Source organism: Mobula hypostoma, chromosome 7 (genome assembly GCF_963921235.1).
Source record: "Mobula hypostoma chromosome 7, sMobHyp1.1, whole genome shotgun sequence".
Taxonomy (NCBI): domain Eukaryota; kingdom Metazoa; phylum Chordata; class Chondrichthyes; order Myliobatiformes; family Myliobatidae; genus Mobula; species Mobula hypostoma.
In genome coordinates this window covers 77,274,181-77,395,684 of record NC_086103.1, presented here as the reverse complement: position 1 = coordinate 77,395,684, position 121,504 = coordinate 77,274,181, and the positions used below count along the sequence as shown (strand labels likewise).

Sequence of the window (121,504 nt, the reverse complement as noted above, 5' to 3'; positions counted from 1 at the left end):
AAACTTATTATTCAGGGGAATGGCTACAGGGGTGCTCTGCACTACCTGTCTGCTCTCCTTCGCTTTCTCCCCTCTGACTGTCACCCAATGACCTGCTTCCGACAGCCTAGGTGTGACTACCTCCCTGTAGCTCTCATCTATGACTGCCTCATTCTCCCTTATGAGTCGAAGGTCATCCAGCTCCTGCTCCAGATTCCTTACACGGTCTTCCAGACCACCCAGCCATATGCACTTCTGGCAGGTGTGATTCTGCAGGAGAGGGGAGTTCCCCCAAGACTGCCACATCTCACATGAGAGGCACATCACCATCTCAGGAGACATTGTAAAAACTAACTGCGAGCAAGCTTGTCCTCCGCCTCTTCTCATCAAAGCCTTTCAAGTCAAAGCCTCAAAGCTCCACTCCTTCACCGGCCCACTCACTCACTGGCCGCTCCAGCAAAATCACCAACCCCTCCCCACTGCCCACCATGCAAGAAATAGTAAAGCTGCCAAAGAGACCATGATCTGGACTCTATCAGAAACTGCTGTCCATTCTCCCTCTCTCCCCTCTCCCGAGTTATAGGACTGGAGCAGATTATAGAAGGTGGGGAGGGTTAAGACCATGGGAGAATTTTAAAAGTGAGGCATAGTCAGTGCAACAAATAATCTGAGTCAGCAAACAGAATGATGATGGGTGAACAGACGGTGTGTGAAGTAAAACAGGGGCAATAGCAGTTAGAAGTGGGAGGTGAGACCCTGGCCAGGAAAGGACTCTGAATAGATGCCCATTCCTTCCAATACATTTAACCTGTTGACTGCCCTGCTATAACAATGTTGTAAGGTGTAGCTTCAGCTTTCTCCATATATTGATCAGATTTTGTAGTCTTATTCCTTTGATCTTGATAATCCAATTTGATAATATATTAAAATTATATAAAAGCTAAGTACATTCAAAGATAATTTAATTGTGCATTTATTTTGACTCCATAATGAGTTTTGTTTCTATTCATTTGATGACCAGTTGTAATCAGTACAAAGGAAGGTTTGTTGATGGATTTTGCCAACTAAACTTCCGATGTATTTTCTGTTTTTGTTTAAATTTCAATTATCTTCCTCCAAGTTTGGCTAGCTGAGTGATGCGTATCTCACCGCTTACCCTGATCTCTAACCTTTTTGTTTATCTTTCACTGGTCACCATTTTGCAACTGAAAAAGTTCTCTGTGGCTTCAAAGTTCAAAGTAAATTTGTATGTTACATATACTACCTTGAGATTCATTTCTTACAGACATATACAGGATAAAATAGAAATACAATAAACTTCTGAAAACTATACATAGACAACAAACAACAATTGTGCAAAAGAAGACAAACTGCAAATAAACAATACTGAAACATAAGTAGTAAAGAGTTATTGAAAGTGAATCATAGAATCAGTTCAGAGTTGAGGTGAGTGAAGTTATCCACAATTGCTCAAGAGCCTGATGGCCATAGGGTAATAACTGCTTCTGAGCCTGGTGTGGGGCCTAAAGATTCAGTACTTCTTGCCTGATGGTAGTAGCAAGAAGAGGGGGGCATGGCCTGATGGTAGTAGCAAGAAGAGGGGGGCATGGCCTGATGGCAGGGTGCTTTCTTCTGGCAGCACTCCATGTGAATCTACTCAATGGTGGGGAAGGTTTAATCTGTGATGGACCAAGCTGTGTCCTCACTTTCTGTAACCTTTTCCATTTGTGGATATTGGTGGTTCCCTACAAGGCTGTGATGCAACCTGTTAGGATACTCACCACTGTCCATGCTTAGAAGTTTGTCAAAGTTGTTGACATGCTGAACTTTTAAGAGAGAGGAGGTACTGTCATGCCCTGATTGTCTCCTTTTATTCCTTTTATTCCAGCATTGTTCCTGTGGAACAATAATCTAATTGATTTTTTTTTCACCCTTAACCCCGTCAACCTATTCTGGGATAATGGAATGACTCGTGAGTCACCCTAGGAATTCCTGAAGAAGGGTCTTGGCCTGAAACGCTGGCTGTTTGTTCATTACCATGGATGCTACCTGACCTATGGAATTCCTCCTGCCATTTTTTCACGTTGCTTTGGATCTGCAGAGTTTTTTTTATGAATTCCTGTCTATGATCACTAAGGTTCTTCCATGGCTCATCTTAATTTAATGATGCACGTCAATTAACCTGTGAGGAAAGTTGCAGTTCTCCAAACAACAGATTGAGGAAGGAATCTTCATTACAAAAGTGCACTACAGATAATCTTTACACAGCAGTTATGCATGTTTCAGTTACAGTGTAAAGCTGTAAGAGATATTGTGAAATTCCTCTATTTTCTTTTAAACAGTAAAATATGATACATTGTAACCCCTATCTATCATAGGTTAATTAGTACTTACAACCAGCAGATGGCACCAAAGGTTAACTGCACAGGCAAGAGTGCCAGGATGTTGAAGTGGGGCTGTCCAGTTACTCCTGTTGATCCCTGAATTCATTCAAGTGTACCTCTGTTTTATTTGATATGTAATCAGTTCTACACTAGAATGGTTCAAGTACCTGTCACTGTCTTGTAGTTTAGTACAGAATGGTTTGGTTTATGCCAAGTTGAGATCCTTACTGCAGTTTAGCAACACTTTTATTACTTTGCACTAAAATGGAATTTTTTGTTCTAATTGTTTTTACTTCTTGTAATCATTGTGTATAATTTATGTTTTGTATATTTTTGTGAATGCTGTTTATATGATGCTATGTGTCTGTGGTACTGCTGCAAGTACATTTTCATTGTACCTGTGCATACATGTAGTTGTGCATATGATAAAAAACTTGACTTTGAACTTTCCACCCTCTTACCCTTCTCCATAAGTTCAACTGTCCGGGCTAATGAGGGTACATATTAAACTTTATCTTGCTATGAGTTTCTTTTGAAAGTGGCTTCACAAGTAGATAGAGTCATAAAGAGAGCTTTTGGCACATTAGCCATCATAAATCAAAGTATCGAGTACAGGAGTTGAAGTTGTATGAGACGTTCTTCAGGCCTAATTTGGAGTATAGTGTGCAGTTCAGAACCCATTCTGTGCCTGCAGGGAAGTAGTAAATAAGATTGAAAGAGTAGAGAGGAAATTTACAAAGGTGTTGTCAAAAATTGACCTGAGTTGCAGGGAAAGATTGAATAGGTTAGGACTTTACTCCCTCGAGCAAAGGAGGATGAGGTGAGGTATGATTTAAAAATTACAAAGTTATGAGGGATATAGATAGGTCAAGTGCAAGCAGGCATTTTCCACTCAGGTTGGGTGAGACTAGAACTAGAGGTCATGGGTTAAGGGTGAAGCAGGAAATGTTTAAGGGGAACATGAGGGGGAGTTTCTTCACTCAGAGGGTGATGAGAATGTGGAATGTATTGCCAGCGGAATTGGTAGATGAGTTTGATTTCAACATCTGAGAACATTTTGATGGGTACGTGGGTAGGAGGATAGTATTGGGTAGGAAAGGAATGGAGAGCTATGGACTGGGTACAGGTTAATGGACTAGGCAGAATAATAGTTCAGCACAGACTAGATGGACCAAAGGGCCTGATTCTGACCTGTAGTGTTCGATGACTGTGTTCCAAATCTCACTGAACACTGATTTCTAAGATCTACTGTTGAAAGTTTCCTGGCTGTTTACATTATGGTCTCATATGGCAATCTGAATACACAAGGAGTAGAAAACTCAGCTTAAACCACCATGGGCACATCCCTCCCCTTAACCGGTATCTTCTACCTCATGAAGACAATAGCTATCATCTAAGATCCCAACCGTCCAGACCATACCATTTTCTCACAGCTAACATTAAGCAGAAGGTATAGAAATCTGAAGTCTCACAGCACCATGTTCAAAAACAGCAGCTTCCCTTCAACCAATCAGTTCCACAACCAACCAGCACAACCCTAATCAAACTTCCTCAGTATAACAATGGCACTCGCTTGGGCTCCAGCTATGAGGCCTTTTTGTCAACAGTCCATGTTCCAAGCCTGCACTAGTAACGTTCCCCAACACTTTCTGTGTAACATTGGTGCTGTTTCATGCACCCATGCCGAGCTCGTCAATTTTATCAACTCTGCCTCCAACTTTCCCTGCCCTCAAATCTACTTTGTCCGTCTCTGCCACCTCTCCACCCTTTCTCGATCTCTCTGGCTCCATCTCTGGAGACAGACTGGCTGCTGATATTTTTTTTATAAACCTTCTGACTTTCACTGGCATCTTGACTATATCTCTTTCCACCCTGTCATTTGTAAAATTCTACTCGCTATTTTCAGTTCCTCCATCTCTGCTGCATCTGTTCTCAGGATGAGACGTCCCATTCCAGAACATCTGAGAACATCCTTCCTTGAAGAATGGTGTTTCCCTTCCTTTACCACCGATGCTGCCTTCACCCGCATATCCTCCATATTCCAGGTATCCAACCATATCCCATTTTCCAGCTGCCATACAGGAATAGAATTCCCCTTGTTCTTATCTACCACCTCATGAGCCTCCTCATTGAGCACATCGTTCTCTGCATCTTCTGCCATCTCAATGATCCTACCACTAAGCACATCTTTCACCCCTCCTCCTCCACTCTCCACTTTCCACAGGGGTTGCTCTCTCTGTGACTCCCTTGCCTACACGTCCCTCCCCACTGTTCTCTTTCCTGGCACTTATCCCTGCAATGCTAATCCTGCCCCTTCACCACCTCCCTCACTGCCGTTCAACGGTCCTTCCAGGTGAGGCAACACTTCTCCTGTGAGTCTGTCAGGGTCAGCAACTGTATCCAGTGGCCCCCGCTGTGGCCTCCTCTATACTGGTGAGACCCGATGCACATTGGGGGACTACTCGGTCGAGTAGCTCTGCTCCATCCGCTGCAACAGGCGGGATTTCCGGGATTTCCTGGCGAGTACCTGTTTTAGTTCTTCCATTCCTATTCCGACATGTCGATCCGTGAACTGCGTGATGAGTCCACTCTCAAAATGCAGGGGCAACACCTCATATTCCGTCTGGGTATCCTCCAGCTGGATATAATGAACAGTGATTTTTCTAACTTCCAGTAATTTCTCTTTCCTCTCCCTTCTTCTCTCTTTTCTATTCCCCATTCTGTCTCCTCTCTTACCCCTCTTCTCTTCACCTGCCCATCATCTCCCTCTAATGCCCCTTCTCCTTCCCTTTCTCCCATGATTCTTTATCCTCTCCTATCAGATGCCTCCTTCTTCAGCCCTGTAATTTTTCCACCTATCACCTCCCAGCTTCCCTCACCATTTTCCTTCCCCTACCCACCAACTTCCCCATCACTTGGCTTCAGCTATCACCTGCCAGCTTGTACTCCTTCCTCTTTCCCCACCTCCTTCGTCTGGCTTCTTCCCCCTTCCTTTCCAGTCCTGATGAAGGGTCTCAGCCTGAACCTCTGTTGTTTATTCATTTCCATGGATGCTGCCTCACCTACTGAGTTCCTCCAGCATTTTGTGTGTGTTGCTCTGTACTTCCAGCATCTGCAGGATCTCTTGTGTTTCTAGCAACACTATGATCACTTGGCACTACAAAGGACTTTCTTTGCTCTACTTGCGTTTTCTTTTAAAAATTTTCAATACTTTTGGTTTCCATTGTGAATGTTGTTTCTCTGCTGATCGTCAGAGGATCTGAAACGGAGAGGGTCAGTAACTTTAAATTCCTGGGTGTCACTATCTCAGAAGACCTGTCCTGGACCTGTCATAAAAATGTAATTGCAAAGAAAGCATGACAGTGCCTCTACTCCCTCAGGAGGCTGCAGAGATTCACATGTCATCAAAAACCTTGGCAGACTTCTATAAGTGTGTGGTGGAAAGTGTGCTGACTGGCTGCATTATGAACTGGTATGGGAACGCCAATGCCTTTAAGTGGAAAATTCTACAAAAGGTAATGGATTTGGCCCAGTACATCATGGGTAGAACCCCCCCAACCACTGAGCCATTCTACATGAAACATTGCCGTAGGGAAGCAGCATCATCATTAAAGATCCTCACCACCCAGGCCAGGCTCTTTTCTTGCTGCTGCCATCAGTTAGAAAGTACAAGGGCCTCAGCACTCACACCACCAGCTTCAAGACCAGCTACTACCCCTCAACCATTGGGCTCTTGAACAAAAGGGATAACCACACCCATTTTAAGGTCTCTTTTATCCTGATATTTCACACTCGTTCTTTATTGCTATGTGCTTATATCTGCGTTTGCACAGTTTGTCCATTAATCCTGTTTACGGGTACTGTCCTATAGATTTGCTAAGTACGTTTGCAGAAAAAGAACATCAGGGTTGTATGTGCTGACAGGTAAGTACTCTGATAACAAATTTTACTTTGACTCTGATGTGTGTATTATGCTGCAGCAAGTAGGTTTTTCAACACGCCTGTGCGTACGTGTACTTGTGTAAATGACAAACTCAGCTTTTAACTTGTTTTAATCTCTGAACTAATGGTCACAACGTTTGCCCCAATGCACAACAAAAATCAAAACAGCGAGCTAATAGACTGGGCAGGATCATAACAGGTAAGGCAATGACAGTGGAAGAGGGAAAACCAAATGAATTGCATTAATGAGTGACCTTAATGAGAGTATGATTCTCCCCAAGGTCAAACATTGAAGGTGTACTTGAGCCTGCGGTTGATGGAATCCCATGCCAAATCCTATTAATCAGAAAGGAACTCGATGTGAAACATCATTCGCAGTTTGCATTCTGTTTTCCAGTGTTCTATAACCCACCAATTTGTTCTGTAGCATAAAAAACTGCCCCCGATGTGGCCTCCTCTACATTGGTGAGACCTATCGTAAATTGGGGGCCGCTTCGTCAAGCACTTCCACTCCATTCTGTCAAAAGCAGAACTTCCAGGTGGCTAAACATTATAATTCCAGTTCCCATTCCCGTTCCGACATCTTGGTCCATGGCCTCCTCTTGTGCCAAAATGAGGCCACCCTCAGGGGGGAAGAGCAACACCTTAGAATCTGGGTAACCTCAAACCTGTCGGCATGAATATCGATGTCTTCTTCCGGACAAAAAAAATCTCTTCTTCTATTCCTCACTCTGGCTTCTTACCTCTTCTCACCTGCCTATCACTTCCGCTAGGTCCCTCCTCCTTCCCTTTCTTGTAATGGCTTCACTGCTCTCCTATCAGATTCCTTCTTCTCCAGACCTTCAGCTTTCCCACCCACTTGGCTTCACCTATCACCTTCTAGCTTGCCTCCTTCCCCCTCCCATATCTTCCCCCTTTCTTTTCAGTCCCGAAGAAGGGTCCTGATTCGAAACGTCAAATGTTTATTCATTTTCACAGATACCACCTGACCTGCTGAGTTCCTTTCATTTTGTGTGTGATGTTTCTCTCATTGCCTGCCAACCCTAAATCTGCATGAGGTGACAATCATCAACATGGAAGTACATTTACTGGGGAGTATGGCCTGTAGCAAAGAACGGAAGCAATGTAAAGCTGAAGGCAAGACTGCATACACACCATTAACCATGGACTTCACAGTCCCCAGATTAAATAACAAATACTAAGGCACTACCTTGCCTGGAGCTTATGCAAACAAGTAAGTACCATACATACATGTCAACGTATAAGAAGCTGGCGTGAAAATGGAAAAAGAAGGGGATGTCATCACTTGGAACAGATGAAGCAGCTCTCAGTGAATACATCAGTCAACAAGCCATATTGGTTTGGCACTGGCAGGTCTCTGCTCTTCGTTCCATTTACTATCGCTCATTAATGTTAGGCCTTATTAAGAGCTTTCTGTTGCTGCTAGGCCATCCCGTTTTCAAAGAAGACATCTGAACAGTGGATCTCCTGGAGGAGAGGGTTTAGTAAAAAGTATGGCACAAGCGAGACAAATCTCTGTGAACTTTCAGTGTGGAGAAACGAGAACTGCATTGCCCCAGTGTACTATAGACAATGGGATTATTAGGTGAATTTTGACCCAGGGTAGGTTGGAATTTTTAGATGGGTATTCTGTGTGTACAGGAAATGAGACTGTTAGGTGGATGTTGTCCAAGATTGGGGTTTTAGATGGATGTTGTCTGAGTGAGGACTTCTGGATGGACAATGTACCACTGCATTACAGCATTTGAGATGTTGTGCCATACTGAATTATTGATCTTTAGACGAATGTTTTTGTGGTTCAGTCCTGAGATTGAGGTTTTCTGATGGACATTATCACTGAGCTGAACTAACTTAAGTCCTTAAATGTGAGACTGTAATTTCTAGGTGGTTATAGGAAAAGCACCTTGTATTTTGATTAGCCACTTCTCCTGGTTCCAACCTGGAATGTAAAAAAGGGCAGTGTGGAGGGAGTTTTATTCCATGCTTAACCACTGCTGAGCCTGAGAGAGTAGTGTAGAAGGAGTTTTACTCTATATTCACACCGCACTATGATAAGGGTTTGACTAGACATTAGATGAGAACCATGAAATGGTCTCGATGGCTAGACCTCCTCAGACAGCTTATACATGGGGAGGGCAAAGCCCTCCCCACCATTGAGCACGTCTAGATGGAACACTGCAGCAAGAACTCACCATGTATTATCAGGGACCCCCACATCCAGGCCGTGCTCTCTTCTCACTGCTGCCATCAGGAAGGAAGTACAGGAGCCTTAGATCACAGACCACCAGGTTCAGGAACAGTTATTACCCTTCAACCATCAGGCTCCTGAACCAATGTGGATAACTTCACACACCTCAACTCTGAACTGATTCCCCATGGACTCACTTTCAAAGACTCTACAACTCAGGACTCAGTATTATTTATTTGTTTGTTTGTTTATTTGTTACAGTTTGTCTACATTTGTAAATTGGTTGCTTATCAGTCTTTGTGTGTAGTTTTTCACTGATCCTATTGTATTTCTCTGTTCTACTGTGAATGCCTGCAAGAAAATGAATCTCCGGGTAGTATATGGTGACATATGCACATTGATGAAAGAATTACTTTAAACTTTGAACTTTGTTGAAATATTTAAACTTTGAAAGTTGAAATATTAAAAATCTACTAACCTCAATATCTAAGCCTATGATTGGACATACACACCACACCAATAACCAGTTCTACTTCATAGTTGTTAATAAATGTATTATATACAGAAACCAGTGTAACTGGTAGATAATGGAAATTCAATGATGTCATTACTTAGTTAACTGGAATCAATACAGGTCTGTTTAGAGTGCACTGAAGGTTTTGGGGAAAAAAAAGTTGTGTTGCTTAGCAAGAGCCGCCTCTTATCAAGTATTCAGATAAATCTAATCAGCTGCATAAAGGTTCAAACAAAATTGCCAGCTCTTGTCACTGCTGTGTTTTCTGACTGCCTCTGTTGAAAGTCAAACAATGAGCTATAATTGTTTATGTGCATCCTTTGTTCACGCACTGAGGTTTACATTTCATCTACTAGCTAGTCTGCGGCATGTTTGAGGTTTATTGAACATCATCGGGGAGCTCTATAATCTACAAAGCCCCAGTTCAGCTGCCTAACTGCCGTTGAGTTTGTTGCTACCTGAACTAGAGCCACAGTGGATTCTTGGTTTGCTTTAAAATCAGTCAGGGTACTGGTTCTGGGATCTTACCTCAAAAATGAATAGTTATATGATCTGGTTGACCACTTCATGTGTTTATGGTGCCCTGAAAGATCAGAGTAATCGGGCTACATTCTGCACATGTGCTCAAGCTGTGGAGTCCATCAAGGAACGAGAGCGAAGGGAGAGACTTGGATGAATATTGTATTCCATTTGAGTAATGACTCTCCATGGTGTGACAGCTTCTAATCCACTTGCCCAAATACCTCCAATCTTCTGTGCGGAGTTGGCAGGTTCTCCTGTCATTGTGCGGGCTTCCTCTAGGCACTCTGGTTTCCCCCATATCACAGACATGTGAGGGTTGGGGAGTTAATTGAGCATAATAAGTTGCCCCAAGTCTATGGGTGAGTGGAACAATCTGAGGAGAATTGATGAGAGTGAGGGAGAACTAACATTGATCTTTCAAAGGGCCAGCTTCTGTTAATGGTAGCGGTCCATGGCATAAAAACCCCTGCGCTATGAGGGACACAAGAGGCACCGCAGATGTTGGAAATCTAGAGCAACATAGACAATACACTGAAGGAACTCAGCAGGTCAGGCAGCATCTATGGATGGGAGTGAATTGTCGACACGTTTTGGATGAAACTCTTCACTGGGACTGGAACGGCGCGGGGAGCAGTCAGAATAAGGTGGGAGGGAGGGGAGGAAGAAGTACAAGGCAGCAGGTGATTGGTGAAACCAGGAGGGGAGGGTGAAGTAAAGAGCTGGGAAGTTGGTGGGTGGAAGAGGTAAAAGGCTGGAGAAGGGGGAATCTGGTAGGAGAGGACAGAAGACCATGGAAGAAATGGAATGGGGAGGAGCACCAGAGGGAGGTGATGGGCAGGTAAGAAGAGAAGGTGTGTGAAGGAAACAAGAATGGGATATGTAGAAGGAGAGGAGGGGGGACCAATTACTAGAAGTTCAAGAAACCGATGTTAATGCCATCACGTTGGAGGCTACCCAGATGGAATATAAGGTGTTGCTCCTCCAACCTGAGTGTGGCCTCATCGTGACGGTGGAAGAGGCCGTGGCCTGTCGTATTGGAATGGGAATAGGAAGTAAAATTGAAATGGGTGGCCACTGGGAAATCTCACTTTTTGTGGTGGATGGAGTGAATATGCTTGATGAAGCGGTCTCCCGATCTACGTTGGGTCTCACTGATATAGAGGAGGCTCACACTTCCTCTCCTTACCTGCCAGTCACCTCCCCCGGTGCTCCTCCTTCTTCCCTTTCTTCCATGGTCTTCTGTCCTCTCCTGTCATGTTTCTCCTTCTCCAGTCCTTTATCTCTTCCACCAATTAACTCCTCGGCTTTTTACTTCACCCTTCCCCTCTCCCAGTTTCACCCATCACCTACTACTTTGTACTTCTTCCTCCCCTCCCTCCACCTTGTTATTCTGACTTCATCCCCCATCCTTTCCAGTCCTGATGAAGGGTCTCAACCTGAAATATCAGCTGTTTACTCCCGTCCATAGAATCAGAATCAGGTTTAATATGTTGTGAAATTTGTTAACTTTGTGGCAGCAGTACAATGCAATAGGTACAATATAGAGAAAAAAAATTAAAAAGTAAATCAATTACAGTAAGTTCAAAATTCAAGGTTCAAAGGTTCATTTATTATCAAAGCATGTATCCATATACAACTGTGAAACTTGTCTTCTCCAGATAGCCATGAAACAAGGAAAGAACATGAAGGTCATTCAGAGAGCAACATCAAACCCAGCCCCCTCCCCATACAAAAAAGAACGGCATCCCGGTCATCAACACCTAAAACACCCCTCCCCCCGCACCAAAATGGAACAGGAATTTGGACCCCCCCACCAAAAAAAAACAACCCCTCCCCCACACAAAAAAACTGAAAGAACATCAACCCCCAAACACCCTCCCCTTGCACAATAAAACAGAAAATAAATGTGCAATAAAATAACACAGAATATAAAAACCATAAGACTGAAAAAGTCTGCAGTCCATAAACACAGATCCACGATACCATCCTCCGATATCACCAACAGTCATTGAAAGAGAGGGACACCACTCGAGGCAGAGAGGCCCACCCGCCTGCCACAGTGAGCCACACAGTGATAGGCCACTCACAGACAGTGATCAAAAGGAAGGCAGTCAGTGCTGAAACACTCGTTCACCTTCCGCATGTATCAGTGTTCCTCGACACTTTAATTGGCGATTAATAGACACTTTAAACTATGAAATGGAGTCGAACAGCAGATCACACCCTGTCTCTAAGTTTCTTCACATCGAGGCTATCTGATACGGACTTGCTTCCTGGAATCTTCTCGGAGCCAGCAAGGTACTGGATCACACAAACGATCTCCAACTGTAAATCGCAGGCTCCATCAGTCCCAAAAACACAGTTAAACTGAAAAAGAGACATTAAAGAAGTCAAAAAGTCATTCTCATTTGCTATCTGGAAGATGTCAACCGAGGGAGTGTTGCAGGCTGGCACCATCTTGATAGTTATTATTATTAATAGGCATCCATTAGTCTTGTGGGACCATGGATTTGCGCCTTGGAAGGCTTCCAGGGCGCAGGCCTGGGCAAAGTTGTATGGAAGACCAGCAGTTGCCCATGCTGCAACTCTCCCTTCTCCACACCACCGAGGTTGTCTAAGGGAAGGGCATTAGGACTCATACAGCTTGGCACCGCTGTCCTCGCAGAGCAATGTGTGGTTAAGTGCCTTGCTCAAGGACACACACGCTGCCTCAGCCAAGGCTCGAACTAATGACCTTCAAATCACTAGACGAACACCTTAACCACTTGGCCACGTGCCAACTTGATAGTGTTTTATATATATGTGTATATTAAAGAGTTAAATTAAAAATCGTGCAAAACCAAAAATAATTTTTAAAAGTGAGGTAGTGTTCATGGGTTCAATTTCCATTTAGGAATCGGATGGCAGAGGGGAAGAAGCTGTTCCTGAATCATTGAGTGTGTGCCTTTAGGCTTCTGTACCTCCTCCCTGATGGTAGCAGTGGGAAGAGGGCATGCCCTGGGTTCTGGGGTCCTTTATGATGTATGCTGCCTGGCCTACTGAGCTACTCCAGCTCTGAGATCCTTGACTGCCATTCATTCATTTCTAATTTAATTAGTCTCAAACAATGCGCAGCAACGATGAGAACAAAGGGTTGTTCTGCGTCTGTCTATTTTTCATTACTTGCAGGCCACACTCGGGGCTGGTTAATGCAAAGGTGATAAGAGATTCTGTTTCAATATTGTGTCAGTATTGTTTGTGAAACCTCGTGGAGCGAATGAGTAAACATTGGTAGAAAGTGTGGCAGCTGGCGGTGAGTTTTTATTTTTATAGCCATCTGTGCATCCTTGCATGTCTTGCTTTTTACAGGTCATCACCCTCAGCGAGCTTTTGACACTTGTGTGCTCAGAGGAATGAATGGATCAACTTTCCACATGAGAAACAGTATGATTTACATCTCATACCTGTAAAAAATATCTGTAATCACATTGTTCAAAAGATAGGAGAAAAGTTAGAAATAAGTATCAGTTAGGAATTGCCCTCTGCATAAGACTTTTCACGTGGGGGTGGGTTTGATGTTAGACCATAAGGTATAGGAGCAGAGTTAGGCCATTTGGCCCATCAAGTCTGCTCTGTCATTTCATCATGGCTGATCCATTTTCTTCTCAACCCAGTCTCTTGCTTTCTCCTCGTATCCCTTTGCGCCCAGACTAATCAAGAATCTATCAACCTCTGCCTTAAATATATATGCAGACACGGCCTCCGCAGCTGCCTGTGGCAACGAATTCCACAGATTCACCACTCTCTGGCTAAAGAAATTCCTCCTCACCTCCATTGATGTTCATATCACTGTCTGCATGATTTGTGGGTTTTTTTGCACTTGGGGATGGTTGCTGTTTTTCTGTGAATGGGTTCTATGGTTTTCTTTGTTTTGTGGTTGTCCGGAGAAGTTGAATCTCAGAGTTGTATACTGCATACATAACTTTGATAATAAATGGACTTGAATCTTAACAAAATGGATAAATATAAGGTTCATTGAAGTAAACGTACATAAATAGGCTGCCTTCGAAGGGACCCTGGAATACGGTTACAGGGGTTAAGCATTTCACCCACACTAGACTATTGCTGATAGGCTGATGCCCACACTCATGATGTACCAATATAATTTTGTTCCACTTCTGCAACCAAGTTATTAAATCTGTTGAAATAAAGAGAAATATTCTTGAAACATTCAGCAGAAATTAGGAAGAGACAGAATTTTTGGGTGGAACTATGGATCTGATCAAGTACCTCTACTTGCTCTCTCCACAGATGCTTCCTGTCTGTCTGAGTAATTGGGTCATAATCGGCATTACATCAAGGCAAATATTTTTCAATAAGAAAACTTTGGCAAACCTCTCCCCCCCCCCCACCTACACCTGCAGTGTTTCATTTTGTAGCTGCTAATACAACACAGAGAGCAGTCAGAGATTCAAACAGAGGCTCATGCCACTTAATAAGTATCATCTGCTGTGTTTTGTAACTTCAAAACATTAAACTAATACAAAGGAAAACACGAGAATCCGGGAATGCGGGTCTGGCTTTGCGAGGAGTGCATGTATCACGTGGTAGCGTGATGACATATGCATTTAACGTATTTTATATACAACCCGTAATTAATAATTTAAACAAACAAGAATAGTTAATTTAACAAATATAAACACAAGATTACTCAAATATAACTAAAATGTTAAATACACAACATCACCAGGTCATTTCACTTCCTTCTTTGGCCCGTTGTGGGGCCGCACCATTGATCCTGCAGCTCTTTCTACCTCGCGTTTCAACAGCTCAAACCAGTGACATGGTTAATCCATGGGGAAACACATTCAATCCTGAAAACATTTTGCAAATTTGTCACTCTTTAGGCTTTCAATCCTTTACATTATCATGGAGTAATATGGCATGAAAATGGGCCTTTCTGCCCACTATATTTGTGCTGACCCTAAGCACCCATTTAGATTAATCCTACAATCATCCCATCCTCATGTTCCCGCCTACCTGCCTCCTTCTACTTCCTCCACTTCCTACACAATGAAGCAACTCATAGTAGATAATTAACCTACCATGTATTTGGGATGTGGGAGGAAGCTTAAGTGCCCAGGAGACACCCATGTGGTCACAGGCAGAATATTCAGACTCCATACAGACAGTACGTGTGAATGCGGATGCATGCCAGGATGCTGTTCATCGACCTCAGGCAGCTTTATCCCTCGGAGGATGGTGGGTAAACTGTCCTCGTTGGGACTCAATACCCCACTCTGTAACTGGATCTTGACGGAAAGACCCCTGTCAGTCCAAGCTGGCAGCAACATCTCAAGCTCCACCACACTGAGCACTGGTGTGCTCCAGGGCTGTGTGCTCAGTCCACTGCAGACCCACGGCTGCACTGCCAGATCTAGCCCAAACCTCATCATCAGGTTCACTGAAAGATACAACAGTGGTTGGCCTTATCACCAACAATGATGAGTCAGCATACAGAGAGGAGGTAGAGAGGCTTGTCAAATGGTGCGAGAACAACAATTTGAGTCTCAACGTGGACAAGACAAAACAGATCACTGTGGACTTCAGGAAGGCACAGGTTGACCTCTCACTATTGGGTTAATGGCTCTGCTGGGAGAGAGTAAATGGCACAAAGTTCCTTGGTGTGCACATAACGGACTACCTAACCTGAACCCACAACACCTCAAGATCAAGAAGGCCCAGCAGCGTCTACACTTTCAGGAAAACAACTTTCTACAGGAGCACAATCAAGAGTGTCCTTTCTGGCTACATCATTGAGTGGTACTGAAGGTGCAAGGCATCGGACCACAAGACCCTACAGAGGACAGTGAAAACCACCAGGAGGATCACCAGGGTCTCCCTTCTGTGTATTTGTGACATTTACCAGGAACGTTGCAGACAAAGGACCCGGAGCATTGTTGAGGATCCCTACCACCCATCCCACAATCTCTCTGACCCATTACCGTCAGGAAAGAGGTAGAGGAGCATCATGACTAGGGCTACCTGACTGGGTAACAGCTTCTTCCCTCAGGCTGTGAGACTAACAAACACCTTGTCACCACCGAGGTCTCATCACTAGGAAAGCAAACTGTTTGTTTTTTACTGTTTACCTATATTGCACTTAACTACATTAATTTTGAATTATATTTTGTTAACTTATTTATAGTATAAGATTTTGGTTTACTGTATGCGCTGTGTGTGATTTATGTTTTGTAGGTGCATCGTGGCCTGGGGGAATGTTGTTTCGTTTGGTTGTATATTTGTACAGTCAGATGACAATAAACTTGAATTTGAAACTCCTGCATAATCCTCAATTGTTCTATTATCTATGTCCCTATTTAAGACTTTCTTAAATACCCATAATGTTTCTGCCTCTACCACACTCCTGGACAGGGCATTCCACACACCCACCAGGCTGTGAGGAAAGGCCTTACTTCTGATATCCTGCCTATACACTCCTCCAATCTCCTTAAAATTATGCCCCGGTATTAGACATTTCTGCCCTGGGGAAAAACCTCTGGCAATGCCCTACTGAGTGTGGAATGTAAAAGTGGCCCATTTTCTATTCAATGCAATTTATTTCTCCTTCCATTTGTAGCTGGCAACCCCTGTAATCTGATTAGCAGTTAACAACAAACAAATCCTGCAATCTGGTTCCCTAGGACACGTGCCATTCCCCGGAAACCCACCCTGTTTATGGTTCCATTCACTTCTTATTTGGTCAGCTGTCGATAGATCAATCTGTTAGTTAAAAATTACAGATGGAACTGTGGGGAGAATAAAAAAAGGGATGAATGTAGGATTGGTGTAAATGTGATAGTGTAAAGTAGTGTAATAGTGTAATGAGGACTCTGGGCTGAAAGGCCTGGGTTTATTTTGTGACCCTTTGTTGCGAGAATTGCTGCGTTCCATGTTCTGTGTTTCACAGAGACACGGCTCACTCCAGACACACAGGATTTGGCAATCACATCCAAGGGCTTCTTGTTTCACAGGATGGACTGGAATGATCTCTGGAAAGCCATCTCACATGTAAAGTTGCAATTCCAGCCCAAACTAGAATTACTGATGGATGTTCGACAGCCGTAGCAGGGCTTGAATGCTATTTATGTCCTATGCAGTGGAACCAATCAGCGTGGGTAAGAATGCTTCACTGCCAGATCAGCTCAACACCTTTTCTGTTTGCTTTGACCATCAAAACATGGGGGCATCTTCACAGACTCGCACAGCTCCCAATGACCCTGTGATTTCAGTCTCTAAGGCCATGTGAGAGCATCCTTCAGGAGGATGAACTCACGGAAAGCATTTGGCTCAGATGGGGTACCTGGCCGAGTACTAAAGATCTGTGCTGATCAACTGGCTGGGAGTGTTAGCCAATACCTTTAACCCCTTTCAGCAGTGAGATTCCCACCTGCTTCAAGAAGGCTTCGGTTATACCGGTGCCTAGGACGAACATGGTAATCTGCCTCAATGACTATCATCCTGTAGCACTTGGACCAACTGTGATGAAGTGCTTTGAGAAGTAAAACTTCTGGACAGTGAAGATGCATATATCAGAATGCTCTTTATCGACTATGGCTTGGCATCCAAAGCTATCATCCCCTCAAAACTAATCAATAAGCTTCAGGACTTCAGCCTCAATACCTCCTTGTGCAACTGGATTTTTGATTTCCTCTCATGCAGACCACAGTCAGATCAGATTAGCAACAACATCCCCTCCACTATCTTCATCAGCACAGGTACACCACAAGGCTGTCTTGCATAGCCCCATGCTCCACACGCTTTATAATTTTGACTGTGTGGCTAAGCACAGCTCCAATGCCTTGTCTAAGTTTATTGATGACACCACTGTCAATGGCCAAATCAAAGGTGGTGATGAATCAGCATAAACGAGGGAGATTGAAAATCAGGCTGGGTGGTGCCACAACAACAGTCTCAGACCAAAGAGCTTCAGGAGGAGGAAACCAGAGGTCCATGAGCCAGTCCTCATTGGGGTATCAGAGATGGAGAAGGTCAGCGATGTTCAATTCCTCAATATTATCATTTCAGAGGACCTGTCCTGGGCCCAGAACATACGTACAAATTACAAAGAAGGCATGGTAGCACCTCTGCTTCCTTAAAAGCTTGACAAACTTCTATAGATGTGCGACAGAGTGTATATTGACTGGCTGCATCACAGCCTGGAAGGGAAACACCAATGCCCTTGAATGGAAAATCCTACAAAAACAGTGGTCATGGCCCAATCCATCACAGGTAAAGCCCACCCCACCATTGAGCACATCTTCATGGAGCACTGTCACAGGAAAGCAGCGTCCATCATCAAAGACCCCCACCATCTCGACCATGCTCTCTCCTCACTGCTGCCATCAGGACTCACACCACCACATCCAGGAGCATTTATTACCCCTCACCCATCAGGCTCTTGAAACAGAGGGGGTAGCTTCACTCAACTTCACTTGCCCCATCACTGAAATGTTCCGACAACCTATGGACTCACTTTCAAGGATTCTTCATCTCATGTTCTCGATATTTATTTATTATTATTATTATTATTATTATTAATATTATTTCTTTATTTTCTTTCTTTTGGTATTTGCACAGTTTGTTGTCTTTTGCACATTGGTTGTTTGTCCATCCTGTTGGGTGCAGTCTTTCATTGAATCTATTATGTTCTATGTATTTACTGTGAATGCCTGCAATAAAATGAATCTCAGGGTTGTATATTGTGACATATATAGTGACATATACTAATTTGATAATAAAATTACTTTGAACTTTATGGGTCCTTCACTTTGAAAAATATTACTGAGCACTAATCTAATGTATCCCTTTCATAATGTTTTCATTGGATTCTCAAGAATGCATACTTTATAAAAGTCATTATTCATTAATATATCATGAAGTTATTGTAAATTAACTGTATTGCCACATTTATATTTTATGAAGGCATTGTACGATTGAAAACGTACATTACACAGCAGTTGTCAGAATTAGTGACCCCCTTTCAAGACTCTAATTTCAGCAGTCTGCTCCGTGCCTGGTTTGCCAGTCACTGGATAGGACGACCTTCAGTCCTTTCAATCTGTGCTAGCTCCCTGCGAAAGTTGTGTTGCTAGTACCATTTTTAGCTCCTTCCCTGAGGACCCTGTTGCTATTCACATTTGTATGGTGTGACGGAACCAACCCAGCCATCGCCATCCCATCAAGTGACACATACTTGGTGTGAACTCCATCCTCTGCATGGAGGGAAGATAGTTTCTGCTACCTTTGATCCTTTTGCAAACCATCCTGATCAATGTCGTCTTGCCCTTGAACTTTCCTCCAGTGAGAATAGTTTCTCTCATCCCTGTCTGACACCATCAGTATTTTGAGCCTCTCCAACAAGTCTCCTGCAGGAGCCATGCACCTGTTCTCTATTTGCATTGTGTTCTATGTTGTGAGTTTAGTCACATGAGTGGGGGCATAATAAAATTGAAGGGAATAAGTCACATATCTGTATTTTGTTTGTAGTAGCTGGTGACAGGCAGATGTCATATCATTAGCTGACCACTCAATTACACGTAGCTTGTACTTGGGCACACTTAAGTTTCATCGCTTCAAGATTACTAATAAAGGACGGAATACATATCCTTGACTTTTGAAGTCATCATTATTGGAGTTAGGGCAGGTCATGCAAGTATAACAAGTCCATAGGGTTGCTGGCCGCAGCAATTATTTTGGTTTGGTTTGGCCGCTACATCTTCTTTCAACTTGTTCTGCTTCATGGGGAACAACTCCAGCTTCTTAAGTCTTTTCTTGTAACATCTCATTGGCATTAGTCCATATCAAGGCTGTCACATTATTATTAAGTGTGGTGATATGAGTTGAATATCTTACTTCCAGCACCATAACTTCCCTGTGGATTTTAGCCATAGAGTCGTGGGAGATGAAGCACAGGATCAGGCCCCTTGTTCCATCAAGTCCGTTCTCCCATTACCTACACATTTACACTAATCTTACATTCATCAGTTTTTATTCCACCCACATTCCCATCACTTCTTCCCAGATTTTATCACTCAGTTCCATACGAGGGGCAATCTACAGTGGACTAACAATCTACAATTTACTAAGCCATGGAAACAAAAGACTGCTGATGACAGGATCAGGAGCAAAGAAAAACTGCCTGCTGGACCGACTGCCCATTGACCACGATTTTGTGAGACGGCTGGAAGCTACAGGCCCAGAGGTCTGTCCTGAGGTTGGAGGCCTGTTTGTGTGAGTGAGTGGGAGGGAGGGAGGAAAGGGGCTTGTAGTTTTGTGTGTTATGTTCTGCGTTCTTCTGCCGAGCATTGTGTGCACACAGTTTTATTTATTTATTGGGACATAGCGTGCAATAGGCCCTTCTGGCCCTTCGAGCCGCAGCACCCAGCAGTCCCCTGATTTAATCTGAGCCTGATCCCGGGACAATTTACCACGACCAATCGACCTTATTACTGGAATGCTTTTGGACTGTGGAAGGAAGTTGGAGCCCTGTGTTCATTGGGAGAAGGTACAAACTCTTTACAGACAGCGTTGGGAATTGAACCCCCATCAACTTAATTGTAAAGTGTTGTGCTATCCACCACACTACCATGCTGCTCCAATCCAAGTAAACAAAGTTATTTGGCACGGGGATGTGTGGCAATACTTGTGGGCTGCCCCCTGCACATGCGTCAGTTGGGTTAGTTGTTACTGCAAACAAGACATGCCACTGTATGCTTCAATGTACATGTGATAAATAAACAAACCTGAATCTGAACTCAGCATCCGTGACGGCAAAGAGGTAGCTAATGTTTCAGGTTGATATCCTGCCTCAGGACGGGGTTGAAATGGGACATACTCAGTATAAAAGGGAGGAGGATAAGGCAGGATCTGGTAAACGGTAGGTGGATCCAAGTGAGGAATCTTTGAAATGTGTGAAGAAACCGGAGCACCTGGGAAAACCTACATGGTAACGGGAGAACTTGCAAACTCCACATAGACAGCAACTGATGTTATAATTGAACCATCGTCTCCAGTGCCATGAGGCAACAGCTCTGCTGGCTGTTCTGCCAATAGCAAATTTTGCACTCCTTGGTTCTATTTCTGAAGCTTCTATATAAATATATTTTAAAATTGCATTGCTCAGACACTGCTCTGTGTTAAGTTTCATCTGCCACACATATTCCCATGCCAGCAGTTTATTTGTCTTGGTGTCATACAACATGGGAAAAGGCCCTTTGGCCCATTGGGTCAATGCTGATACTCAGACATCTACTTACACTAATCTAATTGTATTCCGCTCACACTCCCATCAATTCCCCCAGTCAATCAGACCACTAGATGAAAACTCACAATGGGTAATTAACCTGCCAGTCAACACGCCTTTGCATATGGAATGAAACCGGAGCACCTAGAGGAAACCCACATGATCACAGTGAGAACATACAGACTCCACCAAGATATTGCCAGGGGTCAGGATTGAACCCAGGCCACTGGAACCGTGACACTCTCTTTCTGGAGAAGACTGCATGCTGGTAATTCTCCTGTCCTTGGTATTGGTTGGTTAAATAATGACGTTAAGGAAATTTATGTTTTATACTCCTAGTAACTCCTAGTTAAAAGCCTTGCAAGATAACCTCACTGTCTTGAGTTTTGCAAAAACCTATTGACTACTGACCAGCCTGGACAGGGTGAACATGGAGACAATATTTCCATTAGTAGGAGAGTCTAGGAGCTGAGGGGCACATTCTCAGGCAAAGGGATGTCCCTTTAGAACAGAGATGAGGAGGAATTTCTTCATTAGTACAGTGGTGAGTCTGTGGAATTCTTTGTCACAGAGAGTTGTGGAGGTCAAGCCATTGGGTGTATTTAAGGCCGAGCTTGATAAATCCTTGTTTGGTAAGAAAGGGTTAAGAGTTACAGGGAAAATATGGGAGAATGGTTAAAAAAATCATCCATTATTGAATGACAGAGCAGATTTGATGGGCTGAATGGCCTAATCCAGCTTCTATGTCTTATGGTATTATTATTATGGACCAAATGAGAAAATATTAAGCAATTCCAAAGGTACCCGTTTACACTATGTGATGCCACTTCAAGGTTCAGTTGTGATTTATTTCTTCTGCAGATAAGCATTTAACATTAACAATGAGATACTGATTCATTTAAATACATTTCTCATCTATTTTTAAAGGTGGCTCTTAGCTGAAGTTTGCTAGGCACAGGACACCCTCTGTTGAGTGAGCTTGTGCAATGCCAACATGATGTTCAACAGTGGAAACAATCACAGTTGCACTTCCCATGGGATCTACGTAGACACCAGAAAACCAAACACTGTCCAGCAGGACATTCCTTATCTAAATAGCCCACCGTGTAAGTTGCTTGATTTTGTCTTCCAGTTTGCCATGAAGTTTGATTTAGTTTTAAAAATGAATAACTGCTAGTGTTCATTCGTAAAGAACACAACATTGAAAAGCAGTCAACCCATCAACATACAGGAGATTGGGGCTGAGAGGGAAACGGATCAGCCATGATGAAATGGTGGAGCAACTTAATAGCCAAATGGCCTAATTCTGCTCTTCTATCTTATAACGTAGGTGTCCTTCTCAGCTTCAACATGGACTAGTCAATGTCTCCTGTATAAGATGTGCTGTCTTCTGAACTGGATGAATGGGGAGTCTGGAGGTCACAGCCCCATCAGAGGAGGCAGGTGAAACACAAAGAGGAGGAACTCTTTGTTAGTAAGGAATCCCTCATTATTGTAAGGCTCCATTGGTGTGCCCCAGCTGTTAATGACAAGCCAAAGCCATGTTTTCCACTCCTTCCCAAGCTCCTGCAAGACAAGCAGGCATCACCATCATGGTGCTGCCATTACTCAGTTTCATTTCATCCCTCCTTATATCAGACAAGTGAACAAGTCACTTGCTTGGCAACAAGCAGCAATGGTCAAGGTACGTAAAACAATCTCGAGCAACTCTGCTCCATTTGCCACAGGCTGGACTTTCCAGTGGCCGACATCTTAATTCTGACGCGTGGGTCCATGGCCTCCTCTTGTGCCAAGATGAGGCCATCGTCATGGTGGAGGAGCAGCACCTTATATTCCATCTGGGTACCCTCCAACCTGATGACATGAACATCGATTTCTCCTTCCCCCCCTTCCTCAATTCTCCACTCTGACCTTTTACCTCTTCTCACCTGCCTATTAATTCCCCGAGTCCCCTCCTCATTCCCTTTCTCCTGTGGTCCACTCTCCTCTCCTATTAGATTCCTTCTCCTCCAGCCCTTGAACCTTTCCCACCCACCTGGCTTCACCAGTCACCTTACAGTTACCCTCCTTCCCCTCCCCACCTTTTTATTCTGGGGGCATGTTCCCCCTTCTCAGTCTTGAAGAAGAGTCCTGGCCTGAAATGTTTACTCTCTATTCAACTCCACAGATACTGTCTGACCTGCAGAGTTCCTTCAGCATTTAGATTAGATTATGAGAGCACCCAGTCCTCTTTTATTGTCATTTAGAAATGCATACATGCATTTTGTTTGTAAAACAATAAATTCTATGTGTCTCAGTATTCCTGTTGGTTGAGTAACTCACACACATGCACACCACTGAGCAACCAGAAACCTTCACTGCCCTTTACTTCTATTTCTTTGATCCCTGCCCAGCAGATGAGATATCATAGAGTGAACTCCTTCGACTGTTGGAAGCTCTAAAGTTCCTCCACAAAGACCTTTCTGCAGCCTGGGACATTGGGACATGTGTAGTGTTCATTTCCACATCCCACCAAGAAGCCAGTTGGACTTTACTGGATTGGAAATACATAGGCAGCCACTGTAATCCTGATATAACATGGAGAGCTAAAGCAATGTTGCTTGAGTTGTCACCTAGAATACATGGTGTGACCAGGACACTGTTAACACATCAGGCAGCCTCTGCTACTGAACTCTCCTTTTCTATGGTCTCCAGGGTATAGCTATCATATCCAGATGTGAACTTTGTAAAGCAATACCCTCAATAATACTTCCACCCTTTAGTGAGTCACCATGGTAACGTGTGATAATGGCTTTTGAAAAAAGTAACAATAGCGCAGACTATTATCTAAATGGGGAGAAAGTCCAAAAATTAGAGGTGCAGAGAGACAGGAGTCCTCACGTAAGACTCCCAGAAGGTTAATTTACAGGTTGAGTCTGTGGTAAAGAAGGTAAATGCAATACTGGCATTATAAAAGCAAGAAGATGGTGCTGAGGCTTTATAAGACATTGGTCAGGCTGCACTTGGAGTATTGTCAACAGTTTTGTGCCCCATACCTCAGAAAGGATGCGTTGTATTTGGAGAGAGTCTAGAGGAGGTTCACAAGGATGATTCCGAGCATGAAGGGATTAACATATGAGGAGTGTCTGGCAGCTTTGGACCTGTCCTCACTGGAGTTTTGAAGAATGCATGGGGATCTCATTGAAACCTACTGAATGTTGAAAGGACTAGATAGGGTGGATGTTAAGAGGATATTTCCTATGGTGTGGGTATCCAGAACTAGAGGGCACAGCCTCAAAACTGAGGGGTGAACTTTTAGAACAGAGGTAGGGGGGAATTTTTTTTAGCCAGAGAATAGTGAACCTGTGGAATGCTCTGCCATAGACTGTAGTGGAGGCCAAGCCCATGGGTATATTTAAGGCGGAAGTTGATCGTTTTCTGATTGGTCAGGGCATCAAAGGATATGGCGAGGAGGCAGGTGTATGGGGTTGAATGGGATCCGGGATCAGCCATGATAGAGTGGCGGAGCAGACTCGATGGGCTGAATGGCCTAATTCTGCTCCTTTGTCTTATGGTCTTATGTGAAAACTCGGTCATCTCTTTGCTCTCACTAAATTGTGCATCCCATGGTTTTATCTCAGAGGCAGTGATCTCCAGCTCTGAAGAAGTGTGGTTGTCTTCCTGCCGGACCCCATCCTTGAAGTTCTCTAACTTGGTAAATCAGCATTCCAGGGCCAACTTCCCTTTCTTCCTTAAAGTCTTTGAATGTGCCATCACCTTTCAAATCCTTGCCTGACTTCCCACCAATTCCATATTTATTCATGTTGGTGGCCCTGCCATATTACTAAAACAATAGCGGAGGTACAACTGATATTCTCTGGAATCACGACCGTGATACCTGGTGACACCTGGTCCATCTAGGTGACATCTGGGACGGCACGATAGCGTAACAGTTGGCACGATGCTCTACAGTACAGGTGACCTGGGTTCAATTCCCACCACTGTCTGTAAGGAGTTTGTTCGCTCTCCCCGTGACTGCATGGGTTTCCTCCGAGTGCTCTGGTCTCCTCCCACAGCCCAAAGGCATATCAGTTGATAGGTTAATTGGTCATTGTCAATTGTCGTCTGATCAGGCTAGTTTTAAATTGGGGGATTGCGAGCCAGCTCAGCTTGAAGGAATGAAGGAGCCTATTCCACACTGTATCTCAATAAATAAATAAATATATAAGCTTTTACCCTTTCTGAATTGTACCTTTGATATGGTTGACAGCATCATCCGCCAACCCTCTCTGCCAGCTAGCTGCCTGGAATTCCATTACCTGGTTCCATGGTTGATGATAAAGAAATTCATTCAATCATTCAGTGATAAATCCTCCATAATTCAATCCAATCCCTCATAATTACATCATGAATTCCCAGAATTTGTTTCTGTCTGCTTCTCTTACACATGCTAACCCTTGCTGATCTCATCCAAAATCACGTCCAAGTAGGAGAGAAACATTCCAGAGAATTTGACATTGGAAGTACAACTATGAAGGAATTAATTGGTTAGTTGATGTACAGTTAAAAATTATGGAGCAGCTTTTCAGATTGATGTTGTTTGCAAGGCATGATGATGGATCTTGCCTGTGGGCCTTGTGACAATTCTGACAATAATGGAACTTTCATAACTTTAGGCATCCAGAAGGAATGGTAACCATAACTCTTCCCCTAACATGTGTGCCCAGCAGGTTTACTTCTTAACCCCTTCACGCTCAGATTGTGGACACGTTGGCAACTGTCATCCAACAAGAACATCCGGCTCCTGTTGTGTGTGTAAGGGTTTCTTCATTTATGTTACTGCTAAGGGGAATAAAATGGCTTCTCTGTACTGTTAACTGCTGAGACAGTGGTTCTCTATAGCAGTTAGTGATAACGGGACTTGTATTCATTTGCTAACCAATTAGGATAGATGTTATTCTCTCTGTCTGTGTGAAAGCTGTTAGTTTGCGTGGGCTTGGGGGAGAAGGCGGGAGGAGGATGAAGAGAGATGACGTGGCTTGAGGAGACGGTTGCTGGACCCGCTGAGCCTGGGCTCGGGGCGGGAGCCCAGGGGTCGACGACGAGCGGAGGATCAGCGGAAGGGAAATCCGTGAGCTCCAACGTTGTGCACTGGACATGTTGATGAGATTATTGGCGCCTTTTATTTGTTTTCCTTTTCTTTGGTTTTTCTACTAACCCCATACTTAAATATAAAATCTTAATCATTTAACCACACATTGCAGACTGAATGTTATTTCGGGGTACTGATGTTACACGGGGGACACAACACGCAGCATCCACCCAAACCAGAGTGCTAAGGTTTGGCGGGGCAGGGGGTTCTCACCCCGAGATCATGCCAATTGGCAAAGCGAGTGTTACATGTGCATTGTGTTGCATCATAACTAGTCAGCGCACTTCATGAACATGAAGGAAAATTGGAATGGAAAAGTGGCTCTTCACCTTCCCATCTCCATCATATCTGCTACTCGCCTAAAGCCTGCCTACAGCTGATTCAGCCTTACCCCCCACAGCCCATGCACAATCCACAGTACCCACCTGTGTTGTCTTGTGGGATTCCTCATAATTTGTTCATTGGCTTTTGACATAAATTCACAGAGTTTGTGAACTAAGGATAAAAAAGGGGAATAGAAACCTTCAATTTCTGATGATATCTTTCTGTGCACAGTCTGCAATCAATGTCAGCTCTGTGCTTCAGTGTCTGTCTAGCTAACATTGTGTCCCATGCATATGTGTGTATACGTGTACACGCGCCTGGCTCTGGACCAGCCTGTACTCAAGTAGGATGTGTGTAAACAGCCCTGTGACAATGCAATGGTGCCTACATGTCAGCATGCCGTGGAATGCATTACTGTCACTGAGCCTGAAATAGGCTTTAATTAACCCAGTGGCAATACATTAGGCTGGGATTAGCTAATGAACCAGTAATAGAAACCAATAATTTCTGATGATCTCAGAGCTCGTAAAGGCAGTCACGTGAGAAAGTCAGTGTTCACTCGGTGGATTAACTGTGGAGATTTCAGTTCAGGTACGTAGACTACTGTGTCTTATTTCTGTCTCATACAGATTAACCCCCACCCTTATCAATGCACTGCCTGGCGTGATCAGACCTCAAATGTCCCAACAGTTCAAGTATCCAGGAGACGTGGTAATAAATATAAGCACAACAAAGTAACTTAAACCTAATTTACTAAAGAAACATAGAAAACCTACAGCACAATACAGGCCCTTTGGCCCACAAAGCTGTGCCGAACATGTCCCTACCTTAGAACTACCTAGGCTTTACCCATAGCCCTCTATTTTTCTAAGCTCCATGTAGCCATCCAGGAGTCTCTTAAAAGACCCTATCGTTTCTGCCGCCAGCAGCCCGTTCCACACACTCACCACTCTCTGCGTAAAAAACTTACCCCTGACATCTCCTCTGTACCTACTTCCAAGCACTTTAAAACTATGCCCTCTCGTGCTAGCCATTTCAGCTGTGGCGAAAAGCCTCTGACTGTCCACACGATCAATGCCTCTCATTATCTTGTACACCTCTGTCAGGTCACCTCTCATCCTCCGTCGCTCCAAAGAGAAAAGGCCGAGTTCACGCAACCTATTCTCATAAGGCATGCTTATGCTTATTATCATAAAATGGAAAGCACAAATATCCACACAAAAGATTATGTAGTAAGTTACAAAGGTTTCCATAAAGACTTCACGGCTCATGATTCTTAGTCTCCACTTGATTGTTGCAATAGTCAAGAGGCTTGATTGTCACAGTTGTCAGGGGACTTGCTTGGCGCTGTTGTTGGGGAACTTGGTTTTCATTGTTGTCGAAGGATCTCTTACTTGCAAAATCACCCTGGGTCTGGGCCCTAGGCACCAATTAATCATGATTCTTCAATCAAAGTGAAGTCCCAAGAACTGAGGGAAAGGTCCCCACAATAAATAGAGGTTCCACAAAACACATAGAGACTGACAAGTTCTTTGATCTTTTGTTCTCGTGCCACTAACTCAGTATGGTTTCTTTCATTCAAACAACCCATGTGTTCACCAACAGCCATCCTCATCTACTGGTGCCTGATGCCAAAAGAGAATCCAGACCCAATCAACAGACATTAACAAACCAATGGTCTGTTCTCATGTTATTGGTGCTAATGCCAGGCAGGAATCGAGCCACCATCAGCAAACATCAGACGTTAACAAACCTACAGTGTTTAACTTGTTCAGACACCTTACACGTTGTAAACTCACACAGAGTTAAAGTGTCACTTACAAATGTTCAGACTTTCATCCAATATATTGTAAAATGTAATACACCACAAAGCACTACCCCACATCAACTTCCACAGGAACAATAAAGGTGGTAGCACCACCTCCCACCTGCATTGACAGAAGGGCAGTTAAATAAGTTAGAGCCGACTGCTGTCAATTTTTATGTGGGGTTTTCAGGTCCAACAATCCAACTGACCTTTCAGTGTTGGCAAGCTCTAAAGTATAGAGGGCACATTGTGAAGACATCACAGATGATAAACCATGATTTTCACTCTGACCGCGTGAGAGCACAGTGTGGCTGAGACTAATCTGAGCTTCTCTTTACCTTCTCCTTTAGGGAGACCAGCGCAGTAACCATGGTCTCTGGGAGACTCTGCTCCAACCTCCTTTGTGGGGGGAGGGTGTTTTCGACCTGGAATGATATGATAACCCCGTGTATCTCTCTGCAGATGCTGCTTCACCTGTTGAGTGTTTCCAGCATCTTCTGCTTTCGAGCCTGATATTCAGGAGGTGCCCAGTCACTGTGTGTGTACGACAAGGTCGTTCCATGTGTAGGCACGTGTCACTCACCATCTCAGAGAATGCAAGGGTGCCAGCTCCTGTCCGTCTCTCTCAATCACCTCACTCACCTCAGCTCCTCTTGCTCCCTCACCTAGCTCACTCACCCGCTCAATCCTAACTCTGAAATCTACAGGACATCTAAAAGATGATAACAAGAGCAGGAAGAGAAAACATGATTTTGTGAAAGAAGGATTATGTTTAACTTTTGAGTGTGTACTCAGCAGGTAAATAACACCTGGATTTTTGAAGGGGATTTACCATGATGCTGCACAAGTAGTTGCCACAGAGTAAGGGCTGAAGGATTTGAGAAGGAGTATTATTAGAGACATATTACTGTACAGAAATTAGCAGGTAAGAGTTAAAAGGGTAACTTACATTTTATGGTGGCTTCTCGTGGGGTACCACCAAGATCAATGTTGGGGGCTCATTAGTTAATCAAGGCCAGATGGGAAAGTGATCTGAAGTGATCAGCTAATACTACACTCTGTAATCTTCTGGTTCTAACTTTTTCTTCTGCTCACCTACAAGTAGCACCTTCTCCCTTGGCATAGCAGGTGGCACCTTCCTTCAACTGCTCGGAAGAATGGGAGGGGATTTTACAGAAACATATAAAATTATGAAAGGGATAGATAAGACAGAGGCAGGAAAGCTGTTTCCACTGGTAGGAGAGACTAGAAGTAAGGGATACAGCCTCAAGATGAGGAGGAACTGTTTTTCCCAGAGAGTAGTGAATCTGCGGATTCTTCGCCCAGGGAAACAGTAGGGACTATCTCATTAAGTATATTTTCATTTATTTTAATTGATCTGTTTAGAGATACAGGATGGAGCAGACCATTCCTGCCCAATGAGTCACACTGGCCAGCAACCCTCCGATTTAACCACAGGACAATTAGCAACACCTACCAACCAGTTCGTCTTTAGACTGTGCAAGGAAACCGGAGCACCCGGTGGAAACCCATGCACTCATGGGAAGGATGTACAAACTTCTTACAGAGGACAGTGGAATTGAACTCCAAACTCTGCCTCCCAGAGCTGTAATAGAGCCACGCCAACTTCTATGCTACTGTGGCACGCTATTTATGTCACCCGTACAAAGATATTTGCATAGCAGGGTAATTAAGAATTATGAGAGTAACGCGTTGTAAGGTTTCACTGCTAATGTAATGGTTTCTCTGTCGCAGCAATGGTTGGGTTATGATGAGAGGTAACGGGGCTTTGAAATGTGGGCTATCGAATCAGAGGGATTTCTTGTGGGTCTGGGGGCAGGGATTTTGAGGTCTTTTGCCGAGGAAAGAAGACGCGAATGGAGAGAGTTGGTAGACCCTCGGACGGAGTGAACTTGGAGTGAGGGTCCGAGGTCAGCTACACCTGGAGGAGGTTGATGGGGAACCAGTGGACTGAACAGTGATCTCCAACGTGGCACATTAGAGTGTTTCATGAGAATGAGCCCTTTTCTTTATCTGTTTCTTTACTAACCATACAGTCAAATTAAGAATAATAATGCTCAATTGTTTAATCACCTATTGTGTACTGTTTGTTATTTCGTGGTACTGATTTGAAACAGGGGACACATGGCGCAGCATCCACCCAAACAAGATTTCTAAAGTTTGGCCGGGCCGAGGGCTGTCTTCCCCTAGACTAAGCCGCTAGCCGAACCGAGAGTTACATGGGGAAAAGGCAGATTGGTGTATCTGACCCATGATCTTATTGAACGGTAGAGCAGGTTTTAAATCATCTCTGAATGCACAACATGTCAAACCTTGAAGTGGAGGAGCTACAACAGCAAACATCCACCCAGCAGCCATTTTATAGGAGGTACCTAATAAAGTGGCCACTGAGTGTAAGTGGGCAATTACTATGCCAGAGAGCCTCATATACAATTAGTAACTCAGCTTAGAGACAAGGATGTCACTAAGCTAATGATAAGGCTGGTTCAGTCTGATCTAGTGGCTGAATGGGGAATAAATCAGTGAGAAAGGCAGAAGCTGAAGATATTGTTTTAGTCTTCCCAATATATAACGACAGCAAGTAATAATTGGCAAACTTTGGATGTTTGACAAGCTTTTTAGCATGACAAAGCAGTTGATGGACTAAATTAAGTGACGGAGTAGTTGTGTTGGGTTTCAGAACAAAAAGCATTCTGCTTACCAGTCTGCTCTGCTGTGTGCTTTCTTTCCTTGCTTCTACAGGGCAGCTTTGCCTGTGTCAAAACCATCTGCTCAGATGAGGCCAATGCAGGAAAATGAATAAGCTGTGAAGAAAACATTATCTTGCCTGCCACCGACCTGCTCCAATGTGAGAAGTTAGGGCCCAGATACAGCACATCCATCTTCCTGCATCATTCCCAGCCTCGCTCTGAGGCAGGCGAGGACGGCTGGCCAGGGTCAGGTAAGTCGTCTCCTTGGCCAGGGGAAGCAATACTCCACAGAATAATCTTCAATCGATGAGCCCGGGCCATCATGGGAGTTACAACGCCACTGTATAATCACTCCTTTCAGAGAAAAGACCTATGTGCTCAGAGTAAGAACATTGCACCATTACCGTGCCCAATACCGAGTTGATTTATCCCCACTGCCTCTGAAATAAAGTCCCTTTAATCTGTGTATTGTGTGACTGCTGTAATGTTATAGTGTCTGAAAATGAATGAGACTGTGTATAATAAACACGAAGGTTCTGAATACAATACCATGAATGCCGTACTCAATGTGTGTTACCCTCCGCGTGTAGGATGACTGCTGGAATCACAGAGAATATACAACATGGATTCACAATGATATACAGAGCTTCGAGGAGTATCTTGGTGACCTCAGGCTGCTTTCACTGTAAAGCAGGGAGACTGATTTGAAGAAAACATACTACACTATGAAAGGGGAACGACTGAATCAGGAGGTAAACTATACATTGGTACTATCACCAAAGCAAGAATATTTCCTATACTTATCACTAGATTATAGAATGCATATTGAAGGGGTGGAGAGAATTAGATGCAAAAAGACCAGGAGTATAGGTGTTATTCTCCCAGAGCCTGTAAGGCATTATAGACATATACCCATCCATTACCCTTACCCGTGGATACCAACGTTAAAGAGCACAAGGAACAAATGAGTACTGGAGCGGAAGAGGCGCTTTAATAAGATATGGGTGTGCCATTGGTAGGACAGGTTGAGATAGCTCCTTTATGTGTAGAAATACTGATCATATAATAGATTGCACATTGTGCAAAATGAGCCGAGATAATAGAAAGTTATTAGCATGCTTGTAATGAAAAGAGCTTGTGAGACCTTTTAAAATGAACCTATTACAGTAGAAGTTGGCATGGTTTCAACATTTGTGATTTCTGCTTCCAGGCAAAGGTCCTTGCAGTGACTTTCACTGTGGCAGCTAACATGAAAACCCCCCTGTAAGTATTCCGTAAGCTGACTTGTGAGATTCCTTGAATATGAGATCAATGATGAAATTGCACATCCCCCTAGTGTGCCCGTGCAGAATTCAGCTGACGGTTCTACGATGGGAGCAACTGGAGACCTGGTAAAAGTAGCAGGATAAAGGCATAACATCTCAAGATGCCCACCAGGCTCACAGTCCATCAATGATCCTGCCCTCCAGCACACTTCAAAAGTAAGGACAGCCTATAGTAGGCACCTCCACCTGGAAGATTGAGAGGAAGTTAAGACATTCAAAATTATGAAGGGTATAGATAGGGTAAATGCAAACAGGCTTTTTCCACTGAGGTTGAAAGGGACTACAACCAGAGGTCATGGGTTAAGGGTGAAAGGTGAAAAGTTTAAGGGGAACACAAGGGGAAACTTCTTCACCCAGAAGCTCATGAGAGCCTGGAATGAGCTGCCTGCACAAGTAGAGCATGCAAGTTCGATTTCTGCTTTTAAGAGAAGTTTGGATAGGAGAGGTATGAAGGGCTATGGTCCCAGTGCAGGTCATTGGGAAGAAGCAGTTTAAATGTTTCAGCATAGACTAGATGGGCAGAAAGACTTGTTTCTGTGCTGTACTTTTCTATGACTCTAAAACACTGGAGGAGTTTCAATAATTCTACCTCCACTCAATTGGCATGATACATGAACAATTGCCCTCTTCAACATCAAATGGTTTAGTGGAAGTTAGAAGAGCTGCAGTCTCACAGCTCCGGTGACCTGAGTCCAGTTTTGACCTTAGGTGCTATCTGTGTGGAGTTTGCATGTTTTCCATGACTTTCCTCCCAAAAACATGTGGGTCAGTGGGTTCATTGGTCACTTCAACTTCCCCCTAGGTAGAAAGTACGGGGAGTTGGCAAAAGAGTGGAGAGATTAAAATGGGATTTGCACTAAATGGGTCTTTAATGGGTCTATATTTCCCCCTTATAGCAATCTATCCTCAGCACTGAGGTTCTGGTTACACTCAACTATCCGCAAAGAACAATTGACTTCTAAAACAAGCCTCTACATGAACTCGTCCAGGCAAGAAACTTCCAGGAATACAAAGATGTTCACAAAGTTTTCCTGAAAGGGTGTTGTAACACTCTCACCAGCCTCTGGGCTATGATCTGGGATTCCCACCAGTTAAAGCGGCGGGGCTCTACCATGGTGAAGTGACAGGAGCACATCGCACCTCCAGCTCCAGTGTGTGCGTATGGTGTGTGTGTGTGTGTGTGTGTGTGTGTGTGTGTGTGTGTGTGTGTGTGTGTATGCTCCATGAAGCATCAGTGGAGGTGTCTGCAGAGGCAACATCGGTCTTCTCAGTAGCCACAGAACTGGAGTGGAAAAGAACGAGACTAGCTCAGGAAGGCGGCTTGCATGGGCAAGTCAGGCCAAAAGCCCTATCTCTGTGCTATATCACTCATCCCGGACCCGAAGAACATAGAACAACAGCACTGATTCACAATATTGCACAGAACTAATAGAACTGATGATGCTTAATCCCTTCTTCCAGCTGGTGGTCCATATCCCTCCATTCTCGGGACATTCGTTTATTTATCTTCAGTCTTTCAACACCTCTGTGGTTTGCCTCTCCAGGGAGCGCGTTCCAGGCGCACACCACTCTCTCTGTAAGAAACTTGCTCCACACATTTCCTTTGAACTTACCCCCGTCTCCTTAAATGCATTCCCTATAGTAATAGAGGACAATCTTAGAGTGTTTGTATAGTGGGTCTGCGTCTGAGTGTGCGGTACAGATACAGGTGAGATTTCCGCAAAGTGTGCGTGTGTGTGTGTGTATGGTGTGTGTGTGTGAATGTGTGTATGTGTGTGTGTATGGTGTGTGTGTGTGTATGGTGTGTGTGTGTATGTATGGTGTGTGTATGTGTGTGTGTGTGGTGTGTGTGTGTATGTGTGTGTATGGTGTGTGTGTGTGTATGTGTGTGTGTATGGTGTGTGTGTATGTGTGTGTGTATGGTGTGTGTGTGTGTATGTATGGTGTGTGAATGTGTGTGTGTATGTGTGTGTGTGTATGGTGTGTGTGTATGTGTGTGTGTGTATGGTGTGTGTGTGTGTATGTGTATGGTGTGTGCGTGTATGGTGTGTGTGTGTATGGTGTGTGTGTATGTATGGTGTGTGAATGTGTGTGTGTGTGTGTGTGTGTGTATGGTGTGTGTGTGTATATGTATGGTGTGTGTGTGTGTGTGCGTGTATGGTGTGTGTGTGTGTATGTGTGGTGTGTGTGTGTGTGTATGGTGTGTGTGTGTGTATATGTATGGTGTGTGTGTGTGCGTGTATGGTGTGTGTGTGTATGTGTGGTGTGTGTGTGTATGTGTGTGTATGGTGTGTGTGTGTGTGTGTCTGTATGTGTATGGTGTGTGTGTGTGTGTCTGTGTGTCTGTGTGTATGGTGTGTGTGTATATGGTGTGTATGGTGTGTGTGTATGTGTGTATGGTGTGTGTGTGTGTGTGTGTGTGTGTGGGGGGGTGTGTATGGTGACCGAGAGCGCTGGGTGGGGACTCAGCTACCTGCTTTAAGAGTGTCAATGTAGTGGATCTGCGTCTAAGTGTGCAGTGCAGGTAAGTATATTGGCAGCTCGGGTGTGTGTTTGGGTGTGTGTGTGTGTGTGTGTGTGAGAGAGAGAGAGAGAGAGAGAGAGAGAGAGAGAGAGAGTGTGTGTGTGTGTGTAAGTGTGAGTGTGAGCGACCGTGTGACCGGTTCTTCTGGGTGGAGACGCCGGCACCTGCTCTAACGCAGTCACTGGTTGAGTATCGCTGTCTCCTCGACACGTGGGTGGGTGTGATATTGTAGCAATCCAGCGGTGACCGGCGACACAAAGAGAAAGGAGGGAGAGTGTTGGGGACGCGGACGGAGACGGGCTGTTCCCGAGCACCGAGGAATCGGACCAGCAAAGTGGAGAGGACAAGATTATCAGCCCTCGGTGACGTGTGTGTGTGTGCGCGCATGGCGTTCGCCTCAAGATGAGAAGTTGGGAAAATATTTACAACTGGAAGGAGATGTTTTGACCCAACATCAGACGGCAGAGACTCTCCTGCTCCGCAGGCTGTCTGGTGAAGTTTGAGTGTGAATGTGCTGCTCGGGCAACGGGAAGGTGAAGCCGACCCGAGTCTGAGAGCCGATAGCGAGCGGCGGAAATCGGCCAGCGCCACAATGATGGTCCCAGGAGTGTCCCTACTCCTTGCCCTGGTCGGTGAGTACAGCACCGCTTCAAGCCGGCACCTCCCAGTACGGTTAACAAACCCCGAGGCTCACTACTGTTCGCGGAATCAATTTTATGCAGAACATCAAATTCAGTTTTAAACGCTTCTCTTGTAGAATTGCTTTCTCTTTTGTTTTGTTTTGTGCTTTTCTCTTTTCCGCTGTTAGTCCAGTTTGAGAAACAGCTGAGATCTGTGTTATTAGATTGGGAAACGGTTTCACAATTTCTAGACGAGTAAATCGAGGCAGACCCTTTGACACATTCTTTTATCTCGTCCCACGGCCCTTCACGGGGTTGGTGTTAATAAACCGGCGGGGCGCACGGGAAGATGTGAACGCAGACGAATATTAGGGACGCCTGGAAGAATTAGAGAGCGGGAGAGTTCCATAGATCCGGTACTTGGCAGCTGCCAACGCAGAAGTGCGGTAGATCGGGTTTGGCGTCTACGGAATTGGAAAAACAGGAACTATTCTGCCTGTCATATGCCAAAATAATCAAGGACACGACCCACCCAGCCAACACACTTTTCGTCCCTCTTCCCTCCTGGAGAAGGCTCAGGAGCTTGAAGACTCGTACGGCCAGATTTGGGAACAGCTTCTTTCCAACTGTGATAAGACTGCCGAACGGATCCTGACCCAGATCTGGGTCGTACCCTCCAAATATCCGGACCTCCCTCTCGGTGTTTTTGCACTACCTTACTTTCCATTTTCCGTTTTCTCTTTATGATTTATAATTTAAATTTTTAATATTTACTATCGATTTGTACTGCAGGGAGCGGGAAGCGCAGAATCAAATATCGCTGTGATGATTGTACGCTCTAGTATCAATTGTTTGGCGACAATAAAGTATAAAGTATGTCGTGAAATTTGGTGTTTTGCGGCAGCAGAAACAGTGCCAGACATAAGAATTTCTGTAAGTTACAAAGGTAGATTAAAAAATGAACGCGAAGAAGAATAAGGAGATAGTATTCACGGGTTCATGGACAGTTCTGAAATCTGCTGGCGCAGGGAAAGAAGCTGTCCTAAAATGCTGAGTGCGGGTCTTTGGGCTCCAATACCTCCTCCCCGACGGTAGTAACAAGAATAGGGCATATCCTTATTGATGGATGCTGCTTTCTTGAGTTACCGCCTCTTGGAGGTGGGGAGGGTTGTGCCCGTGAGTATACAACCCTGCGCAACCTCCATCAGACCTGTGCACTGGAGTCCCCGTACAACCAGTCAGAAACGTGTAAGAGTCTTTGTTTGACATACCAAGTCTCAAACTCCTCATGAAGTAAAGCATCTGGCATGCCTTCTTCATGATGGCCCAGGATAGATGCTACCAGATGCTAACATTCAGGAACTTGAAGTTCATTGCCTTTCTCCTGCTGACTCTCAATGAGATCTGGTGTGTGTTTTCCCTAGTCCACAATCAATTCCTTGGTCTTGCTGACTTTGATTGCTAGGTTATTGTTGCAACACCACTCAACCAGCTGATTTGTCTCACTTCCAACAGACAGAATTAATAGTGACTTTAGTCTGGCATTAATACCTACACTATAAACTCCGCTGGAGGGTGTATGTATAATACCAATGACCATGTTTCATTTTTAAAATCATACCTGTATGTAACAACCCAGCTGGTGGCGTAGTGGCATCAGTGCTGGACTTCGGGACGAAAGGCTCCAAGTTCGAATCCAGCCGGCTCCTCTGCACACTTTCCATCCCTGCTGGGTTACAAGCTGGTGAGCTCTTTGGAAACTCACCCAGCAGAAGGCAATGGCAAACCACTGCTGTAACTTGCCTCGTACGCGGTTCCCCACTACATCAGAGAGGTGTGGAGGGAAATCGTCCACTAACCAGAGAAACTCCGAATGCCACGTACCTTCCCTTTCTGTATGTAACAGGTATTATGTCACCTGTTTAAAATGGCACTACTGAAGATGTGCAACAGCTTACTGGTAGATCAAAGGCAAAGGAATTTTATTAAAAACGTTATTAATGACACTTTTTTTTGAAGTAACTTGCGGTAAACTATCACCGCAAACAATGAAGAGGCGAGCGAAGGCAAAGAGAACCCGAGAGATGTGCGCTGCAAAATTGGCACACCTGGAGTTGGAGTCACGCTGGCTGGAGTGAACGACTCGGAGGAGTTCCAATGCCTGTCCAGCTGGCCCGGGTGCAAGGGTGGATCATTCTAAGTGCCGAGCCGATGTGGAGAGGTCGAGAGCAGCTTCTTCGACGGCGAATGCAGGTCTGAAGCGAATTCCTGGGTGGCATGTTCTAGGCCCGGAGTGATTCGCCACAGCGACCCCTGGGTTCTAATGCGAGGTGTTTGGACAGTCTGAATGTCGGCCTGGATAGGCTGGAAGGCAGGGTGTCGGGTGAGGTTGGATTGCTGTGGGTGCTGAGCCAATCTGGAGAGGTAGAGAACAGCTCCTCCGGCTGCAAAATCTATCCCCAGAGCAATTCACCGTGGTGGGGCCAGGTCCTAGTGTGAGGATCAGACAATTTAAACACCCACCCAGGTAATCTGGGGGCTCCTCTATCACAGCTAAGGCTGTGAGACTGCCCCTGACAGCAGTGCTTCGTGTCTGTGAACTTTGCAGCAATTTCCCCATTATAAGTGCTTGGAAGTAGGTACAGAGGAGATGTCAGGGGCAATTTTTTTATGCAGAGAGTGGTGAGTGTGTGGAGTAGGCTGCCAGTGGTGGTGGTGGAGGCGGAAACGACAGGGTCTTTTAAGAGACTCCTGGATGGCTACATGGAGCTTAGAAAAATAGAGGGCTATGGGTAAAGCCCAGGTAGTTCTAAGGTAGGGACATGTTTGGCACAGCTTTGTGGGCTGAAGGGCCTGTATTGTGCTGTATGTTTTCTATGCTTCTGTTACGAAGAAATGAATACTGAAGCTTTGGGCCTTCTCCAGGCTGCTCTTGGGATTTGGATCTAAGGACTCAATTTGGTTCGAAATGCTGTTATTGTTGCTTGCTACTACTGTTTACATGATTAGTTTTGTGGTTTTTTTTCTCTCTTTCTCTGTGGGTACTGGGGCCTTGGTTTTAATTTGGCTCTCCACGGCTCCTTGCTTTGTGACTGCCTGTAAGCAAACAAATGTAACTTATGTATTCTTTGATAATAAATGCACTTTGAATTGAATAGTACCACAGCACTGGCACAGTAATGTCTGCACAACACCCAAGGCATACCTCCTTCATAATAATGTCTTTATTGAATCATCCATACCATATTCCTACCCAATCATATTTGTGCAATATAAGATATACCATTACAGTCCCTAATAGTTTCTGAGGGATCCCATCTGTTCCATTCCATGTCCTCAATACTATCTGACAATATTCCCTATATGATACCATCTGTAGCCCCGGCATGAATTGTGCCAATGATCTAATCAAAGCAATCAGTTAGATGCAATATGCAGGAAACCACCTGCATGCCACACACACACACACACACACACACATCACTAACCCGATAGTAGCGTTTGTACAATATCACCAGTATTAAGCTGGAGTGTTTGCACATTGCCACCTTGTACATTTACAGAACAATATTGGTGGAATGCCAACAGGTTCATGCTATCTGTACAGTACACTGCCATATCACCAGTGCAATTCACATGTTACAAAGATTCTGTTAGACCCAAATAATATGTATGAGGCTATTAAAGGGTTAGTTAGAGTGAATAAGTAGGCCATTGATAAGCTGACAGGTGTTTTGTCCCAATCTAAGCACCTGGCAGCAGTCCGCAAGGATCAAACTTCAACACTGCGACGTTGTAAGGAGTTGTGCTCCAGCCTTGACTTGTGTGCACGTAAAGCAACAGACAGAAGGTTTTGTTGGGTTGGGCTTGTTATTTTCACGTCTAAAATGGAAATAAAACTCAGGGGAATGCGAAAATCATATTTCTGCTTCATAGCAACAATTGTGTGTGGATTGACGCTTTATATAAAGAAATCTCTCTTGTAAGTGAAATGGTACTTGAGTTATTTGTAGGATAGAGTACAATATTTTGTAACATGGTGTGTCCCTCTAGGTCTTCCCAGTTGCCTCCCATATTAGCCTTTCACTTGTTTTAACATAACAGAATGCTTTCTGTCAGCTTTTGTAGTCGTATCAGCCTTTTTATCAAGAGAGAATGAATTCCTCCAAAGTTCCCCAATGAGTGAGCAGCCAATCAGCTCCCTGCTAGTTGTTAGCTTCCCCTCTGCTCCAGAAATAGATTTTGAGAGTATAATAGCACAAAATGGTGGTACCAGATATGGCAATGGGTGATGTTTGTTGCTGACTGTGAAATACTACAGAGAGATATCAGGCACAACAGTGCTCAGTAGAGCATTAAGGTTGTCCACCTGAACCCCTGAATTCTGCTATGGAACTCGAATGGGTGCACAAAGGATGATACCAGTACTAGGGGGCTTTAGCTGTAAGGAAAATGCTGGGTCAGCTGGGTCTGGGGTGTAGGAGGCCGAGATGTGACATTAGAAGTTTATAACATCATGAAGGGTATTAATTAGGTGATTGGTCAGCATCTTTTCCCCAGGGTAGGGGAGTCCAGATCAAGAGGGCATAGATTTAAATTGAGAACGGGGAGATCTATAAGGGACCTGAGGGGCAACCTTTTCACACAGAGTTTGGTGAGTATGTGGAACGAGCTCCCTGAGGAGCTGGGAGAGGTGGATACAATTATGAAATCTAAAAGTTATCTGGATGGGAAAGGTTTAGAAGGATATGGGCCAAAGTCAAGCAAATGGGCTGACTTAGGCAACTTGGCTAGCACAGACAAGTTGGGCTGAAGGGCCTGGTAGGGCACTCAGAAGCTGTACCAACTAACTGGTGGGAGTGTTCAAGGACACCTTCAATCTCTCACTGCTGCAGTTGGAGATTCCCACCTGCTTCAAAAGAGCGACAGTCGTGCCAGTGCCCTAGAAGAGCAGGGAGGGCAGCCTCAATGACTATCACCCAGTTGCACTCACAGCCACTGTGATGAAGAGCTTTGAGAGGTTGGTCACGGCCGGAATCAACTCCTGCCTTATCAAGGGCCTGGACCCTCTGCACAATAGGTCCCTGTCGCCACAGTGGATCCAATCTCACTGGCTGCCCAGTCAGCCTTGGGTCACCTTGATAATGGCAAGACCGACATCAGGCTGCTGTTTATTGATTACAGCTCAGCGTTCAACATCATCATCCCCTCAGTACAAATCAACAAGCTCCAACACCTGGGCCTCTGTGCATTCCTCTGCAGTCATCTACTTCGACAGGAGACCACAGTCTGTGCGGACCAGAGCTAACATGTTCTCACTGACAAACAACACCGGTGCACCTGAAGGACGTTGGCTTAGCCCACTGCTCTACTTTCTCCACACCCAGGACTGTGTGGCGAGGCACAGTTCAAGTGCAATCTATAAATTTGCTGATGACACAACTATTGTTGGCAGAATTTCAGATAGTGACAAGGAGGCATACAGGAGTGAGATAGATCAGCTAGTTGAGTGGTCTTGCAGCAGCAACCTTGCATTCAACGTCAGTAAGACCAAGGAATTGATTGTGGACTTCAGGAAGGGGAAGTCGAGGGATCAGCAGTGGAAAGGGTGAGCAGTTTCAAGCTCCTGGGTGTCAACATCTCTGAAGATCTACCCTGGGCCCAACATATTGATGCAATTACAAAGAAGGCATGTCAGCGGCTATATTTCATTAGGTGTTTGAGGAAACTTGGTTTGTCACCACAGACTCTTGCAAATTTCTGCAGATGTACAACTAACTGGTTCTATGTTAGATGTTCAACTAACTATTCTAACTGTTTGCATCACCATCTGGTATGGAGGGGCCACTGCATCGGACTGAAAAAGACTACAGAGAGTTGCAAACTCAGCCAGTACCATCATGGGCACTAGCCTTCCCAGCATCAAGGACATCTTCAAAAGTCAGTGCCTCAGAAAGAGCTCATCTATCACCCAGGACATGCCCTCTTCTCATTGCTACCATCGAGGAGGAGCTACAGAAGCCTGAAGACACAAACTCAATGTTTTAGGAACAGCTTCTTCCCCACCACAATCAGATTTCTGAATGGACAATGAGCCCATGTACACTACATCATTTTTTCTTTATTTTTTAAATTCTTTGCACTATTTATTTTATTAAAAATATACATTTCTTATCGGAATTGATAGTTTGTTTTGTATGTATTGCAATGTACTGCTGTGCAAAGACAACACATTTCACAACATATGCAGTGATCTTAAACCTGATTGTGATTGTGATTCCATGCTGTGTAACGATGATCATAACATGTCGGAAGGATACTTGTATGGATAGAGCATTGGCTGATTGAGTGGAAGAGGCAAAGGAAGCCTTCTTTGGTTGGCTGCCGGAGACTAGTGGTGTTCCCCAGAGGTCTGTATTGGGACCTCTTCTTTTTATGTTACATGTCAACAATTTGGATGACAGAATTGATGGCTTTGAGGCCAAGTTTGCAGACAATATGAAGATAGGTGGAGGGTCAGGTAGTTGTGAGGAAGCAGGGAAACAAGGGCTTAGACAGGTTAGGAGAACGGACAAAGAATTGGCAGATGGAATATTGTGTCATACACTTTGATAGATGGAACAAAAGTGTTGACTATTTTCTAAACAGGCAGAAAATTTAAAAAAATTGAGTTGCAAAGGGTCTTGCGAGTCCTCATGCAGGTTAAGTTTGTGGAGAGGAAGGCAAATTCATTTTGAGAGGACTAGAATACAAAAGCAAGGATTTAATGCTGTGGCTTTATAAGGCATTTGGACTATTGTGAGCAGTTTTGGGGCCCTTTTCTAAGAAAGGATGTACTGATATTCAGGAGGGTTTGGGTTATGGTCTTTATGGTCTTGTGGGCTACAATCCCTCAATCAGAATCCACCCTGTACTTTACTATCAGTAGTCCATTGTGTATAAAAATTGCCTGAAGCTCCCAATTAAATTTCAGCCCATTACTGATTCTCAAGGCTTGACTATTCTGTGCATTACCCACTTGAAATCCTTGATCAGATTTCATTCTATGACTTGCTTCCCAGGTTTCCATTACACTAAATAATAGTGTTCATTTTTAGTTTTATTTGGAATGTAAAATTTTGAATTGCATTTATTCATCATAGCTCCCCTAAAACATTCTTACAATATTTTGATTATTCTTTAAAGTTGCTCCCCACATGTGTCATGTGCTGTCAAGGCCAATATTTACTGTTGATTGTCCAGAGAGGGAAGTCTTGGTCTTCCTTTTGAATTGTTGCAATATATTTGCTTACAGCTACTAGCTGGATTATTTCAAGTCAAGGTGTCATACAGCATGGAAACAGGGCTTTTGGCCTAACTGGTCGATGCTAGCCAATGTTCCCATTTGTCCATATTCCTAAACCTTTTCTATCCATGCATCAGTCAATTTAGTGTATCAAGGGAATAATGTGGACTTGGTGGGACTTCAAAGAAATAATGTTATGTGATCTGCAAACTTTGATAGTGGCACAGTGGTTCACAGTGCCAGAGGCCTGGGTTCAGGCCTGACCTTGGGTGCTGTTTGTGTGGAGTTTGCACACTCTCCCTGTGACTATGTCGGTTTTCTCCAGGTGAAAAGATTTCTTTGCACATTCCAGAGACTTGTAGGTTGGTAAATTAATTGGCCATTGTGGAGGCGACTGGTGGAATATGGAGATAATAAAAATAGAATTAATGTATACTGTTTGTTTATTATGTGCCATATCGTATGACGTGGGCGATCATGGTCTTTCCAATGATGTGATTGTTTTTGGCACATTTTTCTGCAGAAGTGGTTTGCCACTGCCTTCTTCTGTGCAGTGTCTTTACGAGATGGATGACCCCAGCCATTATCAATACTCCTCAGAGATTGTCTACCTGGTGTCAGTGGTTGCATAACCAGGATCTGTGATCTGCTCCAGCTGATCCCATGGCTTCACGTGACCCTGATCAAGGGTTTAACCAGGTGCTACACGTTGCCCATGGGTGACCTGCAGGCTACTGGAGGGAAGGAGTGCCTTACACCTCCTTTGGTAGAGACATAGTCAGCATGAACTTAGTAAGCGAAAGATGTTTCCCTGATGTACTCTCCATGGCTTTGAATTCCCATATAGGTGAATCTTTAAAACAAAGTTAGTTTTAAATTGATAGGATAATTCATATTCAACTAAGTAAGGTTTACAAGCTTCTGGGCTATTGTAGTGTCAAATGAACCGGAGTATCATTGATCAAGAAAATGGATAGTAGCACGACAGTTCTGTTAGCATAGCTGTTTCTTCATTTCTCCTATGACCTGATCTCAATCCTGACCTTGGGTGTTGAGTTACCAATTTTAAAAAAGTTATTTAAAAATACAGCACAGTAACAAGCCCTTCCAGCCCAATGAGCCCGCACCGCTCAGTTACACGCATGTGACCAGGTAACCTAGTATCTTGTATATCTTTGGAATGTGGGAGGAAACCCACGCTGTCACGGGGACAACGTAAAAACTCTTTACGAGCAGCGGTGGAATTTAACCTGGGTCTGGAGTATGCACTTGCCGGCTGGTAGCGTAGTGGCATCAGCGCCGGACTTCGGAGCGAAGGCTCCTGAGTTCGAATCCAGCCAGCTCCCTTGCACTCTTTCCAACTGTGCTGGGTTGTGTGTCCAGCTAGCAATTCGGTCTCGTAAAAATAAGAAAGCCTGCTAAAAAAAAAGTGCTGTTATGACGGCGTCCCGATGACCCCACCCGGAGTTAAGGGCTTTCTTCTTCTTCTTCTGGAGTATGCACGTCCCTCCCACATCCCAAAGACATTGGAGTTGGTAGGTCACTGTAAATTGCCCTGGTGTGTTGAATCTGGTGGGAGGAGATTAGTACTGGGATTAGTATCCGGTTTGTGTAAATCGGTGTTTGATGGTGGCCATGGACTGGATGGGTAGAAGGGTCTGTTTGCTCACTGTATGACTGTGTGACACCATGACATTCTAATAAAATGGTAGATAAGTCAAGGGAGCAATAGCTGTGCACACTGGTACGTGTCTAGTGTCATGAGCTATAGTCAGCTCCAGACTTCAATGTGTAACCATAGTTGCAGTTTGCTGTGGAGGGGAAGTAGAATGACTCTAATGTAGTGATGGTCATCGGGCTAGCAGGCTAATGACCCTGGGTAGCTAATTCCAAAAGATGGGGGTGGGTATTTTTTTGTGGCAGGGAGAACTCGGCTTCGTGATTCTGAAATGAACAAGCACACTATTCTGAAGCAGCCTCCTCTGGTCCCTTCTAAGAATCACTGCTTTGCCTGCTCAATATCTGGGTCAACTAGATGGAACTGGAGCTGTGAAAATCACCTTTACTTGCACCTGAAGTTCCCGTTTGGGTCCAATAATGGACTTTATTTTTACAATAATTCATTGTCTGAATCCACCTCCTCTCTCCAACTCACGTCCCAATCCTTACTCGGAATCTTTTTCAATTCCTACCTCAGTTTTACTCTTGGATCCGCTGGTCAGTAAATCCCAGAAATTCTGTTGAGCTCGAGAAACAATTATTAGCTTGCACACAGCAAGTTACTGTGTAAAATAACACCTCAATTCTTAATCAGAGGAGCTTATTTCCTGTTTCAGGAAGGTACCATGGGCAGCGAAAAATCATCCAAGCCAACATGGCAAGCACTGGTTCAGAATGTAGAGACCCCCCAATTTACATCTGAACAATAGGTTCAAAGTTGAAAGTAAATTTATTATCAAAGTACATATATGTCACCATATACAACCCTGAGATTCATTTCCTTGTAGGCAATCACAGTGAATACAAAAGATACAATAGAATCAATGAAAGACCACACACAACAGGATGGACAAAAACCAATGTACAAATAAAAAACAACAAGCTGTGTCCATACAAAAAGAAGGAGAAGAAAAAGAAATAATAATAATTATTATTTTTTCATAATAAAAGTAAAAATAATCAAGAATAAATAATAAAAGACCAACAAATTGACGATGATAAATTCAGAAAATACCGAGAAACCAGAAACAATCCAACACATTACAGGCTCCTGCAGCAGTTTAACCCAATCTGATTACGTACACAGGAACAATCAAATAGCAAGCATTATTCACTAAAATCTTGCTTTAAAATACAATCTCATAAGTGACACGTTGCCTTACTATGATTAGAAGCCTGATCCAGTTTTAGAGTCAGTCGCCTACAAATTATATTATGACCAATCCATTATTATGATAGAACAATCCATAATAGCCGTCCACATATAATATTACTGGATAAACAAGCAAGGACAACTTACTTAATAGATGTACTGTTACCATTCCAAATACACATAGCATACAGAAATCAATAGGTGAAAAACAGCAGAAATATGCTCAATTAAAAGAAGAAATTGAAAGACTGGAACATGAACGGGATATACACTGGCCCAATAGTAATATCTACAACTGGTATCATCCCACAGTCACCACAGAATAGTATTAAACAATTAGAGCTACACAGAAATATCTATGAAAATCTCCAGAAAGCCATAATACTAAACACCACTAGAATGGTCCAAAAGTTCCTAGCAGGACTGAAGGGTTTCTGCTTGAAACATCGACTGTACATTTTCCCACAGATAGATAGATATACTTTATTAATCCTGAGGGAAATTTGGTTTCGTTACAGCCGCACCAACCAAGAATAGAGCTGCCTGGCCTGCTGAGCTCCTCCAGCATCTTGTGTGTGTTGCTCGGATTTGCAGCGCTGTAGATTTTTCTCTCGTTTGTGGTTTGATTATTCACCATAATCTTGCTTTAAAATATAAACTCTTATAAGACACCATACCTTACTATAAATATAGATCTGATCCAATTTTAGAGTCAGGGACCTACAAATTATGTTACAACAAATCTATTATTACCGATAGGACAATGTATAATAACCATCTGGTTATAATATTACAGGATAAACAAGCAAGAACAACTTACATAGAACATAGAACACAGAAACCTACAGCACATTACAGGCCCTTCGGCCCACAATGTTGTGCCGACCATGTAATCTACATTAGAGACTGTCTAGAATTTCCCTACTGCATATCCCTCTAATTTTCTGAGCTCCATGTACCTATCTAAGAGGCTCTTAAAAGACCTTATTGTATCCGCTTCTGCCACTGGCAGTGCAATCCATGCATCCACCACTCTGTGTGTGAAAAACCTACCCCTGACACCTCCTCGGTACCTATTCCCAAGCACCTTAAAACTATGCCCCCTTATGTTAGCCATTTCAGCCCTGGGAAAAAGCCTCTGGCTATCCACAAGATCAATGCCTCTCATTGTTCGAGATACCTCAATCAGGTCACCTCTCATCCTCCGTCACTCCAAGCAGAAAAGGCCAAGTTCACTCAACCTATTCTCATAAGGCATGCTCTCCAATCCAGGCAACATTCTTGTAAATCTCCTCTGCATTCTCTTACAGTATCCACATCCTTCCTGCAGTGAGGTGACCAGAAATGAACACAGTAATCCAAGTAGGGTTCTGACCAAGATCGTATACAGCTGTAACATTACCTCACAGCTCTTGAGCTCAATCCCACAGATGATGAATGTCAACAGACCATACGCCTTCTTAACAACACTGTTAACCTGCGCAGCTGCTTTGAGTGTCCTATCAACATGGACTCCAAGAATGCTCAGATCCTCCACACTGCCAAGAGTCTTACTATTAATATTATATTCTGTCTTCAAATTTGACCTACCAAAATGAACTACTTCACACTTATCTGAGTTGAAGTCCATCTGCCACTTCTCAACCCAGATCTGCATCCTATCGATGTCCCACTGTAACCTCTGACAACACTCCAGACTATCCACAACTCCCCCAACCTTTGTGTCATCAGCAAACTTACTAACCCACCCTTCTACTTCTTCATCCAAGTCATATATAAAAATCGCAAAGAGGAAGAGTCCCAGAATAGATCGCTGCAGAACACCACTGATCACTGACATCCATGCAGAATATAACCATCTACAACCACCCTTTGCTTTCTGTGGGCAAGCCAATTCTGGATCCACAAAGCGAGGTCTCCTTGGATCCCATGCCTCCTTACTTTCTGAAGGAGCCTTGCATGGGAAACCTTCTCAAATACCTTACTGAAATCCATATACACTACATCCACTGCTCTACCTTCATCAATGTGTTTTGTTACATCCTCAAAGAACTCAATCAGGCTCGTAAGACATGACCTGCCGTTGACAAAGCCATGCTGACTATCCCTAATCAGATTATGTCTCTCCAAATGCTCATAAATCCTGCCTCTCAGCATCTTTTCCAACAACTTGCCCACCACTGAAGTCAGACTCACCGGTCTATAATTTCCTGGGTTATCTCTACTCCCTTTATTGAAAAAGGGAACAACGTTTGCAACCCTTCAATCCTCCGGGACCTCTCCCATCCCTATTGGTGATGCAAAGATCATCGCAAGAGGCTCAGCAATCTCCTCCCTCACTTACCACAGTAGCCTGGAGTACATCTCATCCGGTCCCGGTGACTTATCCAACTTAATGCTTTTCAAAAGCTCTAGCACGTCCTCTTTCTAAAGGCTGATTTATACTTGTGCGTACGGGCTACGCCATAGCTTACGCCGTAGCCTATGCAAGTGGCCTACGTCGTTGTGAGCATTTATACTTGTGCGTTGGTGTGTCTGTGTCGCTCTGCAATTCACCGCCAAAACATTAGTTGGCGGTGGGGTTTTTATGCCACTGTGTTGAGTTTCTTCCTGCACTTCAAACAATGGCAATTGAAACTGAACGCATCATGTTGGAGTTGGAGCTCATGTTGAGCTAAGAACGCTCAACTCACGTTCTTCTTCTCTCTTCTCTCTCAATTCTTAAATGGCGGAGATGAAGAAGCAACTGGGGTTGTCTTGGATAGTGTGGAGGGTTGTCAGAGGTTACAGTGGGACATCGATAGGATGCAAAACTGGGCTGAGGAGTGGCAGATGGAGTTCAACCCAGATAAGTGTGAAGTGGTTCATTTTGGTAGGTCAAATATGATGGCAGAATATCGTAAGAGGAAATGAGATGCTACCAAGTGGACCAATCACAGTTGTTGTGGTCTGCGTCGCCGTGATGCGTAGTTACATTTTGGGAGAGGTGTGCATTAGGCGATGGCATAGGGTTCAGCGTAGAGTACAGCATAAGGTACGCAGCTATGCCATAACTACGGCGTACATTTGACGCAGAAGTATAAATTGGGCTTTAATGTCTATACATTCAAGCATTTCAGTCCACTGTAAGTCATCCCCACAATTGCCAAGGTCTTTTTCCCTGGTGAATACTGAAGCAAAGTGTTCATTAAGTACCTCTGCTACCTCCTCCGACTCCATGCACACATTTCCACTATCACACCTGATTGGTCCTATTCTCACACAGCTCATCCTTTTGCTCTTCATATACTTGTAGAATGCCTTGGGGTTTTTCTTAATCCTGCTCACCAAGGCCTTCTCATAGCCCTTTCTTGCTCTCTTAATTCCATTCTTAAGTTCCTTCCTAGCAACCTTGTAATTTTCTAGAGCTCTAACAGTGCCTAGTTTCTTGAACCTTTTGTCAACTTTTCTTCTTGACTAGATTTCATGCATCCTTTGTACACCATGATTCTTTAACTCTACCATCATTTCCCTGTCTCAATGGAACATACCTATGCAGAACTCCATGCAAATGTTCCCTGAATATTTGCCATATTTCTGCCATGCATTTCCTTTAGAACATCTGCTCCTAATTTATGTCCCCAAGTTCCTACCTAATGGCATCATATTTCTCCTTAACACAAATAAATGTTTCCCAAATTACTGCTCCTATCCCTCTCCAGTGCTACAGTGAAGGAGATAAAGTTGTGGTCACTACCACCAAAATGCTCTCTCACCAAGAGATCTGATACCTGACCAGGTTCATTTCCCAATATCAGATCAAGTACAGCATCTCCTCTAGTTGGCTTATCTACACTTTGCATCAGGAAATCTTCCTGAACACGCCTAATAAACTCCACCCTATCTAAACCCCTTGCGCTAAGGAGATGCCAATCAATATTAAGAAAATTAAAATCTCCCATCACAACGATCCTATTATTATTGCACTGTTCCAGAATCTGCCTCCCTATCTGCTCCTCGATATCAATGTTACTGTTGGGGGGATCTATAAAAAACATCCAGTAGAGTTATTGTCCCTTTCTTGTTTCTGACTTCCACCCACGCTGACTCAGTAGACAATTCCTCCATGACTTCCTCCTTTTCTGCAGCCGTGACACTATCCCTAATTAGCAATGTCACGCCCCCTCCTCTTTTCCCTCCCTGTCTGTTCTTTTTGAAACATCTGAAGTCTGGCGCACTCAGCAGCCGTTCCTGCTCCTCAGACATCCAAGTCTTTGTAATGGCCACAACGTCATAGTTCCACGTATTGATCCATTCTCTAAGTTCAGCCACCTTGTTTATGATACTCCTTGCATTAAAATAGACACATCTCAAACCATCAGGCCGAGTGCATCTTTGCTCTATCATCTGCCTATCCTTCTTCACAAACTCCCTACAAACTGTCTCTACTTGTGCTCCAACCTCCCCATCCTCTGCCTCTTCACTTCCATTCCCAACCCCCTGCAAATCTAGTTTAAACTCTCCCCAATAGCATTAGCAAACCTTCCTGCCAGAATATTTGTTCCCCTCGGATTCAAGTGCAACCAGTCCTTTTTGTACAGGCACGCTGCTCTAGAAGGAAAGTGTCTGAGTGTGAATATTCTATCTCTCCCCCTCGCCTGCTGCTCCCGGAAGAAGGTGTCTGAGTGTAACCAGTCTCACACTCCCCCTCGCCCGCTGCTCCTGGAGGAAGGTGTCTAAGAGTGAATAATCCATCTCCCCTAGCCCGCTGCTAGCAGAGGAAAGTGTCTGAGTGTGAATAGTCCATCTCTCCCTCTCTCCCGCTGCTCCCAGAGGAGAGTGTCTGAGTGTGAATATTCTATCTCTCCCCCTCACCTGCTGCTCCCGGCGGAAGGTGTCTGAGTGTGACCAGTCTCACTCTCCCCCTCATCCACTGCTCCCGGAGGAAGGTGTCTGAGTGTGACCAGTCTCACCTTCCCCCTCGTCCACTGCTCCCGGAGGAAGGTGTCTGAGTGTGACCAGTCTCACTCACCCCCTTGCCCGCTGATCCCGGAGGAAGGTGTCTGAGTGTGACCAGTCTCACTCTCCCACGTGCCCACTGCTCCCGGAGGAAGGTGTCTGAGTGTGAATATTCCATCTCCCCTCTCCCGCTGCTCCCGGAGGAAGGTGTCTGAGTATCAATATTCCACCTCTCCTCTCCCGCTGCTCCCGGAGGAAGGTGTCTGAGTGTGAATATTCCATCTCCCCTCGCCTGCTGTTCCCAGAGGAAGGTGTCTGAGTGTGACCAGTCTCACCCTCCCCCTCGTCCACTGCTCCCGGAGGAAGGTGTCTGAGTGTGAATATTCCATCTCCCCTCGCCCGCTGCTCCCGGAGGAAGGTGTCTGAGTGTGAATATTCTATCTCCCCCTCGCCCGTTGCTCCGGGAGGAAGGTGTCTGAGTGTGAATATTCCATCTCCCCTCACCCGCTGCTCCCGGAAGAAGGTGTCTGAGTGTGAATATTCCATCTCACCTCTCTCGCTGCTCCCGGAGGAAGGTGTCTGAGTGTGAATAGTCTATCTCCCCGCTCGCCGGCTGCTCCCGGAGGTAGGTGTCTGAGTGTGACCAGTCTCACTCTCCCCCTCATACACTGCTCCCGGAGGAAGGTGTCTGAGTGTGAATATTCCATCTCCCCTCTCCCGCTGCTCCCGGAGGAAGGTGTCTGAGTGTGAATATTCCATCTCCCCTCGCCCGCTGCTCCCGGAGGAAGGTGTCTGAGTGTGAATATTCCATCTCCCCTCGCCTGCTGTTCCCAGAGGAAGGTGTCTGAGTGTGACCAGTCTCACCCTCCCCCTCGTCCACTGCTCCCGGAGGAAGGTGTCTGAGTGTGACCAGTCTCACTCACCCCCTTGCCCGCTGCTCCCGGAGGAAGGTGTCTGAGTGTGAATAGTCCATCTCTCCCTCGCCCGCTGCTCCCGGAGGAAGGTGCCTGAGTGTGAATATTCTACCTACCCCTTGCCTGCTGCTACCAGAGGAAGGTGTCTGAGTGTGACCCGCTGCTCCCGGAGGAAGGTGTCTGAGTGTGACCAGTCTCACTCTCCCACTTGCCCACTGCTCCCGGAGGAAGGTGTCTGAGTGTGAATATTCCATCTCCCCTCTCCCGCTGCTCCCGGAGGAAGGTGTCTGAGTGTGAATATTCCATCTCCCCTCTTCAGCTGCTCCCGGAGGAAGGTGTCTGAGCGTGAATATTCCATCTCCCCTCGCCTGCTGTTCCCGGAGGAACGTGTCTGAGTGTGACCAGTCTCACCCTCCCCCTCGTCCACTGCTCCCGGAGGAAGGTGTCTGAGTGTGAATAGTCTATCTCTCCCTCGCCCGCTGCTCCCGGAGGAAGGTGTCTGAGTGTGAATATTCCATCTCCCCTCGCCCGCTGCTCCCGGAGGAAGGTGTCTGAGTGTGAATATTCCATCTCCCCTCACCCGCTGCTCCCAGAGGAAGGTGTTTGAGTGTGACCAGTCTCACCCACCCCTTTGTCCAGTACTCCCGGAGGAAGGTGTCTGAGTGTGAATATTCCATCTCCCCTCGCCCGCTGCTCCCTTTGGAAGGTATCTGAGTATGAATATTTCATCTCTCCCTCGCCCGCTGCTCCCGGAGGAAGGTGTCTGAGTGTGAATATTCCATCTCCCCTCTTCAGCTGCTCCCGGAGGAAGGTGTCTGAGCGTGAATATTCCATCTCCCCTCGCCTGCTGTTCCCGGAGGAAGGTGTCTGAGTGTGACCAGTCTCACCCTCCCCCTCATCCACTGCTCCCGGAGGAAGGTGTCTGAGTGTGACCAGTCTCACCTTCCCCCTCGTCCACTGCTCCCGGAGGAAGGTGTCTGAGTGTGACCAGTCTCACTCACCCCCTTGCCCGCTGATCCCGGAGGAAGGTGTCTGAGTGTGACCAGTCTCACTCTCCCACGTGCCCACTGCTCCCGGAGGAAGGTGTCTGAGTGTGAATATTCCATCTCCCCTCTCCCGCTGCTCCCGGAGGAAGGTGTCTGAGTATCAATATTCCACCTCTCCTCTCCCGCTGCTCCCGGAGGAAGGTGTCTGAGTGTGAATATTCCATCTCTCCCTCGCCCGCTGCTCCCGGAGGAAGGTGTCTGAGTGTGAATATTCTATCTCCCCCTCGCCCGTTGCTCCGGGAGGAAGGTGTCTGAGTGTGAATATTCCATCTCCCCTCACCCGCTGCTCCCGGAAGAAGGTGTCTGAGTGTGAATATTCCATCTCGCCTCTCTCGCTGCTCCCGGAGGAAGGTGTCTGAGTGTGAATAGTCTATCACCCCGCTCGCCGGCTGCTCCCGGAGGTAGGTGTCTGAGTGTGACCAGTCTCACTCTCCCCCTCATACACTGCTCCCGGAGGAAGGTGTCTGAGTGTGAATATTCCATCTCCCCTCTCCCGCTGCTCCCGGAGGAAGGTGTCTGAGTGTGAATATTCCATCTCCCCTCGCCCGCTGCTCCCGGAGGAAGGTGTCTGAGTGTGAATATTCCATCTCCCCTCGCCTGCTGTTCCCAGAGGAAGGTGTCTGAGTGTGACCAGTCTCACCCTCCCCCTCGTCCACTGCTCCCGGAGGAAGGTGTCTGAGTGTGACCAGTCTCACTCACCCCCTTGCCCGCTGCTCCCGGAGGAAGGTGTCTGAGTGTGAATAGTCCATCTCTCCCTCGCCCGCTGCTCCCGGAGGAAGGTGCCTGAGTGTGAATATTCTACCTACCCCTTGCCTGCTGCTACCAGAGGAAGGTGTCTGAGTGTGACCCGCTGCTCCCGGAGGAAGGTGTCTGAGTGTGACCAGTCTCACTCTCCCACTTGCCCACTGCTCCCGGAGGAAGGTGTCTGAGTGTGAATATTCCATCTCCCCTCTCCCGCTGCTCCCGGAGGAACGTGTCTGAGTGTGACCAGTCTCACCCTCCCCCTCGTCCACTGCTCCCGGAGGAAGGTGTCTGAGTGTGAATAGTCTATCTCTCCCTCGCCCGCTGCTCCCGGAGGAAGGTGTCTGAGTGTGAATATTCCATCTCCCCTCGCCCGCTGCTCCCGGAGGAAGGTGTCTGAGTGTGAATATTCCATCTCCCCTCACCCGCTGCTCCCAGAGGAAGGTGTTTGAGTGTGACCAGTCTCACCCACCCCTTTGTCCAGTACTCCCGGAGGAAGGTGTCTGAGTGTGAATATTCCATCTCCCCTCGCCCGCTGCTCCCTTTGGAAGGTATCTGAGTATGAATATTTCATCTCTCCCTCGCCCGCTGCTCCCGGAGGAAGGTGTCTGAGTGTGAATATTCCATCTCCCCTCTTCAGCTGCTCCCGGAGGAAGGTGTCTGAGCGTGAATATTCCATCTCCCCTCGCCTGCTGTTCCCGGAGGAAGGTGTCTGAGTGTGACCAGTCTCACCCTCCCCGTCATCCACTGCTCCCGGAGGAAGGTGTCTGAGTGTGACCAGTCTCACTCACCCCCTTGCCCGCTGATCCCGGAGGAAGGTGTCTGAGTGTGACCAGTCTCACTCTCCCACGTGCCCACTGCTCCCGGAGGAAGGTGTCTGAGTGTGAATATTCCATCTCCCCTCTCCCGCTGCTCCCGGAGGAAGGTGTCTGAGTATCAATATTCCACCTCTCCTCTCCCGCTGCTCCCGGAGGAAGGTGTCTGAGTGTGAATATTCCATCTCTCCCTCGCCCGCTGCTCCCGGAGGAAGGTGTCTGAGTGTGAATATTCTATCTCCCCCTCGCCCGTTGCTCCGGGAGGAAGGTGTCTGAGTGTGAATATTCCATCTCCCCTCACCCGCTGCTCCCGGAAGAAGGTGTCTGAGTGTGAATATTCCATCTCGCCTCTCTCGCTGCTCCCGGAGGAAGGTGTCTGAGTGTGAATAGTCTATCACCCCGCTCGCCGGCTGCTCCCGGAGGTAGGTGTCTGAGTGTGACCAGTCTCACTCTCCCCCTCATACACTGCTCCCGGAGGAAGGTGTCTGAGTGTGAATATTCCATCTCCCCTCTCCCGCTGCTCCCGGAGGAAGGTGTCTGAGTGTGAATATTCCATCTCCCCTCGCCCGCTGCTCCCGGAGGAAGGTGTCTGAGTGTGAATATTCCATCTCCCCTCGCCTGCTGTTCCCAGAGGAAGGTGTCTGAGTGTGACCAGTCTCACCCTCCCCCTCGTCCACTGCTCCCGGAGGAAGGTGTCTGAGTGTGACCAGTCTCACTCACCCCCTTGCCCGCTGCTCCCGGAGGAAGGTGTCTGAGTGTGAATAGTCCATCTCTCCCTCGCCCGCTGCTCCCGGAGGAAGGTGCCTGAGTGTGAATATTCTACCTACCCCTTGCCTGCTGCTACCAGAGGAAGGTGTCTGAGTGTGACCCGCTGCTCCCGGAGGAAGGTGTCTGAGTGTGACCAGTCTCACTCACCCCCTTGCCCGCTGATCCCGGAGGAAGGTGTCTGAGTGTGACCAGTCTCACTCTCCCACGTGCCCACTGCTCCCGGAGGAAGGTGTCTGAGTGTGAATATTCCATCTCCCCTCTCCCGCTGCTCCCGGAGGAAGGTGTCTGAGTATCAATATTCCACCTCTCCTCTCCCGCTGCTCCCGGAGGAAGGTGTCTGAGTGTGAATATTCCATCTCTCCCTCGCCCGCTGCTCCCGGAGGAAGGTGTCTGAGTGTGAATATTCTATCTCCCCCTCGCCCGTTGCTCCGGGAGGAAGGTGTCTGAGTGTGAATATTCCATCTCCCCTCACCCGCTGCTCCCGGAAGAAGGTGTCTGAGTGTGAATATTCCATCTCGCCTCTCTCGCTGCTCCCGGAGGAAGGTGTCTGAGTGTGAATAGTCTATCACCCCGCTCGCCGGCTGCTCCCGGAGGTAGGTGTCTGAGTGTGACCAGTCTCACTCTCCCCCTCATACACTGCTCCCGGAGGAAGGTGTCTGAGTGTGAATATTCCATCTCCCCTCTCCCGCTGCTCCCGGAGGAAGGTGTCTGAGTGTGAATATTCCATCTCCCCTCGCCCGCTGCTCCCGGAGGAAGGTGTCTGAGTGTGAATATTCCATCTCCCCTCGCCTGCTGTTCCCAGAGGAAGGTGTCTGAGTGTGACCAGTCTCACCCTCCCCCTCGTCCACTGCTCCCGGAGGAAGGTGTCTGAGTGTGACCAGTCTCACTCACCCCCTTGCCCGCTGCTCCCGGAGGAAGGTGTCTGAGTGTGAATAGTCCATCTCTCCCTCGCCCGCTGCTCCCGGAGGAAGGTGCCTGAGTGTGAATATTCTACCTACCCCTTGCCTGCTGCTACCAGAGGAAGGTGTCTGAGTGTGACCCGCTGCTCCCGGAGGAAGGTGTCTGAGTGTGACCAGTCTCACTCTCCCACTTGCCCACTGCTCCCGGAGGAAGGTGTCTGAGTGTGAATATTCCATCTCCCCTCTCCCGCTGCTCCCGGAGGAAGGTGTCTGAGTGTGAATATTCCATCTCCCCTCTTCAGCTGCTCCCGGAGGAAGGTGTCTGAGCGTGAATATTCCATCTCCCCTCGCCTGCTGTTCCCGGAGGAACGTGTCTGAGTGTGACCAGTCTCACCCTCCCCCTCGTCCACTGCTCCCGGAGGAAGGTGTCTGAGTGTGAATACTCTATCTCTCCCTCGCCCGCTGCTCCCGGAGGAAGGTGTCTGAGTGTGAATATTCCATCTCCCCTCGCCCGCTGCTCCCGGAGGAAGGTGTCTGAGTGTGAATATTCCATCTCCCCTCACCCGCTGCTCCCAGAGGAAGGTGTTTGAGTGTGACCAGTCTCACCCACCCCTTTGTCCAGTACTCCCGGAGGAAGGTGTCTGAGTGTGAATATTCCATCTCCCCTCGCCCGCTGCTCCCTTTGGAAGGTATCTGAGTATGAATATTTCATCTCTCCCTCGCCCGCTGCTCCCGGAGGAAGGTGTCTGAGTGTGAATATTCCATCTCCCCTCTTCAGCTGCTCCCGGAGGAAGGTGTCTGAGCGTGAATATTCCATCTCCCCTCGCCTGCTGTTCCCGGAGGAAGGTGTCTGAGTGTGACCAGTCTCACCCTCCCCCTCGTCCACTGCTCCCGGAAGAAGGTGTCTGAGTGTGAATAGTCTATCTCTCCCTCGCCCGCTGCTCCCGGAGGAAGGTGTCTGAGTGTGAATATTCCATCTCCCCTCGCCCGCTGCTCCCGGAGGAAGGTGTCTGAGTGTGAATATTCCATCTCCCCTCGCCCGCTGCTCCCGGAGGAAGGTGTCTGAGTGTGAATATTCCATCTCCCCTCGCCCGCTGCTCCCTTTGGAAGGGGTCTGAGTATGAATATTCCATCTCTCCCTCGCCCGCTGCTCCCGGAGGAAGGTGTCTGAGTGTGAATATTCCATCTCCCCTCGCCCGCTGCTCCCGGAGGAAGGTGTCTGAGTGTGAATATTCTATCTCCCCCTCGCCTGCTGCTCCCGGAGGAAGGTGTCTGAGTGTGAATATTCCATCTCCCCTCACCCGCTGCTCCCAGAGGAAGGTGTTTGAGTGTGACCAGTCTCACTCTCCCCTTTGTCCAGTGCTCCCGGAGGAAGGTGCCTGAGTGTGAATATTCTACCTATCCCTTGCCCGCTGCTACCAGAGGAAGGTGTCTGAGTGTGACCCGCTGCTCCCCGAGGAAGGTGTCTGAGTGTGAATATTCCATCTCCCCTCGCCTGCTGTTCCCTGGAGGAAGGTGTCTGAGTTTGAATATTCCATCTCCCCTCGCCCACTGCTCCCGGAGGAAGGTGTCTCAGTGTGAGCAGTCTCACCCTCCCCCTCGTCCACTGCTCCCAGAGGAAGGTGTCTGAGTGTGACATGTCTCACCCTCCCCCTCGTCCACTGCTCCCATAGGAAGGTGCCTGAGTGTGACCAGTCTCAACCTCTCTCTCGTCCACTGTTCCCGGAGGAAAGTGTCTGAGTGTGACCAGTCTCACTCACCCCCTTGCCCGCTGCTCCCGGAGGATGGTGTCTGAGTGTGAATAGTCCATCTCTCCCTCGCCCGCTGCGCCCGGAGGAAGGTGCCTGAGTGTGAATATTCTACCTACCCCTTGCCCGCTGCTACAAGAGGAAGGTGTTTGAATGTGACCCGCTGCTCCTGGAGGAATGTGTTTGAGTGTGACCAGTCTCACTCTCCCACTTGCCCACTGCTCCCTGAGGAAGGTGTCTGAGTGTGAATATTCCATCTCCCCTCTCCAGCTGCTCCCGGAGGAAGGTGTCTGAGTGTGAATATTCCATCTCCCCTCTCCCGCTGCTCCCGGAGGGAGGTGTCTGAGTGTGAATATTCCATCTCCCCACGCCCGCTGCTCCCGGAGGCAGGTGTCTGAGTGTGAATATTCCATCTCCCCTCGCCCGCTGCTCCCGGAGGAAGGTGTCTGAGTGTGACCAGTCTCACCCTCCCCCTCGTCCACTGCTCCCGGAGGATGGTGTCTGAGTGTGAATAGTCCATCTCCCTCGCCCGCTGCTCCCGGAGGAAGGTCTGAGGGCAAATAGTCCATCTCTCCCTCGCCCGCTGCTCCCGGAGGAAGATGTCTGAGTGTGACCAGTCTCACTCTCCCCCTTGCCTGCTGCTCCCGGAGGAAGGTGTCTGAGTGTGAATATTCCATCTCCCCTCGCCCGCTGCTCCCGGAGGAAGGTGTCTCAGTGTGACCAGTCTCACTCTCCCCTTTTCCGCTGCTCCCAGAGGAAGGTGTCTGAGTGTGACCAGTCTCACCCTCCCCCTCGTCCACTGCTCCCAAAGGAAGGTGCCTGAGTGTGACCAGTCTCACCCTCCCTCTCGTCCACTGCTCCCGGAGGAAGGTGTCTGAGTGTGACCAGTCTCACTCACCCCATTGCCCGCTGCTCCCGGAAGAAGGTGTCTGAGTGTGAATATTCCATCTCCCCTCGCCCGCTGCTCCCTTTGGAAGGTGTCTGAGTATGAATATTCCATCTCTCCCTCGTCCGTTGCTCCCGGAGGAAGGTGTCTTGAGTGTGAATATTCCATCTCCCCTCGCCCGCTGCTCCCGGAGGAAGGTGTCTGAGTGTGAATATTCTATCTCCCCCTCGCCTGCTGCTCCCGGAGGAAGGTGTCTGAGTGTGAATATTCCATCTCCCCTCACCTGCTGCTCCCAGAGGAAGGTGTTTGAGTGTGACCAGTCTCACCCTCCCCTTTGTCCAGTGCTCCCGGAGGAAGGTGCCTAAGTGTGAATATTCTACCTATCCCTTGCCCGCTGCTACCAGAGGAAGGTGTCTGAGTGTGACCCGCTGCTTCCGGAGGAAGGTGTCTGAGTGTGACAAGTCTCACTCTCCCCATCTCCCGCTGCTCCCGGAGGAAGGTGTCTGAGTGTGAATATTCCATCTCCCCTCGCCTGCTGTTCCCTGGAGGAAGGTGTCTGAGTTTGAATATTCCATCTCCCCTCGCCCACTGCTCCCGGAGGAAGGTGTCTCAGTGTGAGCAGTCTCACCCTCCCCCTCGTCCACTGCTCCCGGAGGAAGGTGTCTGAGTGTGACATGTCTCACCCTCCCCCTCGTCCACTGCTCCCATAGGAAGGTGCCTGAGTGTGACCAGTCTCACCCTCTCTCTCGTCCACTGTTCCCGGAGGAAGGTGTCTGAGTGTGACCAGTCTCACTCACCCCCTTGCCCGCTGCTCCCGGAGGATGGTGTCTGAGTGTGAATAGTCCATCTCTCCCTCGCCCGCTGCTCCCGGAGGAAGGTGTCTGAGTGTGAATATTCCATCTCCCCTCGCCCGCTGCTCCCTTTGGAAGGTGTCTGAGTATGAATATTCCATCTCTCCCTCGCCCGTTGCTCCCGGAGGAAGGTGTCTGAGTGTGAATATTCCATCTCCCCTCGCCCGCTGCTCCCGGAGGAAGGTGTCTGAGTGTGAATATTCTATCTCCCCGTCGCCTGCTGCTCCCGGAGGAAGGTGTCTGAGTGTGAATATTCCATCTCCCCTCACCCGCTGCTCCCAGAGGAAGGTGTTTGAGTGTGACCAGTCTCACCCTCCCCTTTGTCCAGTGCTCCCGGAGGAAGGTGCCTGAGTGTGAATATTCTACCTATCCCTTGCCCGCTGCTTCCGGAGGAAGGTGTCTGAGTGTGACAAGTCTCACTCTCCCCATCTCCCGCTGCTCCCGGAGGAAGGTGTCTGAGTGTGAATATTCCATCTCCCCTCGCCTGCTGTTCCCTGGAGGAAGGTGTCTGAGTTTCAATATTCCATCACCCCTCGCCCACTGCTCCCGGAGGAAGGTGTCTCAGTGTGAGCAGTCTCACCCTCCCCCTCGTCCACTGCTCCCGGAGGAAGGTGTCTGAGTGTGACATGTCTCACCCTCCCCCTCGTCCACTGCTCCCATAGGAAGGTGCCTGAGTGTGACCAGTCTCACCCTCTCTCTCGTCCACTGTTCCCGGAGGAAGGTGTCTGAGTGTGACCAGTCTCACTCACCGCCTTGCCCGCTGCTCCCAGAGGATGGTGTCTGAGTGTGAATAGTCCATCTCTCCCTCGCCCGCTGCGCCCGGAGGAAGGTGCCTGAGTGTGAATATTCTACCTACCCCTTGCCCGCTGCTACCAGAGGAAGGTGTTTGAATGTGACCCGCTGTTCCCGGAGGAAGGTGTCTGAGTGTGACCAGTCTCACTCACCCCCTTGCCCGCTGCTCCCAGAGGATGGTGTCTGAGTGTGAATAGTCCATCTCTCCCTCGCCCGCTGTGCCCGGAGGAAGGTGCCTGAGTGTGAATATTCTACCTACCCCTTGCCCGCTGCTACCAGAGGAAGGTGTTTGAATGTGACCCGCTGCTCCCGGAGGAAGGTGTTTGAGTGTGACCAGTCTCACTCTCCCACTTGCCCACTGCTCCCTGAGCAAGGTGTCTGAGTGTGAATATTCCATCTCCCCTCTCCAGCTGCTCCCGGAGGAAGGTGTCTGAGTGTGAATATTCCATCTCTCCCTCGCCCGCTGCTCCCGGAGGAAGGTGTCTGAGTGTGAATATTCTATCTCCCCCTTGCCCGTTGCTCCGGGAGGAAGGTGTCTGAGTGTGAATGTTCCATCTCCCCTCACCCGCTGCTCCCAGAGGAAGGTGTTTGAGTGTGACCAGTCTCACCCTCCCCTTTGTCCAGTGCTCCCGGAGGAAGGTGTCTGAGTGTGAATATTCCATTTCACCTCTCTCGCTGCTCCCGGAGGAAGGTGTCTGAGTCTGAATATTCCATCTCCCCTCGCCCGCTGCTCCCGGAGGAAGGTGTCTGAGTGTGACCAGTCTCACTGTCCCCCTCATCCACTGCTTCTGGAGGAAGGTGTCTGAGTGTGAATATTCCATCTCCCCTCGCCCGCTGCTCCCGGAGGAAGGTGTCTGAGTGTGAATATTCTATCTCCCCCTCGCCTGCTGCTCCCGGAGGAAGGTGTCTGAGTGTGAATATTCCATCTCCCCTCACCCGCTGCTCCCAGAGGAAGGTGTTTGAGTGTGACCAGTCTCACTCTCCCCTTTGTCCAGTGCTCCCGGAGGAAGGTGCCTGAGTGTGAATATTCTACCTATCCCTTGCCCGCTGCTACCAGAGGAAGGTGTCTGAGTGTGACCCGCTGCTCCCCGAGGAAGGTGTCTGAGTGTGAATATTCCATCTCCCCTCGCCTGCTGTTCCCTGGAGGAAGGTGTCTGAGTTTGAATATTCCATCTCCCCTCGCCCACTGCTCCCGGAGGAAGGTGTCTCAGTGTGAGCAGTCTCACCCTCCCCCTCGTCCACTGCTCCCAGAGGAAGGTGTCTGAGTGTGACATGTCTCACCCTCCCCCTCGTCCACTGCTCCCATAGGAAGGTGCCTGAGTGTGACCAGTCTCAACCTCTCTCTCGTCCACTGTTCCCGGAGGAAAGTGTCTGAGTGTGACCAGTCTCACTCACCCCCTTGCCCGCTGCTCCCGGAGGATGGTGTCTGAGTGTGAATAGTCCATCTCTCCCTCGCCCGCTGCGCCCGGAGGAAGGTGCCTGAGTGTGAATATTCTACCTACCCCTTGCCCGCTGCTACAAGAGGAAGGTGTTTGAATGTGACCCGCTGCTCCTGGAGGAATGTGTTTGAGTGTGACCAGTCTCACTCTCCCACTTGCCCACTGCTCCCTGAGGAAGGTGTCTGAGTGTGAATATTCCATCTCCCCTCTCCAGCTGCTCCCGGAGGAAGGTGTCTGAGTGTGAATATTCCATCTCCCCTCTCCCGCTGCTCCCGGAGGGAGGTGTCTGAGTGTGAATATTCCATCTCCCCACGCCCGCTGCTCCCGGAGGCAGGTGTCTGAGTGTGAATATTCCATCTCCCCTCGCCCGCTGCTCCCGGAGGAAGGTGTCTGAGTGTGACCAGTCTCACCCTCCCCCTCGTCCACTGCTCCCGGAGGATGGTGTCTGAGTGTGAATAGTCCATCTCCCTCGCCCGCTGCTCCCGGAGGAAGGTCTGAGGGCAAATAGTCCATCTCTCCCTCGCCCGCTGCTCCCGGAGGAAGATGTCTGAGTGTGACCAGTCTCACTCTCCCCCTTGCCTGCTGCTCCCGGAGGAAGGTGTCTGAGTGTGAATATTCCATCTCCCCTCGCCCGCTGCTCCCGGAGGAAGGTGTCTCAGTGTGACCAGTCTCACTCTCCCCTTTTCCGCTGCTCCCGGAGGAAGGTGTCTGAGTGTGACCAGTCTCACCCTCCCCCTCGTCCACTGCTCCCAAAGGAAGGTGCCTGAGTGTGACCAGTCTCACCCTCCCTCTCGTCCACTGCTCCCGGAGGAAGGTGTCTGAGTGTGACCAGTCTCACTCACCCCATTGCCCGCTGCTCCCGGAAGAAGGTGTCTGAGTGTGAATATTCCATCTCCCCTCGCCCGCTGCTCCCTTTGGAAGGTGTCTGAGTATGAATATTCCATCTCTCCCTCGTCCGTTGCTCCCGGAGGAAGGTGTCTTGAGTGTGAATATTCCATCTCCCCTCGCCCGCTGCTCCCGGAGGAAGGTGTCTGAGTGTGAATACTCTATCTCCCCCTCGCCTGCTGCTCCCGGAGGAAGGTGTCTGAGTGTGAATATTCCATCTCCCCTCACCTGCTGCTCCCAGAGGAAGGTGTTTGAGTGTGACCAGTCTCACCCTCCCCTTTGTCCAGTGCTCCCGGAGGAAGGTGCCTAAGTGTGAATATTCTACCTATCCCTTGCCCGCTGCTACCAGAGGAAGGTGTCTGAGTGTGACCCGCTGCTTCCGGAGGAAGGTGTCTGAGTGTGACAAGTCTCACTCTCCCCATCTCCCGCTGCTCCCGGAGGAAGGTGTCTGAGTGTGAATATTCCATCTCCCCTCGCCTGCTGTTCCCTGGAGGAAGGTGTCTGAGTTTGAATATTCCATCTCCCCTCGCCCACTGCTCCCGGAGGAAGGTGTCTCAGTGTGAGCAGTCTCACCCTCCCCCTCGTCCACTGCTCCCGGAGGAAGGTGTCTGAGTGTGACATGTCTCACCCTCCCCCTCGTCCACTGCTCCCATAGGAAGGTGCCTGAGTGTGACCAGTCTCACCCTCTCTCTCGTCCACTGTTCCCGGAGGAAGGTGTCTGAGTGTGACCAGTCTCACTCACCCCCTTGCCCGCTGCTCCCGGAGGATGGTGTCTGAGTGTGAATAGTCCATCTCTCCCTCGCCCGCTGCTCCCGGAGGAAGGTGTCTGAGTGTGAATATTCCATCTCCCCTCGCCCGCTGCTCCCTTTGGAAGGTGTCTGAGTATGAATATTCCATCTCTCCCTCGCCCGTTGCTCCCGGAGGAAGGTGTCTGAGTGTGAATATTCCATCTCCCCTCGCCCGCTGCTCCCGGAGGAAGGTGTCTGAGTGTGAATATTCTATCTCCCCGTCGCCTGCTGCTCCCGGAGGAAGGTGTCTGAGTGTGAATATTCCATCTCCCCTCACCCGCTGCTCCCAGAGGAAGGTGTTTGAGTGTGACCAGTCTCACCCTCCCCTTTGTCCAGTGCTCCCGGAGGAAGGTGCCTGAGTGTGAATATTCTACCTATCCCTTGCCCGCTGCTTCCGGAGGAAGGTGTCTGAGTGTGACAAGTCTCACTCTCCCCATCTCCCGCTGCTCCCGGAGGAAGGTGTCTGAGTGTGAATATTCCATCTCCCCTCGCCTGCTGTTCCCTGGAGGAAGGTGTCTGAGTTTCAATATTCCATCTCCCCTCGCCCACTGCTCCCGGAGGAAGGTGTCTCAGTGTGAGCAGTCTCACCCTCCCCCTCGTCCACTGCTCCCGGAGGAAGGTGTCTGAGTGTGACATGTCTCACCCTCCCCCTCGTCCACTGCTCCCATAGGAAGGTGCCTGAGTGTGACGAGTCTCACCCTCTCTCTCGTCCACTGTTCCCGGAGGAAGGTGTCTGAGTGTGACCAGTCTCACTCACCCCCTTGCCCGCTGCTCCCAGAGGATGGTGTCTGAGTGTGAATAGTCCATCTCTCCCTCGCCCGCTGCGCCCGGAGGAAGGTGCCTGAGTGTGAATATTCTACCTACCCCTTGCCCGCTGCTACCAGAGGAAGGTGTTTGAATGTGACCCGCTGTTCCCGGAGGAAGGTGTCTGAGTGTGACCAGTCTCACTCACCCCCTTGCCCGCTGCTCCCAGAGGATGGTGTCTGAGTGTGAATAGTCCATCTCTCCCTCGCCCGCTGTGCCCGGAGGAAGGTGCCTGAGTGTGAATATTCTACCTACCCCTTGCCCGCTGCTACCAGAGGAAGGTGTTTGAATGTGACCCGCTGCTCCCGGAGGAAGGTGTTTGAGTGTGACCAGTCTCACTCTCCCACTTGCCCACTGCTCCCTGAGCAAGGTGTCTGAGTGTGAATATTCCATCTCCCCTCTCCAGCTGCTCCCGGAGGAAGGTGTCTGAGTGTGAATATTCCATCTCTCCCTCGCCCGCTGCTCCCGGAGGAAGGTGTCTGAGTGTGAATATTCTATCTCCCCCTTGCCCGTTGCTCCGGGAGGAAGGTGTCTGAGTGTGAATGTTCCATCTCCCCTCACCCGCTGCTCCCAGAGGAAGGTGTTTGAGTGTGACCAGTCTCACCCTCCCCTTTGTCCAGTGCTCCCGGAGGAAGGTGTCTGAGTGTGAATATTCCATTTCACCTCTCTCGCTGCTCCCGGAGGAAGGTGTCTGAGTGTGAATATTCCATCTCCCCTCGCCCGCTGCTCCCGGAGGAAGGTGTCTGAGTGTGACCAGTCTCACTGTCCCCCTCATCCACTGCTTCTGGAGGAAGGTGTCTGAGTGTGACCAATCTCACTCTCCCCCTCATCCACTACTCCCGGAGGAATGTGTCTGAGTGTGAATATTCCATGTCCCCTCTCCCGCTGCTCCCGGAGGGAGGTGTCTGAGTGTGAATATTCCATCTCCCCACGCCCGCTGCTCCCGGAGGCAGGTGTCTGAGTGTGAATATTCCATCTCCCCTCGCCCGCTGCTCCCGGATGAAGGTGTCTGAGTGTGACCAGTCTCACCCTCCCCCTCGTCCACTGCTCCCGGAGGATGGTGTCTGAGTGTGAATAGTCCATCTCCCTCGCCCGCTGCTCCCGGAGGAAGGTCTGAGTGCAAATAGTCCATCTCTCCCTCGCCCGCTGCTCCCGGAGGAAGATGTCTGAGTGTGACCAGTCTCACTCTCCCCCTTTGCTGCTGCTCCCGGAGGAATGTGTCTGAGTGTGAATATTCCATCTCCCCTCGCCCGCTGCTCCCGGAGGAAGGTGTCTCAGTGTGACCTGTCTCACTCTCCCCTTTTCCGCTGCTCCCGGAGGAAGGTGTCTGAGTGTGACCAGTCTCACCCTCCCCCTCGTCCACTGCTCCCGTAGGAAGGTGCCTGAGTGTGACCAGTCTCACCCTCCCTCTCGTCCACTGCTCCCGGAGGAAGGTGTCTGAGTGTGACCAGTCTCACTCACCCCATTGCCCGCTGCTCCCGGAGGAAGGTGTCTGAGTGTGACCAGTCTCACCCTCCCCCTCGTCCACTGCTCCCAAAGGAAGGTGCCTGAGTGTGACCAGTCTCACCCTCCCTCTCGTCCACTGCTCCCGGAGGAAGGTGTCTGAGTGTGACCAGTCTCACTCACCCCATTGCCCGCTGCTCCCGGAAGAAGGTGTCTGAGTGTGAATATTCCATCTCCCCTCGCCCGCTGCTCCCTTTGGAAGGTGTCTGAGTATGAATATTCCATCTCTCCCTCGTCCGTTGCTCCCGGAGGAAGGTGTCTTGAGTGTGAATATTCCATCTCCCCTCGCCCGCTGCTCCCGGAGGAAGGTGTCTGAGTGTGAATACTCTATCTCCCCCTCGCCTGCTGCTCCCGGAGGAAGGTGTCTGAGTGTGAATATTCCATCTCCCCTCACCTGCTGCTCCCAGAGGAAGGTGTTTGAGTGTGACCAGTCTCACCCTCCCCTTTGTCCAGTGCTCCCGGAGGAAGGTGCCTAAGTGTGAATATTCTACCTATCCCTTGCCCGCTGCTACCAGAGGAAGGTGTCTGAGTGTGACCCGCTGCTTCCGGAGGAAGGTGTCTGAGTGTGACAAGTCTCACTCTCCCCATCTCCCGCTGCTCCCGGAGGAAGGTGTCTGAGTGTGAATATTCCATCTCCCCTCGCCTGCTGTTCCCTGGAGGAAGGTGTCTGAGTTTGAATATTCCATCTCCCCTCGCCCACTGCTCCCGGAGGAAGGTGTCTCAGTGTGAGCAGTCTCACCCTCCCCCTCGTCCACTGCTCCCGGAGGAAGGTGTCTGAGTGTGACATGTCTCACCCTCCCCCTCGTCCACTGCTCCCATAGGAAGGTGCCTGAGTGTGACCAGTCTCACCCTCTCTCTCGTCCACTGTTCCCGGAGGAAGGTGTCTGAGTGTGACCAGTCTCACTCACCCCCTTGCCCGCTGCTCCCGGAGGATGGTGTCTGAGTGTGAATAGTCCATCTCTCCCTCGCCCGCTGCTCCCGGAGGAAGGTGTCTGAGTGTGAATATTCCATCTCCCCTCGCCCGCTGCTCCCTTTGGAAGGTGTCTGAGTATGAATATTCCATCTCTCCCTCGCCCGTTGCTCCCGGAGGAAGGTGTCTGAGTGTGAATATTCCATCTCCCCTCGCCCGCTGCTCCCGGAGGAAGGTGTCTGAGTGTGAATATTCTATCTCCCCGTCGCCTGCTGCTCCCGGAGGAAGGTGTCTGAGTGTGAATATTCCATCTCCCCTCACCCGCTGCTCCCAGAGGAAGGTGTTTGAGTGTGACCAGTCTCACCCTCCCCTTTGTCCAGTGCTCCCGGAGGAAGGTGCCTGAGTGTGAATATTCTACCTATCCCTTGCCCGCTGCTTCCGGAGGAAGGTGTCTGAGTGTGACAAGTCTCACTCTCCCCATCTCCCGCTGCTCCCGGAGGAAGGTGTCTGAGTGTGAATATTCCATCTCCCCTCGCCTGCTGTTCCCTGGAGGAAGGTGTCTGAGTTTCAATATTCCATCTCCCCTCGCCCACTGCTCCCGGAGGAAGGTGTCTCAGTGTGAGCAGTCTCACCCTCCCCCTCGTCCACTGCTCCCGGAGGAAGGTGTCTGAGTGTGACATGTCTCACCCTCCCCCTCGTCCACTGCTCCCATAGGAAGGTGCCTGAGTGTGACGAGTCTCACCCTCTCTCTCGTCCACTGTTCCCGGAGGAAGGTGTCTGAGTGTGACCAGTCTCACTCACCCCCTTGCCCGCTGCTCCCAGAGGATGGTGTCTGAGTGTGAATAGTCCATCTCTCCCTCGCCCGCTGCGCCCGGAGGAAGGTGCCTGAGTGTGAATATTCTACCTACCCCTTGCCCGCTGCTACCAGAGGAAGGTGTTTGAATGTGACCCGCTGTTCCCGGAGGAAGGTGTCTGAGTGTGACCAGTCTCACTCACCCCCTTGCCCGCTGCTCCCAGAGGATGGTGTCTGAGTGTGAATAGTCCATCTCTCCCTCGCCCGCTGTGCCCGGAGGAAGGTGCCTGAGTGTGAATATTCTACCTACCCCTTGCCCGCTGCTACCAGAGGAAGGTGTTTGAATGTGACCCGCTGCTCCCGGAGGAAGGTGTTTGAGTGTGACCAGTCTCACTCTCCCACTTGCCCACTGCTCCCTGAGCAAGGTGTCTGAGTGTGAATATTCCATCTCCCCTCTCCAGCTGCTCCCGGAGGAAGGTGTCTGAGTGTGAATATTCCATCTCTCCCTCGCCCGCTGCTCCCGGAGGAAGGTGTCTGAGTGTGAATATTCTATCTCCCCCTTGCCCGTTGCTCCGGGAGGAAGGTGTCTGAGTGTGAATGTTCCATCTCCCCTCACCCGCTGCTCCCAGAGGAAGGTGTTTGAGTGTGACCAGTCTCACCCTCCCCTTTGTCCAGTGCTCCCGGAGGAAGGTGTCTGAGTGTGAATATTCCATTTCACCTCTCTCGCTGCTCCCGGAGGAAGGTGTCTGAGTGTGAATATTCCATCTCCCCTCGCCCGCTGCTCCCGGAGGAAGGTGTCTGAGTGTGACCAGTCTCACTGTCCCCCTCATCCACTGCTTCTGGAGGAAGGTGTCTGAGTGTGACCAATCTCACTCTCCCCCTCATCCACTACTCCCGGAGGAATGTGTCTGAGTGTGAATATTCCATGTCCCCTCTCCCGCTGCTCCCGGAGGGAGGTGTCTGAGTGTGAATATTCCATCTCCCCACGCCCGCTGCTCCCGGAGGCAGGTGTCTGAGTGTGAATATTCCATCTCCCCTCGCCCGCTGCTCCCGGATGAAGGTGTCTGAGTGTGACCAGTCTCACCCTCCCCCTCGTCCACTGCTCCCGGAGGATGGTGTCTGAGTGTGAATAGTCCATCTCCCTCGCCCGCTGCTCCCGGAGGAAGGTCTGAGTGCAAATAGTCCATCTCTCCCTCGCCCGCTGCTCCCGGAGGAAGATGTCTGAGTGTGACCAGTCTCACTCTCCCCCTTTGCTGCTGCTCCCGGAGGAATGTGTCTGAGTGTGAATATTCCATCTCCCCTCGCCCGCTGCTCCCGGAGGAAGGTGTCTCAGTGTGACCTGTCTCACTCTCCCCTTTTCCGCTGCTCCCGGAGGAAGGTGTCTGAGTGTGACCAGTCTCACCCTCCCCCTCGTCCACTGCTCCCGTAGGAAGGTGCCTGAGTGTGACCAGTCTCACCCTCCCTCTCGTCCACTGCTCCCGGAGGAAGGTGTCTGAGTGTGACCAGTCTCACTCACCCCATTGCCCGCTGCTCCCGGAAGAAGGTGTCTGAGTGTGAATATTCCATCTTCCCTCGCCTGCTGCTCCCTTTGGAAGGTGTCTGAGTATGAATATTCCATCTCTCCCTCGCCCGTTGCTCCCGGAGGAAAGTGTCTGAGTGTGACCAGTCTCACTCACCCCCTTGCCCGCTGCTCCCGGAGGATGGTGTCTGAGTGTGAATAGTCCATCTCTCCCTCGCCCGCTGCGCCCGGAGGAAGGTGCCTGAGTGTGAATATTCTACCTACCCCTTGCCCGCTGCTACAAGAGGAAGGTGTTTGAATGTGACCCGCTGCTCCTGGAGGAATGTGTTTGAGTGTGACCAGTCTCACTCTCCCACTTGCCCACTGCTCCCTGAGGAAGGTGTCTGAGTGTGAATATTCCATCTCCCCTCTCCAGCTGCTCCCGGAGGAAGGTGTCTGAGTGTGAATATTCCATCTCCCCTCTCCCGCTGCTCCCGGAGGGAGGTGTCTGAGTGTGAATATTCCATCTCCCCACGCCCGCTGCTCCCGGAGGCAGGTGTCTGAGTGTGAATATTCCATCTCCCCTCGCCCGCTGCTCCCGGAGGAAGGTGTCTGAGTGTGACCAGTCTCACCCTCCCCCTCGTCCACTGCTCCCGGAGGATGGTGTCTGAGTGTGAATAGTCCATCTCCCTCGCCCGCTGCTCCCGGAGGAAGGTCTGAGGGCAAATAGTCCATCTCTCCCTCGCCCGCTGCTCCCGGAGGAAGATGTCTGAGTGTGACCAGTCTCACTCTCCCCCTTGCCTGCTGCTCCCGGAGGAAGGTGTCTGAGTGTGAAGATTCCATCTCCCCTCGCCCGCTGCTCCCGGAGGAAGGTGTCTCAGTGTGACCAGTCTCACTCTCCCCTTTTCCGCTGCTCCCGGAGGAAGGTGTCTGAGTGTGACCAGTCTCACCCTCCCCCTCGTCCACTGCTCCCAAAGGAAGGTGCCTGAGTGTGACCAGTCTCACCCTCCCTCTCGTCCACTGCTCCCGGAGGAAGGTGTCTGAGTGTGACCAGTCTCACTCACCCCATTGCCCGCTGCTCCCGGAAGAAGGTGTCTGAGTGTGAATATTCCATCTCCCCTCGCCCGCTGCTCCCTTTGGAAGGTGTCTGAGTATGAATATTCCATCTCTCCCTCGTCCGTTGCTCCCGGAGGAAGGTGTCTTGAGTGTGAATATTCCATCTCCCCTCGCCCGCTGCTCCCGGAGGAAGGTGTCTCAGTGTGAGCAGTCTCACCCTCCCCCTCGTCCACTGCTCCCGGAGGAAGGTGTCTGAGTGTGACATGTCTCACCCTCCCCCTCGTCCACTGCTCCCATAGGAAGGTGCCTGAGTGTGACCAGTCTCACCCTCTCTCTCGTCCACTGTTCCCGGAGGAAGGTGTCTGAGTGTGACCAGTCTCACTCACCCCCTTGCCCGCTGCTCCCAGAGGATGGTGTCTGAGTGTGAATAGTCCATCTCTCCCTCGCCCGCTGCGCCCGGAGGAAGGTGCCTGAGTGTGAATATTCTACCTACCCCTTGCCCGCTGCTACCAGAGGAAGGTGTTTGAATGTGACCCGCTGTTCCCGGAGGAAGGTGTCTGAGTGTGACCAGTCTCACTCACCCCCTTGCCCGCTGCTCCCAGAGGATGGTGTCTGAGTGTGAATAGTCCATCTCTCCCTCGCCCGCTGTGCCCGGAGGAAGGTGCCTGAGTGTGAATATTCTACCTACCCCTTGCCCGCTGCTACCAGAGGAAGGTGTTTGAATGTGACCCGCTGCTCCCGGAGGAAGGTGTTTGAGTGTGACCAGTCTCACTCTCCCACTTGCCCACTGCTCCCTGAGCAAGGTGTCTGAGTGTGAATATTCCATCTCCCCTCTCCAGCTGCTCCCGGAGGAAGGTGTCTGAGTGTGAATATTCCATCTCTCCCTCGCCCGCTGCTCCCGGAGGAAGGTGTCTGAGTGTGAATATTCTATCTCCCCCTTGCCCGTTGCTCCGGGAGGAAGGTGTCTGAGTGTGAATGTTCCATCTCCCCTCACCCGCTGCTCCCAGAGGAAGGTGTTTGAGTGTGACCAGTCTCACCCTCCCCTTTGTCCAGTGCTCCCGGAGGAAGGTGTCTGAGTGTGAATATTCCATTTCACCTCTCTCGCTGCTCCCGGAGGAAGGTGTCTGAGTGTGAATATTCCATCTCCCCTCGCCCGCTGCTCCCGGAGGAAGGTGTCTGAGTGTGACCAGTCTCACTGTCCCCCTCATCCACTGCTTCTGGAGGAAGGTGTCTGAGTGTGACCAATCTCACTCTCCCCCTCATCCACTACTCCCGGAGGAATGTGTCTGAGTGTGAATATTCCATGTCCCCTCTCCCGCTGCTCCCGGGGGGAGGTGTCTGAGTGTGAATATTCCATCTCCCCACGCCCGCTGCTCCCGGAGGCAGGTGTCTGAGTGTGAATATTCCATCTCCCCTCGCCCGCTGCTCCCGGATGAAGGTGTCTGAGTGTGACCAGTCTCACCCTCCCCCTCGTCCACTGCTCCCGGAGGATGGTGTCTGAGTGTGAATAGTCCATCTCCCTCGCCCGCTGCTCCCGGAGGAAGGTCTGAGTGCAAATAGTCCATCTCTCCCTCGCCCGCTGCTCCCGGAGGAAGATGTCTGAGTGTGACCAGTCTCACTCTCCCCCTTTGCTGCTGCTCCCGGAGGAATGTGTCTGAGTGTGAATATTCCATCTCCCCTCGCCCGCTGCTCCCGGAGGAAGGTGTCTCAGTGTGACCAGTCTCACTCTCCCCTTTTCCGCTGCTCCCGGAGGAAGGTGTCTGAGTGTGACCAGTCTCACCCTCCCCCTCGTCCACTGCTCCCGTAGGAAGGTGCCTGAGTGTGACCAGTCTCACCCTCCCTCTCGTCCACTGCTCTGGGAGGAAGGTGTCTGAGTGTGACCAGTCTCACTCACCCCATTGCCCGCTGCTCCCGGAAGAAGGTGTCTGAGTGTGAATATTCCATCTCCCCTCACCCGCTGCTCTTGGACGAAGTTGTCTGAGAGTGAATATTCTATCTCCTCCTTGCCCGCTGCTCCCGGAGGAAGGTGTATGAGTATGAATATTCCATCTCCCCTTGCCCGCTGCTCCCGGAGGAAGGTGTCTGAGTGTGAATATTCCATCTCCCCTCGCCCGCTGCTCCCGGAGGAAGGTGTCTGAGAGTGAATATTCTATCTCCTCCTCACCGGCTGCTCCCGGAGGAAGGTGTCTAAGTGTGAATATTCCATCTCTCCCTCGCCCGCTGCTCCCGGAGGATGGTGCCTGAGTGTGACCAGTCTCACCTTCCCCCTCGTCCACTGCTCCCGGAGGAAGGAGTCTGAGTGTGAATAGTCTTTCGCTCCCTCGCCCGCTGCTCCCGGAGGATGGTGTCTGAGTGTGACCTGTCTCACTCTCCCCCTCGTCCACTGCTCCCGGATGAAGGTGTCTGAGTGTGAATATTCCATCTCCCCTCGCCCGCTGCCGCCGGAGGAATGTGTCTGAGTGTGAATAGTCTATCCCTCCCCTTCGCCCGCTTCTCACGGAGGAAGGTGTCTGAATGTGACCAGTCTCACCCTCCCCCTCGTCCACTGCTCCCGGAGGAGGGTGTCTGAGTGTGAATATTCCATCTCCCCTCACCCGCTGCACCCGGATGAAGGTGTCTGAGAGTGAATATTCTATCTCCTCCTCGCCGGCTGCTCCCGGAGGAAGGTGTCTGAGTGTGAATATTCCATCTCTCCCTCGCCCGCTGCTCCCGGAGGATGGTGCCTGAGTGTGACCAGTCTCACCTTCCCCCTCGTCCACTGCTCCCGGAGGAAGGTGTCTGAGTGTGAACAGTCTTTCGCTCCCTCGCCCGCTGCTCCCGGAGGATGGTGTCTGAGTGTGACCTGTCTCACTCTCCCCCTCGTCCACTGCTCCCGGATGAAGGTGTCTGAGTGTGAATATTCCATCTCCCCTCGCCCGCTGCTCCCGGAGGAATGTGTCTGAGTGTGAATAGTCTATCCCTCCCCTTCGCCCGCTTCTCACGGAGGAAGGTGTCTGAATGTGACCAGTCTCACCCTCCCCCTCGTTCACTGCTCCCGGAGGAGGGTGTCTGAGTGTGAATATTCCATCTCCCCTCACCCGCTGCACCCGGATGAAGGTGTCTGAGAGTGAATATTCTATCTCCTCCTCGCCGGCTGCTCCCGGAGGAAGGTGTCTGAGTGTGAATATTCCATCTCCCCTCACCCGCTGCTCCTGGAGGAATCTGTCTGAGTGTGAATAGTCTATCTCTCCCTCGCCCGCTGCTCCCGGAGGAAGGTGTTTGAGTGTGAATATTTCATTTCTCACCCTCGCCCGTTGCTCCCGGAGGAATCTGTCTGAGTGTGAATATTCCATCTCCTCCTCTCCCGCTGCTCCCGGAGGAACGTGTCTGAGTGTGAATATTCCATCTCCCCTCACCCGCTGCTCCCGGAGGAAGGTGTCTGAGTGTGAATAGTCCATCTCTTCTCGCCAGCTGCTCCCGGAGGATGGTGTCTGTGTGTGAATATTCCATCTCCCCTTGCCCGCTGCTCCCGGAGGAAGGTGTCTAAGTGTGAATATTCCATCTCTCCCTCGCCCGCTGCTCCCGGAGGATGGTGCCTGAGTGTGACCAGTCTCACCCTCCCCCTCGTCCACTGCTCCCGGAGGAAGGAGTCTGAGTATGAATAGACCATCTCCGCTCGCCCGCTGCTTCCGGAGGAAGGTGTCTGAGTGTGAATAGTCTTTCGCTCCCTCGCTCGCTGCTCCCGGAGGAAGGTGTCTGAGTGTGACCAGTCTCACCCTCCCCCTCGCCCGCTGCTCCCGGAGGAAGGTGTCTGAGTGTGACCAGTCTCACTCTTCCCCTTGCCCGCTGCTCCCGGAGGAAGGTGTCTGAGTGTGAATATTCCATCCCCCCTTGCCCGCTGCTCCCAGAGCAAGGTGTCTGAGTGTGAATATTCCACCTCCCCTCGCCCGCTGCTCCCAGAGGAAGATGTCTGAGTGTGAATATTCCACCTCCCCTCGCCCGCTGCTCCCGGAGGAAGGTGTCTGAGTGTGAATAGTCTATCGCTCCCCCTCGCCCCCTTCTCCCGGAGGAAGTTGTCGGAGTGTTACGAGTCTCACCCTCCCCCTCGTCCACTGCTCCCGGAGGATGGTGTCTGAGTGTGAATATTCCATCTCCCCTCACCCGCTGCTCCTGGACGAAGTTGTCTGAGAGTGAATATTCTATCTCCTCCTCGCCCGCTCCTCCCGGAGGAAGGTGTCTGAGTGTGAATATTCCATCTCCCCTCGCCCGCTGCTCCTGGAGGATGGTGCCTGAGTGTGACCAGTCTCACCTTCCCCCTCGTCCACTGCCCCCGGAGGAAGGAGTCTGAGTATGAATAGACCATCTCCGCTCGCCCGCTGCTCCCGGAGGAAGGTGTCTGAGTGTGAATAGTCTTTCGCTCCCTCGCCTGCTGCTCCCGGAGGATGGTGTCTGAGTGTGACCTGTCTCACTCTCCCCCTCGTCCACTGCTCCCGGAGGAAGGTGTCTGAGTGTGGATATTCTATCTCCCCCTCGCCCGTTGCTCCGGGAGGAGATGTCTGGGTGTGAATATTCCATCTCCCCTCGCCCGCTGCTCCCGGAGGAAGGTGTCTGAGTGTGAATATTCTATCTCTCCCTTGCTCACTGCTCCCAGAGGAAGGTGTCTGAGTGTGAATAGACCATCTCCGCTCGCCCGCTGCTTCCGGAGGAAGGTGTCTGAGTGTGAATAGTCTTTCGCTCCCTCGCTCGCTGCTCCCGGAGGATGGTGTCTGAGTGTGACCTGTCTCACTCTCCCCTTCGTCCACTGCTCCCGGAGGAAGGTGTCTGAGTGTGAATATTCCATCTCCCCTTGCCCGCTGCTCCCGGAGGAATGTGTCTGAGTGTGAATAGTCTATCCCTCCCCTTCGCCCGCTTCTCCCGGAGGAAGGTGTCTGAGTGTGACCAGTCTCACCCTCCCCCTCGCCCGCTGCTCCCGGAGGATGGTGTCTGAGTGTGAATATTCCATCTCCCCTCACTCGCTGCTCCTGGACGAAGTTGCCTGAGAGTGAATATTCTATCTCCTCCTCGCCCGCTCCTCCCGGAGGAAGGTGTCTGAGTGTGACCAGTCTCACTCTTCCCCTTGCCCGCTGCTCCCGGAGGAAGGTGTCTTTGTGTGAATAGTCTATCGCTCCCCCTCGCCCCCTTCTCCCGGAGGAAGGTGTCGGAGTGTGAATATTCCATCTCCCCTCACCCGCTGCTCCTGGACGAAGTTGTCTGAGAGTGAATATTCTATCTCCTCCTTGCCCGCTGCTCCCGGAGGAAGGTGTATGAGTATGAATATTCCATCTCCCCTTGCCCGCTGCTCCCGGAGGAAGGTGCCTGAGTGTGAATATTCCATCTCCCCTCGCCCGCTGCTCCCGGAGGAAGGTGTCTGAGAGTGAATATTCTATCTCCTCCTCACCCGCTGCTCCCGGAGGAAGGTGTCTAAGTGTGAATATTCCATCTCTCCCTCGCCCGCTGCTCCCGGAGGATGGTGCCTGAGTGTGACCAGTCTCACCTTCCCCCTCGTCCACTGCTCCCGGAGGAAGGAGTCTGAGTATGAATAGACCATCTCCGCTCGCCCGCTGCTCCCGGAGGAAGGTGTCTGAGTGTGAATAGTCTTTCGCTCCCTCGCCCGCTGCTCCCGGAGGATGGTGTCTGAGTGTGACCTGTCTCACTCTCCCCCTCGTCCACTGCTCCCGGAGGAAGGCTTGTGAGTGTGAATATTCCATCTCCCCTTGCCCGCTGCTCCCGGACGAAGGTGTCTGAGTGTGAATATTCCATCTCCTCCTCGCCCGCTGCTCCCGGAGGAAGGTGTCTAAGTGTGAATATTCCATCTCTCCCTCGCCCGCTGCTCCCGGAGGAAGGTTTCTGAGTGTGAATAGTTCATCTGTCCCTCTCCTGCTGCTCCCGGAGGAAGGTGTCTGTGTGTGACCAGTCTCACCCTCCCCCTCGTCCACTGCTCCTGGAGGAAGGTGTCTCAGTGTGAACATTCCATCTCGCCTTGCCTTCTGCTCCCATAGGAAGGTGCCTGAGTATGAATATTCCATCCCCCCTCGCCCGCTGCTCCCGGAGGAAGGAGTCTGAGTGTGAATAGTCCATCTCCCCTCGCCCGCTGCTCCCGGAGGAAGGTGTCTGTATGTGAATTTTCCATCTCCCCTTGCCCGCTGCTCCCAGAGCAAGGTGTCTGAGTGTGAATATTCCACCTCCCCTCGCCCGCTGCTCCCAGAGGAAGGTGTCTGAGTGTGAATATTCCACCTCCCCTCACCCGCTGCTCCTGGAGGAAGGTGTCTGAGTGTGAATATTCCATCTCCCCTCGCCCGCTGCTCCCGGAGGATGGTGCCTGAGTGTGACCTGTCTCACCCTCCCCCTCGTCCACTGCTCCCGGAGGAAGGAGTCTGAGTATGAATAGACCATCTCCCCTGGCCCGCTGCTCCCGGAGGAAGGTGTCTGAGTGTGAATAGTCTTTCGCTCCCTCGCCCGCTGCTCCCGGAGGATGGTGTCTGAGTGTGACCTGTCTCACTCTCCCCCTCGTCCACTGCTCCCGGATGAAGGTGTCTGAGTGTGAATATTCCATCTCCCCTCGCCCGCTGCTCCCGGAGGAATGTGTCTCAGTGTGAATAGTCTATCCCTCCCCTTCGCCCGCTTCTCACGGAGGAAGGTGTCTGAATGTGACCAGTTTCACCCTCCCCCTCGTCCACTGCTCCCGGAGGAGGGTGTCTGAGTGTGAATATTCCATCTCCCCTCACCCGCTGCACCCGGATGAAGGTGTCTGAGAGTGAATATTCTATCTCCTCCTCGCCGGCTGCTCCCAGAGGAAGGTGTCTGAGTGTGAATATTCCATCTCCCCTCACCCGCTGCTCCTGGAGGAATCTGTCTGAGTGTGAATAGTCTATCTCTCCCTCGCCCGCTGCTCCCGGAGGAAGGTGTTTGAGTGTGAATATTTCATTTCTCACCCTCGCCCGTTGCTCCCGGAGGAATCTGTCTGAGTGTGAATAGTCCGTCTCTCCCTCGCCCGCTGCTCCCGGAGGAAGGTGTCTGAGTGTGAATATTCTACCTCCTGCTCGCCCGCTGCTCCTGGAGGAAGGTGTCTGAGTGTGACCAGTCTCACTCTCCCCCTCGCCCGCTGCTCCTGGAGGAAGGTGTCTGAGTGTGAATATTCCATCTCCCCTCGCCCGCTGCTCCCGGAGGAACGTGTCTGAGTGTGAATATTCCATCTCCTCCTCTCCCGCTGCTCCCGGAGGAACGTGTCTGAGTGTGAATATTCCATCTCCCCTCACCCGCTGCTCCCGGAGGAAGGTGTCTGAGTGTGAATAGTCCATCTCTTCTCGCCCGCTGCTCCCGGAGGATGGTGTCTGTGTGTGAATATTCCATCTCCCCTTGCCCGCTGCTCCCGGAGGAAGGTGTCTGAGTGTGAATATTCCATCTCCCCTCACCCACTGCTCCCGGTGGAATCTGTCTGAGTGTGAATAGTCCGTCTCTCCCTCGCCCGCTGCTCCCGGAGGAAGGTGTCTGTGTGTGAATATTCCATCTCGCCTCACCCGCTGCTCCTGGAGGAATCTGTCTGAGTGTGAATATTGTATCTCTCCCTCACCCGCTGCTCCCGGAGGAAGGTGTCTGAGTGTGAATATTCCATCTCCCCTTGCCCGCTGCTCCCGGAGGAAGGTGTCTGATTGTGACCAGTCTCACTCTCCGCCTCATCCACTGCTCCCGGAGGAAGCTGTCTGAGTGTGATTATTCCATCTCTCCCCGTGTACCGCTGCTCCCGGAGGAAGGTGTCTGAGTATGAATATTCCATCTAGCCTTGCCCGCGGTTCCCGGAGGAAGGTGTCTGAGTGTGAATGTTCCATCTCCCCTTGCCCGCTGCTCCCGTAGGAAAGTGTTTGAGTGTGACCAGTCTCACACTCCCCGTCGTCCACTGCTCCCGGAGGAAGGTGTCTGAGTGTGAATATTCCATCTCCCCTCGCCCGCTGCTCCCGGAGGAAGTTGTCTGAGTGTGAATATTCCATCCCCCCTCGCCCGCTGCTCCCGGAGGCAGGTGTCTGAGTGTGAATTTTCCATCTCCCCTTGCCCGCTGCTCCCAGAGGAAGGTGTCTGAGTGTGAATATTCCACCTCCCCTCGCCCGCTGCTCCCGGAGGAAGGTGTCTGAGTGTGAATAGTCTTTCGCTCCCTCGCCCGCTGCTCCTGGAGGATGGTGTCTGAGTGTGATCTGTCTCACTCTCCCCCTCGTCCACTGCTCCCGGAGGAAGGTGTCTGAGTGTGAATATTCCATCTCCCCTTGCCCGCTGCTCCCAGAGGAAGGTGTCTGTGTGTGAATATTCCATCTCCCCTCGCCCGCTGCTCCCGGAGGAAGTTGTCTGAGTGTGAATATTACATCCCCCCTCGCCCGCTGCTCCCGGAGGCAGGTGTCTGAGTGTGAATTTTCCATCTCCCCTTGCCCGCTGCTCCCAGAGGAAGGTGTCTGAGTGTGAATATTCCACCTCCCCTCGCCCGCTGCTCCCGGAGGAAGGTGTCTGAGTGTGAATAGTCTTTCGCTCCCTCGCCCGCTGCTCCTGGAGGATGGTGTCTGAGTGTGACCTGTCTCACTCTCCCCCTCGTCCACTGCTCCCGGAGGAAGGTGTCTGAGTGTGAATATTCCATCTCCCCTTGCCCGCTGCTCCCAGAGGAAGGTGTCTGTGTGTGAATATTCCATCTCCCCTCGCCCGCTGCTCCCGGAGGAAGGTGTCTGAGTGTGACCAGTCTCACCCTCCCCCTCGTCCACTGCTCCCGTAAGAAGGTGTCTGAGTGTGAATATTCCATCTCCCCTCACCCGCTGCTCCCGGACGAAGGTGTCTGAGTGTGAATATTCTATCTCCTCCTCGCCCGCTGCTCCCGGAGGAAGGTATCTAAGTGTGAATATTCCATCTCTCCCTCGCCCGCTGCTCCCGGAGGAAGGTGTCTGAGTGTGAATATTCCATCTACCCTCGCCCGCTGCTCCCGGAGGAAGGTGGTTGAGTGTGACGGGTCTCACTCTCCCCGTCTTCCACTGCTCCCGGAGCAAGGTGTCTGAGTGTCAATAGTCCATCTCTCCCCCGTCGCCCTCTGCTCCCGGGGGAAGGTGTCTGAGTGTGAATATTCTATCTCTCCCTCTTGCCCGCTGCTCCCGGAGGAAGTTGTCTGAGTGTGACCAGTCTCACTCTCTCCCTCATCAACCGCTCCCGGTGGAAGGTGTCTGTGTGTCAATAGTCCATCTCTCCCTGTGTAACGCTGCTCCTGGAGGAAGGTGTCTGAGTGTGAATATTCCATTTCCCCTCTCCCGCTGCTCCCGGAGGAAGGTGTCTAAGTGTGAATATTCCATCTCCCCTCACCCGGTGCTCCCAGAGGAAGGTGTCTGAGTGTGACGGGTCTCACTCTCCCCGTCGTCCACTGCTCCCGGAAGAGGGTGTCTGTGTGTGAAAATTCCATCTCCCCTCGCCCACTGCTCCCGGAGGAAGGTGTCTGAGTGTGACCAGTCTCACTCTCCCCCTCGCCCGCTGCTCCCGGAGGAAGGTGTCTGAGTGTCAATAGTCCATCTCTCCCCCTCGCCCGCTGCTCCCGGAGCAAGGTGTCTGAGTGTCAATTGTCCATCTCTCCCCCTCGCCCTCTGCTCCCGGAGGAAGGTGTCTGAGTGTGAATATTCTATCTCTCCCTCTTGCCCGCTGCTCCCGGAGGAAGGTGCCTGAGTGTGACCAGTCTCACACTTCCCTTCGCCCTCTGCTCCCGGAGGAAGGTGTCTGAGTGTGAATATTCCATCTCTCCTCGCCCGCTGCTCCCGGAGGCAGGTGTCTGAGTGTGAATATTCCATCTCCCCTTGCCCGCTGCTCCCGGAGGAAAGTGTCTTAGTGTGACCAATCTCACTCTCCCCGTCGTCCACTGCTCCCAGAGGAAGGTATCTGAGTGTGAATAGTCCATCTCCCCTCGCCTGCTGCTCCCCGAGGAAGGTGTCTGAGTGTGAATATTCCATCTCCCCTCACCCGCTGCTCCCGGAGGAAGGTGTCTGAGTGTGACCAGTCTCACTCTCCCCCTCGTCCACTGCTTCCGGAGGAAGGTGTCTGGGTGTGAATATTCCATCTCCCCTCGCCCACTTCTCCTGGAGGAAGGTATCTGAGTGTGAATAGACCATCCCTCCCCCTCGCCCGCTGCTCCCGGGGAAGGTGTCTCAGTGTAAATATTCTATCTCCCTTCGCCCACTGCTCCCGGAGGAAGGTATCTGAGTGTGAATATTCTACCTCCCCCTCGCCCGCTGCTCCCGGAGGAAGGTGCCTGAGTGTGACCAGTCTCACTCTCCGCCTCGCCCGCTGCTCCCGGAGGAAGGTGTCTGAGTGTGAATATTCCATCTCCCGTCGCCCGCTGCTCCCGGAGGAAGGTGTCTGAGTGCGAATATTCCATCTCCCCTCGCCCGCTGCTCCTGGAGGAAGGTGTCTGAGTGTGACCAGTCTCACTCTCCCCCTTGCCCGCGGCTCCCGGAGGAAAGTGTCTGAGTGTGAATAGTCTATCGTTCCCCTTCGCCCGCTGCTCCCGGAGGAGGCTGTCTGAGTGTGATTATTCCATCTCCCATCGTCCACTGCTCCTGGAGGAAGGTGTCTGAGTGTGAATATTCCATCTCCCCTCATCCACTGCTCCTGGACGATTTTGTTTGAGTGTGAATAGTCCATCTCCCCTCGCCCGCTGATCCCGGAGGAGCATGTCTGAGTGTGAATATTCCATCTCCCCCTCGCCCGCTGCTCCCAGAGGAACGTGTCTGAGTGTGAATATCCCATCTCCTCTCGCCCGCTGCTCCCGGAGGGAGGTGTCTGAGTGTGACCAGTCTCACTCTCTCCCTCGCCCGCTGCTCCCAGAGGAAGGTGTCTGTGTGTGAATATTCTACCTCCCCCTCGCCCGCTGCTTCCGAAGGAGGGTGTCTGAGTGTGAATATTCTACCTCCCCCTCGCCCGCTGCTCCCGGAGGATGGTCTCTGATTGTGAATAGTCCATCTCCCCCTTGCCAGCCGCTCCCAGAGGAAGGTGCCTGGGTCGTGGGTCCTGCTCAAGGTTTAATCGATGTGGTTTGTGGTTTGGACTCTGTGGTTCACACTGTGATGTGGTTCTGGTTTCCAGTCGCTCCTTTTTTGCTTTTTGTTTTTTGGAGGAACAACACCTTATATTCCGTCTGGGTAGCCTCCAACCCGATGGCATGAACATTGACTTCTCAAACTTCCGTTAATGCCCCAGCTCCCCCTCGTACCCCATCAGTTATTCATTTATTTATATACACCCTTCCTTTTTCTCCCTCTATCCCTCTCACTATACTCCTTGCCCATCCTCTGAGCTTACCCTCTGCCCCTTTCTTTCTCCCTAGGCCTCCTGTCCCATGATCCTCTCATATCCCCTTTGCCAATCGCCTGCCCAGCTCTTGGCTCCATCCCTCCCCCTCCTGTCTTCTCCTATCATTTTGGATCTCCCCCTCCCCCTCCCACTTTCAAATCTCTTACTATCTCTTCGGTCAGTTTGTCCTGACGAAGGGTCTCGGCCCGAAACGTCGACTGTACCTCTTCCTAGAGATGCTGCCTGGCCTGCTGCGTTCACCAGCAACTTTGATGTGTGTTGCTCCTTTTTTTGCTGCTATTTTTCTGGCATTTTGATGAGGACAGACTGGCTCCATATCTAGATTGAACTGAGCTGAATATGCATGGACTACTTTGATAACAGTGGTTTTGTGTTTTATGTTCTGTTTTCTCACTTTTCTGATCATTTGCATGATTTGTTCTTTTGTCGCTTTGGGAGTTTAATGTTTCTCTTTGAATGAGATCCATGGTTTTCGTTGTTTCTTGGCAGTCTGTGGGGAAGACGAATCTCAGGGTTGTGTACTGCACTCATACTTTGATAACAAAAGCATTTTGAATCACTGGATCTTTGAATTGAGAAATGAGTGTGTTTAGCTATGCCCATACCTCAGGTTTTACCAGCCTGAGCTGAGAAAAATTAAAAATACAACAACAGTAAAGAAATAGATAAATGAATAAGCAATACATACAGAGAACATGACAGGACTAGAGATTGAAAGTGAGTCCATAGGTTGTGGGAACAGTTCAGTGATAGGACAAGTGAAGTTGAGTAAAGTTACCCCGTCTGGTTCAAGGACCTGATGGTTGAGGGGTAATAACTGGCGGTGTGGTTCCTGAGGCTCCTGAACCTTCTTCCTGATGGCTGTAACGAGAGGAGAGCATGCCCTTGGTGGTAGAGGTCCCTGATGATGGATGCTGCTTTCCTGCGAAAGCCCTCCGTGTACATGTGCTTAATGGTGGGGAGGGCTTTACCCGTGATGGACTGGGCTGTATTCACTACATTTAGTAAGTTTTCCGTTGTTGTAGTGTTTTGGGTGTGAGCTGAGTGTTATTACTGATTGTGTGAGTTAAGAATCATTGATTCAAGGTGTGGAGTGAATGCAAAGATAACTTGGACTTTTTGCTCACTGCCTCTTGAGTTAACAATGCTGCCAAGTTCTTGCTGTAACAATACTGCTAAAAGTGAAAAACGCAACCTTGGTCACAGTGGAATCACATGACTGGTAATACTCCAGATCACAATAATTTGACCAGCTGACCAACCACTGTAAGCTGTGGAATTTGCTGGTGAGTGTCACCGACATGTTGACCTGCTTCCTTTGCATCCACTCAGTCTCTGTGGTGTAACTTGCTAGAAGCTGGCAGCAATGAGAAAGGACAGCAATCTCAGTGAAAGAGGGGCAGAACAGCTTTAGCTCAGAGACTGAATGACTGAGAAACAAACAAAAGAAAGAGTGAATTAGTAAGCAAATTAAAAATCAAAAGAGAAATAAAGAAAAGGACCAAAAGATTGGATTATGAGAGAGAGAGAGAGAGAGAAAGAAATGAAAAATATAAGCTATGAAATCTGAGAACGATTCTCTCCTGAAACTTCAGCTCAACATATCCAAATACGGTTTGATTACAGTTGTCCTACTGTTACAAAGGCAGCAAAATGTTTAAATATAAGAATCAATCCTGTGCAATTCTAGCAATTTTTTAAAGTTATGGTGAGGCTAAAGGTGGGCTGCTGCATGTTTTGGCAGTCTAAATCGATCAGTAGATTCTGGTGTTTCAAAACTTGTAACATACCTTTCAATTTGTTGCTCAATTTGAACTTTAATAATGACATAGATTTCTGCTCGCAGATTGATATTTTTGATCAATATCCATTTTACAGTAGCTAATATGAAACATGTCATCTACAACCTATCATATTCTTAATGCAATGCTCAATTTATAACATAGAGTAAGCAACAAGCCACTTACACAATGAAAGCGAATATTTAAATGCATTCCATACAATGTAATAATGAAATTCAATCCAACATATAATATTCATTTTTAAATTTGTAATCAGTGAACATAATATTCACAATTCGGTTTATTAATTCATTCATATGACCACCATTTACTACCCATTCCCAGTTGCTCTTATAGAGGGAGTTTTCCTGGGCTAACTCAAGGGGACAGTTAAACAGCAGGCAAAATGCCAGCGTATAGCCCAGGCTGTGTAAGATGTTACGTTTCCTTCCCTAAAGCTCATTAGTAGACCAGATGTCTTTACATTGCAATCCAGTAGGTTCATAGCTACCATTACATTACAGACCTAGCTTTTTAATTCCAAAATATATTTAATTAACTCAGCTTCAATTCATCATTTCCTCTGGGATTTGAATTTTGAATTTGGATCATCAGTCTGCCTGCATTAATTGAAGTCCATTAACTTACTGCACTCAATAACCAAACCTTCTGATATACAGTCTCCACTATTTAATAGCCATTGTGTACAAACTAATTCCACTGTAGAATAGAAAATAATTTGAAAATGTACAATATATGAAAGAGATAGTATTCAATGTGCACTACAATAATGAAATCACAATGTACACAAAATATAACATGCAAATATGCAAACTATATCACATAATATTCAGTGCAGAACAATATTGAATTTACTTATTGTAGACACCATTTGAATTTTACATAGAGATCTATAAGGGGTTCCTCAAGCCAAGGCAATTTACAAATAGTGAAGTCCTGAGCTGTGAGTGATATAATCTGGTGAAGTGAATGGGCCAGGCAAGCTCCTTTTGCAGCCCCATTCTCAGATTTAATACCCAATATTTAAAATCCTTTAGAAGTTAGAAATGAAGCAAATAATCAAGCAACTTTAAACATTATTACAGATTTTAAATAGAAATTTAAATTGGAATGTAATTACTTAAAATTTTAAAGCAAACGCATTAACTACAAATAAAGTATTATCCTTAAATTAGTTCCCTTCAGCTCTCTCAAATGACTTGGATCCAGCGTTGGATCTAATCTGGTCAGAATCTGAGAGAAGTTCCCCGGCATAAACATCATGTAAAACTGCTGGCATTTCTCAGCAAACTCTGATCCAATGTACTGTTTCTGTAACAGTTTTGTTTTACCAGTCAGAGTTGTTAGCTCTGAACTGAACCCCTGAACTTGGAGGACCTGTCTCGCTACTACCCTTTGACCTGTTTGGCGTGGGTGACCCTACCAACATAAGGCCTTGATTCCAGTCAACACAGCTCCCTAGGCAAACCCTATGGCTAGGTTGTGGTCCTCCAGGAGAAATATTTACACAGCAGGTACATAAATGGAGGTACTCATGAAGGGTCTTTATTACAATAATCCATTGTATTGGCAATATGGTTTGCAGTTACTAAACCAATTAAAATACTGGAGTGCATAGTATATCTTAGGAACGGTTGATGAAAGTCCTCTTAAGACTACAGAGAGATTTGCAATGTAAGTTACCCAGATTGATTTTACAGTAGCCTGACGTTAATAATCATTCAGACCAAAATTGATCCCAAGAGTGAGTTGTTTCGGTTCATTTTCTATCGCAACAAATTCTGTATTCACTTGTTTGTTATCAGCTGTGCTGAATGTTATTGCTATTCATAAAACATGTTTTATTCCAGGGTCGGATTTTTTTTAGTCTGTTTTGGTGTTGATATGGACTCTATGTTAAAAGTAATCTTTCCCCATTTTCTTAATAGTCCCACCAGTTGGAGACTATGATAAGTGAGGTATCCAGGCAATTCATCATCCTGCCATGGGGATAGATGTATTCCTGTCATCTGGTACCCTCAGTATTAATTAATTATATGGTAAACCTATCACTCAAATTAATTGATATTTAAAACTGCAGAAAGACAAACTGGACAGGGAAATTACAGATGGTAATGAAGATGGTTCCAACTTTAAACATTGGTGCATAGCATAAGATAAAGAATCAGCTATTAAAATCTTCCTTGATGTTTATTTGTATTGCCATTGAAATCAATAACAAGCAGCTGATCTGATACTGCCAATGTGTGGTCAGCATTTCTCCTGCAGTGTTTGGCCATTTGTGGTGTGAGAACACCACTCAGCTGATTAAAGTACCTACTCCTATTGTTTACTAGAATTAAGAGTCCAAGAACATGGTAACACTCCTGGGAAGAGGATGTGAAAGAGGGGATTGGTTCAGAAGTCTGATAGTGATGGAAAAGAAGCTGTTCTTGAGTCTGGTTGTCCAGGCTTTCAACCTCCTGTATCCTATCCTAGATGCCAGAATTGAGAAACTTGTAACCTTTGCATCTTTCCTCAAATACGTTCCCCGGAATTGGATGCATAATTCCACTTGTGGTTGAATCAGGTTCATCAAAATGTCCAAGAAACTGCATGTTTTTTAACTACTTTTCCAACCAGCTCAATTACTTCAATGAACCAAGTATACACATCCCTTTTATATCCACATAGAAATCTCTTGTACATTGTGCACGCTACATTATATTGCATCTTTTTGGAAGCTTGAAAGTTAGCCTTGCCACATGTACACCAAAACATCAAAACATACAGTGAAATGTGTCATTTGCATCAACAATCAACACAGTCCTTCCAGAATTTAAAATTGATCTGCAAAGACAGTTGGAAGAAGTTTCCAATTCTCCTCTATTTCTAATTTTTCTAAACCATTCCACATTCCTAAACACCATAGAACCAGAGAACACTACAGCACAGAAAACAGGCCATTCGGCCCTTCTAGTCTGTGCCAAAACTTTATTCTGCTAGTCCCATTGACCTTCACCCAGTCCATAACCCTCCAGACCTCTCCCATCCATGTATCTATCCAATTTATTCTTAAAACTCAAGAGTGAGCCCGCATTTACCACGTCAGATGGCAGCTCGTTCCACACTCCCACCACTCTTTGAGTGAAGAAGTTCCCCCTAAACCTTTCCCCTTTCACCCTAAAGCCATGTCCTCTCGTATTTATCTCTCCTAACCTAAGTGGAAAGAGCGTACTCGCACTTACTCTGTCTATACCCCTCATAATTTTGTAAACCTTTATCAAATCCCCCCTCATTCTTCTACGCTCCAAGGAATAAAGTCCTAACCTGTTCAACCTTTCCCTGTAACTCAACTCCTAAAGACCCGGCAACATCCTAGTAAATCTTCTCTGTACTCTTTCAAACTTATTGATATCCTTCCTATAGTTAGGTGACCAGAACTGCACACAATAAAATTCTACCCCCTTCTCATCATCATTATGTGCCGTGTCGTATGACATCAGCAATCGTGATCTATGGCCATGATTCTTCTTGGCATTTTTTTTCCTACAGAAGTGGTTTGCTATTGCCTTCTTCTGGGCAGCGTCTTTACAAGACGGATGACCCCAGCCATTATTAATACTCTTCAACAATTTCAAGATTTTAAAGTACTTTCTTGTTGTGTCTGAGCATAGCTGATTATTTAAAGTTTAGAATAAATTTATTACCGAATTACGTTATGTCGCCATATACTTACTACCTTGAGATTCATTTTCTTGCAGGCATTCAGAGTAGACAGAGAAATACAATAGAATCAGTGAAAAACTACACATAAAGACTGACAACCAACCAATATGCAAATACAATCAATCAATTAACCAATCAATAAACAAACAACTAAGAACATGAGTGTAGAATCCTTGAAAGTGAAAGGTTACGGAATCAGTTTGGTGTTGATGTGAATGAGGTTATCCACACTGGTGGCTGTTGTTTGAAGAGTAGTAACTGTTATAAGATCCAGCTCTAAGACTAAACTCACATGACTAGACTTTCCTCATATATTATTGTGAGCATACTACACTCATGCAGTTAGACCATTTCATCACGGCTAAAATTGTCACACATCCGGGTGTACACACGTGCACAGAGAAACATCCCCATTGGAGTAGGCAGATATGAAGGCACATAAGATGAGCTGGTCAGCCATTAGATGTGCTCAGAAGATGCAAATTAACACACCCATTTGCTTAGACACAGATGGAAGCGCACCGGCTGCATGATGCACAGGCGAATTTTTGTTTCACTAATGTCATGTATTGTTTTTGTTTGATTTTTTTTTAAAAGCAACTTTCTCCCACAGATCACGTCCTGGTAGATGACACCATGACACCGGTCACCTGCCTGTCAGCAGCCACGCAATGCACCTTGGACCCTGACTGCAACAGCAGGTTCCACACGCTGAAGCGGTGTGCGGCTAACAGTGTGGCAGGCTCCCTGCAGCCGGCAGCCAGCAATGAGTGCATGATTGCTGCATTCGCTCTTCAGTCCCACCAGCTCTTCACTTGCAAGTGCAAAAGAGGAATGAAGAGGGAGAAGAACTGCCTGCGAATATTCTGGACCATGCACCACAGCCACGTTCCAGGTACATTGGAAGGCCCAAGTATAGTGATCAGCGGAGATAACAAGACAGATAAATGGAAGAGAGAGAGAGTGGAGGGGGGAATATTGTGATCAAAGCTGGAGAGATGTAAGAGTGAAATGAGAGGGAGAAAATAGTGCTTGCTTAAATTGCACAGTGGTTTGGACGAGAACTGGTCTAACAACACACACATGTTATACAGGATCAAAAAGACAGCCATTGCATTTATATAGTATCTGCTAAGGAGATGCAACCCAAATGTTAGTGAGCCATGTAGTTCAAGAGACGGACAGGTTAGGAGAATGAGCAAAGAAGTGGCAGGTGGAATACAGCAGCGGTCCCCAACCCCTGGGCTGCAAAGCATGTGCTGCCAGGCTGCGGGGAAACAATATGAGTCAGCTGCACCTTTTCCTCATTCCCTATCATGCACTGTTGAACTTGAACACAGGATTGCCAGCTGTCCCGTATTAGCCGGGACATCCCGTATATTGGGCTAAATTGGTTTGTCCCATACAGGACTGCCCTTGTCCCGTATTTCCCCCACTAAGGTACAGCGTTCCCATGAAACCTGTTATGCCGAAATGGCGTAAAGTGAAGAAGCAATTACCATTAATTTACATGGGAAAATTTTTGAGCATTCCCAGACCCAAAAAATAACCTACCAAATCGTACCAAATAACACATAAAACCGAAAATAATACGAACATATAGTAAAAGCAGGAATGATATGATAAATACACAGCGTATATAAAGTAGAAATAATGTATGTACAGTGTAGTCGGAAGATTAACCCAAAACCGATTTGTGGAAAAAAATAGGCACGTACCCGCATGCGCACATAGGTGCCCGCGCAAGGCTTCATGGTCATGGTAGTCTTCCCTGGGGTAAACACAAGTGTACCAGGATTTGTCCCTTATTTGGGAGTGAGAAAGTTGGCAACCCTAACTGTAGAAAACACGTTGAGATGAGTTTAACCTACTTGAACAGCCCCTCCACCCTCCCGTCGGCCAGTCCGCAAGAATAATGTCAATATTAAACCGGTCCGCAGTGCAAAAAAGGTTGGGGACCCCTGGAATACAGTGTTACAAAGTGTATGGTCATGCATTTTGTTAGAAGGAGCAAAATCATAGACTATTTTTAAAATGGGCAGAAAATTCAAAAATCTGAGGTGCAAAGGGGCTTGGGAGTCCTCGTGCAGGATTTCCTACAGGTTAACTTGTAGGTTGAGTCAGTGGTGATGAAGGCAAATGCAATGTTGCGCATTAATTTCGAGAGGACTAGAATATAAAAGCACAGTTGTAAGGCTGAGGCTCTATAAGGCACTGGTGAGGCCTTACTTGGTGTATTGTGAGCAGATTTGGGCCCCTTATCTAAGAAAGAATGTGCGGACATTGGAGCGGGTTCAGAGGAGGTTCACCAAAATGATTCTGGGAATGTAAGTATTATTGTATGAGGAATGTTTGATAGCTCTGGGCCTGTACTCACTGGAATTTAGATGAATTGGGGTTTCTTTGAAACCTATGGAATATTGAAAGGCTTTGATAGAGTGGATGTGGGGAGGCTGTTTCCTGTAGAGGGGGGTCTAGAACCAGAGGACACAACCTCGGAATAAAAGGATGTCTATTTAGAATGGAGTTGAGGAGGATTTTTTTTTAGCCAGAGGGTGGTGAATCTGTGAAATTTATTACCACAGGTGGCTGTGGAGGCCAGGTCTTTGGATATATTTGAGGCGGAGGTTGATAGGTTTTTGATTAGTCAGGTTATGGGGAGAATGCAGGAAAGTGAGTTTGAGAGGGGAAATGGATCAGCCATGATGAAATGGAGGAGCAGATTAGATGGACCGAATGGCCTAATTGTGTTCCTATCTCTTATGGTCTTATGATTTTTATTTGTTGGGTAAATGTTGGGTAAAATGATTGAGGGTTTTATACTGTACAATAAACTAAAACAGGGCCTGGGACTTGGGGATCCACAGATGACTTTCCTTCCCCATTACTGGCTGAAATAAAATGCATCGAGTAAGAAAAGAACTTGGCTGAAAACCAAGGCAAATGGAAAGGAGGAACTATGGGTCAGCACATTTCCAGCCAAAGGTTGGAATGTAAACAAATGCAGGTGCTCCAGATCTGAAACAAAACCAGAAGAAAATGCCAAGGACCCTCAGCAAGTCAGTCAGCATCTATAAAAACAAGAGAGAGTTAATGTCTCAGGATAATAACCTTTCATTGGATAGTGTGAAGCATTAATGTTCCTCTCTCCAGAGCTTTTGCTGATGTTATGAGTGTCACCCACATTTTTTGGCTTAATTACAGCCAAAGGTTGTTGTTTTGACACAGAGATGAAATGTTCTTGTCAAATATTTGAGAGCTTTTGTGACACTGAGTGAAATAATTGGAGCAGTCACGGTCACTGTGACTGAATTGTACTCCGGTCCAAACTATGGAATAAAGATTAAGCATTAGCAATGTTCCAAGCTACATCACCAGATATCACCCTCTGTAAACATATTATAAGTGAACATGTGTATTTTTTTTGGAGGGGTGAGACAAACCTTGAGGATGTTGACAGGACAATGTGGAGAGGCTGTTTTCTTTCAGAAGAATCTGGAGCTAGGGTTCACTGCTTAAAAACAGAATATCTCTCATCTAAGAGAAAGATGAGGCAATTTTATTCTTTAGGAACTCTCTTCCTCAAAGGTTGGTGGAAGAAAAGACTTTAAATATTCTAAAAGCAAATGTAGTTAGATCCTTGATAAGAAAGGGCTTGTAAAAGCACCTTGCTTAGACACAAATGTGGAATTGAGATTAGAATGAGGTAAACCTCGATCAAATCTGCAGAGAGATAGCAGACAACTGCAGGAAATATAAAGGTGAGATAGTAGGGGATTTTAATTTTCCACATATTGATTGGGATTCCCATACTGTTAAAGGTCTAGACAGATTAGAGTTTGTAAAATGTGTTCATGAAAGTTTTCTAAATCAATATATAGAGGTACCAACTAGAGAGGATACAATATTAGATCTCCTATTAGGAAACAAGTTAGGACAGGTGACGGAAGTATGTGTAGGGGACCAGTTTGGTTCCAGTGATCATAACACCATTAGTTTCAACTTGATCATGGATAAAGATAGATCTGGTCCTCGGGTTGAGGTTCCAAACTGGAAAAAGGCCAAATTTAAAGAAATGAGAAAGGATCTAAAAAGCGTGGATTGGGCAGGTTGTTCTCTGGCAAGGATGTGATTGGAAAGTGGGAGGCCTTCAAAGGAGAAATTTTGAGAGTGCAGAGTTTGTATGTTCCTGTCAGGATTAAAGGCAAAGTGAATAAGAATAAGGAACCTTGGTTCTCAAGGGATATTGGAACTCTGATAAAGAAGAAGAGAGAGATGTATGACATGTATAGGAAACAGGGAGCAAATAAGGTGCTTGAGGAGTATAAAAAGTGCAAAAAAAAACTTAAGAAAGAAATCAGGAGGGCTAAAAGAAGACATGAGGTTGCTTTGGCAGTCAAGGTGAAGGATAATCCAAAGAGCTTCTACAGGTATATTAAGAGCAAAAGGATAGTAAGGGATAAAATTGGTCCTCTTGAAGATCAGAGTGGTCGGCTATGTATGGAACCAAAAGAAATGGGGGAGATCTTAAATGGGTTTTTTGCGTCTGTATTTACAAAAGAAACTGGCATGGAGTCAATGGAAATAAGGCAAACAAGTAGTGAGGTCATGGAACCTATACAGATTGAGGAGGAGGAGGTGCTTGCTATCTTGAGGCAAATCAGAATAGATAAATCCCCAGGACCTTGAAGGAGACTAGTGTTGAAATTGCAGGGGCCCTGGCAGATATATTTAAAATGTCAGTATCTACAGGTGAGGTGCCGGAGGATTGGAGAGTGGCTTATGTTGTTCTGTTACTTAAAAAAGGCTCTAAAAGTAATCCAGGAAATTATAGGTTGGTAAATTTGACGTTGGTATTAGGTAAATTATTGGAAGGAGTACTGAGAGATAGAATCTACAAGTATTTGGATAGACAGGGACTCATTAGGGAGAGTCAACATGGCTTTGTGCGTGGTAGGTCATGTTTGACCAATCTATTGGAGTTTTTTGAGGAGGTTACCCAGGAAAGTGGATGAAGGGAAGGCAGTGGATGTTGTCTACATGGACTTCAGTAAGGCCTTTGACAAGGTCCCACATGGGAGGTTAGTTAGGAAGATTCAGTCGCTAGGTATACATGGAGAGGTAGTAAATTGGATTAGACATTGGCTCAATGGAAGAAGCCAGAAAGTGGTAGTGGAGGATTGCTTCTCTGAGTGGAGGCCTGTGACTAGTGGTGTGCCACAGGGATCAGTGCTGGGTCCATTGTTATTTGCCATCTATATCAATGATCTGGATGATAATGTGGTAAATTGGATCAGCAAATTTGCTGATGATACAAAGATTGGAGGTATAGTGGACAGTGAGGAAGGTTTTCAAAACTTGCAGAGGGATTTGGACCAGCTGGAAAAATGGGCTGAAAAATGGCAGATGGAGTTTGATACAGACAAGTCTGAGGTATTGCACTTTGGAAGGACAAACCAAGGTAGAACATACAAGGTAAATGGTAGGGCACTGAGGAGTGCAGTAGAACAGAGGGATCTGGGAATACAGATACAAAATTCCCTAAAAGTGGAGTCACAGGTAGATAGGGTCATAAAGAGAGCTTTTGGTACATTGGCCTTTATTAATCAAAGTATTGAGTATAAGAGTTGGAATGTTATGGTGGGTGAGGTTGTAAAAGGCATTGGTGAGGCCGAATTTGGAGTATTGTGTGCAGTTTTGGTCACCAAATTACAGGAAGGATATTAATAAGGTGGAAAGAGTGCAGAGAAGGTTTACAAGGATGTTGCTGGGACTTGAGAAACTGAGTTACAGAGAAAGGTTGAATAAGTTAGGACTTTATTCCCTGGAGCGTAGAAGAATGAGGGGAGATTTGATAGAGGTATATGAAATTATGATGGGTATAGATAGAGTGAGCGCAAACAGGCTTTTTCCACTGAGGCTAGGGGAGAAAAAAACCAGAGGACATGGGTTAAGAGTGAAGGGGGAAAAGTTTAAAGGAAACATTATGGGGGGCTTCTTCACACAGAGAGTGGTGGGAATGTGGAATGAGTTGCCAGATGAAGTGGTAAATGCGGGCTCACTTTTAATATTTAAGAAAAACTTGGACAGGTATATGGGTGAGAGGTATATGGAGGGATATGGCCCAGGTGCAGGCCAGTGGGACTAGGCAGAAAAATGGTTCGGCACAGCCAAGAAGGTCCAAAAGGCCTGTTTCTGTGCTGTAATGTTCTGTGGTTCTATAATGAATGCAAAAGTAAGCCTGAGATCTGAGGGGCTTACCGTGCAGCTGTCTGGTTTTCAGAGATTTGTACAGAAGCAGAAGATGGTAGAGCTGAAGGTACAATCTTTTTTTGAGTGAACTGTGACGAGTTGAATAACCTGCCTTGTCTTTCTTTTCCTAGATTACAATGAGTTTGACACATCACCGTATGTGTATTCAATGCCGGGTTCATCATGGGATTTGGACGATGGTAGACTTGCTTCTCTAGTTTCAGGTACTACCATCTGTAAAAATAGATTATATGGGTAAAATACTCGGTTGGGAAGTTGTGCATCCTTTTGAGGGGGAGACAAAGTAGACTTTCACAAAGCATCATCAAATTTTCAGTTAATCAGATGCAGAATATTTACTGACAAAGAATATAACAACTTTCAAATAAAGGATACCAACATGATTTATGTGTGCATAAACTGCGGACAGTTCTTGCTTGACCAAAAGGCTATGGAATTGTATCAGATTGTAAACTGGATAATGCTGTGTCATAAAATTGACATTACTCTAGAATTAATAACACCACACTCATTGTGCCTTTTGCCGTTGATTTTTATGTATTTTATGTATTTTCAATCCTTGATTAGACCCCACTTAATCAAATACAAACATTTGTAGTAGCCCGAGACATATTTTTTAACCATCCATTATTCAGTGTACAAATCCCACCCTCATTCCCCTCCCCCAATCCCAGCTAGTCTTCAGAATACCTGAAGGTCATTGTAGCCAGTGGTAAAACTGCATCAAGAGACAAATAGGAAGCAAGTTGTGTAAATTATTGAACCTGACACCATTTTATTAATGCAGGATTTCTGGGCACAACGGCCTAGCTTTATGTTGAAGCCTTTATTAAGGCACCAGAGAAAGATATTTTGGCCCCACAGAAATTTGCATTTACAGTTGAGACAAGTAACATTGTTTGAAAGCTAAGCTAGATGATCACATGAGAAATGAAGGAATGAAGTTAAGTTTAATGACATAGTGTCTGATGGGCTGAAAGAACCTTCTAAATGTATCATCTTTATTCCTACATGTTGGCCTTAACTATGTTATTTGCTATGTGGTAGAAATCCTGAAATTTCTCCTGAAATCCTTCTCAGATTTATTGGTGATATCAATGATCCATTTTTTGTACTTGCCTCCAAGAGGACCACAGCCTTGTCTAGGGTTTTGGAGGCGTGCGTGCCTCAATGACCCAGAGAGCTATGTTGGCTAGAATCAGGGCCTTGTGCTTTGCCTCTTGGTAGGGTTACCCATTACAAGAAGCTAGAGGCCAGACTAAGAGTGGTCCACCGGCCCTCCCAAGTTCAGGGGTTCAACGCAGGGTTAAAAACTCTGAATGGTTAAAAAAATTGTAACAAAAACAGCAATGAAGAATCCTTCTATATCTGTGTGCAACAGCATGGACGGACAGAGATAGAGGACCTTCATTGCTGCCCTAAACACCAGCAGTGTAATGGGCAGTGACTAAGTAAGTTTTTTTTCTCACTAAAATTTAAAGTATTTCTTTCATATCTACCCTACCTCTCTTCCAGAATAAACCATTCCAGACATCCCACCCTGCAAAAACTCATTTCAGGGAGGTAGCACCATCAATTTGTGGGAGACTCCCGGAACTTCCAGGAGAGGTGGGATGTCTGGGAGCTAGTTTAAATAACGTTAGCTATGCTAATGAACCAATGACACCTGTTAAACTCACTTCAACATGTCTTTTACAGTCTTAACCCACCATAGGCAATAGAAAAGTCACTGGTGCAAACAGTGCAGCGAGCAACACTGTCATTATTTTTGACCCCTATTAGGCAGGGGTACACTTTAGGGTAGTCTGGGGTGACGTATGTTTTATATTTTCTCTTTTTGAAACACTCTGCCATGGCGTGCTCTCTCTCTCTCTCGCTCTCTCTCTCTCTCTCTCTCTCTATCTCTCTCTCTCTCTCTCGCTCTCTCTCTCTCTCTCGCTCTCTCTCTCTCTCTCTCGCTCTCTCTCTCTCTCTCTCTCTCTCGCTCTCTCTCTCTCTCTCTCTCTCGCTCACTCGCTCTCAAAAAAATTGATTTCCAGGATATTGTATATAATTTGCAGGCAAATATGCAGGAGACTCCTGGAACTTCCGGGAGAGGTGGGATGTCTGCCATTCAGTCTCCTCAGCATTCCCAATATGTACAGGCTCTATTCCTGACTCATGTTCTCAATCTAATTTATACCTTCTCCACAATCTTGTAGCTTTTACTAAAACAGAAACCACAGTTATTTGCCAATGTAATTTGTAACAAGGTTAACTTGCTAAGCAAGAATGAAATTGATAACAAGCATTTTTTGGAATGAACCAAAGTAGTAAGTGATGCATTCCCTAAGTCCTCACCAACTTTAGTAGAATTTAAAAACTGGTCTAACCAAGACTAATTTACCAGAATTCACATCACACCATTCGTAACTTATGATGTTTCAAAGATCATTGCAGCCAATGGTATTTTTGAAATATTTACCTCATGGAAATGCAGGAACTCTTAAACAAACAGATAATCAGCAATAGTGCACTATGAGGACATCAGGGAAAACTCCCCTGCCCATTTTTCAAAATCTAATCTTTGTGTTGGCCTGAGAGAGCTCCACTTAAGATTTCAACAGATCGCACTTGCTCTGAATTTAGCTGCACTGTGAAGGTGTGTCAGTTGGGTTATCTGCTCAGAAGTCTGCTGTAAGGTTTGAACCTATAACCCTTTTAATTTAGAGGCAAATAAGTATTTAAAATGCAAGGAGATTCACATATTGGCTCCAAGAAAGCCACATGAAGCTTACTGTGTGTTTACATATTTGAGTAAACACGGAGTGGCTGAACTAGAGTTATCTACAGGCTGCTGAATTTCATTGATGTCGCATGCCATTGACTGACCCAAATGGATTTCAGCTTTCTGCTGTATTGTTCTCTTTTTCCAGAAGGGACCAAAGTTCAGCCCCCAGTCAGTGTTAACCACTGCTTAGATGCTGCCAAAGCCTGCAATGTGGTTGAGAATTGTAGACAGTTCCGCACCGACTATGCCAAGAGCTGCACCAAATCAGTCTCCAAGTTCGGTTGCAACAGACATCAGTGTCACAAGAGCCTCCGTCGCTTTTTTGACCACGTGCCAGAGGAATACAAATACCCTGTCCTTTTTTGTCCCTGTGAGGACAGCACATGTGCTGAACGCCGACGAAAGACCATTGTTCCTGCTTGTTCCTTTGAGGAATCGGAGAAGCAGAACTGCCTGAAGCTGCAAGGCATGTGCAAGGAAGACATCATTTGCAAGTAAGAATACCGATTAAGATGAAATTAAAGGAGTTGCTCTTGGTGGAAGGTGATCAATACTGTAAGATAGTTAGTTTTAAATTATTACTGTTGACACCCATTGCATAGAATTCCAGTGAACCAAACCCCTTCCTCATTATTTTCCCTTGATGTGATTTCTATGGAATGAGCCCTTTTCCAGTTATTCCCAGTGCATACAATTTCAGCAGATCATACAGTTCTCCGTGATGTTGCTTATAAGGATTTCAAATGCACTAGACATTTTTCAACCAGCCAATGCATAAACAAGCATACCTGTGGATGCAAATGCACACCAACATTCCTACACCGTTACGCCTTTCATGGGCCAAATGTGGGCGCAAACATGGTTTTCTCAGAAGCACACCCTGGTTTGGCACAGATGAGTTGAACTGAAGGGCCTGTTTTCGTGCTGTATTTATCTATCTCTATCCCTTCTGCCAACCCGCCCCCCCCCCACCAGCTTCTCACACTTGTCCAAATGAATAACTTACTTCTTCTTGACCTAGTTATTGGCCAGTCAAAAAAAGCTCATGTAACCAATTTGTTACTAAGCTGTCATACTAAAAGTAGACTATTGATCCTCTGTTGTATCACACGCTGTAGTTATGTGTGTCCCAGATATAACATCTTGCTTTTGTATTTGTGGCAGGTCCCGCCTGGTGGATTTTCAGACCAATTGCCAACCATCCAAGAAGTCTTCTAGCTACTGTTTCCGGGAAAACTATAATGCCTGCCTTCAGTCGTACACTGGCCTCATCGGTAAAAAAATCCCTAATCTTTATTTAGCTGGAGTCTTTCTGTAGTTTTAATACTGAGGAACAAATTGTGGCAAATATCCTCTTGAAGCTGTGCAAGCACGTTGGAAGGTTTCTGTTGTGTATTTAATATTTCAGTAGTATTTGAGTAATATTGTAAATATATTTCCATCCCACCCCCACCTGTCTTCTCCTATCATTTCGGATCCATCCCTCCCCCTCCTGTCTTCACCTATCATTTCGGATCTCCCCCTTCCCCTCCCACTTTCAAATCTCTTACTATCTCTTCTTTCAGTTAGTCCTGACGAAGGATCTGAGCCCGAAACGTCAACTGTACCTCTTCCTATAGCTGCTGCCTGGCCTGCTGCGTTCCACCAGCATTTTGTGTGTGTTGCTTGAATTTCCAGCATCTGCAGATTTCCTCGTGTTTGCGATTGTAAATATATTGTTTGATTAAGCATTCTTGTTCCTTTAAATAACTTATTATGGGTAATATGTAAAAATACATAAAATGCATATGTCATCACGTGATACGTACGCGTCTCGTTTAAAGTAAAGATCAAACTTAAGACTTGCATCTCTTGGCTCTTTTGTTTTCCTTTGAATTAGTTTAATGTTTTGGAGTTACAGAATTTAACAGTAGTGACAAGGTATTGTTTAAACGAACCTAAGACAGCTACTGACCCTGTTGAAATGCAGCAAGGAACTGTGAGTGAAAAAAAACAGCACAGCACATGCAAGAGGCAGCCAAATGAAAAAAAAAGCAGTAAAAGGAAGTCTCCTGGGTAATAATAATCATAAAAAAGAGCTGAAACGGCTGGCTACATCAGAATGATTAATGTGTTTGATTGCTCAGCGGGTAACTGGCTCATATAGACACTGAGCTAATTGAACAGTACTTTGAAGCAAATGAAATGGACAATGAGAAACGAGTACCAATTTAGCTGACTGCATTGGGTTTAAAGTACACAGTTTGCTGAGAAGTTTAACTGCTCCAACCAAGCCAGTCAAAATGAGCTTTGTTGATATTGTGAAAGGAAAGCAGGAACATTTAGAACCAAAACTATTGCTGATTGCAGAATGCTTTATATTTCATAAGCGGAATCAAAAGGAAGGAGTGTCCATTTCTGCGAATGTGGATGAATTGAAGAAATTGAGCATTGTCAGTTCATCACTGAAAGATCATTTAGTTTGTGGAATCTTACAAGAAAGCATTCAAAAACAGCTCCTAACTAAAGCACAGCTTACATTTAAAACAGCAGTTGAAATTGCTGTATCAATGGAAATAACAATCAGACGCAACTGAGTTGTAGTCAGGATTGAAAGTGAGTATGAACAAAATTGCAATATCTAAACAGAAACTGACCTGACCAAACCAATTGTGTTACCGTTGTGGCAGGGTCTCACGTACACCAGACCAATGCAGATTAAAAGGCGAAACTTGTAGAAAATAGGGCACATACAAAGTGTATGTCGAGCAGACAAAAATAATAGGACTGCACAGAGAAAAGAAAAAGATAAAAGCCAAGTTGTAGTTTCAAAAAGAGCCCTAATCTGCATGCTGTTGATCAAAAATCTGATAATGGTGAGAGAGACACAGGACTAGGGAGCTTTGAGATTTACTGTGTGAAAACTAGCAATAGACAAGAAATATGGCTTACTCCAGAAGTGAACAGCAAATTAATTAAAATGGAATTGGACACTGGTTCAGCTGTTTCAGTCATTCCACAAAATGAGTTTGAATGGCATTTCAAAGATATTAAACTGAAGCCTGCAGATATCCAACTAAGGACTCATACTGGAGAAAAGGTAACTCCTGTGGGAATGACCTTCGTAACAGTGGGATACCTCAATCGACAAGCCACACTGAGCTTGTAAAAACAGGAGGACCAGCATTATGGGGGTGTGATTGGCTGAGACAATTGCAACTTGTTTGAAGATCCATCTACCGTTTGCCTGCCACAGCAGTGTTCAAGGATGGCACTGGAAAACTCAAACATATCAAAAGCAAAATATTGTTAAATGAAAATGCCACGCCCAAGTTTTGCAAAGCCCATCTGATTCCTTATACCATCCATGATAACGTAACCTGCGAGTTAGAGTGCACAGAAGCTGAAGGAATTCTTTCCAGGCTTGAGTGGAACTCATGGGCAATTCCAATGGTCCTAGTAGAGAAGAAGAATGCATCTGTCAGGATCTGTGGTGATTTTAAGGTCACCATCAATCAAATACTGAAAGAAGATTAATATCCTCTGCCCAGCATAGAGGAAATCTTTGCAAACCTTTCTGGCAGGAAACACTTTATCATAGTTTACTTAGCTGAGGCCTACCTACAGATGGAGATGGAAGACGAGTCCAAACTATTTCTCACTGTAAATGCTGACAAAGGGCTCTATCACTATAATGGGCTTATATATAGGCTTATTTTTGGAGTGGTATCTTCACCTGCACTCTGGCAGGAAGCTATGGACCAGGTGCTGTATGGCTGCCCAGGAACTCAGTGTTATCTGGATGACATCATTGTTACCTGTAAAGATGAGAAGGAACATCTTCAAAACCTCAAGGCAGTGTTAAAAAGTTTAGAAGATTATGGGCTCAGAGCACAATGCAACAAGTGTGAATTCTTTAAACCAAGCATCGCTTACTGTGGTCACACCATTGATGAACAAGATTGCTGAGAAAATTCAAGCAGTGGTGGATGCCCCAAGGCCAAAGGATGTGTCACAGTTGTGGTCCTTTTTAGACTTTGTCAATTGCTAGAACAGGTTCCTGCCAAACCTGGCTACTGTTCTCCACCCCTTGAATTCATTACCGCAGATCGGGAAGAGAAGGCAGTGTGAGGTGGCTTTCCAAAAGACAAAGGAAATGGTGACGTCAGACACTGTACTCACACATTATGATCCACATTGTTCAGTGAAACTTGCCTGTGACACCTACCTTATGGCACAGGTGCAGTCATGTCACACGTTATGCGTGATGAAAATGAACACCCCATCACCTTACCTTACCGCTGCACATAAAAGATACACACAGATTGACAGAGAGGCCTTCAGTCTGGTTTGGGGTGTAAAACATTTCAGCCCATTCTTGTATGGGAGAGAGTTTATCCTCGTTAGTGCTCATCAACCACTGGTGGGTGTTTTCAATCCACAGAAGAGTGCTCCACCAACAGCAGCAGCACAAATGCAGAGATGAGCTCTGTTTCTTGGATGATGCAATTACAAAACTTATTTCAAGAGAAGGACTAATGAATAATGGATTGTCCTGTTTACCCTTGGTAAAGGAAATATCAGAAAAAATTACAAACGAGGACACTCATCTTGACATGTTCTTCCTAATACAAATTGAAAGTCTACCTATTACGGCAGAAGTGATCCAAAGGGAAACCAGGAAAGACGTCACACTGTCTCAGGTCTACATGGACCTAGCAGCTAGAATGTGCAGCAGAAACTCGAGTTCCCCTATTTTTCCCAGCGTCAAGATGAACAGGGATTGCCTTGTGTGGGAATTGAGAGTTGTTGTACCATCCAAGCTGACAGCTAAATTGGAGGAGCTACATGCGTCATCTAGCCATGGTCAAAATGGAAGTGTTGGCTCAAAGCTTTCTGTGGTGGCCTGGAATGGATCAGCAGATCAAGCAGCTTGTCGTGCACCGTGCGGGATCCCAACACGTCCAGGAGGTGCCAAGAGCAGTGCTTCTCCCTCCCTGGGAATGGTCTGTATTGCCTTGGCAGAGGATTCATGCGGATTTTTCTGGACCATTCATGGGCAAAAAATACTCGGGAGTAGTGGATGCAGCTACAAAGTGGTCAGAAATGTTCCCAATAACCTCCGCAACAGACTCGCACACTGCTGATGTGTTGGGAAGCCTCTTCTGAAGGACTGGTGTTCCAGAATACATGTGACAATGGACCACAGTTTGTGGAGAAACATCTTCAGTCACTCCTAAAAATGAATGGAATAAGACATATTACATCTACACCGTTCCATCCAGCTACAAAAGGCTTGGCGGAAAGGTTTATCCCGAGTCTAAGCAATGTCAGTGGAAACACTCTACTCTGACAATGGATCAGGGGCTTGCCAGTTCCCTCCTTGTATATTGCAGTGCAGCATACTCCACAACCTACACCAGTGATACTGTTCCCGGGCCATCGATTGCATTCATGCTTGGACCTCCTCAAACCTGAACTCAGAAGGAGTATGCTGGACAAAAAGCTGAGATAAATTGAGGGCTCCTCAAGCAAGAAGCTTCAATGTTGCAGTCTTTGTGAGGAGCTTCAGTGGTGATCAAAAGGGGGCAATTGGCAAGATTAAGGACAGAAGCGGACTTACACAGTGGGGATTACATTCAAAAACATCTGGAGGCAACACATCGATCAGTTGAGGAGAGCAGAGTCAATTGTTAGAGAAGAAAGGTGACTACCACTGTCAAAATCAATTCCTGCAGTTTCAGAGTCAACTACAACCACCATGAAGAAGGTCCCAGAACCTAAGATCCTTTCACAGTCACAGGTCTCATCTGCCAAACAGAGTGATCCCACTTACCAGGCAAATTGTTATCCCCATAAAGTAAATAATTCTTCACAGCGATTAAACTTTTAGGCCCAAATGGAACTATTTAAAACTTACTCTGCTGTGCATGTCTGCATAGTAGTTGTATTACGAAGGGTGATTTATAAGTTCGTGGCCTGAGGTAGGAGGAGTCAATTTTAGAAAACCTAGCACATTTATTTTTCAACATAGTCCCCTCCTACATGTACACACTTAGTCCAGCGGTCGTGGAGCATACGGATCTTGGACCTCCAGAAAGTGTCCACAGCAGGGGTAATTGATAAGTTCGTGGCCTAAGGTAGAAGGAGATGAGTTATACGGCTCTCGTTGTGGGCACATGGCCAAGTGGTTAAGGCATTCGACTAGCGACCTGAAGGTCATGAGTTCGAGCCCCAGCCAAGGCAGCGTGTTTTGTCCTTGAACAAGGCACTTAACCACACATTGCTCTACGACGACACTGGTGCCAAGCTGTATCGGCCCTTGCCCTTCCCTTGGACAACATCAGTGTCGTGGAGAGGGGAGACTTGCAGCATGGGCAACTGCCGGTCTTCCATACAACCTTGCCAAGGCCTGCGCCCTGGAGAGTGAAGACTTTCCAGGCACAGATCCATGGTCTCGCAAGACTAACGGATGCCTTACATATGGCTTTCGTTACATGAACAAGCAGGTCAACTCCTTGAGTGATTATGCAGAAAGTTTGAAGTTAATAACTCATCAGGTGTGATTGATAAGTTCGTGGCCTAAGGTAGAAGGGGATGAGTTATTAACTTCAAACTTTCTGCACGATCACTCAAAGAGTTGAACTGCACGTGCGTTCACCAGATTGATTCCTGGGATGGCAGGACTTTCATATGAAGAAAGACTGGATGAATTGGGCTTGTACTCGTTGGAATTTAGAAGATTGAGGGGGGATCTGATTGAAACGTATAAGATCCTAAAGGGGTTGGACAGGCTAGATGCAGGAAGATTGTTCCCGATGTTGGGGAAGTCCAGAACGAGGGGTCACAGTTTGAGGATAGAGGGGAAGCCTTTTAGGACCGAGATTAGGAAAAACTTCTTCACACAGAGAGTGGTGAATCTGTGGAATTCTCTGCCACAGGAAACTGTTGAGGCCAGTTCATTGGCTATATTTAAGAGGGAGTTAGATATGGCCCTTGTGGCTACGGGGGTCAGGGGGTATGGAGGGAAGGCTGGGGCGGGGTTCTGAGTTGGATGATCAGCCATGATCATAATAAATGGCGGTGCAGGCTCGAATGGCCGAATGGCCTACTCCTGCACCTATTTTCTATGTTTCTATGTTTCTATAACGAGAGCCGTATAACTCATCTCCTTCCACCTTAGGCCATGAACTTATTAATCACCCCTGCTGTGGACACTTTCTGGAGGTCCAAGATCCGTCTGCTCCACGACTGCTGGACTAAGTGTGTACATGTAGGAGGGGACAATGTTGAAAAATAAATGTGCTAGGTTTTCTAAAATTGACTCCTCCTATCTTAGGCCATGAACGTATCAATCACCCCTTGTATATGTACTTTACATATGATTGGAATGCATTCTATAGTGAGTTGGAGTTTACAGTCAAGCAGGGTGGAGTGTTGTGTATTTAACATTTCAGTAGTATTTGAGTGATATTGTAAATATATTGTTTAGTTAAGAATTCTTGTTTAAACAAACCATTCATTACAGGTTATATGTAAAAATACTGGAATTGCATATGTCATCACGCTACCATGTGACACGTATGTGCCTTGCTTAAAATTAAGAACAAGCATCTCTCAGCTCTCTTGTTTTCCTTTGAGAGTTTAATGTTTTGGAGTTACAAAACATAACAGTTTCTACTAGTGTGTTGACAACTTTGCAGCTACAAACACTCCAGTGTTCCTATGTCTGGAGGAAAGTGGACATATCCTAGAACTATTTGTTCGCAGGGTTGCTAGCTGGAAGTAGAGAAATTGAAAAACAATTTAGGAAGTTTCCAGATATTTATTGTACCCACTACAGAGAATTTTGCTTTCTTCTGGGCCTATCCCCTTTCTCCACTCTGACTATACATATTGAATAGAATCTGTTCATTTGAATAATTATGTCCTTCTACTAATGTTACAAGCAATTCCCTCAAGGGACAAAGGGGATGGGTATTGTAGGCTGAGAACATAAATGTCCATCCATTTTTGCTGTCCAGCATCCTGTTAGTCACTTGACACAGAAATGATGAAGTTGTTGGTTAACAATGGCAGTCTATGTTGTTCTACAACACATCTGGGAAAGATATGAATGGAAGATATTGCAGCTCCTTTGAAAGATTCAAATTAAGTGGATAGGGTGGTAAAGAAGACATAGCCTTCATTGTTTAGCATTTTGAGTTTTAAAGTTGAGAAGTTATGTTGCAGCTATTTAAGACATTGGTTGGGCGATATATAGAGTATTGTATGCAGTTTTCACTGCTGCATTACAGGAAGGAGGTGAAGGCTTTTCTGAGGGTACAGAAGAGATTCATCAGGATATTGCTGAGAATGGAGACCACAGTCTGTGCAGATCGGATATATTCTGTCCTCCTCGCGTGCAATCAACACTGGGGCACCTCAAAGATGCTTGCTTCGCCCATTCCTCTACTCTTTCTACACCCATGACTGTGTGGCTGGGCACAGCTCAAACACCATCTATAAACTTGGTGCTGACACAACTACAGTTGGCAGAATTTTAGATGGTGATGAGGGGGCATGCAGGAGTGAGATAAATCAACTGGTTGAGTGTTGTGTGGCAGCAACAACCTTGCACTCAACATCAGTAAGACCAAGGAATTGATTGTGGACTTCAGGAAGGGGAAGCTGAGGGAACACACACCAGTCATCGAGGGATCAGCAGTGGGAAGGGGGAACGTGTTCAACTTCCTGGGTGTCATCATCTTTGGTGATCTATCCTGGGCCCGTACATGTTGGCCCCAGGGCAGCTGCTTATTTCATTGGGAGTGTGAGGAGAATTGCATCTCAGCAAAGACACTGGCAAATTTCTACAGGTGTACTATGGAGGGCATCCTAACTGGTTGCATCATCGTCTGGTATGGAGAGGCCACTGCACAGGGTTGGGAAAAGCTGCAGAAAGTTGTAAATTCAGCCAGCTCCATCACGGGCACCTTCAAAAGGAGATGCCTCATTAAGGACTCCCATCACCCAGGACATGCCCTCTTCTCATTGCTACCATTAAGGGGGAGGTTCAGGAGCCTGAAGACACACACTCAACGTTTCAGTAACAGCCTCTTCCCCTCTGCTGTCAGACTTATGAGTGGACAGTGAACCCATGAACACCACCTAACTATTTCTCTCTCTCTTTCTGCACTACTTCTTTAATTTATAGATTTTATTATTATTTATTGCAATGTACAGCTGCTGGAAAACCACACATTTATGAGGTATGCCAGTAATATTAAACCTGATTCTGATTCTGAAGGAAAGATCGGACAGACTTTGGATTGTTTTCGCTGGAGGGCTGAGGTGCAACAGGAGAGAAGAATGTAAAATCATGAGTGGCATAGACAAGGTAGCTTGTCAGAGTCTTTCCCCAGGCTGAAAATGCCAAACACCAGAGGGCATGAATTTAAAATGAGAGGGGGAAACTTAAAGATATGTGAAGCACATTTTTTACTTGGAAGGTGGCAGGTGGCTGGAACGTGATCCCATTGGAAGTGTAGGAGCAGATATGATAGTATTTAGACAGACACATGACCAGACAAATACTGGAGGGATGAGGACCTTATGCAAACAGATAGTATTAGTTGAGATTGGTACGCTGGTCAGTTCAGACACGGTGGGCCAAAGACCCTGTTCCTGTACTATGTTCCATGTTTCCAGTGTCATAGTCACGAGAGATAGTGTCTCGGTGTGTTTCCTCAGTAAATGCGTCACAGTTTAATTAAGTTAAAGTTGAACTTAATTCAGTCATCTCTACTTTTATTAACAAGATGAAACAAAGTATACATTATTTTGTTGAGTTAATGATATTGTACACTCAGACCCCGCTTAACACTGAGAATGCATTCCTTTGAGTTGCAGTGCTATATAAACTAGCGCTATGCAGGGTCATTATAACATTACGTAAATAAACGTGTGCTTGATTTTTAAAAAATCACACCTGTGATATATGATATCATATTTTATGTATACACAGTAATTTGTGGAGTAACAAACACGCCGAGAGGCCTGACCTGTACATCAGTGGAGCAGTAACACATCGCAGCGGCAGCCGAGGGAAGCGGGTGGTGGGTACATCTCTGAGAAGGGACCAGGCTCAGGGTCCTCCTCTGACTTCAGCTTCTTCTTCAAGTAGGCGTTGATATTTGACTGCCTTTTCTTAAGTTTCCTCTCATGAAGCCATTCTTGGTAGTGGGAAATCACGTCGAGAACACCTCTCTTTGCTTATTGCTTCGCTCCCTGTCAGGGTCATTATCGATGAACTGGTCCATGACTTGTGTGATTGTGGTGATGTCAGTGCTGAGGTATTTTGTGGTGAGGTTTCTTGCTGGAGTTTCCTCATCTCCATCTGTGTCCTCAGATTCACCCAGGATGCGTTTTCCTGCCAGTTCTCGAAGCTCTTCGCTATTAGGCTCTCAGCATGAGAACGCAGTAACTCTTCAACATTGCCATCATTAACATCCTGATGCCATATCACTTGCAGTTTCACATCCATGCTAATGCTTTTCCTAGACATCTGAGATGTGCTACCCTCCGCGGAAGCTGCAGGCCATTTTCCAGACATTGTGGGTGAAAAAAATGGAATAAATTGGCAACAGAGCAAGAATGTTTACAAACGCAGGGGAGGCAGGGCACGAACTAACACGTGATTGGCTGAGAGAGGCTCAGAGCGCTCTCATTGGCTGATTGAATGTTTACTGTAATGGCGGCCACTCTTGAGAAGTTTTAAGTGTTGTTTAGAATGAATTTTTGTCATTTTTAGTAAAGAATTGAATAACCGCGTTGTAACGAATCAGCGACAGGCGGGGTCTGAGTGTATATTGATGACTCAGGTGATCAGTAACATATATCCTTTATTTTTGAGGAAAAAAGGACATTCCTGGCGGTATACCCTTTGTAGTTAAGTGTTCAACAATCTATTCTGGCTGCAGGAGTACTCAACAAGGAGGCTGAAGACGTTCCCCAATCCATTACTCTCAGGGCAGGTACATTGACTGAATGCTGTGCTTTGGGCAGTACATTAGGGATCAGGAGCTCACCCTAATATTCCCTCATATCCCATTCTGGGACGGTGCTGCAACACACATCATCGTTACCAAGACCAAGAAAGTTCTTCTCTGTATCTCACCTACTGTACACTCTCACATCGTTTTAATGTTACTGAAACCAGTCATAGTAAACTCAACCAGCTTCTGGGGTGAAGGTGTCACTAGGAAGCCAACCATATCTATTTGGTCTGAAGGTATATAAAAATACACACACTTAACCCCCACACACAGACTGCTGGAGGAATGCAGCAGGTCCGGGAGCATCAATGGAAAAGAGTAAACAGTCGACATTTCGGGCTGAGATCCTCCTTCAGGACTGAGAAGGAAGGGCAAAGATGCCAGAAATGAAAGGGTGGGGTGAGGGGAAGAAGGTGTTATGTGGAACCATGTGGGTGGGAAAGGTCAAGGGCTGGAGAAAGAAGAGTCTGACAGGAGAGAAGAGTGAACCATAGGAGAAAGGGAAGGAGGAGAGGACCCGGGGGGAAGTAATAGGCAGGTGAGAAGAAGTGAAAGGTTAAGGTGAGGAATAGAGGGGGTGGAATTTGTTGACCGGAAGGAGAAATTGATATTCATGCCATCAGGTTGGAGGGTACCCAGATGGAATATGAGGTGTTGCTCCTCCACACTGAGGGTGGCCTCATCTTGGTCAGAATGAGAATGGGAATTGGAATTAAAATGTTCGGCCACCGTGAAGTCCCATTTGTGGTGGATGGAGCAGAGGTGCTTAGCCACATCATGTGCGATTGGACTTGCGTCTGCAAGAGGTCATGATAGGTTAGCCATGCATCTGGGACATTAACATTAACAAAACAGTTAAATATTATTATGAGCCAATTCCAGGTCATTTCACAGTTCTCATCAATGTAAAGGAGGCCACACCGGGAGCATCAAGTACAATAAATAACACTGATGGATTTGTGTGTGATGTGTTGCCTCACCTGGAAGGACTGCGTATGGCCCTGAATGGAGGTGAGGAAGGAGGTGTGAGGGCAGGGGTAGTACTTGGACCAGATGCAGGGATAAGTGCTGGAGGACGATCAGTGGGGAGGGATGAGGGAATCGTGGAGAGCACAATCCCTGCAGAAAATCGAGAGGGGAGGTGAGGGTGGTGGTTTTTGATGTCCATAGAAGATCCTGTATAAGTCATTGGTTCAAGTGGAAGGGAGAGAAAACAAGAATAAACCTCTCTAAAGCAGCAAGATTAAGTGATTGGAATGAATCCCAGCTAAGGTGACTGCATCATGGTATAGCACAAATAATCTAGAAACAAGTGTTTCTCCTGCGAATTTTATTTCGGATCTAAGTAGAGATGTAGAATTTTTGCCTGAGGATTATTGGATTTGTGAGTTTCCTGTGCTTACTGCGTTCTAACTTGGATGTTAAGAGGATGTATTTTAGAGCATTGTGCCTGTGATTTGTTTCCTATTAGGTACCATTCTGACACCAAACTATGTGAGCAACAGCAGCTCGGATGTCTCCATATGGTGTACGTGTGCCAACAGTGGCAACCAGCATGAAGAGTGTGAGAACCTCTTGAGTCTTTTCACAAGCAACAACTGCCTCGGTAAGCGCTGACAGATTATGTAATCTACCCTCAGGACCGCTAGCCGCGTGACAAAAACTGTTCAGAATCCGGAATGGTTTACCCCTGTCTGTGAGACAAACCAGTCCCTCAAAGTTATGGGAAGTTAGAAAGGCATCTCCTACACCGAAATAGCTAGATAAATAACTTACTGCCTGGGTGAACTGTTCCATGATTAAGAGTCTAGTATCTAATGGAAACTACTGTATTGTTACAATCATTTTCAGTTTCTTGTTTGGTGTGGGTGGTGGTTGTGAAATCTCTCAAAGAGCTGATCCTGCCCTTTGTAACCCCCAGCTTCTGACTATGAAAAATACATTTCACAGCATTAAATGGGAACAAGTTCTTTTCTCTGAATTTGGACCCCCTTAATAACCAGTGATTTTCTCATTGGGGGAAAGGATTCATTTGGTTTTAATCACTCAATGGTGAAGGTGATAAAACAGCTCAAGTATTTATGTACCTTTCCTGGAAGGACAGGCAACGTGACAAAAATGTATTAGCCGCAAATGAGGAGCTCAGATGTTTGGATACTAATCTATCTGAGGAATTATTTTCCATTGTATAATTTATAAGATCATAAGACATAGGAGCAGAATTAGGCCATTGGCCCATTGAGCCTGCTCCGCCAATCCATCATGGCTGACCCTTCTCTCCCGTCCTCAGCTCCACTCCCTGGATTTCTCCCTGTAACCATTGATGCCATGGCCAATCAAGAACCTATCAATCTCTGCCTTAAATACACCCAACAACCTGGGACTTAGTTGAGTTGGTGGTGAGGAAGCATTTGCCTTCCTCACCACCAACTCAACCAAGTCCCTTTGCATTTCAGATTTTTGGGTTTTCTCCCTGCTTAGGAAATAGTCTGTACACTTATTTCTTCTACCAAAGTGCATGACCATGCATTTTCCAGCATTGTGTTTTATTTGCTGCTTTCTTGCCACTCTCATAATCTGTCTAAATCCTTCTACAGCCTTCCCGTTTCCTCAACACTACCTGCTCCTCCACCAATCTTCATATCATCTGCAAACTTGGCAACAAAGCCATCTAGTCCATCATCTAAGTCATTTATAAACAGCATAAATAGAAGTGTTGCCAACACCGACCCCTGCGGAACACTATTAGTCACTGGCAGCCAACCAGAAAAGGATCCTAATCATTGCCTCCTACCAATCAGCTAATGTTCTAACCATGCCAATAACGTTCCTGTAATAGCATGGGCTCTTAATTTGGTAAGCAGCCTCGTGTGTGGCACCTTGACAAAGGCCTTCTGAAAGTCCAAATATACAACATCCAGTGCATCCCCTTTATCTATCCTACTTGTAATCTCCTCAAAGAATTCCAACAGGTTCATCAGGCAAGATTTTCCCTTAAGGAAACCTTGTTGACTTTGCCCTATCTTGTCCTATGTCACCAAGTACTCCATCACCTCACTCTTGATAATTGAAGCCAACATCTTCCCAACCACTGAGGTCAGAAAACTGGTCTATCATTTCGCAAACACGAGGAAATCTGCAGATGCTGGAATTTCAAGCAACACACATAAAAGTTGCTGGTGAACACAGCAGGCCAGGCAGCATCTCTAGGAAGAGGTACAGTCGATGTTTCGGGCCGACACCCTTCGTCAGGCCCGAAACATCGACTATACCTCTTCCTAGAGATGCTGCTTGGCCTGCTGCGTTCACCAGCAACTTTTATGTGTGTTGCCGGTCTATAATTTCCTTTCTGCTGCCTCCCTTCTTTCATAAAGAGTGGAGTGACATACGCAATTTTCCAGTCCTCTGGAACCATGCCAGAGTCCAATGATGTTTGAAAGATCATTACTAATGCCCTCACAATCTCTACCACTACGTGTTTCAGAACCCTAGGGTGCAGTTCCCCTGGTCCAGGTAACTTATGTAACGTTAGGTCTTTCAGCTTTTTGAGCACCTTCTCCCTTGTAATTGTAACTGCAATCACTTCTCTTCTCTCACACCCTTCAACACCTGGCACGTTGCTAGTGTCTTCCACAGTGAAGACTGATGCAAAATACTCATTTAGTTTAGCTGACATCACCTTGTCCCCCGTTATTGTTTCCCTGGCCTCATTTTTTAGCGGTCCCATATCCATTCTCATCTCTCTTTTATTGTCATATACTTGAAAAAGCTTTTTCTACGCACCTTGATACTGTTTGCTAGCTCACTTGCGTATTTCATCTTTCCCTCCTAATGATCCTTTTAGTTGCTTTCTGTAGGTTTTTAAAAGCTTCCCAATCCTCTATCTCCCACTGATTTTTGCTTTGTTGTATGCCCTCTCTTTGCTTTTACGTTAGCTGTGACTTCCCTTGTCAGCCACAGTTGTAGTGTTTTGCCATTTGAGTATTTCTTTGTTTTTGGAACACATCTATCCTGCACCTTCCTCATTTTTTCCAGAAACTCAAATCCCTTCCAGCATCTCCTGCCAATTTACTTTGGCCAACTCCTTTCTCATCCCACTGTAATTTCCTTTACTCCATTGAAATACTGCTATATCAGACTTTATCTTCTCCCTATCAAATTTCAAGTTGAACACAATCATATTGCGATCACTGTTTCCTAAGGGTTCCTTTACCTTAAGCTTTCTAATCGCCTCCAGTTCAGTAAATAACACCCAATCCACTATAGCTAATCTCTTTGTAGACTCCACAAAAAACTGCTCTAAGAAGCCATCTCATAGGCATTCATCTAATTCATTCTCTTGGGATCTACTACCAACATGATTTTCCCATGTTAAAATCTCCTATGACTATCATAACACTGCCCTTCTGACATGTGTTTTCTATTTCCCATTGTAATGTGTGGTCCACATCCCAGCTACTGTTTGAAGGCTTTTAAAGAACTGTCATCAGGGTCCTTTTACCCTTACAGTTTTCTAACTCAACCCACAAGGATTCAACATTTTCTGATCGAATATCACATCATTCTAATGACTTGATGCCATTTTTTACCAGCAGATCCATGCCACCCCCTCTACCTATCTTCCTATCCCTCCAATGCAATGTGTTACCTTGGTCATTCAGCCCCCAACTACAACCATCCTTCAACCATGATTCAGAGTTGGCCACAACAATCTAATAGTGCAACAAGATCATCCACCTTATTTCTTATACTCAGTGCATTGAGATATAACACTTTCAAGTACTATATTTACTACCCTTCTTGATTTTGCATCCTTAATGCAGTGATACTCACCCTGCCGGCTACAATTTTGTCCTGTCATCTGCCTGTCCTTCCTGAAAGTCTGACTGCATGCTATCTTTGCTTTTTCACCATTGTTCCTATCCTGAGTGCCTTCACTCTAGTTCCCACCCTCCTGCCAAATTAGTTTAAACCCTCCCTAACAGCTCTAACAAATAGTTGACGTTTCGGGCCTAGACCTTTCATCAGGTCCTGAAGAAGGGTCTCAGTATAAAACATGGACAGTTTATTCTTTTCTACAGATGCTGCCTGACCTGCTGAGTTCCTCCAACGTTTTGTGTATATTACTTTGATTCCAGCATCTGCAGATTTTCTCTTGACTATGAATAGAATGCTGCTCTTTTCAACATAAGACCGTAAGACACAGAAGCAAAATTGAGCAATTTGGCACAACGAGTCTAATCCTCCATTCGGTCATGGCTGATTTATTTTCCCTTTCAACCCCATCCACCTGCCTCTCCTTGTAACCTTCGATGCCTTTCTGATCAAGACCCTATCAACCTCCACTCTGAGTACATCCAATGACTTGGCCATCTGCCACATGGGCAATTATTCTACTTACTTTGAAACCAGCACATCGAAATGACCCTAGGCCTCATGATGATTGCTGAGATGGGCATGCAGAGAACGCCTTGGATCATTCAAATTAAGCTGTTTTAAAAATGCTGTTTAAGTTTCAAATGGGAGCCAGTGACCAAATTCAATGATACTTAATGAACATGCAAACAAAAAATATACTCACTTGGTAAGGGAGCATCAGTGAAAAGATAAACAAGAGTTATCATTACTGTAACAGTAACTCTTATCTTCCTCTCCCTGAATGCTGCTCGACCATTTTCTAGGATTTTTGGTGTTTTGTTTTCAGATTTTCATTATCTGCATTTAAAAAAAAATTCAATCAGTGTTATTCTTCTTGCCTTCTGTAGTTTGGCAGCATATTTATCTCCAAATCTGGTATCAGATGATAGACGGCTCAACATTCACTGCTTGAAAAGACCAATTTCCGGCTGATTTCCAGCCTGGCGTTTGACATGATTTGTTCTCTTCCAGAAAATTCTATCAGATGGTACATCAGTTCTGCACTGTTTCGCACATGGAATAATGAACACTCTGCAGTAACAACAATTCAACAACTATTGTTCAGCTTCCCTGAGAAGGTCCGGCCAAGCAGTGATGCCAGTCCATTGGTCAAACTGGTCCCAAATAAGGTAAAGCCCCTTCTGATCTTCTATTCAGGCACTTCCAATATTTAAAACATTGAAAGCAACAGATAATGAAGATATAAATGGTTTATCTCTTAAATCTTGGCATGGTATTATTAGTTAATTGGATACTTCTAGGATAGTATAGACTCAATGCATTTCTATATTGTTCCATAATCACGTAGAAAACCTACAGCACAATACAGGCCCTTCGGCCCAAAAAGTTGTGCCGAACATGTCCCTGCCTTAGTAATTACTAGGCTTACCTAAAGCCCTCAATTTTTCTAAGCTCCATGTGCCGATCTAAATGTCTCTTAAAGGACCCTATCGTATCCGCCTCCACCACCATTGCCGGCAGCCCATTTCATACACTCACCACTCTGAGTAAAAAACTTACCCCTGACATCACCTCTGTACCTACTCTCCAGCACCTTAAACCTGTGTCCTCTTGTGGCAACCATTTCAGCCCTGGGAAAAAGCCTCTGACTCCATCATGTCCTCATGACAACCTTGGACTGCAGTCTTATGGTAAATCTCATATTCTCATTTCTCATGACATCAAAAAAGACCATTTGGCCCATTGACCAGTGCCAGCCCCTAGAGCAATCTTGTTAATTTCATTACCCTATTTCTTTTACATTCTCTCACATATGCCCTTCACGTTGTCACAAGTACTCCCACCACCTTCCTACACCAGGGACAATTTATAGTGGCCAATTAACCTAACAACTTGTATATCTTGGGGATGTGGAAGGAAATAGGAACACCTGGGAGAAACCCATGGGGACACAGAGAGGACAGGATTGAACTGCGCAGCTGGGGTTCTGAGACTGCAGTATGACTACCAAAAGTGCTTCCCACATCTGCACAGGTAGAGCATGGGTCTTCAGTTTGCCCGTTCTGATTGAGGAATATTCATTTGAGGACAGCTCCTTCGTAGACAAACCATAAACACATGAGATTCTACACAAATCTTAAACACATGAGATTCTACACAAATCATAAACACACGAGATTCTATAGATGCTGAAAATCCACAGTAACATACACAAAATGCTGGAGGAATTCAGCGGGTCAGGCAGCATCTATGGAAAGGAATAAATAGCCACCGTTTTGGGCTGAGACCCTTCATTGGAGCTGGAAAGGACCGGGGAAGGGCCAGAATAAGAAGTTGGGAGGGGTTGCGGGGATGTAAGGAGTACAAGCTAGAAGATGATAGGTGAAGCCAGGTGATGGGGGAGGGAAGATGAAGTGAGAAGCTGGGAGATGATAGGTGGACAAAGGTAAAGGACTGAAGAAGAAGGAAGAAGAAGGAAAGGGGAGAGGACCATAGGAGAAAAGGAGGGAGGAGGGGCTCCAGGGGGAGGTGATAGGCAGATGAGGAGAAGAAAAGAAGTAAGAGGAGAGTCAGAGTGGGGAATGGAAGAAGAGGGATGGGGGAGGGAGAAAACTAACACTTTTTAGAGGGAGTGCCATCAGATTGGAAGCTATCCAGACAGAATATGAGGTTTAGCTCCTCCGCCCTGAGGGTGGCCTGGTCATGGCAGTAGACCAAGGCATAAACTGACATGTCTGAATGGGAGTGACGATTGGAATAAAATCCTTCATAGGCAACTCGGTTACCTACACAATCAGAACAGTTTGGGAAATGAATATATCCATACGTCATGCTATGCTCCACCTAATTTGCTTCAAGATAGCTATCGCTTTCTGTACTGGAGTGCCTCATCACTACCAACTATTTCATCCAAACAACATGGTTTTAAAAGCTGAATCCGTGTGTACGGTGAAGGCCAATGTTTTGGGTGCAATTCTCTGACGGTAGAAATATTTTGCATTATCAGGTGCATGTTGCTTCCATTCATTTTTAACCTTTCAGAAGATAGATAATTACCTTGTCTGATTTAGTTAAACATGAATCCTTAGCTGAATGGTTGTATTTCATTGCACCACACAGCGGTCTGAGAGTTTGATATGTCTAAGACAGTATCTGTTTGTCTTTCCACTACAGGATTGTGATCATGGTGGCAAGCTGAAGGCTTCTCAAGAAAAGTTCATGTCTGAGAAACTAAATGACTGTAATTCCAATTCAGGGACTGACACCCAGAATCTCTCTCCAATAATATCCCATGCCATCACATCACTCTACGTCTTCATAGCAATTGTCGAAAATGCCATTTGAAAGGACGTTTTATGAAGACAGGAGAGTCTGTTTTTTTTTATCATGCCTTGTCTCTAAATGTGTTTGCTTTTAAAACAACAACCAAATGCCTGAAGAATAGCTTGAACCGAGAAAATAGTTTGTGAAGATAGCCAATCGATTTAACATTGCTAAGGTATCAATCAGAAATGTAATCGGGCTTATTCCATACCAGTTTAACTTACATTATAGCATAATTCACTAAAGTTATAAAAGCCAAAATTTCTTTATGCAATTTCCAGCATAGCCAATATGAGTGCGTAACTGAGGTCTTACTAACATTAAATGCTTAACAATTCCTTCTTAATGTCTTTCTGGGAAGAATAGCATTATATCCAGACACTCTGTCAGTTGAAGTTATCCATTTAGGTATTTTTTAACTGAACCACGTCTATGGGACTGTAGATGTTCTCGAACTGATTATATATTTATTTTTCAGAAGGGAGTTAAGTGGCAGAGACCATTTACTAACATTTAAAATAAAAGACTGTAGAAGCTGTACAGTACTACAGACCACCTAGCCAGGTAAACCTTCATTTTGGAATGTCACTGTATCAAAATGAGGTCTGAATCTCATATCCTGCAGATGTGAGGTGTGACCACGCTTCCTCCAGTTCTTGCTCACTGACTTGGGATCAGGAGATAATTGCTTCCGCTCTGCCTTTGTGGACTCTAATGTGCCCAATGAGGCCACTGTGGGAAATGAGACACTTCCGCAAACCGGGCAAGAGGTAGCTGATGGCATGGGTGGTGGGGTAGTTTGTGAGATGGGCTTCAGTGAACACCCCATGGGCTTGAAGTTCTCAGTATAAACCCCATATATTTCTTCTCCATTCTGAGTAGTCATGGGCAAGGATTCCCTGGAATTAGTATCATTGTTGCCTTTTTTCAAGAAGTCTTTGGGCACATTATTACGGCTTTTTACAGATGTCTCATCAATGGAATGACACCATGAAAGGTGAATCTGAAAGGACAACGGTAGAAACAAAGTATTAATTGTGCTGCAGTAGGCAGCTGGAACCGTCTCTGGATTATCAAACGAATGAGAGGATAACCAAATGAGAGCAAAGCACTGAATACCACTTCTTAAAAGGCAGAGCAGTTTCCACCGTAACCGGTGTGTCCTGCGGTTAAAGTACTGGTACTCATCTACTCACTGTGATCAAGGGTGCAATGCTTTCCATGGCACAGGTCAAAGAAGTGTTTTTAAAAAGTAATCACCATTGTAAATAAGAAAACTGGTATAGTGATTTTGGGAAGTGCAAGCTCACACAAACTGCAATCACCAGATAATCTCTTTTCATGGTACCTAGTGAGGGATAGCTCTCTTCTCTTCCAATAGTGTCACAGCATAGTTACCCTGTACCAATGTCTCCCAAGTGTCACGTTGCACCTCTATCTTATACTATACATTGTTTGTAAATAAGTCTGATGCTTTAATTGTTATAATGAATGAAATTGTGGCATAATCTGCTGAGTCTTGTTTAAGAAGTAACCTTTGAAATCTATTGTTAGTAATCTAACAGCACTGTCATTTTGTGTAGTAAATGTTTTTGTAATGTGACATACGACAGCTGCTGTCATCTTCGGATGGTGTTGGAAAATGACTGTGAAAGCATAGACAGCTGGACCGCATGGCTGTGGTGAAAAAATCAATTTGAAAAGTAAATTTACTGTCACATTATATATATTTTATCAGTGATAACAGATTAGATGATTGTAAAGTGCTGGTCTAATCTTTGGATTCAAAAGTAATTCATAAACTACTTGAAAATGACTACTTTTAGTATCTGCTACTGAGGATTTTTCAGAGGATTGGAGTCCTACAGTTTACTGAGAGTTATCTGGCGTCTTCTACAAATATATTCTGTCTATGCTTCAGTGTATGCTGTTGCTGAATATCTCGACTATACATTCAGCACTGAGCCAGGTAGTCTGATGGTTAAGTTCCTTATCTCTGCTGAGTTAGTTGTCCTCATATGTGTTTTTAGAGATTTTGAGGGTTTACTTGTGACTTGTTCACTAATAAAACACAAGTCAAGCTACACTGTGATAATGAAATTAGAAGATTGTTCACTTTTTACAGCAGAGTTATTATTGGGGAGGTTATTGAAATTGTCAACATGATAAGCCATAAAAACCTAAGGAGCTATCTTTAAACCATTGTCTGGAATTTCCCGTCCAATATTTAACACCAGTTTCAACAGTAGATCTGCTGACACTTTCATTGCTAAAGCATATGAGCCAAATTGGAATAAGGAACCATGTACAAATCACATTATACATGATGGAGTTTTTATGGAGACAATTCATAACAACCCAGGTGAAAATTCAAAATTCTGTGAGTTCTGTGACCTCCTATGACCTCCAAAGGCTGATTTACAAACATTCCCGAATTGTTGTCGCAGTTAAAATATGGTCACAGGCACTTGCAGCTTCATTCCAGGTCACTGCAACTAATCAATACCAACTCTTGTTGTTTGCTGCTCTCCGCTACATGGTGGTGGGGGGGGGAATACTCAAGTTCTATACTCAAGAGGAGAATGCCTTATCTACTTCAGGATAAGGATTTATCAATATTTAATATAAAAATATAGAACAAGCAGAAGCGCATAAGACATAACAGCTGAATTAGGCCATTCAGCCCATCAAATCTGCTCCGACAGTCCATCATGGCTGATTTATTATCTCTCTCTATCCCGTTCTCCTGCCTTATCCCTGTAACATTTGACACCCTCACGAATTAAGAAAGTAGCAAGCTCCGCCTTAAATATACTCAATGTCTTGGCCTCCACAGCCATCTGTGGCAATGAATTCCACAGATTCACTACCCTCTGGCTAAAGAAATACCTCCTTATCTCCATTCTAAAAGGACGTCCTTCTATTCTGAGGCTGTGCCCTCTGGTCCTAGACTCACCCACTGTAGGAAACATCCTCCCCCATCCACTCCATCTAGTCCTTTCAATATTCGTTAGGTTTCAATGAGATCCCATCATTCTTCTAAACTCCAGGGAGTACAGGACCAGAGCCATCAAACACTACTCATATGTTAACCCTTTCGTTTCCAGAATCATTCACATAGACCTCCTCTGAGCCCTCTTCAATGCCAGCACGTCTTTTCTTAGAGAAGGGACTCAAAACTGTTCACAATAATGCAAGTGCAGTCTGTCAATGCCTTATGATGCCTCTGCTAATACATCCTTGCTCTTATATCCTAGTCCTCTCAAAATGAATGCTAACTTTCCACCTGCCTCCCTCACCACTCACTCAACCTGCAAGGTAACCTTTATGGAATTGGGCACAAGGACTCCCAAATCCCTTTGAAACTCTGATTTTTGAATTTTCTCCCTGTTTAGAAAATAGCCCACACTTATATTCCTCTACCAAGGTGCATGTCCATACACCTTCCTACACTATATTCCATCTGCCACTTCTTTGCCTATTCTCCCAATCTATCTAAGTTCTTCTGCGGACTGACTGTTTCCTCAACACTACATGCTCCTCTATCTATCTTCGCAAATAAAGGGGACCTTTTCTGGTTCCCTGAGACCTTTTCTGAGACCTTTGGCCTCAAAGCTATCAAATCCATCATCAAAATCATTGGTATATAATGTGAAAAGAAGAGATCCCAACACTGTTCCCTGCTGAACACCAGTAGTCACCTGCAGCCAACCAGAAAAGGTCCCCTTTATTTTCACTCTTTGCCTCCCGCCAGTCAGCCAATCTTCTATCCATGCTGGCATCATTCCTGTAATACCATGCACTCTTGTCTTGTCAAGCAGCCTCAGGTGCGGCACCGTGTCAAAGGCCTTCTGAAAATCTAAGTGAGCAACAGCCTCATCCTGCCTGTTATTTCCTCAAACAATTCCAACAGATGTGTCTGGCAAGATTTCCCCTTTAGAAAACCATGCCTACTTTGGCCTGTTATGTGCCTCCAGATACCCCAAGCCGCATCCTGAATAATGGACTCCCAACATCTTTCCAAACACTGAAGCTAGGCCAAATGGCCTATGATTTCCTTTCTTCTGCCTCCCTATTTCTTAATGAGTGCAATGAGTGAATGGTTCCTCTGGAACCATTCCAGAATCTAGTTAATCTTGAAAGATCATTGCTAATGCATCCACAATCTCTTCAGCTACCTCTTTCAGAACCCTGAGGTGTAGTCCATCAGGTCCAGGTGACCTATCTACCCTCAGACTTTTCAGTTTCCCAAGCACTTTCTCTTTAGTAATAGCACCTTCACTCACATCTTGCTCCTGACACTCTCAATTTTCCAGCATACTCCTAGTATCTTCCACAGTGAAGACTGATGCAAAATACTTATTAAGTTCATCTGCCATTTCATTGCCCCCAATTACTACTTCTCCTGTGGTCCAATATCCACTCTCGCCTCATTTTACACTTTATATATCTGTAAAAGCATTTACCATATAACCATATAACAATTACAGCACGGAAACAGGCCATCTCGGCCCTCCTAGTCCATGCCGAACACTTACTCCCACCTAGTCCCACCAACCTGCACTCAGCTCATAACCCTCCATTCCTTTCCTGTCCATATAGCTATCCAATTTAACTTTAAGTGACAACATCGAACCTGCCTCAACCACTTCTGCTGGAAGCTTGTTCCACACAGCTACCACTCTCTGAGTAAAGAAGTTCCCCCTCATGTTACCCCTAAACTTTTGCCCTCCTCTCAACTCATGTCCTCTTGTTTGAATCTCCCCTACTCTCAATGGAAAAAGCCTATCCACGTCAACCCTATCTATCCCCCTCATAATTTTAAATACCTCTATCAAGTCCCCCCTCAACCTTCTACGCTCCAAAGAATAATGACCCAACTTGTTCAACTTTTCTCTGTAACTTGAGTGATGAAACCCAGGTAACATTCTAGTAAATCTTCTCTGTACTCTCTCTATTTTGTTGACATCTTTCCTATAATTCAGTGACCAGAACTGTACACAATACTCCAAATTTGGCCTTACCAATGCCTTGTACAATTTCAACATTACATCCCAACTCCTGTATTCATTGCTCTAATTTATAAAGGCCAGCAAACAAAAAAGCTTTTTCACCACCCTATCCACATGAGATTCCACCTTCAGGGAACTATGCACAATTATTCCTAGATCCCTCCGTTCTACAGCATTCTTCAATGCCCTACCATTTACCATGTATGTCCTATTTTGATTAGTCCTACCAAAATGTAGCACCTCACATTTATCAGCATTAAACTCCATCTGCCATCTTTCAGCCCACTCTTCTAACTGGCCTAAATCTCTCTGCAAACTTTGAAAACCTACTACATTATCCACAACTCCACCTATCTTAGTATCATCTTAGTATCATTTGTTATACTCTGATATTATTGGCTACTTTCCCTTCATTTTTTGTCTTTTCACTCCTTACTGCTTTTTTAGTTCCCTTCTATTAGATTTTAAAAGCTTCCCAATCCTCCAACCTCCCATTAATTTTTGCTATATTATATGCCTTCCCGTTTGCTTTTATGATGTCTTTGACTTTCCTTGTCTGTCGCAGTGCCTCCACCTCCCTTTAGAATACTTCTTCATCTTTGGGATGTATCTATCCTGCATCTTCTGATTTGCCCCGAGAAACTCCAGCCATTGCTGTTCTGCTGTCAACCCTGATAGTGTCCCCTTCCAATCAACTTTGGCCAGCTCCTCTCTCATGCCTCTGTAATTCCTTTTACTCCACTGAAATACTGGACTTTATCTACTCCCTCTCAAACTGCAGCGTGAATTCTATCTTATTATAATCACAGTCTCCTAATGGTTCCTTTACCTTAAGCTCCCCAATCTAATGTTGTTCATTAAACAACACCTAATCCAAATTGCCTTTCCCCCAGTGGGCTCAAGCACAAGCTGCTCTAGAAAGCCATCACATAGGCACTCTACAAATAGGCAATACAGCACCAATTTGATTTTCCCAATCTACTTGTATATGAAATTCCCCTATCACTATCATAACATTGCCCTTTTTACATGCCTTTTTAAAAATCTCCTATTGTAATTTGTATTCCACATCCTGGCTATTATTCAAAGGCCTGTAGGTAACTCCTACCAGGGTGTTTTTACCCTTGCAATTTCTTAACTCTACCCCAAAAGGATTAGGCCATAAGATCATAAGATATAGGAGCAGAATTAGGCAATTTAGCCCATCAAGTCTGCTCTGTCATTTCATCATGACTGATCCAATTTCTCTCTAAGCTCCAATCTCCTGCCTTCTCCCCATATCCCTTTATGCCCTGACCAGTCAAGAATCTATCAATCTCTACCTTAAATATGCATAAAGACTTGGCCTTCACACCTGCCTATGGCAAAGAATTTCTCAGATTCACCACTCTCTGGCTAAAGAAATCCCCCCTCATCTCAGTTCTAAAAGGACGCCCCTCTAATCTGAGGCTGTATCCTCGGGTCTTAGACTCTCCCACCATAAGACACATCCTCTCCACATCCACTCTATCAAGGCCTTTCACCATTCGATAGGTTTCAATGAGGTTACCCCTCATTCTTCTGAATTCCAGTGAATACAGGCCCAGAGCCATCAAACACTCTTCATATGACAAGCCATTCAATTCTGGAATCATTTTTGTACATCATATTCTATATCTTCTGATCCTATGTCATCTCTTTCTAAGGATTTGATTTCATTTTTTACCAACAGAGCAATGCCACCCACTCCGTCTTCCTGCCTGTCCTTTCGATACAATGTGTATCCTTGGATGTTAAGTTCCCAATTATGATTTTCTTTTAGCCACAACTCAGTGATGCCCACAACATTATACCTGCCAATCTCTTAACTGTACTACAATATCGTCTGCCTTATTCTGT

At 46.9% G+C, this 121,504-nt stretch overlaps 1 protein-coding gene across 1 annotated transcript; it reads left to right on the top strand.

Annotated features, from left to right (window-relative positions):
• The first annotated feature begins 34,871 nt into the window (after positions 1-34,871).
• Positions 34,872-116,723, top strand: LOC134348961 (GDNF family receptor alpha-4-like). The gene is made up of 8 exons (XM_063052770.1): positions 34,872-35,288; positions 86,968-87,249; positions 92,738-92,830; positions 95,543-95,891; positions 96,562-96,671; positions 107,884-108,018; positions 112,302-112,459; positions 114,465-116,723. Exons 1-8 carry the CDS (start codon positions 35,249-35,251, stop codon positions 114,633-114,635), a joined length of 1,338 nt encoding a protein of 445 aa, XP_062908840.1. The 5' UTR covers positions 34,872-35,248; the 3' UTR covers positions 114,636-116,723.
• The last annotated feature ends 4,781 nt before the right edge of the window (positions 116,724-121,504 follow it).

What these genes read in the sequence shown, in the direction of transcription:
- LOC134348961 (XM_063052770.1), top strand. Translation starts at nt 35,249, where the DNA reads ATGATGGTCCCAGGAGTGTCCCTACTCCTTGCCCTGGTCG. An exon ending in CCTACTCCTTGCCCTGGTCG is followed by an intron (nt 35,289 to 86,967) that starts GTGAGTACAGCA and finishes TTTCTCCCACAG; the next exon opens with ATCACGTCCTGGTAGATGAC. An exon ending in AAGGAAGACATCATTTGCAA is followed by an intron (nt 95,892 to 96,561) that starts GTAAGAATACCG and finishes TATTTGTGGCAG; the next exon opens with GTCCCGCCTGGTGGATTTTC.